The 112,315-nt window shown below is 43.8% G+C and overlaps 1 long non-coding RNA gene across 1 annotated transcript; it reads left to right on the top strand.

Annotated features, from left to right (window-relative positions):
- Positions 1-5,416: 5,416 nt before the first annotated feature.
- LOC128852665 (uncharacterized) lies at positions 5,417-103,420 on the top strand. The gene is made up of 4 exons (XR_008450636.1): positions 5,417-5,727; positions 84,126-84,324; positions 100,803-100,963; positions 101,812-103,420. It is a non-coding gene; the product is annotated as an uncharacterized LOC128852665 (long non-coding RNA).
- The last annotated feature ends 8,895 nt before the right edge of the window (positions 103,421-112,315 follow it).

Here is a 112,315-nt window from a genome sequence, read left to right as displayed (position 1 = left end):
TCACCATCATCAGAAGGACACGCAACTATTGGAATACAGCTTCCAGTGCTGAAAGGGGCTCCAGGAAAGCTGGGGAGGGGCTTTTTCCAAGGGCCTGGGGTGACAGGACAAAGGGGAATTGGAAGATTTAGTTTGGACATTAGGAAGAAATTCTTCACGATGAGGGTGGGGAGGCCCTGGCCCAGGTTGCCCAGAGCAGTGGTGGTTACCCCATCCCTGGAGGTGTCCAAGGCCTGGTTGGATGGGGCTTGGAAGGAGGTGTCGCTGCCCATGGCAGGGAGTGGAACTGGGTGGGCTTTGAAATCCTTTCCAACCCAAACCATTTTATAATTCTGATTCTATGTTCTATATATCCTGCGTGCGTTAATTTAGAAAACAGAAAAAGCTCCAAACGGAACCCTGAGAACTCCTTAGCCAAGCTCTCTGTGTCTGGTATCGAGAAGGAGAGACACTGCCGCGCTGTAGCTCCTGCTAAAGGCAATCGCAGTGTGTTTTCTCTTTATTGTTCTCTTCCTAATGAACCAAGATATAGGTAAAGGTTAAAGGATATTGAAATGACTTAAACTTGTGTTTGTTGAGCTTTGGTGGATTGGAAGATTGTAGGCACAAAAGGCCTAGTCCCTAGATAGAGCGGAGTTTTGTGGGGCTTGGGTGGTGAGCCCAGCACAGGTAAACCATGCATGAAAGAATATACTAGTCTGAAGGCTACAGTGGAATTCAAACACACATTCTACCAACATCGATACGGCTGCCCTACATGTCTGTGTGCTAAACCCTTCCAGGATGGTCTCTAATAGCTTCTGGTCTCACTTCATTGTGGTGGTGTATTTAGAACATGGATGAAACTGGACAACAATTTGGATTTTGCATGTAACTGTAAGAAATGTTATCACGAAGTGTGAGATAGATAAGTCTTGGAAAACCTTTATAAAGGATCATAAATCCCATATAGCTCCCTCCCTTGCTTGGTTGACCAGCTCAGAGGGGCATCTTGGAGCGAGAGCTTCACCTCATCTCCTCTCACCCCAATAGGAGTGAGGTGCAGGGTCCGAGGTGGCAGGATGAGAGAGGTCGAAGGGGAGAAGACGACTGGCTGCCTGCTTGTGGCTCTGTCTGGGTTGAACACCCACCGCCTCTGCAAACGGCTCTCTGAAACAGCCCTTTTCCTTTCACAGACACAGAGTCCTCTTGGCTCCACAGCAGAATGTGCTGGATGCGGTACGGTGGCAGGGGTCAGTCTGACAAGCGTCACTGCGGAGGAAGGAGTGGGATGAACAGGAAAATGCAGCAGCACTTAAAAGCACAGCAAGCATGGAAAGGGCAATTTCAGGGTGAAAACTCTGCCTGAGCAAAGAGGCAAAAAGCAAGGCTGGTTATAAAAATGAGAGGCATGTGTCAAGAGAGCCTCTGGTCACCCGGGCTGCAAGAGGGACTTAGAGCTCCTAAGGAGAAGGAAGTTGTGTGAAGGTTGAAGTGTTATTAGCTAGTGATTATAAAGGCTGAAATATTGCCTTCTGGCTTAAATTGACGCTGTTTTGTGAACTGATGCTCTTCAGAGATAAAAACCTGATGCTGGATCTCAGCAGCTGCAGCTGTGGACATAGAGAGCTGTGATTCTTTACTGGTTGTGCTTCTTGCTGATACCAAATGCATAATGTTATCTTTTAAATCTCAAGCAGCACGAGGTTATGTTCTGGCATCATAGATTTATAGAATCATACAATCAGAGCCTTCATCCCTGGCAGGGTTCAAAGAACATGTAGGTGGGACACTTTGGGACACGGTTTAGCAGACACAGTGGGGTTGGGCTTATGGTTGGAATGGGTGAGTTTAGAGGTTTTTTCCAACCTTAACGATTCTGTGATAAAGTACATGTCTAGAAGTCCTTCTTTTTTACTGTCTGTGCTACGAAACATTCAAGAGACAAATGGAGTGTAAGAGAATACTTTGTGATAACTGTGAGTGTTCTGAGTGGACTGAGGGTTTTTTATTATTCTAAGTAATGGAATTATGATCCGTACCAACAGCTCATCAGGCGTCATTAGCAATGTCCATGCTGACCAGACCACTCACCAAATAGCCTGGAGGAAAGGAAGCTGAGGGGAGACCTCATCACTGTCTGCAGCTCCCAGAAAGGAGGTTGTAGTGAGGTGAGTGCTGGTCTCTTCAACCAAGTGGCAAGTGATAGGGTGAGAGCAAACGGTCTCGAGATGCACCAGGGGAAGTTTAGATTGGATGTTAGGAAAAAATTTCTTCACTGCAAGAGTGGTGAAGCACTGGCAGAGTCTGCCCAGGGAGGTGGTGGAGTCCCCATCCCTGGAAGCGTTTAAAAGATGGGCAGATGAGGTGCTCGAGGGTCTGGTTTAGTAGTGGACAGGTACAGTTAGACCTGATGATCTCAAAGATCTTTTCCAACTAAGCGATTCTGTGATTCTAAAAATATCTTTTCCATTCTTTAATCCAATGAACCTTTTAGGATGTATGAAGGATTTTTGCCCACTGAAGTCCCTGGCAGGTTTTAGTCATACAGTATCCTGTTGACTACAAGCACACATCTGTGGGGAGATAACAGCTACTGTAAGGACACTGGTAAAAACCCTGTAGACCACATGCTGAACTCATGTTGTGCCTCATTTGCTGATAAATGGACCTTGTTAGGTACCATTTTCTCTAGATGTGCACTGACCTTTCCTTGGTTTTCAGCAGGAGGTTCATAGTTAAAGTACAAGATAATTAATGGCACAGCTAATCATATCAGATGTTGCACTGGAAGCTCTGAGGGTAAAGCAATTAGGACTCAACGAAGCAAAATTTAAAATAATCTCTAGGCTAACAGCATCGTAGGAATTGTGTTTGGCCACTCTGAAAGGTAGTAGGAAGGACAAAAGCTGTTCAAAGCATACGTAGATTCAGTGAGCTCAACAGCAATGATACGTGGGCCACAGCCCCAAGAAGAATGTTGGAAGATCATAGAATCACAGAATGGTTTGGGTTGGTTGGATTAGGGGCCCCTCCAGGGATGGGGCAGCCACCACTGCTCTGGGCAACCTGGGCCAGGGCCTCCCCACCCTCACAGCACACCCTCATTTCTTCCTAAGATCTCATCCCAATCTCCTCTCCCTCAGTTTAAAATCACTGTCCCGAGTATTTTCACATTGTTGAAATGAATTGAACGAAACGTTTGCCTACAAATCTCTCTCGGGAATTGACATATTTCAAAACCCTGTTAAAACACAACATCCTGGAGAGCAAAGTAGCTACAGATATTTTTATTGCTTGAGACATCTAATATGTGAGTGGTAAATTACTGAGGAGTAAATGAGATTTAAGGAAATCCTTTCTTTAGGCTTTAATAACATGGAATATTGTCAGCAGCACAGGTGGGGGTTTGTTTTAATAAGATTTTTCACTTGTCAATTTTAAAAAAAAATTAAATTATAACTTGTAAGCAGGACAGCTGCCACGAAATAAGATGCCAAGAAAAACAAAACCCTGTTTAAAATGAGACCGGTTATCCTTTTTCTTCATTTCCATAGAATCATAGAATTGCCTGTTTGGAAAAGACCTTTGAGATCATTGAGTCCAACTGTACCTGTCCACTACTAAAGCAGATCCCTGAGCACCTCGTCTGCCCATCTTTTAAACCCCTCCAGCGATGGGGACTGCACCAACTCCCTGGGCAGCCTCTGCCAGGGCCTGAGAAGCCTTTCTGTGAAGAAATTTTTCCTGGTGTCTAATCTGACCCTGGCACAACTTGAGGCCATTTCCTCTTGCCCCATCACCTGTTACTTGGGAGAAGAGACCAACACCCCCCTCACTACAACCTCCTTTCTGGGAGCTGCAGAGAGCGATGAGGTCTCCCCTCAGCCTCCTCTTCTCCAGGCTAAACAACCCCAGGGCCCTCAGCCACCTCTCATAACCCCTGTTCTCCAGCCCCTTCCTCAGCTCCGTTCCCTTCTCTGGATGCGCTCCAGACCCTCAAGGCTCTTCTTGTAGTGAGGGGCCCAAAACTGAACCCGAGATTCGAGGTGTGGCCTCACCGATGCCCAGTAAGGGGCAGAATCCCTTCCCTGGTCCATGCTTAGCGGCATTTAATTCCTAAAACTATTTCAGCCCTGATTACAATTCACGTCTAGTCGTAAATTCATTGTTCTTGGAATCTGTGTCCTTTGCGTGTTGTGTACCCCACACTGTCCATGGAAATCCTAGCTCAGTTATGTGCCCATCAATCACTGCTTCTTTTAGTTGGGTTTTTGGCTTGTTTTTTTTCCTTCTTTCTCCTCTTGGTTTATTGGTTTCTTGTCAGAAATGGAATATTGCACGACAGGTCCATTTATATCTGATGTAGAACATGAAATTGTGACATTTCTATTATCTTAAGATGTAGCAGTTGTAATGTGTTCTTGCAGACAGTGTAAAATTGCACCCAAAACATTTACATGGAATAAATGGAAGTGGTCTAATTAACACAGCAAACTCAACACACATTAAAATTGAATTGCATTCAAAATACTTCATTAAAATACAACCGAAGAATTATAATTAAATCCGCAACCTGATTACAAATACATTTATGCTGATGAGTAAAGCACAGTGTCTGTACCAGTGAGCACTGCAGCAGATTTTCTCTCCAGCACAGCTGAATCATAAAACTCATCCATACATAGTGGCGGTGACAGGACTGACTGTCAAAGCTCTTTAAATCCAGCCTTTGTATATAAGAAAGAAAAAGGTAATTTTACACTGCCATCAAGTTCCTTTATAAATGAAGCTCTGGAAAGAAGTTCAGCCATGCTGATTACATAGGAACAGCAATTCCACTTTCAAACAACACCTTGGCACTTCCAGACAAGGACAGCAGACAGGACAAATCCAGTCACACTTAGGGACTTGTTCCACTGAGGAAGTTCCCTGTAACAGGAACTGTCATAGAATGGTTTGGGTTGGAAGGGACCTCAAAGCCCATCCAGTCCCACCCCTGCCATGGGCAGGGATACCTCCCACTGGATAAAGCCCCATCCAACCTGGCCTGGAACCCCTCCAGGGATGGGGCAACCTGTGCCAGGGCCTCACCACCCTCATCATAAAGAATTTCCTCTTAATGTTTAATCTAAATCTTCCCCCTTCCAATTTAAAGCATCCGAGGGACCAGCAATACACAGCTCAGGGGTTGGTGTAACACAGCTGCTCTGCTCCTCATCTGCACCAAACCAGACAGCTCTGACTGTGTGTGAGCCCTCTTCTCCAAGCAAATAGCAGACACAGCTGGTTGTGAAGCACCTGTGGGGGTCCTGAGGGCATTAACAAGCCTTAATGGCCTGAGACAGCCTCACCTGGGACCTCCACCCCCAGCCCTGGGCTCAGGGACTCTATTTAATCTCAGTTTGGGGCTCTTGCTGCCTGTTTGAGGGGTAGTGGTGGCCGTGGAGCTCCTTAATCTTTGCTTCAACTCACAGGCTGAGTGTCTGCCCTGTTTTGTCACCATGGACCTATTTGGCATTACTGGGTATTACCTTGATCTATGAGTTGACTTCCTGGCTGGAGCTGGGACCTGCCTCCTCACTGTAGTGTTGTATTGTGATGGGGCTGTGGGTTGCCCCTGGCTACTGTCTTCTACCCCCTGACTTGAGGATGCCCTATCTTTTAGGGAGCAGCCAGCCCTTGCTGTGTGCTGACGTTGTGTTCCTAGATCTGCTGCTGATTCGACATGCAGAAAGATTTGAAGAGGTAATTTTCTTTTTCCTTGCCTTGTTTTCCTCACCTTCGCCCTGCCTCAGTGCCTGTTTGGTTTGGAAATTTTAATGTTTTCTGTTTCTCATGGCTTCTGACGTGTTAGTACTCGAGATCATAGGTCTGTTACAAGAAGTCCAGATGTTTTGAGGCTTATATTCACTGTGTGCTTGCAGGCCTGAAAGATTTAGGCTGAAAGAGGGAAGACTTTGATGAGATCTTGGGAAGAAATGTTTTCCTGTGAGGGTGGGGAGGCCCTGGCCCAGGTTGTCCAGAGTAGTGGTGGCTGCCCCATCCCTGGAGGGGTTCCAGGCCAGGTTGGATGGGGCTTGGAGCCCCTGATCCAGTGGGAGGTGTCCCTGCTCATGGCAGGGGGGGCTGAACGGAATGACCTTCATGGTTCCCTCCAACCCAAACCATTCTGTGATTCCGCAGAGTAAGTATTTTGGTGGTCTCTTGGCTTTCGTGTCTCTTACATGGCTCACTCCAAGGTTGTTCAAGGCTCTATATGGGTCCACCAGTGGTATCTTTAGGTTACCACAGACCATACCTGCTCCTGGGGGGGTCAGCAGCAAGACTGTCTATGAAGTTAGTGGGCGTGAAATGTGAGAATTCCTCATGCAGGAACAATTTTGGGCAGTTTGGTTATCCTGCTGAGGTGCTATGACCTTCAGTACTAAAAGCATTCTATAGCCCCAAAACAAAGAGTGGGAAGCTGCTCCCATACCCAGAGCAACATGATACAAGAAGAGATTAAAATCAAGCAGTTGCAGCAAAATATCCTGGATAATTATGTTGCTGTTACCCCAGTGTCATTAAGGCTTGGGGGGAGACATTTAGAGGAGCAGTGAATTGCTATAATGAATGTTTGTGACACTCGGAGCCATCCACATGCCACTCGTGATGGCTCATTTTAGTTCACTCCCTGAATTTCTCTCTAAACCCATCATAAACCACATGTTCTGCTGCTGACACTTGAACCAGAGCAGCATGCTAATGAACCCAGGAGCGGGGAGAAGCTTTCAGCAGTGGATTTGCAGCTGCGGTGGACTTGGGAGGAGAAACAACACTGAATCAGTAGCCTGCTGCTCCTCCAACCTGCGTTCAGAGGTGACTTTGACAATTTGCATGGTGGCATCGAGGGTTTAGGATCCAGCTGGAGGATTAGAGTAATGGCTCGCTTCCAAGATCATTTGAGCTGCTTTCTTGTGCTGCCCACTTTACAGGAATTGCATGGGTGATTATAGAAACACCGCTCATTTAAAACAGGCAGGGATGGTGGGTCCTCAGCTTGTCCCTCTGAAGTCAGTACAGTGAGAGGACTACAGAGCAGCTCCTTCATCTTCAATTAATTCTATCTTCAGGTTACTCTGCTTTATTTACTGTCATATTCTATCCTTGATATATACAGAGAGAAAAGTTTCTTCAGGCCAAGGATTTGATGGATAGTTACTGCGAGGCTTTGTTTAAACTGAGATCATGCCAAGCACAGAGATCAGGGCCACATCAGTTGTTGTATTTTAAATATTCTTGTTTGAACACTGTTCTAATTGCTAACGATAACAAATTGACTGCCAGTAGCCATCCTACTGCGCGTTGATCTTCATTTCTCCTACCCTCCCACTGCCCACACAAGTGGATATAAACAGCTATTGTAAGCAGAGAGGAAAAAGGAAGCGAGGACACAGAACTGCCCGGGAGCATCGCAGAGCTGCACCCTGTTTAGCTGTGAGCCCAGTAAACACGGCCAAGACTTGACCGCCGTATCCAAGAGCAAAGCTGTTCCTCAAGCAGAACAACAGGTACAGAGCACGGCGCTCAGCTGTTTGGGGACAGCTTTGCCTTTCAAGCATCAGCATTTCTTTGTTAGAAAACCAGAAACTATACTTCATTAAAGCATCAGTGTTTACCAGGCTACGGAGTGTGGCTTTCACGTCGCGTGTGAAAGTCTTTAGTCTCTATATTGTGACCGGTTCTGGAATCCTCAGCGTAAGAAGGAGAGGGAACAGTTGGAAAGGGTCCGGAGGAGGCTACAAAGAGAATCCAAGGGCTCGAGCACCTCCCATCCGAGGACAGGCTGAGACAGTTGGGGGTGTTCAGCCTGGAGAAGAGAAGGCTTCGAGGAGATCTTGTAGTGACCTTCCAGTACCTGAAGGGGCATGAGAAAGCTGAGGAGGAACTTTGTTAAAAGGTGTGGAGTGATAGGATGAAGAGGAATGGCTTTAAATTGGAGAGGGGAAGATTTGGACTTGACATAAAGAGGAATTTATTCATGATGAGGGTGGGGAGGCCCTGGCCCAGGTTGCCCAGAGCAGTGGTGGCTGCTGCATCTCTGGAGGGGTTCCAGGCCAGGTTGGATGGGGCTTGGAGCCCCTGATCCAGCGGGAGGTGTCCCTGCCCATGGCAGGAGGTGGAACTGGATGGGCTTTGAGGTCCCTTCCAACCCAAACCTTTCTACGATTCTGTTTTCAGGACTGAAAATGCCCACCTGGCATATTTAGCTATTAAAAGGAGTAGTTGTTAATACTTGAAGGCTGCTAATACAGTTTGGGTTTATATTTAAATGCAAGATACCTGTTTGTTCACAGAAATTCCTGGTTACTGCTTTACTATGACACGTGATTGAGGGCCAAAGATAGAAATATGTGTGACTCTTCTGTGTATCCACATTTCAAACAGTTTCTAAAATGGTTTGTTCTACGTAGCTTACAGAAAGAGGACAATCAGCAAATGGAGCGAATTGAAACACTTATGTATATCAACATATGGTATTACTATAGCAAAAAACGTTGATGTCCAGGCTCTAACTACTGATTTTTAAGGAGTTTATAAAGATAGTATTTTGTATTCTGTATCCCCTCTAAAGATTAAGAAACCTGGTGTTTTATTGTTATATAAAATCATAGTTCCAAGCTGAATATGGTTGTGTTTCCAAGCAATTGAGATTTTTTTTTTTTTCCCCAGGGATATCAAATCACAGTTCCATCAACTGTTTTTGTAACAGAGGATCCCACTCTTTCTTGCATGTGCTGTTTTTTATTGTATTCTTGTATCATGGGATACACCACTACCTTCTAACTTAGGGGCATGGTTTGGTAGGTGTGGTGGTGGGCTGAGGGCTGGGCTTCATGATTTCAGAGGTCTTTTCCAATGTTAATGACTCCACGAATCTGTGAGCTTTTGCCCAGCTACCAGGCTAAGAACAAGGAAAGAAAAGCTCACAGACTGGCAAGAGAAAACTAAATATAAGAAACCCTGCGGATAGGTGAAAGCAGCCGCTGGTTGTGATGGAGCCCAGGAGTCGTTGACTGGAGCAAGACTGTAGAAGAAGAAAGAGCTCTGCTGCTTTCCACCTTCTTCATCCATTGCACTTTCATGGTTGAAGGTGGCCCAGAATAAGGTGCAGCCTGTGCAAAAGTGCTATGGCCTCTAGATTACAGATTTTTCTGTTGTCCTGGCAATATTTCACTCCTCCCACCCCCAAGGTGTGACTATCGCTTTGTGGTTTTATGGAGGGGCGCTGCCTTTCCAGTAACAGCAGCTCCAAACTGCTCCAGACAGGTTGGGTGAGAAGGAGAAATGCCAGCTCCGGTTCTCAGTTCAGTGTCACAGCAATTCCTTTGAATTTAAAGTTTCTGAAAGCCGATGTTATCTTTTTGAGTGTCCTTAGAGCTTTGAAGGTCAGTGCTATCATCAGAGGCATTCTCTTCAACTTGTTTTATCTGCTGCTGAGCTCGTGTTGGCCTCCTCTTCTCAGTTAGAAAATCCAGACCAGAAGTTGCTTGGTATTTATTACATGGATAAGCTTAAAATATGAAAGCCTTTCTCACTGTCTGGCTTTGAAAAGGCACTGCCGTATTTTCATGATACTTTTCATAAATAATTAGAACGGAGTGTTTTGAGCTCTGCAGGAATTATATGATGCTCCCTGTCAAACTCTATTAACTCTGTGTCAGGTTCTTACTTACCCATTGGCTTCATATTCACTTTAGCGATCTTCTGAACACGAAAGGCTGACAGGCTTTACTCTTAGCTACTCAAAACTTCAAGGTTTTAATTGCTGCTGTGGTACCTGTCACTAAACTCAGCTAGCAGTGGCTCCCATATGACTGTTTGTGAGACTTTTGGGTCTAAAAAGCCTTCAAGTAAGAAATCTTTTTGATACCAAAGGAATTAAAAAGCACACCTTAAATTTTTAAATCGCATTCCTTTCAAGGGATCATTTTTAGCCCATGAAAGTCAATGGCAATCCATCCCGAACCTTTGATGAACATCAAGCCAGGCTCTTGTCTCTTGGGCACTTTTTGTGCTAGCTAGACATAGTAAACAAAATCTGATGAGCTCTAATTAAAATCACATTATTTAATATGTATACTTGGCAGAATATTTTTTGCTTTCAAGTTGAAGTATGGTTCTGTTCTGGAAAGCCACTGTGAGTGGCACTGGGAAATGGTGTATTTATTTTTCACTTACTCTTCCCAGAAGAGTCTGTTCCCTTTGTAGGCAAAAAAAGAATTCCTCTATACTGCTCCCCCTGCAAACAGCATACTTGAAACAAAATTTAAGCCGTGTCCTTCACTGCTTAGGATTAATCATCACAGAGTGTGATAAAGCCTGGAGAGATCATAGCTGAGATCAAAACCACAAATGGAATGTACCTGTTGTAAGGCTGAATCAAAGATACATCAGTGATTTGAAATGCAGCTTTCTACACTGACTTCAATTATCTTTCCATCTGGTGTTTGGGAGCTAATTCTGAGCGTGTTTATATGTGTGCTTAATCCTCATGATGAAAATATCACTGTCAACAAGTGGAAGCCCCATCCAGTCTCATTTTGCCAACTCTTTCATTTTCCTCTGAGTTTGTAAACTTCAGCTGCAGAACTGGTGGTGTGGGGGGGAAAAGTGATAAGAACAAGAAGAAATCCTCCCAGTTCTGACATTGCACCCACCTGGTTATTCAGCTGATGTTTCCTAATCACACACTCTTGCTAAAAAACCCAAATGCAGTCCGCGCAGCGGTACGACGTAGCTGAAAAGCCCCCGCTCCTGGCCGTGCTGCCTTCACGAACCCCCTCGCCAACTGCCTGAACTCCAACCTTGCCACAATCCAGCTGACAAAAAGGTCACAAAGCATCACCAGAAGCGAGGAAACATCGCCAAGTGGATGTATTGGTATTACATCCTGCAGCTTCTTAGGTCTTCGATCGATAAAACTGAAAATCGTCAGTGACTGGCCTCTAGGAGGAACAGGGGCAGGTATGTTCCTCTGTTGTCATGTTGGGGCTCTTAAGTTGCCAATTATATCCATAATAATGAAGTAAAATAATAATGAAAATAAATGAATAATGAAAATAAAAATAATGAATGGGTAATTTCAACCAGAATGGGGTAGCCAGAAGCCACAAGGAGTTTAGGAGTGTTCGCTCTGTGCTGTATCCTGCACCGCTGCTGCTCTCACCCGGTCCTGCGATCGCGTGGCTTTTACTGTCACATGCAGATGCACACACAAATTGGGAAGGCAGGGAGGAGTGAAAAATAGATTAGTTACTGTGGAAAAAGTTGCACTGAAAGACACTTGCATTCCTTTGAATCAAAGACTGCTTTAAATAGAAGAAATCTAAGTTTAGGCCAAATTTAAAGTTAATCTTTCAATTCTGTGAGCTCAATGGCTGGAAAAGTGTTGCAATGTAGAGAAAGACATAAATATTTCAAATTATTGTAATTATCCATCACACGTTGGGCTCTTCTGGGGCACCATTCTTTGCTGACGACTGCCTTTGCCATTCTGCTATGTGAAATTTCCCATATCACCACAATGGTTTTCAAGATCACTGCGGGGCTGCTGGAATTAAATAGTAAAAAATGTTTATTAAGAAAATTTAAGGACCCTCTCATTTGTCTTCCCTGCGTGGTGACACAGTAACTTGGAGTTTAGAGTTGGCTGTGTGGGGGAAAAGACAATAAACACAAGGAGGAGGAGGAACCTGAGGGCACTTGGGCAGCTCTTGCTTACCAATCAAACACGATATTAGTGCGTGGTGGGGCAGGAGTGAGCGGGCAAACTTGAGGGTGAAAGGGATTAACCGCGCCTTTTGATCCTGCTGCAAAGAGTAATCCCGATGGCTCTGGCACGCATCTGGGTTTGGCCACAAAGCTGATTTTTTCTCTGTAGAATCATAGAAGAGTTTGGGTTGGAAGGGATCTTAAAGCCCATCCAGTTCCACCCCTGCCGCGGGCAGGGACACCTCCCACTGGATCAGGGGCTCCAAGCCCCATCCAACCTGGCCTGGAACCCCTCCAGGGATGGGGCAGCCACAGCTTCCCTGGGAAACCTGGGCCAGGGCCTCTCCACCCTCTTAATTAAGAAATTCCTCCTTATGCCCAGTCTAAATCTGCCCCTCTCCAGTTTATCTCCATTGCTCCTCATCCCATCCCCACAAGCCTTTGTGAACAGCCCCTCTCCAGCTTTCTCGTAGCCCCTTCAAGTACTGGAAGGTCACTATAAGATCTCCTCGGAGCCTTCTCTTCTCCAGGCTGAACAACCCCCAACTCTCTCAGCCTGTCCTCGTACGGGAGGTTCTCCAGCCCTCCAATCATCTTTGTAGCCTCCTCTGGACCTGTTCCAACATTTCCATCTCCTTTCTGTATTGAGGATTCCAGAACTGGACACGGGACTCCAGATGAGGTCTCACAAGAGATGACGAAAGGGGCAGAATCACCTCCCTTGACCTGCTGGCCACGCTTCTTGTGATGCAGCCCAGGACATGGTTGGCCTTCTGGCTGTGAGTGCACGTTGTTATTGTTCAAATTCTATCCAGATTTTAGTCCCCTAGCGAAATATCTCTCTGCATCAGATGGCGTTTTGCTCGGGGCCGTCACACTTCTCTGTAGCTTACCATTTCCTTCTCAACGGAAGAAAACCAGAGAGCAAAGTAACCCTCCTGATCAGCAGCCGAGTGCTCTGGGAGAGCTGAAGATAACTGCGAGGCATCATCTGTTCACTGGCATGAGGAAAAGCAACTCTTCAGTCATATTTCCTAATCTGGAGGGACAGGTGGGTGTGGAAAGCGATGACAGCCGGTAATGGCTTTGGTTGGCCATCTGGCAGGGGTTTATTTGCTCTGTGAAACACAGTGAGTTTAATAATGACTTAAGAAAAAAATGTGCTGTCTGGAATTTCTGTCAGAAAAACAGGCTTCCAGGAGGAGAGAGAATTTCTTCCATCTCAAAATATTTGTGGACATGGAGATACACACACACACACACAGAGTACATGTGTATACACCTACATGCTTCCTCAGCAAGTTTTCCGGTGACACCAAGCTGTGTGGCATGGTCGAGACGCTGGAGGAAAAGGATGGCGTCCTGAGGGACCTGGACACGCTGGAGAGGTGGGGCTGTACGAACATCATGAGGTTCATCAAGGCCAGGTGCAAGGTCCTACACCTCGGTGAGGGCATTCCCAAGCACAAATACAGCGTGGGCAGAGGATGGGTTGGGAGCAGCGCTGAGGAGAAAGACTTGGGGTGCTGGGGATAAGAAGCTCAAGATGAGCTGGCAATGGGCGCTCACAGCCTGGAAACCAACCGTGTCCTGTTATTGCTTGGCAAAACAAATCCTCACCTGAAGAACAGGCGTACCCGCTTCCCACACACACTGTGGGATATTGTGGCTGAACCAAAATAAGTGCTTAAGCTCAACAAAAATCTTGAATGTTGAGTTGACAGTAGCTTGAAGTACCGATTGAGGCCTCAGGAAACGGTGCTAAATAACTTCTACCTGATTTAAACCTTAAACTTCTTCCTAATGCTTAAAAAATAGAGACAGGATTGAACCCCCCGATATGATTCCCACTTTTGAAGTACTTATATTTCTGATATTCAACATGCTGATTTGGAATTACAGTGTTAACCATTCAAAACATACTACACAAAAAAACCTTCTTAAAATGAATTTTACACTGAAATGTAAAATGGACCAATGGAAAAGAAAAGAACTCGGAGTGTCTATAGTAGCTTCCCTATTGTGACGACTTGTACCATTCCTCTGCGTAATTATTCCACTGAGGCCTCAGCAGATGGAGTAAGAGGCAAGCTTTAAACACTGATAACGAGTTCATGCACAAGCGTTTTTTGTCCCTTGTCAGTTCAGAGATCTTTCATAACTGTTCCCAGAAGGCCAAGAGTACCCAACAAACCAACAGAACGAGCTGGTTCCCACATTCCTGGCTCGTGCCGGAGAGTCCCTGTTTTGCTCCCATTGGAAGCAGAGCCACAGCAGGAGCTGTCGCTGACCCAGCTCTCAAGGACGCTCAACATCCTTTAATCCTCAACATAGGAATGCTCAATATAAGAAGAATATGGAGCTGTTGGAATGGGTCCAGAGGAGGCCATGGAAATGATCAGGTTCTGGAGCACCTCCTGTACGAGGCCAGGCTGAGAGAGTTGGGGTTGTTCAGCCTGGAGAAGAGAAGGCCCCGGGGAGACCTTCCAGTACCTGAAGGGGCTATGAGAAAGCTGGAGAGGGGATATTTATAAAGGCCTGGAGTGATAGGATGAGGGGCAATGGGGATAAACTGGAGAGGGTCAGATTTAGACTGGAGATAAGGAGGAATTTCTTCACTGTGAGGGTGGGGAGGCCCTGGCCCAGGGTGCCCAGAGCAGTGGTGGCTGCCCCATCCCTGGAGGGGTTCCAGGCCAGGTTGGATGGGGCTTGGAGCCCCTGATCCAGTGGGAGGGGTCCCTGCCCATGGCAGGGGTGGAACTGGATGGGCTTTGAGGTCCTTTCCAACCCAAACTATTCTATGATTCTATGATGCAAAGTCAAAGTTCATTTACCCTGCTGGAAGAGCCCATGTTTCTTAGTTCAGAGTTCTCGTATATCAATGTAAACATTTCACCAATGTCTTTTCCCACAGTACATGGAGATTTTAATCCTAAGTTTGTCAGTAATTGCTAGAAAATCAAGCAACCTTTTGTTTCCAGTTGTAATATTTTGAAAACAACTTACACTGCTTCATAGCTTCTTATGTCTGGATATAAGAGGATAGAAGAAAACCTCTTGGATCTCCTTTGAATAAAAGGCAGCAAGTGACCACTCTTAACTGCAAAGAAATCACTTCTCAATTCGATATTGATGTTAAAGCAGTTCCCAGTTCAGACTCCAGTGAGCATCCAAGTTGCTTAGTGGGAAAGCCTCTTTCCAAGACATGTATTTCATCATTTAAAATATAAATACAGATGCTGGCCTTTGTATTTTGTTCTAGTAATACAGAACTAGGCTAGAATCTAGCTTTTTGCTCACTAGCACTCCAAGAATAGAAAAGATTGGATAAACATGTGCATCAGGTAAAAAAAAACCAGCGAAGTTGTGATGGGTTTGGCACAGCACCTTATAAAATCATCCTTAAAGTGTCCTGTCAGTGTTAGACACTATATAAAGATTTGGCTTCTATACTTGCATTTCAAAATCTATCATTTGCCTATTACGAGCTTATTTTGCTGAATTCTCACTGCATTTATTTTCTTAAAAATGCTTTCCTATAACTTCAACTGAAATTCCTTTACATATGCACGCTGGGAACATTTGTATTTCAGCTCTCTTTGATGATTTTCCCTATATTTAATTCGTGTGCTTTCCATCTTCCATGCACTAATTAGCTTTCCACAGTCTGACTCTTTTACTCTGCGCGATAGATCTTATTGCATTAAACCCTGTTTTCTCTTCCCAACTTCATACTTTTCCTTTTTATTAGTTCTGTGCCATCCTCTCTCTTGTCAGCAATGTGTATACGAGTAGATGAAAGCTGCTTCAAATTAACATCTCGCCCAACTCTTCCTGCTGTATGAAAGCTGATTTCAGGAGCAATTGGCCAATCTCTTCGGCTGATTGAAGTTTGCTGTGTCGGCTCCTCCACAGCCGCGGGGATTTACAGCACCTCTCAGCCGGGCACTCGGGCTGAAGCCGTGGGACGGGAGCTGCCGTTTGGACAGTAGGTGTGGAGTTGTTCATCACTTACCGCGTGACCATCGTTAGTGTTTGCTCACAGCTATTACGTGTCACGGGGGAAATGGTTTGCATCTGAAATAAGCCGGTGCTGAACCGCGAGTGGGTTACTGGGGGGTTCAGGGACAGCTTTTGTCTGTTTAGTGCTCTCATTTGAGCTATCAGGAGCTTTGAGACATCTCTACACGAGAGCAGACCCCTTCCTGGGTGTTCACTAGCAATAATTCATTAAAGACTTTCTTCTCACCCACATTTGCTGAGCAAATTCTCCTGCAACTCAAAGAAAACATTGCATGGATTCATAGAATGGTTTGGGTTGGAAGGGACCTCAAAGCCCATCCAGTTCCACCCCCTGCCATGGGCAGGGACACCTCCCACTGGCTCAGGGGCTCCAAGCACCACCCAACCTGGCCTGGAACCCCTCCAGGGATGGGGCTTTCCTGATATCTCTGAGCAACCTGGGCCAGGGTGTCCCCATCCTCACAGGAAAATATTTCTTCCTGAGATCTCATCTCAATCTTTCAGCTTAGAACCATTCCCCCTCGTCTTTCCCCTGCACTCCCTTTTCCGTCTTAAAAAAGTTCTGAGAGAAGGGTTTGCAGATGAAGGAAAGGTTGGTGGTAACCCCTTCTGCTTTCCCTCTCTGATTTCTGTTTGAGGAACTGAAGATCAGCGTTGCTCGCGTCGTACACCAGCACCTCCGGAGCGTCGCCCAGCCCAGTGGCACCAGCGGAGCTGCTCATTTCGCTCTGACTGGTTCCGGATGGGCCAGGCTCCAGCCTGCTTTTTCAGCAAGGCTAATGGGATTAGAGAGCACAAATCTTCCCCCCCTGCCCCTGAAGTAAACAGAAATGATAGTCTGAATAATAGTTTGCTTTTAAGGTTATATTTTAGATGGTTCAGCTGACAGATATTTTACCCTGTTTGTCTTGAGTCAGAATCTTTTCTGCTTAAATTAAAATAACTGCTGATTTATGCAATTGAAGCAAAAGCAGCAGCGAGTTGCATGGTCTTATAAGGTAATCACTTAAAAATATCTAATATAAATTTAACTGCTTGCTTAAAATAGGCAAAATAGAATGTATTCAGCAAAAAGATTCCTTTTGATATAACCATCTATATGCAAGTGCCACGCCAGCTGTGTTTTCCACAGCATCTTCCATTCAGTCAAACGCAAGATGTGAGTTGAAACACTTTGAGGGATGTTTTTCCACTATGTTTATTTGGTTTGCCTTTATGTGTTCGTGACAGCGCCACACACAATTGTTACTGTAGATTCTTGGAAACCTTTAGACCTTGCATTCTTTGATGCTTTACCCAATAAAAATGGTCTGAATGACAAATCTAAAGATCTCAAACAGGTTGGGAAACTAGTCTTTAATCCTAACTGACTTGGATTTGGCCAGGCACTCTGCCGGAGCCAAGAAAATGCTCTCCCCAACATCTCCCTGTCTGAGAGCATCATAGTTTTACAAAGCTACGCCAGAGAGATGTCTGTGTACCAAAGATATCACCAAATAATTGAAAGCAAAACTCTGCACAGAAATGGTCTGAATTTTCTTTTCAATAACAAGGAAGAAGAAAAAAGTCATTGTTTAAAGCTGAATTCTGGAAAAAGCCCTTGGGTGCCCTACTCGCACAGATGTGAACAGATCGTAGGGTTACAGGAAGTGTGGCTTTCAAACCCAACTGCATTAAGACTTTGGGGATGGTAAGGCTGGTGGGTTGATTTGTTTTGGTTTTTAATGTGTTTTTCTCGTGAATTCTTTTCCCAGAATATCTGATCCTGAGTAATATTAACATTTTTCTTCTGTTGTTGACCAAACTTGCTCGAAGTTATTTCTAAGCAAGGCAAAAATCCTAAAGCTACTTCAGCGAAAATTTTGCCTTCAGAAGTCATTTTCTGTTCCAAGAAATAGAAAATGGGACCTGCTTTGATTCAGTAAATCGAAAGGCAAAACTTACTGCAAGACTTCAGCTTTTTTATTGGTTTTTATTTTTTCCCGTAACTGTAGAAGTGCTTAAAAAGTTATAATGAACCTCGTAACTTTGAACTCTTGCAACCGAATGCCGTTTGCTTCAGGACAGGCTCTGCCCTCCCGCCCTGGTTCGCGTGCTGTGGGCTTTCAGCGGGTTTGTTTCTAATGATTTCAGTTCCCGGTGACTGATGCTTGGAAGGCTTTGAGGCTGATGGAATGACAAAAGAAAATGAAGCCTAAATACCACCTTTGTTATAAGTTTTTATTTGGGAAAGCACTACACCGCTTTATGTCTACTTTGTTTTTCAACAGACTCGTTTGTGTGGACGTCAACACCAAATTAATGTCGTGGTGGGTCTGCCGGGGCAAATACTTTGATTCTTCTGAAACTGCTTTTGCTGCGGCGATGCTGTTCTTTTTTTATTTAGGAAATGAGTGCTTTTGAAGGCAATACTCTGTGTGTGTTGGCAACAGCGTGGTGATTACTCACTCACAATAAGCAATAGTTGCTCCTGTTTATTGTTAAAAATAGAAAACAGTGTTAGAATTTCACAAAGTTATTGCTCCCGCTGCCTCGGCGCAGTGGAGCCTCCCTTCAGTTCATGGGTGAAGAACTGAAGTTCTTCATGGATGAAGTTCATCAGACTCTGGCAGTTTCTTTCCCAGTCCAAAATCCAGTATTTCTGCACGGGAGCCCAAGTGGTATAGTAAATCCAATAAAATTAATTCAAACGTGGAATTAGTAAATATTAGAGATGAGACATCTGACATAAGCAGACCTTTTAATCCAGAAAACAAAAGCCAAATCACAGTAATAAACAAAAACCCACAAATTAGAATCATAGAATCATAAAGGTTAGAAAAGACCTCTAAGCTCATCCAGTCCAGCCATCAGCCCAAGCCCACCGTGCCGACTAAACCATGTCCCAAAGTGCCGCGTCTGCGTGCTTTTGAACCCGGGGATGGTGACTCCACCGCTTCCCAGGCAGCTTCTGCCGGGGCTTCACTACCCTTTTGGTAAAGACTTTTTTCCTAATCTCCAATCTAAACCTTCCCTGGTGCTGATACGGAAAATGTCAGCAAATAAAAACTCGTCAAGACTCATTTTGGAGTTTTAGAAAGCAACCATCCTTTATCAGGCCTGGGCAACGCACGGGAATGATCTCCATCGATCATGTGCAACGAGAGAAAGCCTGTTACAGAACAGATTTCCCACTTACATGCATATGTATAACTTTTCCCAGAAATCTTATGCATATTCTATTACTTCCCAAGGTCTAATTTGAATGTTATGAAACTTTGCAACAGTCAAAACTCTTGCTAATTTGGAGCTGGCTCCGGCTCTCTGCTGACCTCGCCTTTCAGATTAGTAAGGATTTCAAACGCAGGTGATTACAGGAGAGACGTCTGCTTCGCACAAATCATTCCTCACACAACACATTATCATTTTCAAAGAAAGGACAGTGTCTGAAAACCACCATTTTACGGGAAACACGTTATCAGAGAAAGAAAACAAGCATTATGAGGGACCTTCTGTCTAACTTTCAAAACCTGTTAACTGCTTAGACAAAACCTGACTGTACTTAAGCTTAAATCAAAATATTCCACTTTAAAATGTTCCGTGTATTATATCAGTACAACAGATTATTCTCTGAGCCAGAAGCCATTCCCCCTTCCAGCCTGGAGCCCTGCTGACTTGCTGGCCAGGTGAAAGCAATGAGTAATTAACTCTGATTCCCAGCAGCTGCTTTAAAAGCCTTTTAGGAAAACAGAGAGTGTGCCTGTTGCTTGGAGAGAGCAGGAGCGGCTGACTTGAGAGGTGGGTGGTGTTCTTACTTGTTATTATTTTTTTTTTTAATTTTATGGAAGTTAAATAGCTTCTGGAGTGTTTCTTAGAAGGTGATGTGGCACTTGTTGTCTTTGGTGTGCCCACTGTTGGGTTGGTCATTGTGTTGGGTCACCTGCTGCTGGTTGGTCTCGGTAAAGCCTGGGTGCAGCGTGGTGGCTCGAGTACGCAGGAGCCGGGCTGTGGGGTTGTAGATTTGCTTTAGACTCGGCAAAATCAGTTTTATGTGAATATTTTGCAGTTAATCTTGTTACCCTTTGAGGGAAAAGGGCACAGCTCTACAGTTATGAGGCTGGGCTGCTGCTGGGCTCGTTCTTGAGGGTTAGGGCTGTTGGGATGGGTCTGCAGCGAACTGCAGGTATAGTTCATTCCTCTGGATTTTGCTGTGTTCCTTTATTCATTTTCTTTGCATTTCCCTCAGTCTGTGAACCGAGTTGTTTTGGAAAATATGGTCTCTCCACTAACTTCCCTTTGTGAATGTTTTGAGAAGTAATAAATTAAGATAAATGTAGGTAGGACCCTCATTCTCCCCCCTTGGTCAGGGTGACAAGCCAGCGAGCGTGGCAGGTTCCCAGCTGAGCCCCCTGACTGGTGTGGCACTGGTGTGGCACTGGTGTTACACCTAAGGTGGGAGTTATGGGGAGAGCTGCTCTGAGGGGGCAGTTGGGGGCTCCATAAGAAACACGGGCTCACCGCATCGGCCTCTGTCACTCTTTCTTTTAAGCTGTTTGCTCTGTTACTTTTACGCCGTCCTGTCCTTGGGCGCAGACCGGGGCTCCCACCTCGGTGGGAGGTGTTTGGGTGCTCACCTTCCCCTCTGGGCGGTGCAGAGGGGCACAGGTGGGTTCCTCTGATGAGTTCCACCTGCTTTGGCTTCAGCTAAGAGTTACTGAGGCGCTGCTCTGCCTTTCCACCTGGGTTACGGGTCGGCAGCTGAAGCTTTGGGTGTTTGGTGAGTAATGCAGTCTATGAGAAATATTATCTGCTTCTCCAGGGCTGACAGGGCTAGAAAGGAAACATTTATCAGAGCTGTTCCTTCTTTTCTGTCCCCTCCTTGGTCTTCTTTATGCATTGCATTAAAATAAAGAAGTGGCATGAGACACAAGGGTGATGAATCTCTTTAATTGTGAGGCTCTCTAATAGACTCCCTGGGGGCCCATTACACGCCAGGGCTGCTGCTCAGCGCATCTCCTCCTGGGTTCTGATCGCTGGTACTTCTCCTCATGATTAGACCTTTCATCTTAAGCTCTGCTAGTGCTTTGCAAGCATCCATTACCTCTCGCAACACTCAAGAGGATGTAATTACTCTCTCTTACCCGACTGCAACTTGCATAAAGGGAGAGCAAGGCACGGACAAGGAAGGGCGCGATGCTGTTGTCACGTGGATGTGTGGTACCGAGGCTGCGTGAGTGCTCCTGCTGCCATGTAACCACCCAGAAACCATCTGTTCCCTCACAGAGCAGCTCATTCCAAGCAGATTAGATAGTGTATCTGCCTTGGGGCTGATAAGGAATGTTCCAAGTCCTTTCCTGGGTCTGGCAAACACCAGTCTTTTATTGAGCTATTTATGCTTGGACTGGACTTTCTGATCAGGTGGGTTTATGGTTTAAAGAACGTTGCTCAGCCCGGTGCAGCTTCCATGGCGCTTGGTATCAATGAGCAAAGAGAAAATGCGGATGCTGCCTGCGCTGCTGGGGAAGGGGGTAGGGAAGCGTTGCCAGGCACAAAGCCCCAGGAAAAGCTGACTCCCAGGCGATTAGAACTGACCACAGATCAGACTCGACTGAGCATCAAATGAGGTCCCAACAGAACCCTCCTTTGAGCAGGGGTCTCCACGGAGACGTGGGTCAGCAGCTGGGACTCTCCATTTGGGATTGAGATCATGGAATAGTTTGCGTTGGAAGGGACCTTAAAGATCATCTAGTTCCAACCCCCTGCCATGGGCAGGAACATCCCACTAAATCATGTGGATGAGCCAAAAGGAAACTTCCTGTGATTGAGTGCCCTCACCCTCCTTTCGGCGAGTGATTCCTTTCTTCTGGATATACCCTTGAGTGATTCCTTTCTTCTGGATATACCCTTGAGTGAACTCTCGCCCCTTTAGGTGAATGATTCTATCTCCTGGATACCCCTGACAGAGTTTTCCTTTTGTGACTGACTGAGTGCTTTGGGTCACTGTTGCAAAACTGAATTCTTAAATTGATTGTGTTGTAATATTAAAATCCGAGTTCTTTAGGTAGGAAAAGACCTTTAAGGTGCTCAAGTCCAACTGTAAAAGTAACACTGCCAACTTCGCCACTAAATGTGGTACATAGAAATAAGACAACTGTAGAAGATGTGATGGTGGGGAGAGAAAAGAGGGATCTAATGTGCTTTTGGCTCCCTTTGCCTGTAGTGTTCGGATAGATATTTACTGTGTTTTCTGTTTGGCACAGCTAGAGGTGGCTGGTTAAAAGATACGGAGGTTGTGCTCCAGACATTCACGTACAAAGAGCAGTCGGATCAATATCAATCTTCACAGCCTGGTGCTGTCGCAGAGGCTCACGAGCGCGTATTGTTCAGCTGTGGCTGAGCCCACAATAGAGATTAAAATGAGCTGAGTGGTGATGTAGCTCCTGGGATGCTGAGACAATGGGCTGGGAAAGATGCAAATGAGAGTAAGTGAGCCCTGGTCTTTGCTGTGATGCTGATGCATCCAGCCTGCTGCGGTGTACACCGTGCTGTTGAGGTGCGTGTTGTCCTCTGCTCAGTGCTCTGCTCACGTTTGAGGTTGAAGTGGGGCAGGTTTGAGGACTGAAGATGAGTGGTGGGGAAGGAGAGGTTCTATACTCTGGAACAGGAGCTTTACCATAAATTGGCAACGTATTTGCACCATGGAGCACTGCAGATTTGGTCTAATACAAGAGAAATAATGCTTGAGGCACTTTTTAAGTGACTTTTTTCCCCCCTATTACACTGTTTTAGGTGAAGAACTGTTCCCATTTCTGCTTACCTTTCTTTAATTTTGATTAAAAACGCCTTCCAAGCCCAACTTCCACAAACCTGACCCAAAACAAAACGGCAGTTGAGATTTCTGGATTTTTCTTAATTTCTAAATTTCTCTTAAGTTCGTGGAGTGTGATTGCTCTGTAATTACAGTTTGAGTGTCTCACTATACCCTTGTGTGATTACATTTCTACAAAGTAAAATACTTAAATTTATCTTCCAATGGTTGGTCACAAGGGGCTAAAATCTGTGTTAAAAGTCTCTCTGTTAAAATATGCTGGTATGGTTGTGGTTATTAATATAACAGTTAAATTCTAAGAAACTTCATTGGGCCACAAAAGTGATAGCGGAGAAGGACATGAGGAGGTGAGGATGGCAGGAGTTTGGAAGCATAGGCAGTGAATAATATGGAGAAACTTGATAAGCCTATTTGAGAAGCTGTGGGGGAATGAGGTTCCTTATGTGCAGGCACCAAAATAGGGATAAGCAGAAGAAAAAGAAAGGAGTTTAACAGTTTACCGCAGTAAGGGGCTGTGGAAAAACTCCAGAGCCAAAACCTCTGGAAATAAAGATTTTATCCAAAGCTGGCCTGAAATAAAGTTTTGAAAAGTGATAGAATGTATGAAAATAGTGATAATATTGAATATTTTTTTCTGCCTTTTTTATATGACTATAAAGATGGCAGTTTTATCATTTGATGGGCTGCGGGTAATTTGGTTATAGTGAATCTAAGAGTAAATTTTATCTCCTCAGGGCTGTCTCTGAATAATTCTGTCACACCTTGTTTCTGATGCAGCACACAGCAACTTTGCTGCCCGGGAATATCACAATGCAAAACCAGGTCCCGAATGCTTTTTCAAATAATTCTGTCTTTATATCATTATTCCCTGCTTAATACTATTTTTACTAGAATCACAGGATGGTTTGGGTTGGAAGGGACCTCAAAGCCCATCCAGTTCCTCCCCCTGCCCTGGGCAGGGACAGGATTTTAAAATGATGGGTTTTTTTCCATTGTTATAAACTAATCTTTTTCTTTTTAAAGAAAAAAAAAAATTGTTATGAAAAACCAGCTCTGAAAGAATTAATTCCTTTTTCTCCTTGGCATGTGGTAATTTGCTGTTTCAAGCTTTAGTTTTAGAGATTCTCCTTGGTAAGGCAGAACTCGCACAGAGGTTTAATCTTGTTACTTCTGGATTTATTGGAAATATCACCACTTATTTGGCACTCCATGGGACTGCGGCTTTTAGGGATGTTCTTTAGATATTCTGCTTTCATAGAAATGTTTGAGTAGCAAGCCACGTTTTATATATATATATATACATATATATATATATATATATATCTTTTTTCCAGCCACTTTGTGTGACATAGAATTCATTGAGCTTGTGTGTTTATTCGTATTTCAGAGTCATAAATTCAAATAAAACTAGCCTAGCTAGTATTTAGATGTATATAATACATCAAAAAGGCCCATTAAAAAAGAGTGAATAGGCCAAATGGTCCACCTAAGCCCAAATAATAAATACGGTTGAGGATGGAAATATGTTGGCTTTGAAATATTTCTTCAGGCAGCCCCATAAAGTGTCAGGAGAGACTTCTTCAGTTCATTTAATTAAATCTGGAAAAACAAACAAAACCCTCTAACATCCTTCTTTCCACCCAAATGGCTGTTCTGTATTGGCAAGTTAATGTGCTTATGGCTTTAGGGGAGAATTTGGGGCTTGGAATTCTCCTGGGAGAGGTCCCACGTGTTTCATTGCAGGCTCCTGTAGTGAAAAGCAGAGCTTGGTATTGCGCTCACAGCTGTTTTTCTGCCCCCGAGAGAGGCAGTGCAAGATAAATTGTAGGACTTGTTTTAATTGTGCACCTCTTCGCTATTAAACTACTTTTCAAGATCACTTTGAGCTTGTGGCTTTCTCCTATAAAAGGCCTTTTGCTGTGACATTTGGTTTTTCTGAGTTCTGAGGGTCTGGTCTTGGTGTTTGCTGTCACTGGTAAGTTTTCTTTAATTTGTTTTTTTTACATTAGAAGGAAATTAATGTTTATTGGCAGAATATATGGCTTAAACTCTGTATGAAGTATGTGATGCTGCACTTGTGTGCAGTCAATGAAGTCTGTCTTGGATCCAGGTGGTTCTAGGTTTCATGGCAGTTGGCTGATAATGAATTGTCACAACTAACTGTACGTTAGGATTGGACCGTTATTAGTGATTGACTTCCTGGAGGCTTGAAAAAGAATCCCCCAAGAGGAATAACAGCCTCGGTGAGAGCGCTAACTGCCCAAAGAAGAAATACACATACCAGGTTTGATGCCGGTTCGGGCAAGGTTTGTAAGCAGAAGCTGGAGTACAGTTTGAAATGATCAGTCTTGTTTAGAGACAGATTGATCAATATTATTACAGAGCCTAATGAGCTTAGTGAACTTTATCCATCCCTGGAAAACAACGATGTAAGGAGCTGCTTGTACAAACAAGGCTGACATCTGTGCTTGCGTTGGTGAGAAACAAATTATGAAGACTATTAATGTTTCAAAGCCCTGACTGGAATGAAAAGAAAACTTGCTCATAATGGCACGTCTCTGTGATGGTGTAATTACATGCATTGTGTTTGCTCTGATTAAATGCATTTCAAGTTAGTATTGAAATAAATAAATCGCACAAGAATAACAATAATATTAACAAACACCCAATCTCGCTCCCCGTTCCTGGTTTCGAAACTCTAGACCTTGGGGGCAATTAGCACTGTGCAATGTGCCTGCAGCGTTTATTTCCAGTGCTGAAAGGGGCTCCAGGAAAGCTGGGGAGGGGCTCTTGGTCAGGGAATGTGTGGAGAGGATGAAGGGGAATGGTTTTCAGCTGAAAGAGGGGAGATTGAGAGGAGATCTTAGGAAGAAATGTTTTGCTGTGAGGGTGGGGGGGCCCTTGGAACAGGTTGTCCAGAGCAGTGGTGGCTCCCCCATCCCTGGAGGGGTTCCAGGCTTGGAGCCCCTGATCCAGTGGGAGATGTCCCTGCCCATGGCAGGGGGTTGGAATTGGATGGGCTTTGAGGTCCCTTCCAACCCAAACCATTCCATAATTCTGTATAGTTATGTATTGCTGTGTCTTTAGTCATTCAAGTTGCCATAAAATGGAAGAATGAGAAACTTATGAGAGTGAATCATATCTACTTTATAACTTAAATTAATTACTAGGAGATTGTGTAAATGCTGAAAACAAATTTAATAAAGGAGGCACTCCAGATGGTTAAAGGTAGACTTATGCATTCAGAACATCCCTCGTTATAATTGCAACACTATGTGCAGAGATTCCTGTTGACACGTTGGGGAATTCACAGATGAGATGCTCTACAGTCTTCTAGGAGGCATAATATTCCCAGGGCTTTATTGTCACTGCAAAAGCATAATGACTATTGAAGAAAACTAATTGCTGACAGTTTCAGAGCTGACTTTGGTGCATAATACATTTGTTCTGCCTGTAGATCCTTGCTTCAAAAAACATTTCAAGTACACGTGCAAACAGTAACGTATTGCTCTAATCTCCATGGCATTTTGGTCCAATTTTCCTTAAATGACTCCAAGAGTCCTTTGTCTCTACAAGTGCTTTGTTGGCAATGTGATTCTTTCAAAGGTTCCATTTCAGTGCAGCTCTGGCGAGATGCCGTGGATTGTACGGCTTGTGTCCCCGTGAAATGAAACGATGAGAGAGGCTTTAAATGACATGCTTCAGCATATCCTTCTCTGCTTTCCTACAGCAGGAACAGAACATACCGGTCCTTTTTCTCTGCAGGGGAAGCTCTGGGATACTGCTTTCATCTGGGAGTTAACAGTTCAGGACTCTGACACAAACACCTTCAAGGGAGAAGGGGCTCCACCCAAACAGCTGTGCTTCTCATCTTTGGTGGCTGCTGTAGCATGGCTTTATTCACAGGGTGTTTCTGATTCTTGTTTTCTCCTTCTCTTGCTGAGACAAATCCAGCGGGCTGTGTTCCGCAGTTTAACTTGTCAATATGACTTTCAGAAGTTTGAATATCTGCTTCTAGCTGAGTTAAAAAAACCAAATTGTATCATAGCTGCAAAAGGCTCATCTGTGCTTTGAAAATACGGGGAGGTTGTGTCATAGACTGCTTCCCAGGACAAACACTGGGAACGTTTGTGGGCAACCCCACGCAGAGATATGCAGAATAAGTGCTAGCTGGTACCTTAGTCTTAGTAAGTGAATGATGCTTTCTGTCATCCCCAACTGTCAAGGAGATTCTCTCTCATCCTGGTAGGTAGTGACCTGGCTTATGTTGTTTGTGACTTTATCACCCCTTGGCCAGAATACAGCAATGCCATCTCCGGGGCAGCACTGTGAGCCATTCCCACGCTGTGGGTCAACGCTGAGCCCGATGGCTGTTCCTGCCCATTGGACTTTTCCAACCTAACCAATTCCATGATTCTGTATTTTCAGTGATTGACCTATAGCTGTAGAAAAGTTTAAAGTGGTGTTCGACAGCTACTCAGAAGCAAGGGGCTTTTCTGTAAGGTGCTTCTGGAAGTGTGCTTCAAAGGCACCTAAAGTGTTTAACTTGCTCGGCTGTGCAGTCTTGTTATTCCTTCTTTGTGCACTGAAATGGTATTGCACATTGAGCCATCTATCAAACTTTCAAGCGCAGACTTGGAGGAGTACTGGGGTGACCACCGAAGTGTGCCTGATGAGTGAAGGGCAGCCAATGTGTCAGAAGAAATGAAAGGTCATGAGTCTTGAAAGAGCTGTGAATGGGCATTGGAGCTGCAAAAGAGAATTAAGCAGACGGACAAAGAGAAAATGTTTGTAGTAAGTATTTTTACCTGCTGTTGGTGGCTTCTGCTGATGAGAGTTGAAGACTTCTCTGGTCAGGAGAGACCAGCATATCTGATTTGATAGCATTGGTGTGAGCACTGGACAATGGATGAAGAGCATCCCTGAAAAGGAGGACTTGAGGGTGCTCAAGGAAAGAAGGACTTGAGGGTGGATGAGAAGCTCAATATGAGCCAGTGCTCGCAGCCTGGAAAGCCAACTGTATCCTGGGCTGATTCCAGAGCAGTGTGACCAGCAGGGCAAGGGAGGGGATTCTGCCCCTCTGCTCTCATGAGACCCCCACCTGGAGTCCTGTGTCCGGTTCTGGAGTCCTCAGCACAGGAAGGATGTGGAGCTGTTGGAGTGAGTCCAGACGAGGCCTCGAAGGTGATCCGAGGGCTGGAGCACCTCTGCTATGAGGACAGGCTGAGAGAGTTGGGGTTGTTCAGCCTGGAGAAGAGAAGGCTGTGGGGAGACCTTAGAGCAGCTTCCAGCGCTGAAAGGGGCTCCAGGAAAGCTGGGGAGGGGCTCTGGATCAGAGAGTGCAGGGGGAGGATGAAGGGCAATGGCTTTTAGCTGAAAGAGGGGAAGATTGAGATGAGATTCTATGGATAAATGATTATAGGAATAAAACCATTCAACCTCTTCTTGGCCCCCATTCTATCCCATCAGAGCTCTGGGAAATTCAAATGCATAAGCAACTCCTGAAACAAAGCAATTGCTGTTCCTTTCAGTCCCTATTTAAATACTGTATGTGCCTACTTCAGGGAAAAAAAAAATACAACAAAAGGTCTGAAAATTGTTATAGATTTCTCTACTACCTTATTTAAGCAGCTCACGTCTGTGAGATGGGAGCATTTTAGTGCTGAAAATTGATTTCTGGACAAAACAGGGATCAAAGAGGTAGAAATTGGAACTCAAACCATGTTTTCTTCAGCGGACAGACTTCAGACAGCTGTGTGGTGGGAAGGCTTAGCAGCAGGTTGAGCTGTGGTTTGATGATACAATCAACCTGGCTTTTCAGTCTGTGAGGGAGGATCAAAAATGCTGTGACCACATGACACAAAGCCCTGATCAGAGAGAATTTGCTATGGAGGCTGAAGTTTTGTTTAAAGAAATATTTATGGATTAACTTTGTAGGTTTAGTGCCATGTCAGAAGCTTTGTCAGTGGGTGTAAATTCAATAGAAAGTCGCATGAAATTCAGGCTGTGCGCTTTGACTGACCAGAAATGCAATTATTTGCCAGTGTTCGTATCGTGGTGATTCAGTAGAGCACTGGACATGATACTAAACACTGGAGGAATGAAAACTAAATTTAAGTCCTTAAACATGGATGAAGAATCTTTGCTTCCAGCACAATACTAGAAAGGTGCTTGCTGGTTTTTTTGGGATGCTTATTAAAGGTGTGTTGTTTTCATGGATCTGTACAATAATGGAATGGCTTGGTTTGGAAGGAAACCTCAAAGCCCAGCCAGTCCCACCCCCTGCCATGGGCAGGGACACCTCCCACTGGCTCAGGGGCTCCAAGCCCCATCCATCCTCGCCTTGAACACCTCCAGGGATGGGGCAACCTGGGACAGGGCTTCTCCACCTTCATGGGGGGAAAAATGTTTTTCCAATATCTAGTCTAAATCTTCCCTCTTTCAGCTTAAAACCTTCGCTGAAAGGGTTGCCAAACACTGGCAGAGGCTGCCCGAGGGAAGGGGTGGAGTCCCTGTTTGTAGAGGTGTTCAAAAAAGCGTGTAGATGTGGCCCTTCAGAACGTGGTTTAGTTGGCACGGTGGGGTTGGGCCGACGATTGGACTGGATGAGCTTAGAGGTCAGTTCCAACCTTAATGAGTTTATGATTCTATGAAACATCAGTTGTTAATTGATTGTTAACGGGCTCCAGTATGTCTGGTTACAGTGTAAAAAAAAGGCAGAGTGTTATTTGACACTGAAGGTAACTCCCACCAGGGTAAAAGAGAAAGCTGGCTTGGCACAACAATGATGTTCCTCACTTTTCATATTGGTGTGATTAGATGGTTTTTCAGTTTATGCTATTTCACTGCTAATGCACCGTCCCAGAAACACCCATTGCATTGGTGTGAGTTGTCCTACAGCCTTGTGAAAGGGCTCATCTTGGAGCTCAAGGATTTCCAGTCCGAGGATGCTGTCATGTCAATTTGATTTAAGAACTTTGTGGTGCATATCCCCAAATCTGCTCTCTTAGAACTTCGTATGATGCGAGAGATTTGTGGGAAGTGCCATTCACGCTAACGCGGGGTGGCTCCACAAGCCTGATGTCTGAGAACGTTAAGCCCTCACACGTCAGATGTCCCAGTCCTAGCTGTGTTTAGCATTTCTTTTAATTATTCTCATTAAAATACACTAGAAACGTATTTTTGGGGGTATGTTTTTCCTAGGGTTTAATTTAACCCTTCCTGTTTCTCTAGTGCTGGAAATCATGTGAATTATCTGGAAGAGATAACAGTTTTAGTGCAGTGAAGGAAAGAGGCAATGTCAGTACTCAGACTTGGGAGGGTATTTCTGTCTGTATGGAGAAGGTTACCTCCACTGTTACCAAAGCGGAGTTGGCAAGAACGTGAAGAAGCTCTTGGGATGGGCAGTTGCTGTAAGAAACACTGTTTTTCTTTTAACAAAAAGCTATTTGAAGGATTTTGACCTTAAAAGTAATCTCTGCAACCACAGTAAGAGTTGTAAAGGCTGAAGACTTGCTACTCTTTTGGGTTTCATCCTCTCTATTTATATATTTATTCATTTATAATCTCAATAAGGTCCCAATAATGCCTTGAAGTGGGGAAATGAAATGAAATGAGGTTTGATAATTCACTGTGAAGTGTTCCTGTTCTGCTCTTTAGTCCATTTGCTGACACAACACCAGCCATAAATTCTCAGTGTTGCACTATGGGTTTGTATGGGTAAATGTCAGTAAGGTGGTGGGAAGCAGAGCTGCCCCCCTTTGGAACAACGTGCTGAGCTCCGAGTGAGATGTTTTGACTGTTGCTGTGGGAGGCAGCACCGATGAGATGCACAGACCGTGTCGGTGACATGGTTTCTTGGGGAATTTCCAACAAAACAGTTGGTTACTCTCTATCCTTGCTAGTTTATCAGTGTCTTTTTACACTGACTATCCTTGCTCGAGCCAGATTGTTTCCAGATTTAGCACTTGTCTCTTATTATGAGTTAAATCCGGCAGCTTAGAGAGAAAGGGTGAAACCCAGTTTTCTCTGTAGGGAATCCTCCTGTTTGAAGCAAGATTAGGGAATTGGTTTTGTGCTAACACAGCTACTTCTGAAAGGTTTGCCCTTCTAGCAGTCAGCTGTGTTCAACCATCACTTACGTGTTTTTCAGACAAATGTGGTGAACTCTTCGGCCGTCCCTTAAAGGAACGGCTGCTTCTTGAGAGAAAGGTGTTGATTTTTACACCCACTTTAGAAAACTGATACGGTCTGGAGTCTCAAGGTGTTAGCTGTCAAGCAAATTCTAGAGGATTGACGGGGGAAACTATCTCCTGGGACTTCCACGCTTGGCCTCTGTTGTAGGTTCCCCAAAGCACAGGCATAGAGGGATGGGATGAGGGGGAATGGCTTTCACTTGGAGAGGGCAGATTTAGACTAGACATAAGGAGGGAATTCCTCACAATGAGGGTGGAGAGGCCCTGGCCCAGGTTGCCCAGGGAAGCTGTGGCTGCTCCATCCCTGGAGGTTCAAGGCCTTGAGCCCTCTGATCCAGCAGGGGGTGTCCCTGCCCATGGTAGAGGGGTGCAACTGAGTGATCTTTAAGGTCCCTTCCAACTCAAACCAGTCTATGATAAGTAGATCTCCAAGCAGCTAAAGGCAAATGATGTGGTTTTTGTCAAACCCTTACAAGAACGCTTTAGTAAAAATTTGCCTTTGCATAAGTCCTGATTTTTACAGAGCGATTATAATTACTTTGCACTGTTGCAAGTGTCGGCCAGGAGTCAGTGTGCTTCAGGGAAATAAGTCTAACAAGTTTATTACTCGAGAGTTTGGAGTGATGATGTGCCTTAGCGAATTGCAGCACGCTAAATAGTTTTTGATGAGATTAAAATTCCAGTTTTATTACTTCTGAAGGTCATTGCATATTATCTGTATCGCAAATATGTATATAAACAGATATAAAATGCAAATTTACTTCTTCCATTAAGCAAAATTTCTTATATTTCTAGTTGCCATTTTTTTTTTACTTGGCTTCTCCTAAAAACAAATCAGTAAGATTTATTTCTGGAGTGACTGAAATATTATCCATGCTGGAGACAATATCAACTGTTTCCCATTTTAAATCAGGTTGCTCAGGCTTACTCCACTTACTTATGTCAGATAAAACACAGTGACTTCATCTTTTTCCCTCCATACTAAGGCATAAAAGATTTTTTTTAAGTAACAAAATATGGGCTTTGTTTCTTTACTGAAATCTACCTCGTCGTGATGGGTGGCTGAATCTGAACTTGTGGCAACACCATGACATGAGGTGCTGTTCTCATTGTTAGATTAATGATTCGGATCTGCCTGTGTGTGGTGGGTTGATCCTGGTTGGACAGCAGGTGCCCCACAAAGCTACTCTACCACTCCACTACCTCAGCAGGACAGAGGAGAGAAGATGTAACAATATGCTCATGGGTTGAGATAAGGACAGGGAGATCACTCTGCAATTGGTCACAGGTGAAACAGAGTTGACTTGGAGAAATTGATTTGATTCATTACCAATCAGAAATCAGAGTAGGGTAATGAGGAATAAAACCAAATCTTAAAATGCTTTACCCTCACCCCTCTCTTCTTCCCAAGCTCAACTTCACTCTTTATTTCTCTCAATAATATGATTTCCAGCTGAATTCACATGATATGGCAGTCAAATATTTTTATTTGGATGCTTTGATTTTTTTTTTTTTAATAGTTCTGGCCTGTAGGGTTATCCATGAGGGCCATGAGAGGCTTTTCTGACTTTTTTTACATGACTCTCTTGTTAGCCTTTGCATTCGGAATTTTTTCTTAATTAAATTAGAATAAAATACATTATTTATTTTTCTTTCAAACAATTCAGTGGTAAACTTTATCATGTTTTATGCTAGGGTTTGCTGTAAAAATCCCAATTAGCTTTTATCCTTTTATCTAAAGTTTAAAAGAAACCCAAGAAGCTGCAAACATAACTGGTTTCCTCCACTAAGAATGTTCATCTGTCTAAACTATAGTGCATGACTATTTATCTTATGGAAGTCCGGAACCTGAGCTTTAAATTCATAGTATCTTCATCTCTGCTATGAAGAAAAGAAGGTTGTCAAGCTTTCACATAAGATTTGTATTTGAAGAGAAGTAGAGAAATTTGGGTACTTGGAGAAACTTGTAATACTGTGTATCTGCCAGTTCCTAAACCAATCGTAGAATCATGGTATCTTTTGGGTTGGAAGGGATCTTAAAGCCCATCCAGTTCCACCTGTAAGGACACCTCCTGCTGGCTCAGGGGCTCCAAGCGCCATCCAACCTCGCCTGGAACCCCTCCAGGGATGGGACAGCCACCACTGCTCTGAACACCTTGGGCCAGGACCTTCCCACCCACACAGCAGAACACTTCTTCACAAGATCTCACTTCAATCTCCCCTCTTTGACGTGAAAACCAATTGTTTTATCGCTGCTTTGCCTTCCAATGTAGGCGATCTCATGCAAGGGCTAATGAATGTAAATTAAGAAAGGCAGGCAGGGCTGTGTTCTAACCCAGGACTTCTCTTGGAGAACAACCTGGCTCTGCCACGGGGCAGGGGAGAGAAGGAGACCTCAATTCTCTTGCTTTATGAAAAGCACATTGTGACGTGAAGGTGAACTTGTGTTAATGCTTGTGTGATGCTTAGGACTATAGGGTGAATTCTGTAAAAGCTTTTTATCTGATTAAGCTTTTGAAAAACAGGAGAAAAAGCAAACTTCAGAGGAAGATTGTTTCTTTCAACCAACTGTATTAGAGCAAGGCTTCCAACCTAAATCTTCTCTACAGACAATGGAAAACATTAGACCCTGGAGCAGCTGATTCATCCGATCCAGAGAGAGCGTGTGGTGAATCAGCATGCGGTTGTGCCTTTCTCCCTGGCTGGTTTTGCTGGGTATGGGAGGAGGTGTCAGAGACGGTATAGATCAGTGTCTTCAGACACATAAAACTAAAAGGAAGAGCTCCTTAGCCTTAGAGCAAGCACTTGCAGCTTGATGACTTCAGAGCGAGTTTTTGCTGCGCCCATCACTCACGGATGTGATGTGCAGGTAAGGTCTAACGTGAAGCGTGCAGTGACCAGCATGGCAATGCTGCTTTGGGGTTTTCTACTGCGGTTGTTACTGAATTACTGCATCTTTCTCCCTCTGTTTCTGACTGCTGTCGGGGGAGCAGCTTGCCTTCTGTGATTGATGGCAAGTTTTCCCATCGCTTACTTCTAATTTCATACTCCAGGCATGTCTACATCAAATTTCATCCTGAAAGATTCTTGCTTTGTTTCGTTATTCAGCCATTGCAAGAAGGAAGGACGGACGAGAAGCATAAACACTTTTGTAAGAGACTAATAAGTATATTTGCAGATTCACATTGTGAAGCACTTGCGTTCTGAGGGGGAAAATACAGTGCTTCAAGCAGAAAAAAAACAGGCAGGGAATTATAAGTTAAGGCCCTGGAGAAGCCAGCTGAAGGCTCTGCCAGCACAAATAGGAATTCAGAAAAATACCAGCCCCAAAGGTTTTTAGATTTATAGACAAGACAAGCAAACCGCATATTAGGAAGCGGAGTGGAAAAAAACCCACAGAAGAATATCTGCGGGGACGTGGCAGTGACAGCCGGCAACGAGATAGCAGTAGCACTTGGAGCCTCACGGCGCTTGTTGCTGCAAAGCCGAGAGCCTCTGCTGGGTGTTTGATGGCTGCTGATGGGGCCCCAGTCCTTGGTCCAGACAAGCAGCTCACGTCATGTCCCAAAGCCTCTATTTCTCAAAGCCAAAGAGGTTTTTGTTGGGGGAAACGGACAGCCTGAAATATCAGTGTGTGGGCTGTGACATACTCCTCCCCAGGATGGCCGAGCCTTGCAGACTCGCGTGCTGCGACCTCATGGAACCGCTGCTTAAGCAAACGTGAGGTGGTGAACTGTGTTGTTGTGCTCTGGTTTCTTCTTATGTTTTGGAGAGTCCCATTTAGTGCATTTAGGCTGCTCGTGATAGGACGAGGGGCAATGGGTATAAACTGGAGAGGGGCAGATCCAGACTGGACATGAGGAGGAAATTCCTCACGGTGAGGGTGGGGAGGCCCTGGCCCAGGTTGCCCAGAGCAGTGGTGGCTGCCCCATCCCTGGAGGGGTTCAATGCCGGATTGGTTGAGGCTTGGAGCCCCTGAAGCAGTGGGAGGTGTCCCTGCCCATGGCAGGGGGTGGAACTGGATGATCTTTAAGGTCCCTTCCAACCCAAACTCTTCTATGATGCTATGATTTAAACGAAAGCACTTGCTCCTTATTGTGTGTTTCGGTTCTCCCACCCTCTCCTTTATGTAAGAGCGTTCCAGATGCTGCCCTGTGGGTGGGGTTCACTAGCTTTGCACCCCAACTTCCAGAGCTGTACTTAACCTGGTTTGTCATAAGCCACATACAATTGGATCAGAAATTCCAACAAAAGATGCTGTCCCTTGGCAAGGGGTTGGAACTGGATGATCTTTAAGGTCCCTTCTGATCAAAAGCGTTCCATGATTCTGTGGGAGCAAAGTAAAATAAAATACAGCCTGGGATTTCTAAGAAGATTTAAAGGATAAACTTGGCCAATTTTCCTTGAAATCTGACTGGGATTTAGAGCTCTGGCTCCTTAAAACTCTTTTGAAAGCCATAATTCAAATGGAAAGAAGAAGAAATTTTAGCAACCAAGTGATTGGGCCACCTGTGAAATGGGCTCTTACACCCAGGGTGCAAGTCTGACCCTGTTGAAGATATCTGGCCACAAGGAGGACTCGGGGCTCAAGGAGATAAAATATCCTGGCCCGTGTTAAAAGGCAGAGGAAGAACATAGCCAGGAATGCTGTTTTTGCCATGCTGTGCCCCATAGCTGGGATTTTGTTTTCTGTTGTGTGCCCAGCTCTGAACTATGAGCCACATGGAACCCACTGATATAAATAAAACCAGCGCTGTGTTCCACACGTGCTCTCTGAGGCTTTGGGGATCTGGGAAGGACAATGTAGAGCTGCTATAACCTTGCAAGAGAAGCTTGTGAAGAGAGGAAATGGAAAGTCTGTAATGAAAGACTGAGCATTGCAACGAGGGGTCTTCAACCCAACCATTGCTGTTGCTTTGACATTTAGTGACTTTAAGGATATTTAATTCAATAACATGAGGTTTTTTTTTTATTTTCTTTTTTTGCAGAAAAGATAAAGGTCTAATAATACATATAATTCAGTTTTGCTATCTATACCACGGGAAGCAGTGTAGAGATGGCGTAGGTGCATTCACTACAAACATTAGTCCTGGCTTGTTTAGCATCAGTAAACTGCATCCTCATTAAAGAAAGATGTTGACTAAATTTTTAGCTGACCCAGCACTGCATTGCAAATAACAAATGTTGGGGAGCTTTAACTATGATTCTGAATATTCTTTCTCTGAAATATTAAGTGTTATCAATTAATGATGGTGATTTAAGCTGAAAGAGGGGAGATTGAGATGAGATCTTGGGAAGAAATGTTTTGCTGTGAGGGTGGTGGTTCCCTGGCCCAGGGTGCCCAGAGCAGTGGTGACTGCCCCATCCCTGGAGGGGTTCCAGGCCAGGTTGGATGGGGCTTGGAGCCCCTGATCCAGTGGGAGGTGTCCCTGCCCATGGCAGGGGGTGGGACTGGATGGGCTTTACAATCCCTTCCAAACCAAATGATTCTATGATTATAAGAGCCTGTGGATAAGCCAGGCTAGAATAGGATCGTTGCCCTTACCTTTCAAGCGGCACCTTGTACAAAACTGACTGGGACATCCTCATAATATAGTCTGGTTTGATTTAGGAAAACTTGTAAAGCTGTATGTTTGTCTTTTAATCGCGTACCTCTGCGCATTGAGTCCCGCTGAGAATCCTCAGAGCGCTTACAGTGTGATTAGTAGGGCATTAATCTATTATCTTGGAATATCTGATCCTGTAGGGGAACACCACCTCTCAACTAAAGTCACGCGCTGGATGTCTTTAGGGATGAATTGCGTGTTTCACTGAAGATGATCAAATTTGTGTGAGCGCTGTAATACTCTTGATAAGCCAGCAGCCTTCACAGCAGGCTTTTAGGATGTAACTGTAGGCACCAACTCATTCTACTGCAAGAACATCTGGTAGGTGAGCTCTGGTGAAAGACTGTCTCCAAACTGTACTCCTCTAACCTGCTGGCAGTGATTATGACAACCCTCAAAATTTAGTTAAGTCATGGTTAAGGTTTTTAAGCCTAAATAGAAAATTTTCCCTCATTCTATTCTGTTTGCTCTGCGCTGCAGCCCATAGGAACCTTTTTCCAAACCCTTCTGAAGAACAAGGCTGAAACTTTTTGTTCCTTAAAGGAATTGAAGAGTCTTACACAGTAATCTGGTTTAAATAATGGAGGCTTTTAATGTACAAACAAATTTGTTCCTCAATCTCGTGCTGTACCTATTGCATGGCACGTGGAAACGGGCTTTAATGACCCGTTATGTCTCAGGGCTCCTAAATGCTGAATGAGAAGGGAATTGGTCCGTGAATTGGAGACCTTATTACTCTCCACAACTACCTGAAAGGAGGTTGTGGAGAGGAGGGAGCTGGGCTCTTCTCCCAAGGGACAGGGGACAGGACAAGAGGGAATGGCCTGAAGCTCCGTCAGGGGAGGTTCAGGTTGGATATCAGAAAAAAATTCTTCACAGTAAGAGTCATTGGGCACTGGAACAGCTGCCCAGGGAGGGGGTCGAGTCGCCTTCCCTGGAGGTGTTTAAGGAACGGGTGGATGAAGTGCTGAGGGACATGGTTTAGGGAGTGTTAGGAATGGTTGGACTCGATGATCCAGTGGGTCCTTTCCAACCTTGTGATTCTGTGAATCTGAAGTTTGGGGCTCCTGTACACTTGAACTGAACACATCCTTGAGCCAGATGACCTCGTGCGTTCTCAAGGTTTATTTCTGGTGCTGAATTCACAGCTCCTTTACTTTCCACTTGAAGAAGAGGGGTGGGAAGAATCCAGCCTTTCTCCTTTGTTTAAAGGAATCCTGGCTTGGTGACCAAGGTGCGCGTGGATTTCCCCTCAGACAGCAGTACTTAGACATTGAGGTGTAACTGCCAGAATAGTGGCATTTGTCTGAATAAACCACTTGAATTCATTCTGTTTTCTGTAGATAAAACACACAGTCATAGACTTAGTTTCAATTTGCATGAGTTAATGTCTCTCTTCCACTGCTGATCAGCAAAGCATGCAAATAATGATATCAGTGCATGAAACTATCCCTGACCGAGGAGAACAGGGCACGGGTTGTTCTATATATAGTCAGGCCAATTCCTTCCTTCCTATTTTTTTTTTTTCAGTTCCTTTTAAAAAGAAATTCTGTGAAGTATTAAACACACAGGGCTTATTCACTTGTTTGTGTTGGAGAAGTGAATTCGGCGCTTGTGGGAGATGCCAGGTGGGCTGCGTGGGACACAGAAGGTCTCTGTCTCCGCACCAAGTAGCAGCAGCGTGTGCTTCTCAAATTATGCTGCCTTAGTCCCGACCCTGTAGGTAAGAGGTTGATTTCAGTACCCTTTCAGCCCACAGCATCTTTGGTACTAAGAAATCTTTAATGACCTAAATACTCCCATTTCTTCCTGGCACGCCGCTGCTCAGCATGAGCATTTAGATACTCCTCAGCCTCAACCACTCTTGGAGACAAACATCCTCTGCCAGTGATTGTGCTGCTTGGACTGCTGAAAAAAAAGAGAAAACCAGAAGGAAAAACCCCATAATTCCCTTTCAATTGTGGGTGGGGGAAAACAGCGTGCAGAAAAGTTAGTTTCTGACAGCTTTTTGAGTTCATAGGGCTTTTACTGGTAAGCAAAGAGATTGATGCAATAAATGTATTTTGTTGTAACCAGGTGAGGTAGGAAAGCAAGAGTGCCTATTCAATTAAAACTGAAATTTCACCTTAGCTTAGTAAAAACTTTCTAAAGAAGAATATTCTTAATGATGGTGTTCTTTGGGGACTCTACAGTGGCAGCGTAGCAGTCTGTTAAAATTTACTCTGTGTTAGTTTAATTTGGAATCATGGAATGGTTTGGATTGGAAAGGACCTCAAAGCCCATCCAGTGCCACCCCTGTCATGGGCAGGGACACCTCCCACTGGATCAGGGGCTCCAAGCCCCATCCAACCTGGCCTGGAACCCCTCCAGGGATGGGGCAGCCACCACTGCTCTGGGCAACCTGGGCCAGGGCCTCACCACCCTCACAGGGAAACATTTCTTCCCAAGATCTCATCTCAATTTCCCTCTTTCAGCTGACCCCCCCATCATCCTATACCTGTGCTCCCTGATCATGAGCCCCCTTCAGCACTGGAAGCTGCTCTAAGGTTTCCTTGGAGCCTTCTCTTCTCCAGGCTGGACAACCCCAACTCTCTCAGCCTGGCCTCACAGTAGAGGGGCTCCAGCCCTCGGATCATCTCCGTGGCCTCCTCTGAACCCATTCTAACAGTTCCATGTCCTTATATTGGGGATTCCAGAGCTGAACTGGTGGGCTCTCACAAGAGTAGAGTAGAGGGGCAGAATCCACTTCCCCGCCCTGCTGGTCTCTTCCTTAGCAGCCCTTTAAGATAGTAAATGTAGAGTGATTATTGGATTTTAATTAAGCACAAGTTATTTGGAATAAAAAAAGGCTCTTTTTCTCCTGGTTTTTAACATCACTAACTTCCTGGCACGTCACACGTTTATATCAGACTGCCGTGTAGCTCCCTACTGAATCAAGGCGATGTCGGGTGCTGATGGTCATCACTTGACAGAGATGGAGCCACTGATGAGGTGATGATTGCTGTGTCCCTTCACCCATATTGGTCCCTTCTTATATGCTTCAAATACACCCCAAGGCCGTGACGCCTGGGGGAGCTGATGCCTGGTTTTGCTGCTGGTTTGTTTCTGGTAGTCGGGGCAATGGGAGCCGATGAGTTAGGGCAGTAGATTGTTCTGTTTTTTCTCTTAAGGTGGTTAGGAATAGCAAAGAACTTAGACTTTTAACTGGACGTTAGTGGAAAGATGCTTTTGAAGTAAGCGAGGCAATCTTTAAGGCTGAGGACAAACATTTCCCCCTTGCTTTGCTACTTGGGGGGAGTGGGGAGGATGGAAATCCACAAGTGTTCTCTCTCTCCTTTTTGGTTTTTCTCCCAGAGCAAAATAAATTTCTTATCAATCTTGAACAGGCGGCCTCTGACACAGATAAGGCCTTTCAACACTGCCAAAAAATCCAGAGCATGCAGATAGACAGCGGTCAATAGAGGAGCATCTCACAGCTCTAACAAGAGGAGGAGAAGCTTCCTCCGCTGGTGTGATACTAAAGATCATCTTCCTTTGTGAAAATGGATCCAGTGAATATATGTGAAGCAGAGACAAATCTGAGAGGAAAATTGCTAGCACACCCAGTATGGAGTTTCTCTCTCCTGTATTATTCTTTTTACATACCCTCGATTGTATTCGTCGCTCAAATGCATGGTTTCCTTGCACTTCCATCACAATATGCAGCGTTTAGTGATAGCATTTTAAGTGTTTTATTTCTTTGTGTCACTGTGAAATGCAATAAAACTCAGGCTTTCATACATGATTGAGTTTCTGGAGCACATCCAGAGAGGGGAACGGAACTGGGGAAGGGGCTGGAGAACAAGGGCTCCGGGAGCAGCTGAGGGATCTGGGGCTCTTTAGCCTGGAGAAGAAGAGGGGAGACCTCATTGCTCTCTGCAGCTCCTGAAAGGAGCTTGTGGTGAGGTGGGTGCTGGGCTCTGCTCCCAAATGCCAGTTGATAGGACAAGAAGACGTGACATCAAGTTGTGCCAGGGGAGGTTCAGCCTGGATATTGGGGAAAAATGTCTTTCCTGAAAGAGTGGTAAAGCCCTGGCAGAGGCTGCCCAGGGCAGTGGTGGAGCCTCCATCCCTGGAAGGGTTTAAGGTGTGTAGGTGTGGTGCTTCGGGACAGGGTTTAGCAGGTACAGCGGGGTGGCGCTGATGGTTGGACTGAATAAACTTAGAGATCTTTTCCAACCAGAATGATTCTCTGATTCTGTACTGTAAGGAATGGATAATCTCTGCCTGGTATTTGCATGTTATTTCATGCAAGCCTTTGCTTCTCCAGTGAGTGCAGAAACTGCATTGGATTCAGAAGGAGATAATTCTTTGCAGCCACTCTGAATAATTCAGGTTTAAATTTTTTTGCCTTCAGGGCACAAGCCCATCTGAAATTACAGAAGTAAAGCAATGTATTGACTACCCTCTGAATACAGAGATTTAAAATAACCTTTTGTACCCAGGTGGCTCCGCCAGCAGAATTTAAACGGTGATGACATCGTACTTGGGGAGTCGGATCAATGTCTTGTCCTAATGAAGTTACTTCATTGCAGTTTGAAATGCTGTGGAGGTGAATCCTAAAAACCAGTCTGTTTGTCTTTAGACAAGCAGCAGACAGCATTAAACATTCATCCTTCCTGCTGCCTAGCTTGGTGCTTTGGTTCTTTGTGTTAATTATTGTTTCAGTCTTGTTTATTATTATTTCAGTCTTGTGAGGTCCTGAAGCTGATGCTCGTTTGGTTACACAAAGTAAAAGTAGGGATGCAAAGAATCGGTTCTGAGATGCTCTGCCGCTCCTGTCCCCAGAGCAGAAGAGAATTAAGAATTAAAGGGTGTGGGGGAGTGAAAGCGGGCAGGCAGGGAAGGAGAAATGAGTAAGCTCTGCCTGCATCCTGGGGGGACCTGTTCTGGATTTTTCTGACAAAGTCAAGTTTCATCTCAAAATGCCTGTTTGAACTTCAAATGTTTTGGTTTGAGGCATTATGGCCTCAAATACAGCTTTGCATCCAAGGCAAAGCTCTGCTTTCCAGCTAAAACCTTTGGCAGACCTTGGAAGGAGGTTGGTGCATGTCTCGGCATGTCTTCCTGGGGATTTGGAGAGATTTTTGACTTAACAGGAACTCTGAAGTGGGGAGGAGGAATTTAGCTTGGGTTACGATGAGATTTTAAACCCCCTGAAACAAGATAACCATATCCTGGGCTGCATCAAAAAAGTGTAACCAGCAGGTCAAGGGAGGGGATTCTGTCCCTCTACTCTGAGATCCCACCTGGAGTCCTGTGTTCAGTTCTGGAGCCCTCGGAACTCACCAGTTTAACACACATCGCTTAATTTGACTTAATGATGGCTGTGGATTTACGTACTAGGAAATATCTTTTCCAGGTTTGTGGAAGAGTGTACAGATTTCTCTTTAAGCCATTCAAGAATTATTACTTTTTTTTCAAGGTTTATGCTTAACAAAATTCCAGGTTTTCTAGCAGGGCATGTTTGTTGGACTGATTTGAAAGCAGCTAGCGCTGTATCTGGGATCATTTCCATCTGGATTACACACAGTAATAGAGCAATCATAGAATCATAGAATAGGTTGGGTTGGAAGGGACCTTAAAGATCATGTAGTTCCAACTCCCCCTGCCATGGGCAGGGACACCTCCCACTGGATAAGGGCCTCCAAGGGCCATCCAACCTGGCCCAGGGCCTCATCAATCTGATGGTGAAGAAATTCTTCCTCGTGTCTAGTCTAAATCTGCCCCTCTCCAGTTTGTACCCGTTTCCCATAGTCCTAGTCCCACAAGCCTTTATGAACAGCCCCTCTCCAGCTTTCCTGTAGCCCCTTCAGGTACTGGAAGGTCACTGTAAGATCTCCTCATGGCCTTCTTTTCTCCAGGCTGAACAACCCCAACTCTCTCAGCCTGTCCTCGTAGGGAAGGTGCTGCAGCCCTCGGATCGTTCACCAGGGAAATCTGTCACTGCCTTGCTTCCCATTCCCAAGATTCAGTTTTGCCTTCTGTTTTTCTTCACTCGTCCCTCCCAGTACGTGGTCCGTGAGTTGCCTGACGTCTCTGCTGACAGCAGGTGGGTCATGCTTTTGAGTCCTGGTCCGAACACTCTCCAGGCTTAGGGAGATATGAACTTCGAACTCTGTGTTCCACAGACTCCAGGGAAAATCAATAGCTCTCAAGAGCCCGGGCTGAGAAACAAGCTCAGCAATAAGGTTGATTCCTTGGAGGGAGTGTTAGGAATGGTTGGACTCGATGATCCAATGGGTCCTTTCAACCTTGTGATTCTGTGATCTCTTTTGTGACTTCTGAGATGCTCAGACTTAACATCACTGACCCACTACTATTAGTGGATTTCCCTTGTTTTGTGCCTCCTCTGGGCTTTTCATTTGATGTTCTCTAACTGCCAAACAGGGGAGGAAGGTGAGAGTAGTAGTGCTGGAACTGTTGATTGACATGCAAGAGTGCTTATGGATGTCAAGCATTTAAATAATCTGAGCTTGACCGAACAAGGTTTTAATTATTAATACGGCAAAAGATATTCCACAGCTGTCAGCTCCCCACGTGCATCAAGAGGTGTTGGTTTTTTTTCATTCATTATCAGTTCTGTGTAGCATTCCAGTGTTTAAAGGCCAATGAAGAGACTGATCCCATTATGCCTGGTGTAAAATTTTAAGCAAACAGGTATTCCCTATCACATAGTCTAAGGGAAAGCGCGTGGGGTCATGTTCTCAGTTGTTATACGTAACCAAAATATGAGTATCTGCCTTACTGCAATATCAAGCTTGAATTTATTAATTCGTCTCAGAGGTGCTTATATCTGATTAATAATTAATTTGGTTGTGGGGTTTTCTTCCAGCTCCGGGGTTGTTTGCGTGCGCTGGCAGAATATGCCTCTACGCAGGGCGTGGAGAGATGGTGATCAGGATCCACGATTCAGCCTAAGTCAATTTATTTGTGACTTGACTTGTGACTGTGGCAGAGGCCACGCTAGGAATAGTCAATCCACACAAAAAAGAACATTCTCAAAGAGCAGTTTTGCCAAGGTCAAGGGCAAAAAAAGATACTATGGATTAAGTCGAGCAGCACTCGCTGTGGCTGATACAAAAAGCTCCTTTGTTGATGCTGGCACATAAATAGCTTTCATCACAAGAACGTGCTAGTGCACATAGTAAGAAGCTCTTAATTCCTTTTTGTACTTTGTAAATATGAGAATGCAGAAAAGAACAAGGTAGTTGATGTGGGAATAACAGTGTGCTGCAATATCATACACAGTCACTTTGCTGTGACACATTTATTAGCATTGTTTTCCAGGGGCTGCCCGTAGTTAAAATTGCATCACTTGAGAGGACAAAGCTTTGCACGTTGCCGCAATCACATTGTTTTTTGTGGAAGCAAATAACTACTGAGTTCAAAGAGGTATCTTTTTGATGCAGACACTCATGTCTGAAACCATGAAGATATAATGTCTTAAGTAATTACGCACTGCAGTTCGTAATTACCCAACATATCGGTGGGTGGGAAGGGGTGGGAGTCTCCTCGCAGAGCTCAGGAGGGTTTCCAGCAGACGTAACTCAATTGCTAAAAACCAGGAGGAGAGATGGAAAATGGACACAACCCTTTCTTCATTGCAGTATTGGCCTCTTCTTTGCTGGACTGGGACTTGAATAGAGGATTTGGGGATTCCAGGGGTGATACAGCCATAGGCTCACAGCTCGGAAAAACATCAAGTGAGGTTTTTGTGGCATAATCTTGACCCATGTTTTGCAGTTGCTATGAAGTGAGGTGTTCCAGGCCAGGTTGAATGGGGTTTGAGCAGCCTGATCCAGTGGGAGGTGTCCCTGCCCATGGCAATGAGTGGAACTGGATGGGCTTTGAGGCTCCTTCCAACCCAAACCGTTTCCAGTTCCTTCTGACTCAAACCGTTCTGGATTCTATGCTAAGATTTTCTCCTAGTGGCACCATTTATTAGAGAAATAACTGGATTCAGAATGCATCTGTTAAAAACATAACAGTAGAACCAACAATTTGGTTCTTTTTTGGTATATTTTTTGATTTCTTGGCCTTTTAGAAATTGATTTTCACATTAACTTTTAATTTTAATCTAAATTTCCAAGTGTTGGAGTCTTACTGCAGGTAGAATAACAAGAGCAGCTGGGCTCGGAATACATATATGTGTTTTTATCCCAGCAGCAGTTCAGTCATTGGCATGCGTTACCACTCTCGATGCTCGTCATGCACAGCAAAACCGCTTCAGGGAACTGTTCATCAGCATTTGGGAAACATGAGCTGCTTAAGCTTTTCTTTATCTGGAGGGTGGTTTGCAAAAAGGTATGCATATTATTGTTTGAACTTAAAAATGAGATTCTAAGCATGCCCTCTGGCTCAACATCACTTTATCAGTTTTCCTCTCCCTAGAAGTATCGCTGTCCTTACAGCAGCTGGGATGTTTGTGTGTTTAGCAGCAGGTGAAGTCGCGAAGCCTCTGGCTGAAGGACCAGGGCTCTAGAGATGCTTGTGGCATGAGGGGGTGTGTTTTTCTGGACCAGGTCTTCAGTGCTCCTGTGAGACCAGAATCAAAGTTGATGATATTTAATTTTGTGGTAGGATGGGTGCTCAAGTGCTGTAAACCAATGTAGTGATGAGCTTGAAAGTGAACATACCCTCCATTTTCCCTTTAAATAGGATCATTAAAGTTGGAAAAGACCCCTAAGGTCACCCACTCCAGCCATCAGCCCACCCCTACTGTGCCATGTCTACCTTCTTTGTGAAGCCCTCCAGGGATGGAGACTCCACCGCTTCCCTGGACAGGCTCTTCTAGTGCTTCACCGCTCTTTCTTTAAAGAATTTTTTCCTGATATCCCATCTGAACCTCCCCGGGTGCAACTTGAGGCCATTTCCTCTTTTCCTATCATTTGTTATTTGGGAGAAGAGACCATCACCCACCACACTACAACGTCCGTGCTGGGGACAGCAGAACGCGATGCGGTGTCCCCTCAGCCTCCTCTTCTCCAGACTGAGCAGCCCCAGGGCCCTCAGCCACTGCTCAGAGCCTCTGGGCTGCAGGTGTCCCTGCCCATGGCAATGAGTGGAACTGCATGGGCTTTGAGGTTCCTTCCAACCCAAACCATTTCCAGTTCCTTCCAACTCAAACCGCTTTGGATTCTATGCTAAGATTTTCTCTGGGCTGCAGCTCATTCCCCTTTTGAAGGGCCCAAAACTGAACGGTTTTATATGATATAATATGGAAGTTCAACAATAATCTTAACTCGGGTTTATTCCTGTTCTAGTTTATCACCTATTTTTATGTTTCTATAAAGTACTGTTCTTTTAATACAGTCATGAATTTTGTCACTGTGGAACAAGGTGTAGAAGATGCACAATAAATCCCATGCAATAAGTGTGTGTGTGGGGTCAATGAATAAATAAAAGAACAAAATCAGCTTGTAGGAAGCTCTAATGTCTCTTGGATTTTGTGTGAATAGCTCTTTCTTCCTTCTCTTGTTTGTGCTTTGATATTTTATGACTGATAAAGGAAGTTCAAGCCTGATTATACAGCATGACTTGCATCCTTTCTCTTAAACCTTTATTATTGCAAAAAAGCTAGTGATAATAAATGTTAAAAGCTCAATATAGTTAATTATTACTGAGCATTCCAAGTGCTCTATTGGAGGATGAGATTGTGTCCAGATTGGAGATGGGGATAATCTCTGCAGCCCAGGGGCTGTGCTGCTGCCACTGGGAAGGTGGGAGACAGCGGATGTGGTTGTGTCCAATTTGGTTGCTTTTAACCTGGGGTTATTGTTTGGGTTTTTTTTTTTTGTCTGGAGACGTATGACTCTTTCTATCAGTTTTCATAGCCGTGCAGATCCACACTGCCATAGGGCAGCAATTCTCTGTGCTTCATGGAAGTTTTGGGCAACCGAAACGAGACGATAAATAAATAGATGGGTTAATCAGTCCCGATAAAGTGTGGGTCTGCTGTTCCACAGTGTCTGGCTCCCTGTAGCTATAAAAATAAACCAGAACCATTTCAAATCGCTTTAGGTTCCCTAAGGAAAGAAGAGGAATTTTATTTTCTTTTGGAGAGCCAAAAGCTTCAAGAGAAAAATGTCCTTTTCTTATAGTCACTTAGATGATAATTTACAGTTGTGACTATAATAATTCCAGGTGTTTACTTTTAACAGGTCTGTATGTCAGGTATTCTGATAAAACCGTTAAACCGTTCATTTAGATTGTACTTCTTGTCAGAATTTGGGGAATTCAGGATGCAGTTTTCAGAAGTTGTTGAACTGGTGGTTGTGCAAATATTGCAGCAACATAAATCTGGATATCCAGCAGAAGATCGGACCGATGCCTCAATGCTTAAAAAGCCCAACTACTAAACAGCAGGGAAATAGGTCGAGCATCGGCTAGTTTGGGTTGTAGGGACCTGAAAAATCACGTAGCTCCCACGCCCTGCCATGGGCAGGGGCGCGTCCCACCAGGTCAGGCTGCCCAAGGCTGCGTGCAGTGCTATTAATCATCCCTACAGGAACCCAGGAGAGAAAATAGAAGCATCCCGGTGGGCTGTTAGGCAGGATGGCTGTGCATCTGCCGCGTGAGTGAGCTCCTTGGAAAGCAGGCTGGGCTCCCACAACTCCAACTGTCTTCAAGCTTTGCAGACTTGCCTCCATCCCCCCAGCAGATATTTGTCTGTGTGTTTAGCAGTCTTCACCTGGTTCTCTTCCATGAACTCGTCCTTCTTTTTCTTGAACCCACACGTGAGTTTTAATGTGAACAGAATTGTGCAGTGTGGGGGTTGCTGGACTAGCTGTGGGTTTCAAAGAAGCGCCTCACTTTGTTCTGATGCTGCCTCCTACTACCTGAATTTTCATACTGAAGAGATTGTGCCCTTACTCTCGGTCTCTGTGGAATTCCAGGTTTTGCATCTGCATCTCCCCTGGGTGTCTTTACCCTGGGCTGAAAAGTCATAGAATCACTGAGGTTGGAAAAGCTCTCCAAGCTCATCCAGTCCAACTGCCAGCCCAGCCCCACCGTGCCTGCTAAACCATGTCCCACAGTGCCATGGTCGCACGTGTTTTGAACCCCTCCAGGGATGGAGGCTCCACCCTTGCCCTGGGCAGCCTCTGCCAGGCCTTCAACACCTTTCAGTAAAGAAATTTTCACTAATATCCAATCTAACCCCTCCATGGTGCAACTTGATTCTCTTTTTTTTCTTGTAAAGAAGCCTTTCCATGCCTTGGCTGGACCTTTCCCTCCACTTTTTCTTGACCTTTTAAACATTCTTAAAACTTTTCTTTTTTTTTGGACCTTCTACAAATAATAGTGGAGTCCAGAAAGATGCAAACATTTCTGCGAGTTTAACATCTTGATGCATTTTTTTTTTCTGGAAAATCTTCTTCCTTTGGCTCATTCATTTGGCTGCACGGAAGAGAAGGACCTGGGGGTGCTGGTTGACAGCCGACTGACCATGAGCCAGCAGTGTGCCCAGGTGGCCAAGAAGGCCAACGGCATCTTGGCTTGGATCAGAAATGGGGTCACCAGCAGGTCCAGGGAGGGGATTCTCCCTCTGTACTCGGCACTGGTGAGACTGCACCTTGAATACTGTGTTCAGTTCTGGACCCCTCACCACAAGAAGGATGTTGAGGCTCTGGAGTGTGTCCAGAGAAGAGCAACGAAGCTGGTGAGGGGCTGGAGAACAAGTCTGACGAGGAGCGGCTGAGAGAGCTGGGGTTGTTTAGGCTGGAGAAGAGGAGGCTGAGGGGAGACCTTATTACTCTCTACAACTCCCTGAAAGGAGGTTGTGGAGAGGAGGGAGCTGGGCTCTTCTCCCCTCCCAAGGGACAGGGGACAGGACAAGGGGGAATGGCCTGAAGCTCCGTCAGGGGAGGTTCAGGTTGGATATCAGAAAAAAATTCTTCACAGTAAGAGTCATCGGCACTGGAACAGCTGCCCAGGGAGGGGTTCGAGTCGCCTTCCCTGGAGGTGTTTAAGGAACGGGTGGATGAAGTGCTTAGGGACATGGTTTAGGGAGTGTTAGGAATGGTTGGACTCAATGATCCAATGGGTCCTTTCCAACCTGGTGATTCTGTGATTCTGTGATTCTTAGAAGCTTCTGCGGCATTTAACACTGGCAGGTACTTCTCAGCCTTACATGTGCTCCTCCCTGCAATATTGCTATAGGCTAATAACTGATTTCAAGGTTGAATATGTGTTGATCTTCATGTTAGGTCATGTTGTTGCATTTCAGGGGCTTTATCACAGATTCAATGTGAGTTGTTTCTATGGATGACTCTCCATTAGGATCTGGATAAAGATAGCCCTGTGGGACACTTTGTAATCCTCTATTTCCAAAAACAGAACTGAACTGTTTCAAACCGTGTTGGGACACGAGGGTGCGTGTGAAAATCTTTTTAAAAAGGCCTTCTGCTTTTTCAGTGTAGAGTATTTTTAGCCCTGTTTTGTGAAGGTGTGGGTAGGAGGTGTATGTGTTACGGGGCAGTGCTGGCTCCTAAAAACTACCAACTTGGGGTCAATTTAAGCTTTTACATTATATTTTCATTAAAATAAGTGAAAAATTGCAAGTTTTCTCCTCGAATTTGGGTAGGAATTGTTTATTTCTCAAGTTTTGGAAAAAATTGTTGATTTTTGCTTTCAATCTGTCTTTTTTTCTGCCACTTTCAACTCTCTTTCTCTTCAGCTTTGCTACTGAAAAAGCCCCAAAGTAAAGGCTCTTTCTCTTCGGTGATGAAGGAATTAATATGAGTTTTTAAAAGCTGTCTGTTTTCCGGTGAGGCGTTCTGATGAGGTTTTATTTATCTTCAGTACAGACCTTTATAATTGCAATCAGCCTTCGAACACCCAGGCTGGCGAGATCTTGAGAAGCAAAGAGGGCCGTAGGATGTGCCCATGGGGGAACCCTTGAGCCGTGGCTCGTTCCGCACCACGCTGGATGGATGGCTCACGTGGGAAGGAGCAGCAGTCTATTTTCTAGCACTCTCTTCATGCCGTTCTCAGCAATTGTTTCACCTGTTCGTCTTGATAGTGCCCACAGGGAGCCTGAGAAATGATTGAGTGGCGCTGAGGAGCTGTCGTAGAGGAGACGCCGGCTTTTAGCCAAGCAGCGCTTGCTCTGCAGCCAATCAGTCCCTTTCACAGTCCCTCTATTGCTTACTTTGAAGTGTCAGGCAGGGCACTCAGAGTTGAATTGTACAATTTGGCTTCTAAAATGAGATTATCCTTTCCTCCTCCTTTCTCTCTCTGCATTTCTATGACCTTATGACTTTAAACCAAAGGCCAGGTTAATGCAGGATGCCAGTGTGGAAAACAGTCCATTCGGGGAGTCGTGTTCAAAAGTATTGTATCAGGACCACTAATTCTTCACAGTGGAAACTTTTCACAGAAATGTGTTGTTTCTGGCTGAACTGTCACTGGGAAAAGTTATCCCTGGTCTAAAATGACCAGACTTTTTTGTCTGTGCATCAATAAATGTTTTCATAAAGGAGGATGTCCCTACTTTCTTTTATGACACGGAATCATTAAAGTTAGAAAAGACCTCTAAACTCATCCAGTCCAACCATCAGCCCAACTCCATCATGCCTACTCAACCATGTCCCAAAGTGTCACCTCTGCACACCCTTTGAACCCCTCCAGGGGTGGAGACTCCACCACTGCCCTGGGCAGCCTCTGCCAGGGCTTCTCCATAGATCTTTTACCAAACTGAAACCTGCTAATTTTGAAGGGAATCGGGGCCATGAGCAGTGGATATCTGATGATATTCTGTCAGAAAGGTGCATTTGGACTGCGGCTGACTGGGAACCTCATTGCAACATCCTTCCAGTGCCAAACTGTAGTGAATCCAGTGCTGGTTTGTAATGATGTTCTGCACTGTCCAGCCGTTGTTCAAAGCTCCAAGTTGAGTATTTAGCAAGGACTCAAAGATTGTTCTCATAAACGTGACCTCAGGTTTCCGGCTCAGGATGCATTTAACACTTACTTTGCCAAAGGAATCAGTAGATTGTGCGTATATATAGGTGCGCCTCTCAAGCACATCTCTTGCACGATGTTTTTTTCCTGTTGTGATCTGGATAATGGCACAGATCCCACACTTATTAAATGGGCAACCGCTCACCAGGCTCAAGAAAAGTACTGATCCCCTTTCTTAAGACAGGTTACCTCTACCTTTATGCTCTGTGAGGTTGACTGCTGCTCACAATTTGCCTTGTGAGATATAAACTCTGTTTGCCAGACCGTAGAGCCCAGCGGTGAGCAAACATGAAGGATGAAGTAAGAGCTGAAATCGCATCGAATAATGGTGCTTCATAGAAAATGCAGTTGGCATTGCTTTTATGGTAATGGAGTTGCACACAGGGGTTGCGCTGTAATGAAGCTTTGTGCTGTGAACCAGGGAAGCTGATGTAATCAGATTGATGGAGCAAAATCAGATATTCGGGGTAGAGGCAATTAATCCTTCATTTAAGGACACTCAAATCAGCAAGACATCTGGTGTTAAGGATATAAATGAGTCTTTAATGTGGGCTTCATGATAGGTAACTCCTGCAGAGGCATCTATTTGCTGTATATAATGGTGATTTGCAACTCACCGAGGAGTTACAGACAACAGCTGACAATTTCTTAAGCTTTTGCTGCTAGTATTCACAGCAGGGTTAGCCTCTTACTCAAGGAGTAGGCCTGGCCCTTTAGAAGATTGGTCTCACACTAATTTTGTTCTTCAGGAGACAAGAAGTTGGTTTGAAGAAGGTAAATTTGGGGTCTAAGAGAGGCTATGTTGGAAAACTCAGTGTAGTGTTATGCAGTGAGTAACGCGGTAGGCTGACTTCAGTGCCCGGGCTTTGAGGGTTCAGCTTGAGATTCAAAACAAGCCATGCGGTGGTCTGGGAGCTCTCTGGGAAATGGTAATCGCAAAGCAGTGGTTTAATTCCTACCGTTCATCTGAACTTCCCTATCGCATTTGAAGCTTCAGAAGAGCACTTCTCTAGACAGCAAGGCTGAGGTCCTCTTCCGAGAGCAGGTACCCGATCCTCACGACTAGTGAAACAGCACTAGAAAAAAGTGTCTTTTATTGAAAACGTTTCTCATAACACATCTTGGAAGTGAATCTGCTAGGGGAATGCACTCGCCACTGAGATTTTGGCTAGAGAGAACACGTGGGTGCATGTCCTCCTACGTCATGCTTCCAATTGAGACACTTTTGTTCTGATTTCTTTGTCACTGAAAGAGTACGAGATTCAACACTTGAGACTGAACATATGAGAGTGGGTCACGTAAATAGGAAGGTTGGGAGGATTTAAGTGAGAAGGTCCTGAACCAAAAGGTCTCTTTCTGATCTGCCTTGTGACTGCTAAATAAAACATCTCTCTGTCTGATTCCAGAACTTGGGTTTGCCCCTCTAGCATGCAAAGGGCCTTAACTTCTCAGATATGATAGCTGATCTCAGAGAGGTTCCTCCTTCAGAACCTTGGAGGTCTGCACTCTGGACACCCTCATCCCAGACAAATTTACAGTGCCTGGATGTTGTGTACCCTGCTTGGAGTTGTAGCTCAGACTTCTGCCCACCAGAAGGTCTGGGAGCCGTGCTGAGGGTTTAGGCTGAGGTTTTGTTAAAGAAAACTTGGCACCTTTACCTAGAATCGCACTGCCTTGAGGGGGAGTGGAGCTGTCTGCGTCATTAAGGCAAGGCTGGTACTTAACGAGTGGGTAGGTCAAGGCTTGACTTAATAGCAAATCCTCATCAGATTGGCCACGTTGGCTTTGGGTGGCAGATATCTACTCAGTCCGTAAAAATCTGCAGGCAAGCAGAGTGCTGACCCCAACCCCAGCTCCAGGGCAGCGTTTGAAATAGGAGACGTTTGAAATAGGGGATGCAATAGCAATTTCTCTCATCTATCTTCTTCTCTGCATGGACGATTCCTAAAGGGGGTCTGGAAATCGATTGATAAAATCCTAATTTGGATAGAAAATGTAACTTGCTCTGTGGTGCTGATTAGCATGAAAATGCCTTTATTAATGTTTTTCATGCACTGTACATCCAGTGTTAAATTATAGCTTTAAGGTCGTTAGTCATAGCGCTAACACTCTAATTGAACTTATCAATTTCCCAGCAAATGATGTCGACAGCCATCTCCCTTCTTCTCCACCTGACTTTTTGACTCTTCCCAAGAGGGAAGATGCGTGTTGCTGCGTGTGCGTGTGGCTCCAAGGCTGTGAGGGGTTAGACTTGTGAGGAATCCTGTGGGATGTGCACACCTGAGCACTTGAATAGTTGCAGAAATGAGGCTCCTGTGGCAGATCAGTGAAGGTTTCTGACAGTAAGATCGGGGTGAATTGCACAGTTACAGAGAAAAGCTTCCCACACCAGGACGGGCTGAAAGAGTGCAAGCGTATGAGACGGTGCTGGTAGCTCAGAATGGGAATCACGGAATCACAAATTCGTTTGGGTTGGAAGGGACCTAAAAGCCCAACCAGTTCCACCCCCTGCTAGTTCCACACCTCCCACAGGATCAGGCTGCCCAAGGCCCATCCAACCTGGCCTGGAACACCTCCAGGGATGGGGCAGCCACCACTTTCCTGGGCAACCTGGGCCAGGGCTCATAGTGAAGAAATTCCTCCTTATGTCCAGTCTAAATCTGCCCCTCTCCAGTTTATCTGCATTGCCCCTCGTCCCATCCCCAGAAGCCTTTCTAAGCAGCCCCTCCCCAGCTTTCTTTGTAGCCCCTTCAGGTACTAGAAGGTCACTATAAGGTCTACTTGGATCTTTCTCTTCTCCAGGCTGAGCAACCCCAACTCTCCCAGCCTGTCCTGGTATGGGAGGTGCTCCAGCCCTCTGGAATCTATGGTGATTCCCTGGTTGTGCCTGAAAGCAGTGCAGAACCAAATGGGCTGAAAGGCAATGGTGTGTGGGGCCAAAATGAAGGCAGTAGACGGTCCGCACGAAGAGATAATGAATGTTACAGATGGGGTAGGTCCTTAGCACAAAGAAAAATGAGTTTCACGGCAGTTTTGATCATTTTCCTGTGAACTGCAGTTCCTTTTCAGCAATTTAAAAGTTGATTGTAAGAAAACAAGAAATTACAATTGCTTCTGAACGTTATTAGAAGACTTCAATTTCCTAGGGAACAGATAAACCAAGCATCAAAGTGTAACAGCATGGCATTTCTTTGTATTTTTAATTCTTCGTGTCACCTTTTCATTGGACACATGAGAGGAAGCAGCAGGCAGGCTCTGGTTTGGCTTTAATGTTTGATAAAGAGGAGCAGAAGAAATAGATGATCCAACTTCAAGTAGATCAGCATAAAATATGCTGTTTCGGGGGAATGAGTAACATCCGATAATAAAGTGTAGAAACTCTATATTTCTGTGTAACTGCTTTTCTTTGCTACATCTCGAGGCTGCAAGTGGCAGTAAACCAGAAAACAAAACAGTAATTGAAAATTCACTTAAAAATGCAACTTTCAGAATAAAGCCACGTATACACCTCCCAGAAAAAGAATTTATGCAAACCTAATGGATTAAGTTAAAAAGAATGAGCTAGCGGGTGAGATTAATCGAAGTAAGAAGTGCTGAAGGAGCTTCAATGAATGCTGGAGGAATGAATTATATGTTACTGGCAAAAAAATACCCTTAGACGTGTGAAAACCAAAACCAGAGCAGAAATCTAAGAGCTTGAAGATGTGAAGAAATGGAGACAAAGTTGCGTGCTGGGGCTGGTGTTGCAGCTGAGCCCCTCTGCCCAGGAGGAAGCTACGGGGAAGGTGTGGTCTCAGCTTTTCTCAGTCCCTAAATATGGAATTGCTCGTGTGTGGTGCCGGGCAGGAGGCAGCGGAGGAAGAGGAAGAAACCTTCTCTTGTGAATCTGTAAAGGAAAGCTCCAACTCCCCTACCCCAAGCCCAGCCTATCTCTGTGTTTCTGCCACTCAGAAATTAGTGTAAACGCTTAAACCTCTGAATATTTAAACGAGATCAAAGTAAAAGCATGAAAAGACAGTAGTCCACAACAGTAGTACTGCTCTCATCACAAGAAGTGTTTCCATCAATGTTCCCTTTGAAGCTGAATCTTTTCATGTAACATCTCAAAGACTCTTTTTTTCTTCATTTTTAACCTTTGAAAAAGAGAAGTCGTATCTGATCTACTGAGACACGGGGGCTTTCAGCATTTATGGCCTTATGGCATTGCCGCTGCGGCTCTGTAGTGAAATGATGTGCAGGGGATAAGGAGGAGAGGATGCAAGAACCTGCTCAGAGGAAAGGTTGTGGTGGTCCTGCTAACGCACGCTTGGGCGGTCTGAATGTAGGACAGCTGCTTTTCTTTTTAAATGGTTGATCTTTGCAGCCTTCTCAGGAGGAAGGAGCAGCTTACAAATATAATCAAGTGCAGAGGGAGAAATGATATCTTTGTACTGTTATAAAACAGGACAATGCTTCAAATTCTTAGGAAGCTGAGCAAATTCTTTTACCCTTACACAATCTAATTCTTTGCTTCCTTTTTTTAAGAGTTAATTCTGAATTACGATTCCTAAATAAATTTTCTAGGACCTGCACAAGACTATCTATTGCATTAAATACCTCTTGCTTTCCATACTGTGTAAAAGAGGAGTTCTGTGGATGCAGTTCCTCTCCCTAAGGCTTAGTCAAAAAGCTGGAAAAAAGCTCCATTTTCCACCTGAAGGTTTGCAGTGATATTCTAACTTTATTCTTCCTATTGTTCGGGTTCACCCGTGTGTCTGTTTGAGGCAAAGGCCTGGAGGATCAACATTGCAGGGCTTAAACTCTTGATTTCAGCATTCAATCACGTTGGAGCCTACGGGAAAGGTGGGGAAGGGCTTTTTATGATGGAGTGCAGGAGTAGGACAAGGGGGAACCGTTTTAAGCTGCAAGAGCTTTAAGATCGTGATAAGATCGTAGGAAGAAATGTTTTGCTGTGAGGGTGGGGAGGCCCTGGCCCAGGGTGCCCAGAGCAGTGGGGGCTGCCCCATCCCTGGAGGTGCTCCAGGCCAGGTTGGATGGGGCTTGGAGCCTCTGATCCAGGGGGAGGTGTCCCTGCCCATGGAACTGGATGGACTTCGAGGTTCCTTCTGACTCGAACCTTTCTATGATAGCAGGATCATTTTGCTTCAGATGTCTCGTTTGCTCCAGACGTGTTCTGTTACAAAGCCCCCATGGTTCTCCAGAACCACTCCTAGCAGGTTCACATTCCACTACACGAAAGAATAGCCCATCCACTCAGTTGTGATGCCGGCAAAGTCCCCAAGCCGTGAATTCCCTTGACACACTCTCAAAGTCTGAGTGCTAAGTAACTCATGCATTTTCAGAGTGGATTTTAATTCTGTTGATTAATTTGTAAAGCTTATGTAAAGTCAGCATGCTCTGAGGAAACAACTGAAAAAACAAATGTATTAAAAAAATAGCTACAAGGCACAAATATGTTTAATTTCTAGTCTTTAAAACTAGCCTTACAAACACAAACATTATGTTAAATCACGTAGATTATAAAATGAAAGATGTATTATATTGATAATCCTTGTTTCTTTCGTAAGTTTACATTAAGTAAATAATTCTACAACCCAAAAGTTGATTTGTTATGCAGATTAGTAGACTCAATCCCTGTTCATGCCACATTTACTACTATAAATCTATCAATTGCAGCCTAATTACACCTGAATGACGTGTGATATTGTACCCTATTGTGTAGATTCTGAGCTCTGTTACGAATGATTCAGTAGCAAATCAATCCTGATTAACTTCCAGTGTTTCTGTTATGGATCTTCTGCTCATCCAAGTGTAATTCCGATGATGCTGTGTGACAGGGTCATGTCACCAGCAGATCGACTGGTCTGTCTACTTTCCTCTCTACTTTCTGTACAGGATCAGAATATACAGGTGTGTTTATACAGTGTAAGGCTACAAGCGTTGCAGTTCCTGCAAGCCTTAACTGTGGCTGCTGCTCATAAATCACTGCATGACTGCCACTTAATTGTAATATTTACACATAATGTTAATAATGATTACAAATTATTTAGATTTCATCTGTGGTGATTAATGTAAGCAGTTTCATAGCCTTTGATGGAATCATTTGTATGAGCAAGGAAATGGACTACCTTTGTGGGTGTGAGGTCTGCACTGCAAACCCTCAAAGGGGTTGGGGGGGGCTTCGTTGTTTAAATTATTTTCTCGTTGGAATTGCATCATAGAATGGTTTGAGTTGGAAGGGGCCTTAAAAGCCCATCCAGTTCCATGAGCAGGGACACCTCCCACTGGATCAGGGGCTCCATCCAACCTGGCCTGGAACCCCACCACGGATGGGGCAGCCCCCACTGCTCTGGGCAAGAAGACAAAGAAAAGAGGTTCCACAACATCAGAAAGCTTAACAGTTATAAAAGCTTATTTCTGAAGAAGCATCATTGATAGTTAAGGCATAACTGGGAGAAAGCACTGGTGCTTTGTAGATCGGGTGGAGCTGGCTATAGCAAGCTGGGGTGTAGGAGGCATTTTGTGCTCCAGGAAGTTCTTCATTTAGGAAAATGATCAGATAATTGTGTTTAGTGCATTGCAGATGTAGAAGATCAACCCTTTGCAGGAGAAATCAGGCTGTATTACAAACAGCTTTGGCGACCAGGCTGTGCAATTAGCTGTTATCACTGCAGTGGGTCATGAAGGAGCAGATCTGATGGGCTTCGTTAAATTCAGCTTCTAACACACGCAGGGCATTTGCCTCCGTTTTAGTGTATGGGTATTATGTTAATATAGATGGAAAAAGACTTCCCTGTACTTGTTTTGTCTGCCCCAAGCTTGTGGAGGGGACTTTGGCTCCAATCTGGAAGCCCCGTGGCACCAAACATCCACTGGTTGCTATCTCAGTGTGGACTTCACGTCAGGCAGCCCCTGCCTCCACCCACCGGTGTCTGCTTTCCTGCAGGTGGGTTTTTAGCATCTTCTGAATATTCATCTCATTTGGTAATTTTCATATTGGAGACGTGAGGATTCAGTAGCGACACAACCTCTGGTCATAAGGGCCTTGGGAAGTCTCAGCCCTTGGTTGTAACCTTCAGGCAAGCGGATCTTCTCTCCCGAGCAGGTCAACGTTTAATGCATACGTTCAAACAAGTAAACCTTTCCAGATGTTTTTTTTTCTATAAACCCTGTGGCAAGTGTTAAAGGCCATGAATGCTCTTGGGAATCAAAACTGAAGCTTTTCTCACAACTCTTCATGAAAGCTCAGCAAAATATTTAACTCATTTCCTTGAAAATAATCCTAATCCTGAGAACGTGCGCTAAAGGTGAGGAGGAAGACACAGTGGCTTTAACTGTTACATGAGGAGAAACAAAAATACGATTTGTAAATAGAAAGTGAGTGAGTTGTGAGTGTTTCAGAGCCATCTGCATATTTACTTTCTAACAAGTAGGACATGCAGGTGGATTGAGCGCTCTTCAACTCAAGGTCATTCAGTACACACGTCATGGACTTTCTCTGGTTCCTCGCTCCAGCCAGCTTTCATGGAAGCCCATGATAAAACAGCTATTTTGATCTGGAGTTGGTATTCTTTGATGTAAATTATGTGATTTTTCTCAGTGATTCCTGAGGGATTTGAGGGAGATGCCTCCAGTCTTCCAGTGCTGAAAGGGGCTCCGGGAAAGCTGGGGAGAGACTTTTGATCAGGGATTGAAGGGACAGGACGAGGGGGAATGGTTTTCAGCTGAAAGAGGGGAGATTGAGATGAGGTCTTGGGAAGAAATGTTTTGCTGTGAGGGTGGGGAGGCCCTGGCCCAGGGTGCCCAGAGCAGTGGGGGCTGCCCCATCCCTGGAGGGGTTCCAGGCCGGGTTGGATGGGGCTTGGAGCCCCTGAGCCAGTGGGAGGTGTCCCTGCCCATGGCAGGGGGTGGCACTGGATGGGCTTTGAGGTGTCTTCCAGCCAAAACCATTATGTGATTAACTTTACATCTGTCTGCAAGGGGGGGGTTCATTGTTTGGTTTTTGTTTTCTTTTTCTTTAATGGCCATCATGAAATAAGCACAAAGCTGGGGTTTTTGTAAGTTAAATAGAGGGATTTAATCTTGGTATAATGGTATAACTCTCTGCTTCAAAGCAAAAATGGACCTCATAAACAACAACAAGAAAAGATGTTTATAAGAAGCTTCAGTCCTGACATTGTGTACATGGATGTGAAGATGGTACCGTGTCTCCTTAACGTCGAATCAATGCACAGATTTTGAAGGATTAGAATTTTAATTACTTACAGAAAATTGTTTGCTGTGCCATTGGATCAAATCCTTTTCCTGGTCACAACACTGCCATAATATTTTGAATTTAATAATATCAAAAGCAGTGAATTTTTTTTCTTTGAGTATTCCTTCACCATTCAGTTTTGCCCAAAATGCAGTTTGCTTTTCTTAAGAAAAGCTTAGTTTAAAATAAAACAGTTGATAAATGGCTCTGACAACACAGCAGTGCCCGATTTTTTTTTTCTCTTGAATTTTCGTTTTCAGTGGATTTAGGACTTCTGTGTTATAAAGATACATCTTTGGTCGCAAAATATTTAAATGAGTTTTTCACTTCTTAAAGGTCAGTGAGTTATATATAGCTAAAACTGTAAAAATATTCAGAGCGCAAAGGAATTTGATTAAGAAACAGTTTCACCTTATTGATGCGAGAATCCCAGTGCAGTCACAGGACCTGATTCTTTAAGCAGGTAAAATATGCGTATGAATCAAGCTGGAAAAGTGAATTTTAACATGAATTAATTTGTAGTTGTTTCATATAGCACCATTAGAAATTTAATCTACACATAAAAATGAACGAGGTTTGAATCCACTTTATTAAATACTATGTTAAACATAACCAATAACTTCAAATTTGAGAAATCCCTGATATTAAAGAGCATGATATTTGGCATATAAGTATGTTCATAGAAGCATGTAAATGGGTTATTATAATCTATGAGAAAGAAGTTTAATGAATTACAATTTGATTTTGAAGGAGCTAATGAATTAAAACGTGATATGTTCATGCTTTCTGTTAATCTGAAGCTCTATGTCTTCCTGTTATGAAGTGAAGGACAAGGAGTGCCCAATTTGCTCTCACACTGTTCTCCAATTTAGTCTGGAGCCTTTCTTTGCGGATTTATTTAGCGTATTATGAAGTATTCCTCCAGTGCATGTGTCTGTGTGTGCATATAGCAGTATAAAAGCTTGAAGTATGGCATGTACAATTGGACTGTCCCTCACATCCACTTTCAATGGATGTCAATGTCCAAGATATTAGCTACCTATGCCATAGGTGGAGCACTCACAGGTGCATTAGTACTATTTGTAAGTTAATTGGTATATGCAGAACAAGAGAAGATCACTTGGAGTATGAAATACGAAGTCTACAAACTTCTTTCTATGAGGGTAGGGAGGCCCTGTCCCAGGTTGCCCAGAGCAGTGGTGGCTGCCTCATCCCTGGAGGGGTTCCAGTCCAGGTTGGATGGGGCTTGGAGCCCCTGATCCAGTGGGAGGTGTCCCTGCCCATGGCAGGGGGTGGGACTGGATGGGCTTTGATGTCCCTTCCAACCCAAACTATTCTATGATTCTATGAAAAGCCAAGAGCTTTCAGTTCTCCTCTAGCCAAACAGAACAGCTTTAGATTCCAGCTCCATATCACGTGGGAATGATTTTATGTTCAGCATTATGATGATGCAAACCGTAGTATTAGGGAATATTGTGATAGACAGATGTGGATGATTATTTAAAATGCTTTTGTAATTAAATTGCTCACTTCCATTAGCTTATATGTGCAGAACAAATAGGAATTTTATGGTGAATCAATTAGGATGCGGAAGCAGATTCTCTAGCTGTTGTGAGCTGGAAAGATAAGAACTCAGGAACAGAAATAAAGGTTCTTGTATCTCTCAGAACTCAAAAAAATCACAAATTCAGGGAGCAGAAATGAACCTTAAACTGCCTATAGAAAAGCTGTCTGGAAAAGAACCACACCAAACCCCCAACTTAGTGTATGAGACGACACATTAATACCATGAAATGGCTTGGATAGCATGACCCAAATAAATGGAATACACGGTTAGAATCCTGGCAGGCTTGCGGCAACGGCTGAGAATAAGCAAAGTGCTCATGGAAAGCCTCTTAGTGCTTGGAGTAATAGGTGCCTTGAACTGGACTGATTTGGTACTTAGGGTGGAAATGCAGGCTTCTAAATACACTCAGAAAATAGGGTGTAGTTTTGTGGAGTTACACGAGTGCAGAAGGTCCACTCCCTTTTTCAGCCCAAGTGAGTTTTGTGGGATACTTCTGAGGGGTAAAATTCAAGCCCAGACTGCCAGACTGACGGTTTTGAGGGCCCAAGCAGTCTGTCTGAGCTCGGAATTTACACCTCTGACATAGTAAAACAGATTATTTTGAAGCTCCTTAATTTCACTTCCACAGGGACTGGATTTTCTCCACATCAGAGGATATTGTACAGACAAGATCCCCACCTAATAACTTTCTTGACTGTTTTATGTGGTGCTTTCTTTCTGTTCCATTAAAATGAACTGCTGTGAAAGGTTTCTTTCTTTGCTTGATTTTGCACTGCAGATACCCATGATGTTGGTTTGCCAACTTCTGTCTTGATGACAAAGTGCAGCATGCACAAATCCCATGGAGAAATAGAAGATGTTTCATTGAAATAATTAACCTCCTGGTGTCACCGGTTTTCGTCCCATGACCACCCTTAGATTCACATAGAAATAGGTAGTGTCAAATGCAGCAGTTCTGTGCTTGTACCAGAGGGAGGACTTTGGTCCTTCACGGGGGATGCGCTACTGGGCTGGAGTGGAATAAAGCCTCCAAAATCTGATTCATTTCCACCTGGTTTGCTCGCTGCAATTTCAGAGGCTTTGTGTACTTTGAGCATATCACGCTGCCTTAGTGACCGCGGTGGCAGTGCACTGACTGGGTGCAAACAGGACATCGGTTTGGTCTTGGTTTACACATCAGAATGGGTTTTATTGGGAGAGAGAGGTATGAAGGCTTGAGATGGGTGAGCGACTCTTAGAATGCCTCTCTGCAAGGGACTGACAACAAGCAAGGAGGGATGGAGCAATTCAGAATGTCTTGCTTTCCACACCCCCTTTATTCCTTCCGCAAAGGCCATGTGGGATAAACAAAAAATTACTGCTGGCTGGAGGCAAGAGGACATCACAAACACCCGGGGGTGGGGAAGAAGCAAGCGTAGCATTAGGTCTTTGGAAGAAATCAGAACCATACTGACTTTCTAGGTTGATTCTTTATGTTCCATTAAATTCACATTGAGCTTCTTTCTACGCTTACCACCAGGCATCAAAGATATTGGGCTGCACAGTAGATCCTCACAGGTTTTCTCTTTCCAAACCTTGAGAAACAACTGCTCTCCAAAGTCTTCAGGGCTGTATATCTTGGACAAGGCAGCTGGTCTGGGAGAGAACCGCTCCCTCAGTTTCTGAGTCTTTTGACCTCATGTAGCCGGAGAAACGCGAGTCAGCAGCTTGAGATGAAACTTTTAATTAATTACTGCAAGGCAATTAATAAGCAAAAAGTTATTCATGCACCATATGTCTGGTTTGCCAGTCTGTGCCCCTGCAGTGCAGGGGTGGGAGGAGGGAAGCAGTTCTCGTGGCACATCCGGAGAACAAACTCAGGGCAGGTTGAGCCAAGGTCAGCGGTGGTGTCACCACCTGAACCCCACTGAGGATGGAGCAGGGCAGCTTTACCTATGCTCATTTTTTCTTGTAACAAGTACTTTTTCATAGATTTGCTTTCAGTTAAACATTCTTTTTCTTGAAAGGAAGCAAGGAGTCATGTTTTGCAGCACCACCTCAGTGTCTTACAGTAGAAAGCTATAATTTTGATAAGAGTTCCTAACCTAAAGTGCTGAGAAACATTAGGAACTTGTGTGAATTGCTAAGGAGTCATTTGCCTCGGTGGTGTCAATCTGGGGGAAAATAATCCCTCGGGAAAACAAAGAGCGTATCTGATCGCCTGGAATATTTCCAGTGGGAGTGAACAGATATAAACCCCGTTCCCTATAGCAGGAGGTGGTCTAGGATGGGCTGGGTGGAGGATGGAGAGGAAGCACTGTCCCATCCGGACCCTCCCTGGCAGGACTCCGATTTAGCTCTGAAAGGAGGATAATAATTATTGCTCATCCAGCTCAATGCACTGGTTCTGTGTATAGCGCGTGTTTACAAGGCACCGTGGAGATGAAAGCTATTATGAAAGTGCTGAGTTTCATGATTAATTGTCATGATTAATAGGATAGCGCAGTGGTATTCATGGCACACATCCTTTATTAGGAAGAAAGAGGGTGGGAGCTGGAAGAGGTGGCTGTTGCTGCTATGAAGAAGGTGATGAACCATTGTGAAGAAGCAATTACAGTCTGTAAAGCGCTGTGAAAAGGCAAGTGTGAATTGCTTTTCCGTCACATGATTGTTATTATTTTAGTTTATTTATTTAGCAAGCGACATTGTAGAATTTACAGATCAGCTCCTTCACTCTAGTAACAGGTTTAATTGCCATGATTTCAGCGGTGTTAGACTGAGTCATAACAGCTGAGGTCCCCGTGTTATTAGTTGCAGAAAATTGCTGTCAATCTCTTTAGTAGCGTGCAAGTTGCCAGGGAAGGGTTAGGTTGGACATTAGGAAAAGGTTCTTCCCCCAGATGGTGATGGAGCACTGGAACAGCTCCCTGGGGAAGCACCAAACCTGACAATATTCCAGCAGCATCTGGCCAATACCCTCAGACACATGGTATAAGCGTTGGGTTGTCCTGTGCAGGGACAGGAGTTTGATTCGATGATCCTTGTGGATACCTTCTAACTCGGGACATCCTATGATTCTGTGAAGGTCCCGTACTTGTTCACTATAATGGAAGAAGAATTTTCTCTTTGTCTCCTTTATACATTTTGATGAAGAAGGAACATTGGGTATCAGCAGTCAATATCCTGGGAGTACGACTAATTTGGCAATAGCCAAAAAGCAGTTACAACAATGAGGTTAATGCATGATATTATGCTTTGTATTATGTTTCCAAATACGTGGACAGTATAAATAGATGAATAAACTGATGCGAATTTGCAAAGTGAAGCTACATAAGAGGAGATACAAAAAATGCTGCATGTAATTAATCATGAGATGAATTAATGGATGACAAAATGCCTGAATGATGTTTGAGCCACAGGTTACTCATTAATATAAGGGCACACAGCGGCTCTAAGTTAGTAAGAGTTCATTTTAAATGTTGAAATTGCATTTTCCTTTTTCTAGTGAACTATAAAAGGTTTCACAGTTCAGTAGGTGAAGAAGGGTGATCCTCAATTGGGCGCGTAGAAAGGACATGTCAGTCTCCACCATGAAATGCTCTCTTTCTACCTAGTTTTTAATTAGGTTGGCACTGAGCCTACGCACGCGTACCTGAAAGAGGGTCTGTACCAAACAACATTGCTTTTTTTTTCATTTCCTCCTGCAAAATCAGCATTCCCTCTATCACAGCTAGATAAGAAGCGAAAAGACTGTTTCACCACTTCAGTGTTCCTAAATCATTGGAGAGCTTGCTCGTGCTGTCAAACACATTATTTAAAAGCTCTAATTAGGTTGAATTGTTGTTTGCTCTCCCTCTCGACGGTGGGAGAAGATGAGGTGATAGAACAACGATTTGACTTTCTGATTGCTTTACCTTTTACGAGCTCAGCATATTCAGAAGGAAAAGGAAACCAAATTATGAGCGTGTGGTACCGAGCTTTACTCCTTCCGTGAATTTCGTTGTGTAATTTCAAATAGAAAGTTACTGAAATTTTATTCAATTAAACCTTTAGTTAAGCACCTGGAGAGGAAAAAGTTCAGAAGTGTTTTGCTGAGGTGCTGCCCGTGCCTGATTTGGGTCCAGTGAGATAGTGCCAAAATCTAGTAAAGAATGTAAATCAAAGAAGTTATTTGCATATGTTTACCATTGCTTTAAAAATGAATGTCTGCTTCCAGCACAGATCCCGTGGTTTGGGATTTTTGGGTTTTTTTTTTTTTTTATTATCATCTTCCCCTTCCCAACTGGGAATTTATTCAACTGCGCAATCTCTGGGAGTGACATTGATAAATCATACTGTAAAAAAAAAAAGTGGAACTATTTCGTTCTCTTTTTTAAATTATTTTCAGTGTTTCTGTCATTTTGACGTTTATTCATACATTATAGAACAAGTAGGAATCATCACAAAACCCTTAAAGCAAAGCCCAAACTTCTCTATTAAATTTTGCCTTTAATACTAAATTTCAAACAGGACAAATTTTGCCATTTTTCTTAAATTGTGCCTCTGAAAACGAACAGAAATAAGGAATGTGGCTGTCAGACCACAGCCGTTAATTAGAAAGCTCTGACATTTCTTGTTTCAGCAGGAGTAGCAACAGCATCTGAATAATCCTTTTGATGTCTTCCAGCTGTTTTACTTCTGGCATAGAGAAAACAGGATAAAATAAAGCAAACGCGTTTGAATCGGACGTAATACTGATAATAAAATCCCCACCAGGTGTCACAGTACCATTATGCCTTATTGGATGAGAAATCCATAGGGAAAGAGGGCTCTGCAGGAGGCTGTAGCGAAGGTTTCTTCTCTTGCTTAACCCACCTCTCGTTGCTGGGACATGCCCTGGTGCTTTCCTGAGACACGGAAGGCGGCTGCTGGGTGGAGGAATGTTGTTTGCTTCCATCCCCTCTTCTTCTCAGCCGCTGGAATGGAGATGTTGCGTGAAACCTGTGCCAAGCGAGGGCAGAGACTGAGGGAGATGGGGCATGGATGCGGAGGGAAAGGGTGGCTGGTCCAAAACCTTGCAGGACAGCATAGAGAAAAGGGCAAAAGTAGAATTGTGCTATCATCCTATAACTGATGTCTGGGAACCGTGCTATCGTATATAGTCAGAGGGGTGTATTTTCATTAAAGATATTTTAGAATCTTGGAAAACATCAGGATCACTTATTTGTTTTGGATAAATGTTGGCATAGGATGTGTTTTCTTCTGGGCTGATTTTGCCTGTCATGAGATATTCTGCGCTTGAAACTCCAAAAGCCCTGTTCATAATCAGTTGGTTTCGATGCAGCTGGGTGAGCAGGATAAAGCAGGACTATCTTTGGCCAACCGCATCGGAACAGGTGGTGCCATTCTGCTTTGGGATGTTTTAACGTGCATCTGGAAGGTGATGCTCTATGTTCATGTGGTCTCAAATTGAATGTCTGTAACCGAGATGTGGGGAAAACCGAACAAACGCTCTGTCCTTGGAGATATTCAAATGCTGTCTGTGGATGGTTCTGGGCAAACGGTGGCTCTGCTTAAGCAGGGGGGGTTGGATGGATGGAGAAGGATGAACGAGGTAGCTTCCAACATCCCCCATTCCATGGCTCTGTGAAGAAAGCCCGTTGCTGTTAGATAAGGGATAAGTCGCAGAGAGCTGAATTTAGCAAACCCAAAATCTGCTTGAACATAAACAAAATCTGTTTCAACACCTCCTCCCTACTTATTGTTCTCCTACAAATGCAAATAAGACTCGAGAAATGCAAATGATCGCTGTAACACCGCGTCTTGATAGTATGTACTCAGTAGAATTATTTAGTTACTTTTATATAAAGCGATTTGGAAAAATTAAACTGCCCTGGAGCTTTCAAAGAGATATAGATACAAATATACAGATATATATTATTGATGTGCTACGTATCTGCAAAGACATCACTTAACAGTCTGCTGGTAGTCAGTCGTTGGCTAATGCCACCTCTGGACCATGGTGAGAAATTCAAGGGAATGAAAAGGTGTTGTAAAGTGATGTTACTCACTTAGACTTGTTAATAGAACCTGATCCAGAGTCTACTGTATTGTGATAAAACCTCAGCTCACTTGAAGTGAGTTCTGGATAAACATTACAGTGTTCACAGTGAAACAAATTACTCAGGTTTGCTCTTGCCTGGAGGACAAGAAGTTAATTAGATTGGGACAACTGGGATTGCCTACAGCCTGATAGAATGATGACTTTCCCTGATACGGGGGGAAAAAAGTCAGCTTCTTTCTGCTTTGCTATCAGGAGCGCTTGGTTGGATCTGCCTTTCACAGTGATAGGTTTGACCTCTGCAGAGAGCAGGTTTTTCCCTTCCAAACTTCTGGTCCCAGTGATGTTCTTTGCCTGCGACGCTGCGAGTTGATCAAGCCCTGATAATTTGGCAGAGCAACGCTATAAAATGCTACTCCATCTGTGAAACTGGAATCTGGCTCTGGGAACAGACTCGTTTATGGTGCTTGGAAAAGTTGCTTGTAAACAAAGAGGCTGATTTAAACCGATATGACCTTTTAAAATATTGGTGTCAAATCATTGTTCACGTTTATTCGCTGCTTTTTATTGAGAGACGAGGACAAAATAACCTCTCTGAGGTTAATAGTGTATCCAAGTCGTCCCTAGAAAAGTTTGTCTGTGACTTTTTTACTTTAAGAATTTTCAGTCATGATAATATTAAACACAATGTGGTACAGAGAATTTGAATAATCTAATAAGCTTTTCTTAAAATTCAATTCAGTAACATAACGCAGAGGATGGAAAAGATTTTCAAGATGCTTTTCAGGCTAAATAGTTGGAGGGAATGAGTAGATTCTTCCTATAAAGGGAAAAAGGGGGAAAATCAACTGTATGCTTATTGTATGTTGTGTCTGTCAGATCTGCCAACAATAGGTGGTGGTGGTGGTATTCTCTCCAGACCATAGCGACCTACAAAAGCGGAAAAGCCAAATGGTGACAAATGACACAAACTGAGGCAATGGCAGGAAGATGGTTAGGTTGGACTATAGGAAGAGGTTCTTCCCCCAGAGGGTGGTGGAGCACTGGAACAGCTCCCAGGGAAGCAGTCACACGCCAAGCGTGACGATATCCCAGAAGCATTTGGCCAACACCCTCAGACCACCACACGGTGGTGTGAATATTGGGGATTGTCCTGTGCAGGGACAGGAGTTGGACTTGATGAGCCTTGTGGGTCCCTTCTGACTCGGGACATTCTATGAAAGAACCTTCAGCCTCTTCTTAGGAAGCGTGAAGAATTCACTTCCCACAGTCTCCATGAAGGTGGCTTTTCTGAGCTGCGTTCTCTCCAGTGAAACGACACTTTGCCTTAATGATCAGTCTGGGCCAGCGAAGCCTCCATTGCCTTTTGCCGTTAGGCAGTCCCTGGGGCTGGAGACACCTCGTGTCCTCATGATCAGACTGGACATACTCTGACCTCGGGGTTTGTGCTCCCACGGTTATCCTGCAAGCATGCTCCTTGCTTCCCAGATTTTTTTATTAAACACGGATTCACAGAGTGTTGCTTTTCTGACTGGATGTTTCTTTCTTCTTCCAAGTAACAAATGATAGGACGAGAGGAAATAGACTCAAGTTGTGCCACGGGAGGTTTGGATTGGATATTAGGAAACATTTCTTTGCTGACAGAGCGGTGAAGCCCTGGCAGAGGCTGCTCAGGGCAGTGGTGAAGTCTCCATCCCTGGAGGGATTAAAGAAATGTGGTGTAGATGTGGCACTTGGAGACAGGGCTTGGCAGGCACGGTGGGGTTGGGCTGACGGTTGGACTGGATGAGCTTAAAGGTCTTTTCCAGCCTTGTGTTCAATTCTGGACCCCTCACCACAAGAAGGATGTTGAGGCTCTGGAGCGTGTCCAGAGAAGAGCAACGAAGCTGGTGAGGGGCTGGAGAACGTCTGACGAGGAGCGGCTGAGAGAGCTGGGGGTGTTTAGCCTGGAGAAGAGGAGGCTGAGGGGAGACCTTATTACTCTCTACAACTGCCTGAAAGGAGGTTGTGGAGAGGAGGGAGCTGGCCTCTTCTCCCAAGGGACAGGGGACAGGACAAGAGGGAATGGCCTGAAGCTCCGTCAGGGGAGGGTCAGGTTGGATATCAGAAAAAAATTCTTCACAGTAAGAGTCATGGGGCACTGGAACAGCTGCCCAGGGAGGGGGTCGAGTCACCTTCCCTGGAGGTGTTTAAGGAACGGGTGGATGAAGTGCTGAGGGACATGGTTTAGGGAGTGTTAGGAATGGTTGGACTCGATGATCCAATGGGTCCTTTCCAACCTGGTGATTCTGTGATTCTGTGATTGTTAAATGAGGGGACTTCAGTCTAGGACTGCATCTGCTTCCCAGTGTGGAGTTTTGCCGGCTCACTCCTGAGCACCCTGCCTCGTGGGAAGGCATTTGGGAAAGGTATCTATCATGTTTTGTGGCTGTTTGTTCCAATGGTTAATGAACGTGACTATTCAAAATAGCCACGGTATAAATTCTGTGTGCCTCCAAGCCATTAAGTCTTGCTTTGGATTTGTCTGTTACGTAAAAAAAATTATCATGTGTGATTTCGATGTGAAGGTAATTAGGCACCATGGTGAAATTACTCTTAATTGATCCTGGTTTAAGTGACACAGATATTCCGAACTGCAGTGCAGCCACTAGCTTTTATAGCTTTCAGGGCTTTTTCAGAACAGAAATTTAATTGTGTACACATTTGATGCGATCACACGTGCTAAAAACAGAAATGCGTGGGCTCCGTTCAGTCATGTGCCAAAACACAAGCACGTGTTTCAGCTGCTGACTAACCTGAGGGCACGGCGTGGTTCGTACGTTGGATCTGGCATCTCTACGCTTTCATCATATCAGACTGCACTGATTATAGAAGAATCCTAAAAAGAAATCCCATATATTTTGAGGGCAAGGATAGGAATAGCTATTATTTCTTTAATCCCAAGTGATTTTGAACTGTAATTCTGCTGTGCGCACAGTGTTGACGTGAAAACAAATAAGCTGATAGAGAGACCTGTGAATTTGTCGATATCTCCCCAGGGTGCTGCTCATAGAGAATATTAGACTTGAATATAGACCTTTCAGCCAGATAGAACCACAGATTTTGAACAGAACAATTTTGGATGCAGTCGTTGCATTATATTTTAAATCTGTTATAACTCTTGTGAATTAGAACATTTATTTTATTTTGGGTGGACAAACCAGAAAGGTTATTCTGGAGTTAGTTACGCGTGCTATTCTCATTCCCTGGTAATTTGGTTCTTTTTTATCTATTCAGCGATGAGTGTACGTGTTCTGGCGCCTCTCTGTCATTGCAGGCTGATACAAAATCCTTGCCTGTGGCTTTTTTTTTCTGGAATACAACTGAATTCCAGATTATTAGCTTTTGTTTTCAGACTGTCAAGTGCTGCAGTCAGCACGATGACTGTGGATGAATACGGATAAACAGATTGCTCATTTACACCATATGGAGTTTATCTGGTTTTTATATATGTGAACTTGTTGGGGTTGGTTTTTTTTTTGCGTGAATCCTCTCCTGAAATTACATCCTATGATCCTTAAAATAGACAAACCCAAAGTTTTAAGCTTCAGTAGACCTTTTAAATCGTGGCCCCATTAAAGCCACAGCTCCTGACCTTGAAGCTGTCGGGAATCTGTCAGACTTGTTTTGAACGCCAGGACACCACAGCGGGCAGACGTGACTCCGTCTCATCTTTTGGCCAGTTGCTCGCAAGTTAGTGCATGCGCTGGGAAATACAAATCGCAGGCCCTTCAGGAGAGACGCCGTCTCTGTCTGCGCTCCCACCGAGGGCCCGGCTGCGCGCCGCGTCGAGCTGGCCTCCGCTGTTTGAAACAACTCATCACAAGGTTGTCTTAAAAGTCATCATTATAGCAGTTGGGAAGAAGGGTGACCTTTGCCTCCTTGCAGAGATGAAAGAAAGCAGAATGAGGGCCCTCGGCTGTCTTCTCTGTGAAAACGTTGTAGAGGGGCATGCGTGGGGTCTGGGCAGGCTTCACCTTCTGAGGCCAATGCTGAGGTTTTATAGCTCTTTCATTTTATAAACTATTTTCCAGTGCTTGTTGGGGCAGACTGGAACATCTGCATGAGAGCGGGGGCAAAATGGTCTTATTCTGAGGGGACAAAACCCTATCTCGGCACAAGGGAAGAATCACAGAGCAGCATCTCCCCTGTCCTTACCCTCGAAGGGGAGAGTGTGCAACTCCATTCATTCCCTCTAAGTGAAGGAGTTTAAAGAGCAGAAATCTCTCTTCCTTCCTCTTCTGATAAATGGAAAGCTTGTCCTTGGCACGTGGAAGGAAAAAGGCTCATGTGTTACGGAAAATGTCAACGTGGCGAATGGAAGTGCTGCAGAATTTGCTACAAACCAGCACTGTTCTTCCCACAGCGTGAGTTTATCAGTTCCTCTGTGCAGAAAAATCATCAGTTGCTCAAGGAAAGAACATCCAAAAAAGTAAATCCTGCAAAAAAAATAGAGTTATTTTGTTTCACCGTGCTTAAGACGTCCTTGATGTGTTGTGTTGGGATTATTTTTGTGCTTTTATTGAGGTATGGGCAATTACTGTCATTCTACCCAGAATGGTTTCTCCTCATACACCGCTTTCATGCCTAAATTAATGAGTGGCACTGTAATGGACATTTCTATTTTAAAAATAATTTGTGCTCAGCCTAAGATTTAATGATCTCTGTGCTGGAACAATACATTTACTTTCCTTTTAGTTTTCCCATGCTATGCATGCTAAGGAAATTAATATTCAAAACCTGAAATTTTAAGTAATCGTGTAATATTTAGCATTGCAAAATGGTCTTGTAATCCTTTGTGATTCTTAGAACCTAATTAGTCTCTTTCAAAAAGTTAAAGAGAGAATCACAGAATGACCTGAGTTGGCAGGATCATTGAGTCCAACTCCTGTCCCTGCACGGACAACCCCAACATTCACACCGTGGGTCTGAAGACGTTGTCCAAATGCTTCCGGATTATTGTCAGGTTTGGCGCTGTGACTGCTCCCTGGGGAGCTGTTCCAGTGCTCCACCACCCTCTGGGAGAAGAACCTTTCCCTAATGTCCAACCTAACCCTCCCCTGGCATCTTCCTGCCATTCCCTCGGGTACTGTTAAAGAAGAGTTTGTAACCATTTTGACATTTCGTTTTGGCTAAAACCCCGATTTAATCTAGCAGGAGTGTATTATTCAGCCAACAAACCCCCGAGGCAATGACTTGTGGTGAGAAACAACCCGTGTTCTGCTTAAATCTTAATTACCTACAAAGCATTTTCCATGTAGAATCCACCCAAGTGGTACAAGGTAGCATTAGATTCCAAAAGCTGAAAGCAGCTTTGCTTTGAAGTGATACCTATAGGGAGAAACTAATAGGCTTTAGACTGTGGTCTCCCAGTTTTATGGATTTGATGGTGGGATTTACACTGGGGGCCTTCTTAACTAGATAGTGTCAAAGTACTTGAGAAATACAGACCTTCAGGAGAGACTGAAGTGTAACTTTTAGCTGCTATAAGAGTCAGCTTTCTAAATCTGGAGCGTGATTTTGTGGTCCCAAACCACAACACCTATCAAAATGGAATTAAATATAAATGTACTCAAGAATGACTCTCACAGTGTACTTCTCCACCCCCTCCTCTCCATCTGTGACTGGTGGGAGTTGAGCTTACTGAGAATTTTGCTGAGAATGCTTAACGCCTTGCAGATGTTTAAATTTGAATACCGTTTTTAACAGGATAGAAATAAAGTAATACTGTAAAATGTAATATTTGAAAGCAGTTTTGAAACAGTTTTTGGAGAAAAAAAATATGGATATTTTCAGCCACCTTTGAAATTTCCAAATCTGCACAGTTTCTTCCAACTTTGTTTTTATAGGCAAAGAAATCCTTTATATTTTTAAGCCAGTTTTTTGGAGATTAAGCAAGGAGAGAGCTGATGCTGAAGCAGGAACAAGTTGGTTGGAGCTCTTGAGAGTGGACGTGTCCATACAGGCATAAGTCTGCAATGTTATCAGCAGCGTGAGAGGGCAGACGTCCTCTTGGAACACCTCTCCTCTAGCTCAGCAGGATGACAAGAAGTGGATGGGAAAGGACAAACCATAAGTGGGTTTTCATCTCTTCCTTCAGTGTTTTAGGTAGTACAAAGACAACCTTAGACAATGCCTCCAAGAGGGACAATGTGCTCTGTGTCCTCCTTTCTCCCGTAGAGCACATATATAGATTGTACTTTAAGCAAAACCAGGCAGGATTTTGAATGCTGTTTTGCAATTTATCTCCTGCAATTCGTGCCTCCTACTCCTGTGACGTCGTTCTCTGTAGCCCCATCCAAATAAGCAAAACCGTTTTTATTTTGTTATTCTCACTGTGAGAGCAGTAACAGCTTGAGAGATACTGAATACAAACACCAGTATTTCAAGGGAAGGGTTATATAAATGATGACTTTATTGCAGGTAGTGACAGTAGTAAATACATCAGTAATTGGAAGGCATCCTCTTTGGAAAATAATTTTGCAGCACCGTTGTAGTGCAAACACAATGCTGCAAAGCTTTGCCCTGCGTTAATAATTGAGAGTGGTGCTCAAGAATGGTGAGCATTTTTAAGGAAGATAAGTGTTTGCTGTAAATCGGGTATCATTTTATAGCTTGGGAACACGAGCAGTCCCTTAAGCATCTGCCTTGCAAATGTGAACTGGGGTCAAGAGGAGAGAAATCGGAGAGAATGCAGCGAGTGCCGTCAAAGGCTGTTGCTGCTGGCATAAAATGCTTAGGGCTATGACAAACTATATTCAAACAAAATGAGAATACAAGGCATTTCCTTGCCTGCACTTTGAAAGAAACCCCTTTCTTCCTTTTCTTTTCTCTGATGTCTGGTAGTGTAGATCTGTAAATACTTTGAAGTAGGCACTGTATTAACATCTGAAGCTTCTGATGCTGTGAGGGTGGGGAGGCCCTGGCCCAGGGTGCCCAGAGCAGTGGTGGCTGCCCCATCCCTGGAGGGGTTCCAGGCCAGGTTGGATGGGGCTTGGAGCCCCTGATCCACTGGGAGGTGTCCCTGCCCATGGCAGGACTGGATGGGCTTTAAAGTCCCTTCCAACCCAATCCATTGTGTGATGTTATACTGTTGCAGCTCTTCCTTCCATGTACACCATCCACAGATCAGTGAGCAAAGCTGTAGAGCAAACCGAGACCTGATGTTTAGGATGTGCCAGTACACGACAGCGTAGCAAACGCAAAGGGAGAGGTGGCTTATAAGGACATTGTTCTTGAAGAACATTTTGAGAAGGACAGTTCTGAACTCGCCTTCTGGAACAGTTCAACTCAATGGGCTCCCCCCGTATTTTGGACCATGCAATTCACATCTGGTTCATAGTAACTACCTCTGTGCTTATTATGAGAAAAGGATGTGAAGGACCCCAGAAGCAAAAGCCACAGCAAAGCATACGTAGGTCTTAGGTATATTGTAGTGAAAAATTGTTCTGTTTGCCCCACGGTCTGAAATTATTAGTCGGTTCTTAGCACTTTTAATTTGATTTAGAAAATGTAGAAGCCTAGTCTTACAGCAATAAAGAAATCAATATATAGTTGTTTCAAATCATGGCATTTCAAAAGTAATTCTATTTTCTCCACGTGAAATAATGTTATTTCATTGTCGTCTCTTCAAATCCTCTCCTAGCTCCGTGTCAGGAGTGTGGGCGTGAAGATCACTGTTCTCTCTTGAGTGCGAGAGATGAAAGTACATCTTAGAAATCTTTCTCTACTGTCATTTCCAAAAGTGGCAGTGACCAGTGCATGTGGGCTGTATCGCATCGTGCTGCCTCAATTCAGTGTCACGCTATTGAATGTCACAGTGTTCTCCTCCTTAGCATCTACTCCTGTTTCAGGACTATATATAATAAAAAGAAGCTATTCTTCTCTTTATTCAAAGAGATTTGAGTGTCTCTTCTCTGCTGAATGACATCAAATATAGAAGCCCTTTTGTTAATCGTGAATGACATTAAAGGTAAATTTGTGCAAAAATGAGAATAGCACTCAGTTCCACATGGACTGAAACTGGGACCCTGCACAGTTTGGTAATTTCCATCGCTTCCGACATTCCTCTATCATTTCCTGCTGTGTCACTGCGCTATTAGCTTTGCCCTGTGCTATTTGATTAGGCTGCAGAAACTAGGGATGAAGTTTCTGGCCCTTGTGGTAGCCCAAAGGACAATTAACATTCAAAAGTCCAATTTAATTTCTTATATACTAAAAAATTTCTGAGTGTTTCTATGCCTAAAGTTCTACAACTAAAGATTAAGAAGGAAAGATTTGTGCATAACTTCCCGTTCGTGTCACATTGCCTATGGTGGGATCAGCGAGGCTTACATCTCTCTCTTTAGAAGTTATCTACTTTCAGACACTTATTCTGTGCTCTACAACTTTAAGTAAGATGAAAGAGGGGAATGGAGATGGGATCCTGGGAAGAAATGTTCTCCTGTGAGGGTGGGGAGGCCCTGGCCCAGGTTGCCCAGAGCAGTGGTGGCTGCCCCATCCCTGGAGGGGTTCCAGGCCAGGTTGGATGGGCTTGGAGCCCCTGATCCAGTGGGAGGTGTCCCTGCCCGTGGCAGGGGGTGGGACTGGATTTCATTTTCATTTACAGGGCTGGCTGTCCATATATTCCATATATTTGTGAAGTATTTTTGTCTTAACACAACTGAAATCGCTGAAACTAAGATGATGGTATGAGACTCTCACAACAAGACTACGGATAACTGCTGCTGCAGTAAGAAAACTCCATGGAGCCACCTTTTGACTGTTGATGTCTCAAAATGATTTTGATTTCCTGTACAAAACCATCTTTAATGAGCATGAAGAAAAAAGCCTAAAAAGATTTTATGATACTTGATGCGTCAATAAATTTTTCATCAAACCACCATAAAAATAAAGTTTCGAATACAGCTCAAAGTTTGTATTTTAAGTTTTGACTTTTTGCCATTTCAGTGGTATTTTTTTCAACCAACTAAAGGTTAAAGCTCCTATTAAATTTGAATTCTGTAACAGGACCTTAATCAGGGCTGCTACTGTGATACTGCACTATAAACAATCACCACTGTGACAAATTTCTCATTGCTGCTCACTGAATATTGCAGTTTCTTATTCCTGCTAACTTGTTATTATATCCTACTGACTTCTTATTGTTATAATCTGATGTCACAAAATCATAGAATGGTTTGGGTTGGAAGGGACCTTAAAGATCATCCAGTCCCACCCCCTGCCATGGGCAGGGACACCTCCCACTGGATCAGGCTGTCCAAAGCCCCATCCAACCTGGCCTGGAACCCCTCCAGGGATGGGGCAGCCACCACTGCTCTGGGCAACCTGGGCCAGGGCCTCCCCACCCTCATAGTGAAGAAATTCCTCCTTATGTCCAGTCTAAATCTGCCCCTCTCCAGTTTACACCCATTCCCCTTTGTCCTATCACTCCAGGCCTTTGTGATCAGCCCCTCCGCAGCTTTCTTGCAGCCCCTTCAGGTACCGGAACGTTGCTATAGGACCTCCTTGGATCTTTCTCTTCTCCAGGCTGAACAACCCCAACTCTCTCAGCCTGGAGGCACAAGTCCCATCAGTCATATTATATTTCACAGGGATGTCCAAGGGCCAGAGGAATCAATTTTTGATAAGATTAGCTGGGGTTTCAGTGGCTTCCAGCACGTCTATTTCTGATCTATGGGCAACCAATCTCATTAAAGAGGATGCACGTGCTGGATATCTGTCACTTACACTAAAGTGATGAACAATTGCATAGGTCCTTAGTGAGGGATGGAAAAAGGCCAAGGATTTGTCATCATTAAATATGGGATTGGAATTTAATAGCTTGCAATCTCCTCTTTCCTTTCCACCCCCCACCGCCACCTCTCAGTGGATCAGGCTTCAGTGGTAAGAAGAGAAAAATCAGAGAAGCAAAAAATGCAAATGGAGAGGACCCAGAAGAATAATGAGCAACTCATTTTTTTGTCATGGCCTTAGGTGAAAATCAACAGATGGAATTTTGCTTTTAGAGAATTTTTGGAAGAGTAGCATAGTTGGAATCACAATCAATAGAACTGGCTTATGTGTCCCGGACCTCTTGGATTCAGCAAAATGTTTGCATTCATAGATTTTAAAGGGATCAGATAAACACAATTTGCTCTAACAAAATGTTTTCCAAACAGAACTAACTTGCACAGATTGCGTGTAACTCAACCAACCCCTTGAGCTGAAACGTGTCTCCCCTTAGTGTGAAATTCCATGTTTACTGAAGCAAACACAGCTTTCTTGTGCTTTTTTTTATCTTGGATTACTGCTTTAGTCCAGCAGTCGCCCCCCCGTGAGTCGATCTGTCTGTGCTTATTGTGCAAAACACACTTTTAAATTATTAACAGGTGGTGTTAAAATGAAACAAGTTTATTTCATTTTCTTTATACTTCGGTCTTCTAAAAACATTTATTTCAGGGTCAGGAACCTTCTTGATCTGACTGTTATCTGACTGTATTATATGACTAAGTGGTTTTTTTCCATCTCTTAAGACAAGAGGAAAATATCTCTTCGGTGCAGTTTGCAAGAGAAAGCGCTTCTTCTTTCACATCGATTCATTTTCCAACTTATTTACTGGGATTGTCTCAAGCCAGACTCTTATGCAAAAAAGAGTAAAGTTTTATGCTTAGGGAGTTTATTCATTCTGGGTTTGTATGTTTGTTCTATGGGCAGTGTAAGGGCGACTCACACCAATTATTGCCCACTCCCTCCTTTCCGAGTGTTTCCGTTACTGTAGATAATTCGGATAGCATGGGCAGCCCGGTTTCTTAGAAACTCAGGGCTCCTTCTGGAGCAGATTTCTACATCAGGAGGGAGATCAAAATTTCCTTTTAAAGGACATTTTCTGGTGGCTGTTCTGAGGAATTCAAATGGTGTTGGTGGCTGTGGCCATGAAGGAGGCAGAGGGTTGTTTCAAGCTCCCTTATTTCTGTGACCGTTTCTTCACGTTGTGCGAGGGCTGGGTGTTGGTTTAATAGCTTCTTATTAAAAATGCTATACAACGATAATTTTTCTTTAAGTCATGAAAGGCTGATAATAAATACCGTTAAAGATCTAAAAAATAACCGGTTTGTGATCTCAGTATATTTTGTGGACGATGGGTTCATGTTCAAGTAGGTGCTGTGTTGTTGGAGGGGAGTTATTTCCTGCAGGAAGAGAAGTCCCAAACCACAGGTTTGTTAAACCATCTTTATTGTAGTTAAAGTCGTTTACAGACTGTTTCTTATGAGGAGATAACGAGGGGGAGTAGGATTTTTCTTATTAACTGTCAATAATTAACATACCTCCTGTTTAGTGCTCCTTACCCAAAAATCTCAGTAAGGTAGCAAGAAAATGGGGGAAAAAAAAAAAAGAAGATAATAACATAGAAGATTATGTGATTTCTGAAATAAGTACAAATTTATTTCAGCCCAAGCCTGGTAATTTTTTCATATCCTCTACCAGAGAAAGAAATGGACAGGAAACAAAAGGAGGATCTATTAACATCTTTGAGATGTTCTTCAAATCCTTTCTTCTACTGTCAGTAGAAAGGTATCTCAGTGAGGGGAAAACATAGTTAACTGTCAGCCAGGACGCTAGATGAAGAACATTTAATACGGCATATAGTTAAATACAGTAGGGATATGTTGGTAAATATAATTAATCTGCTGCTTCTTAAGGTGCTGTCTCCTGGGTGCTGTCTTCTTTAGTGCACGTGCTCAAAAATCTTCTGCTGTTTATTTGGTTTTATGGACATTTCTCGCAGTGTCTATTTTTTTCTTAGTTAGAAAAAAGTCTGTTGTCTTCCATTCATCTCAAAGATCCCCCACAATATTGCATTGCACTGAATGATTAATATATATCTGGTGTCTTGCAACTCATAGAATTGATCATGGAACGGTTTGGGTCAGAAGGGACCTCAAAGCCCATCCAGTTCCACCCCCTGTCATGGGCAGGGACACCTCCCAGTGGATCAGAGGCTCCATCCAACCTGGCCTGGAACCCCTCCAGGGATGGGGCAGCCACCACTGCTCTGGGCACCCTGGGCCAGGGCCTCCCCACCTGAACAGGAGAACATTTCTCCCTAAGATCTCACCTAAATCTCCCCTCCTTCAGCTTAAACTTCTTCCCCTCATCTTGTCCATGCACTCCTTGATAAAGAGCCCTCCCCAGGAAGGGAATCTAATCTGAATTTAAGAAACCACACTGTGTTTAAATGAAACAAGTATTGCTATATATTTTAAAATAAGTTTTAAGAACCTTTGAAGCAGCTCTGAGTGTTTCATCGTGTAAAATCCCTTCCCTTTATGATACAGCTACTCTACAAATACATCATTGTTTAATGTGGCCGTTTTCTTCCTATGAATTTTCCTCACTCTTCCGCTCTAGGTTGCACCGAGTGGTGTTATCTCTCGAGCCAATCACATGTTTATCAATATTTTATCCAAGCCGGCTATCTATCTGCAGTGCTCTGAAGGTTTCTCTGCTTGGCCCTGATTTATTGTCTGTCTCTGTGCTTCCAGTCTGACTCCTCCACTCATCTTCTTCTCTGTAGGTGGCAGCAAGTAGATTGTTCTGCTGATGCTTTCATCTCTCTCAATGTTTTTTCCAGACCGAAGCCAAGGAATGTGCAAATAAGCGTTTTACTGCAGAGCAAATATTTAGCAAACACCTTGAGTTCTGGCTATGGCAGAAACACATGATTTTCCTGAAAAATATATTAAGAACCGGATGGCAATAGTTCCCTTCCCTGAGAGAAATCGCTGCATCGGTTTAGTGGTTTTGATGAGAGAGAACTCTCTGTGGAAAGAGAGATCTCTGATCTGAAACTGCCAGCACATCAGGGCCCTGGGGCGTCTCGTACCCCTGGAATGGCTCATGCCAGCTCCCTCCACAGTCTCCAGATCTGCAAAGATAAGAGGAGGAAGGAATGAAGCACAGAAAAGGTACGCGTGAATAAGGAATAATAGGAACTTGGGCATTCTTTGCTGGTAAAAATGCTCTGAAGCAGCTGCTGTAACTTAGCGCACTGCTGAGCAGCCCTGAAGCATCTCTGAATTTCAAGAAACTCAAGTCATTCCCTCATCTCAACAATGTTCTGTCCTATATGGACCACTCAGAGCATCCAAGAAGCAACAAATTCTGCCTCTTTCATTGTCTCTGAAGGTACCGTCTATCTCTTGAGTAACACGGTGAGAGATCTGCATGATGAACAGTTGTACTCTCTTACCTTATACACGATCATCTTAATGGGCCCTGACGTTTTTTCAAAACATGTTCATCCTCTAATGTTCTCCACTGGAAGTTGCATCCTATTCAAAGGATCTTCTTATTCCATCACATTCCCTTTTGAACAATATGAGGCTGGTTACTGTTCCTGAATCAAATCCTATCCACTCTTCTCTGTCCTTGCTCTCAGGGTTGTGTCTCACTGCAAGAAGGACATGGAGATGCTGGAGCGTGTCCAGGGAAGGGCAACAAAGATGGTGGAGATTTTAGAGCATGAGTCTTATGAGGACTGACTGAGGGAGCTGAGGTTGTTTAGTCTGGAGAAGAAGAAGGCTGAGGGGAGACCTTATTGCTTGCTGCAGCTGCCTAAAAGGAGGTCATAGCGAGGTGGGTGATGGTCTGTTCTCCCTGGTACCCAGTGACAGGACAAGGGGAAATGGCCTCAAGATGCATCAGGGGAGGTGTAGGTTGGATATGAGGAGGAATTTCTTCACTGAAAGGGTTGTCAGGCACTGGCAGAGGCTGCCCTGGGAGGTGGTGGAGTCACCACCTCTGAAGGGGTTTAAAAGATGAGTAGATGTCATACCTGGTGGTGCGCTTAGCAGGGCTGGATCGATGGTCGGACTTTATGATCTTAAAAGTCTTTTCCAACTGAAACCATTCTATGATTCTATATATAAAGCTATGTCAAGACCCAGGACTTTGTCACAGTGATCTTCTGCAAACCCTGTCCACGGACACCATGCTGTGACATGGCAGGTGTCCATAGGTTTGTCCAAATGCTCAGCACTCTCTTTTTCATTTCTCTGATTCAACTGGATTCAACTCAACTCCTTGTGGAGTTACTTCTGTTTCTACTTCAATCGGTGAATGAGAGGATCGACACTTGGCCCTGTGGTTTCATCACGTGGGTTATTTTAGACCCAGTCAACTGCTGGTAATTACAAAGCAATCATAGTAATAGAAGAAATAGTCCCACTCTCAAGAATTAAATGAAATACTAGATTGTGAAGTGTGTGCAACTCTGAGCTGGTAATATCGACTTGGGAACACTGAGCACGTAGGCTTTCAAAAAGTTACTCTGACATCAATTGAAACAGGAATTTTAGCAAGTCTTTCCGTAGAAAGTAGGAGTTTAATTTCAGAAATAATCAAATCTGAATTGTTTTGCCTCTGACCTAAAAAACACAAAGTGGAAAGAGTAGACGCTCCTGCTGGGACTTGTTAACTTTTCACAGCAAAGGAGGCTGTGACTCACGCTGTTGGTGAGGGTTGGATCACGCAACCTGCAAGTCTTGGTGCTCTCGAGTCTCCCTCCAGGCTCTCCTTCAGGCAGGCGCTACACAGCAACGTCAGTGCTGCTGCTTAAAGCAGGGGATTCTTCTCCTCTCTGTTCTCTCGCTTCCCGTGCTGTCTCTCCAGCGTCAGCACCACGGGGCCGCTGCGCCGGGCAGAGGAGGTAGGGCTGAGGCTGGAGATGTGAACCGTGATCCGTGGTATTTAATATGCAAGGCCATAAGGGCTGCTTCGAAGGAAAAGCGGAGGAGAGCAAGATCCTATTTTTTCCTTCTACCCAGTGTCAAGCAATATGATTTTCTTTTTTGTTCTCAGCTGCAGGGAATGCCTTGGGAAGCAGAGCGCTCAAGCTTTTAATTTCCTTTCCCTTTGGCTTTATGTACATTGTGGTGGAAACAGGCTACGGAGCCTTGCTGCTGGTCTATTGTATAATTGTTCTTGTCTGAGGGAATTACACTTTGCTGCTAACCCCAGTATGCTGCTGCTTGGCTGTCTATTATCCTCATGAATAAATGAGCAGGAAGAAGATGAAAACAGGCCTCATTCTTATCACGAGGAAAATCCATCTGCGCCCTTCATGCAGTGCATTAATTACCTGAACTCTGACCTTACTGCCCATGAGCCCATGAGTAAGCCACGTCCTTGTTTAATTTGCGATGGAAAAGAAGGACGTGGAGAAATATCATGGAATGGTTTGGGTTGGAAGGGACCTTAAAGCAACCTGATCCGGTGGGAGATGTCCCTGCCCATGGCAGGGGGTGGAACTGGATGGGCTTTAAGGTCCCTTCCAACCTAAACTATTCCATGATTCTATGATTTACATGTCAAAATGTGATCCTCTCAAGCTCTGCATGCGACAAGATTTGTGCTGCAGTGAAATTCGGAGCTTTCAGGGTGAAGCAAAAAACTGTGCTGGAAGAGCAGAGAACAGACAATGATTCAACGCTAAATCACATTTGGGCCCTTAGAGGCAGAGAAAACAATAATTAACAAAGATGATCACTGTCTTTATTCTGTTAACGTAATATTTATTGGAAAGCTTGAGTGCCTTTTGTATTTGAACTATTCCCTGAGATGTTTAGTGTGAAAATAAAAGAAAAACAGTTAATCATGGAATAGAGACTTCTGTGCTGAACGTGATCCAGTATTCTACCAATAGACTGCTAACACCTCCCATTCACTGCTGATTTTATAGTGTTTGTCGCAGTTAACGCTGGTAAAATGCACCTGGGGAGCCCGTTATCTACGAGCCTGTCTGCAGCATTTGTCTGGCACTGTGCTTGGAAGATGCAGTGATAGCAATCACATAGTCCGTCATATTTATGGGACATCTTTGGCACTGAATATTACCTCTAAATCCTCCTATCAGGGGAAAGCAACGCTGTGCAGTGAGCGAACAGCAAACAGATCATGAAGTGCTGAAATCCTCAAAGGACAGGGCGTGGGCACGTCGGTGTAGGCACGCAAGAGGAAAGCGGCTCCCACCCGGGAAACGGCAGTAACCTTGAACCGGACAGGACACGTGAAAGCTGTCATAGAAAATACCAGTGGGAGCCAAGAGCAAGAAAGCTGCGCTCGGCAAAGAGTGTTCGGGCAGCTGTGAAAGTGTTGGGTTTAATTCTGTGGTTGTTACGTGGTGACATGAAGGAACCTAACCTTCTGTGTGAGTGAAAACTTCTTAGGGATTTAATTTCAGTTGAGAGAGCAGCTCTGCTGGATCGCGCCTTGCCGAGCGCCGGGATGTGAGGCTCAGTTTGCATCCTCGTTATGAATAGTTTGCTTCTCCTTAACTGTTTTCTGCAGTTAATTACAGTCATGTTTCCTTCATCTCATATCAATTATTTATTGCTGAAGTGCTTTTAGGGAGTTTTTGCATTTAATGGATAGAAACAGTTAGGAGCAGTGGCCAAGATCAGAAGATATTGAGGCAGTGAGGCATTCCAGTGTTTGCACTCCGCTTCCTTTGCTTTGTGCTGTCGTTTTGCTGCATGACAGGATTAACACGTTGACATCGTGTTATTCCAAAGCAGGTGAGAAAAGCAAGTGAGTGTGAAATACACCACAAACAAATGAAGGGAGAAGAAACCTAGGGTGACAGGACCTGGAAGGTGTCTCCACCATTATCTTGATGGTTGCACTCAATGGCTCAGATTTAAACTAGACATAAGGAAGAATTTCTTCACGATGAGAGTGAGGAGGCCCTGGCCCAGGTTGCCCAGAGCAGTGGTGACTGCCCCATCCCTGGCGGGGTTCCAGGCCAGGTTGGATGTGCCTTGGGCAGCCTGAGCCAGCGGGAGGCGTCCCTGCTTATGGCAGGGGGATTGGGACTGTATGATCTTTAAGGTCCCTTCCAACCTAAACTATTCTATGATTCTATGACTCTACAATTTTAGAGGTCTTTTCCAACATTAATGATTCTATGGTTACATCGAGCCAATGCTGCTGCGGGAGGAAGTGGCTGGTGCCTTCGGAAATGCATCAGGATCCAGCGTAAAATTCATCAGATTTTCTGCGCTGACTTCTCTTGTAGAACGTATTTCTGAAATGACACCTGGTTCTAGTGACTACAAACTTTGTCATGTTTGGAACATATCACTCAGTTGACACTCGTGGCCAGTTTATAGGCACTTGTTTCTGTGAAAATGGTCATCTCCTTCATTATCTTCTAATGCATTTTGCTGTCATATGAGCGTATATGGCTCAACACAGGTAGCTTATACCGTATTTGTGTTGTTTTTCCATGCTTAAATTACCATCTTACGTATATATATACCCATGCATAAGTATGTTGGTGCCACAACGTATATATCTAAGCTAGATATGTGGTGCTTAACCACACAGTGTTTTCCTCCGAGCATCCTGTCACATTTAATTGCAGCAGAAAGAACAAATTTAATGGCTTCAGACAAAATTAGGTATTATCTAATTGTTGAGTGCTCGACTTTGCCAGCCAAATCGCTATAAAATGAAGTGACTTTTAATGCAGATGATTTATTGAAGTTCTTTGTGGTAACAAAGCAGCTTAGAATAAATTTGGGTCGATACCATATTCATTATGCCCCATTATTATAAAATATGGGCACCCGTTAGCTATAAACTCTGAGATAGTTTTATTTTCAAATCCATACACTCTGAAGGTGGTGATCCAACCTTCTTAATGTGAAAGTATTCATTTTAACGAGCCAAGAATAAGGTGAAAATGGAATCATTATACATACTTTTTGAAAGCAGAAAAATCAATGAGCTTGTGACTGCTTAACGTCATAGCAATTTCCCTGTCCGTTATTGCCAAGTTCTGTTACTCTTCCCCAGTACCAACACGCTCATTAGTTTATTTTCTCTTTGCAGCCTTCTCCCTGGGACTCGTACAATAATCTTGCTCTTTGAGAGAAGAAATAAGGGTGACACCGTTACATTTTTAAGGGCAAACGTTCTTCTTGAGCAACAGGTAAGTGTGTTTTTGCTGATGTTCTTGTAGGTGTTGGCAGAGGCACATCCGCCGATGACAGAGCCCTCCGGATGCCTCTTTACTGGCCCATTACAAAGCGTATCCATGTTGTCCTCTAAACATATTAGCTCTTTTTTAATATCCTTTGCATCTAAACAGCCCTGTTTCATCCCACTGCTCCAGTTTCTGTCACTTTAAGGGTATTCTGCAATTTACTGATGATTCGTACTTTACTTTATAGCCTCTTGTACTTTGGTATTATCATCAGATTTGATGGATAGGAAAACCATGGTAAAAGTGTGTTCTCTCTTAGTTATTTATGAAGATATCGTACATTTTTTTCCTTAAAAAGCAGCTCTTGACACATCTTTCTTATATTTTCATCTTGAAAAATCTGACTTTTTTTTGGCTGTGGATTATTAACCTTCATTGTATTTTATTCGAATTTGTTCTGCAAATGAATTCCTCATATCATTTTCTATTGCTGGTAATGCTGCCGTGTGTGTAGAAGCTCAGAGCCTTTAATAAAACATACCTGTACTTGGCCTACTTCTTTCTTCCTGTACTGGTATCGTTAAAAGCAACTTCACTGAGCTCCGTGGTGTTTACTCCTGGTCCAAAACAAGAAAACGAATTAGGCCGATATATTTGCTGTGTCCCTTCACATCCTCTTCATTTCCAAAACACTGTGCAAATATAACTAAGTCATTTAAATAAATATGGGACTGCTTATAAATTACGACTAGATGCGTGAAATTATCTATTTTATCATTTTTTTATGCAAAGAAAGGATTTTGTTTAGGATTTTTTTGCACACTCAGATTTTACACAGGTTTGGAGGCACACTGGAGTGGTGTTTTCTGTGCCATGTAATTGTGTCCTTGGAGAGGCTTGTGCTCTAGTGAGAAATCCAGGGGCGAGTTGCAGAGAGAATTCAGTGGCCAAGGCAGCTCTTCAGATCTCCAGAGATGAAATGCTAAATTTTCACATCTAGCAAAGTGGAAAACATAGACGTCAACAGCAGAGATTTTTGTTAACCTCAGATTTATTGATCTCTACAACTACAAATTAGGAACTGAGGTTTGTGACCGGAGGGGTTCCAGGCCAGGTTGGATGGGGCTTGGAGCCCCTGAGCCAGTGGGAGGTGTCCCTGCCCATGGCACAGGGAGGGACTGGATGGGCTTTGAGGTCCCTTCTGACCCAAACTATGCCATGATTCTATAACAGCAATACACTAACACTGTCGAGGGCTGGCAAGGAGCCACCCCCATTTCAAGCGAAGCGCTCAGTTTAGCAAATGCTACGAAATTTGGCTGCATCCCGTCTGAAAACATGAGATAAAAATAGCTCCACAAGCTGACAAACATCTTGGCAGAGAGCTACGGGTAAGCTTTAGCAGCAGGTATTGTTGACCAGTCTGTTCACACTCAGAATAAAACTGTTTTCTCCCTTTGATTGAGGTGCGTTGTGCACAAAACCAGATGGGAAAATGCCAGGGTATTGTACAAGAAGTTCGTTAAGGAAGGGCTTAATCACTTGTCTGCATTAGAGAAGAGGGTTAGGTAACCAACCGCTAAGCGGGCAGTAGGCATTCAGCCTTATATAAGCTGTGTGTGGACAGGCAGCGCTTCTGCAGGTGTGAGAAATCACCGAGGAAATTGAGCTTCTGCTGCGGAGGGAGCTGGTGACTCACCTTTCTAAATCGGTGGAGCTGAGGGAAACTTTCCAAAAGGAATGAGGAACGGTTCAGGCTTTTCCTATATTTCATCAGGAACTTAGGTATGAGCCTTGTGAGACACAAAATGCCCCCAAAAGAATGTATTCGCTGCATGAAAAGATTTTTATTTTTTTTTTGAAGTTGAAATGGATATTTCTTTCCTTTTAAATGAGATTAATGTCAAAAAGTATATGAGTTTGAGTTCTGAGGGGCTTTCAAGTAGCTGTTTTGCAGACAACTCCATAACGTCAGCTTCAGAAAGGTACAGATGGAAAATGAAAATGTACAATTCCTTGGGATAAAAAGCAGAGATACTGCCTTAACTGTGCTACTTTATCAATTTAAGAAAGCAAAATATGAACCTGGGGTAACAAAGAGCTAACAGAGCATTTCTGAAATGTTCACAAGTTTCTGTCTGAAAAATGTTCACCATCTGATGTCCAGTGTTTTATATCTTAGAGTGATTATCTTAGAAGGTGAGTTATATCTTAGAATTATGGGATGCTTAGGGTTGGAAGGGACCTCAAAGCCCATCCAGAGCCACCACCTGCCCTGGGCAGGGACACCTCCCACTGGCTCAGGGGCTCCAAGCCCCATCCAACCTGGCCTGGAACCCCTCCAGGGATGGGGCAGCCACCACTGCTCTGGGCACCCTGGGCCAGGGCCTCCCCACCCTCACAGCAAAACATTTCTTCCTAAGATCTCCTCTCAGTCCCCCCTCTTTCAAATTAAAACTGTTCCCCCTTGTCCTATCCCTGCGCTCCTTGGTTAGCCTTTGTCCTTTGATGGGAACACTAATGGACATCGTGATTAAGCCCCTCGGCGTGTAACAGAGGTAGTTCAGCTTTTCTGGTGTTCCTTTGCAGCATTTGGTTATTAATGCAGTTATTTGGCTGTATATCGAGCTGAGATCCTACATGTGTTGGATACCCGGTTCTCACCGAGTCCAGCACAGGGCAGTGACAAAAAAACTTTTGGAATTTGAGTCCAAAAATCTGTTATTGTCAGAGAGGACTGTCCCGTCATTCCACGTGGTGGAAATGCAGGCTAATGGCAGCTTGCTGCCAGGCTTGGAAAACTGATGGCATTGTTGAACATCGCTGAAAAAAGTGAAACCTCACACTTAGAAACGCTCTGCTTTACCTCCGGTCTTTTTACTGGATCTATAAATGAATCTCAATAATGACCTTTTGGGACTGTGTGTTTTAGGGAAGACTTTAAGGTGGGTTTATCATTTATTAATGAGTCTATCCTTCAGCAGAAATTATGACAGATGGAAAAGCATTTGGGAGAGAATTGCCCTTGTATTTAAATATCATTAACGTATGCTGTAATCTCTCTAATACAGCCTGTAGTTGGAGACCTATCAGGCTTTGATTTATAAATTAGAAGTTAGAAAATAATTCATTTCATCAGCACTCAGTTTATAGACCTGCTTGGTTCATTAAAGTGAGCGCTGTTGCGTTCATTATGCATCAGAAAGTAACATCATTTATTTAGGACGGGTGTTTTTTTAACCAACTAAAAATCTTAAAATATTTGCTAACCTCTAAAAAGCCTTAAAACTGGAGATGCAGCCAGATTTGTTTCTGAAGAAGATAAGACCTAAGACCCGAGTTAATACAACCATAGAATCATTAGGTTAGAAAAGACCTTTGGGATCACCAGCTCCAACCGTAAATCTCCACTACTAAATCCTGTCCCCAAGCACCTCATCTGTCGGTCTTTTAAATCCCTCCACGGATGGTGACTCCACCACCTCCCTGGGCAGCCTCTGCCAGTGCTTGAGAGACCTTTCTATGAAGCAACCCAGGATTTGAGCGGTGGCTTCACCAGTGCCGAATCCGGGGGCTGAATCACTTCCCAGGTCCTGCTGGCCATGCCATGTCTGGAATAAGCCAAGATGCCAAGTTCAAATTAGTTCAGTGTGCTGAGGAAACTCCTAAATCTGTATAAAATTGGATATGCTTTGTGTGGTTCCGCGTGTCGGTCTAACAGATACCATCTCTTCACTTCTCCGTCTGCCCTGTGAGCTGCATGGAGGGAGGGACGCTCTTTCTCACCACTTTGTCTTTGCCTCAGACTCACAGGGATCAAGCGAAGAAGAAAGATCTTATTTCTCTGATCCTTGAAGTTCTTGAATATCAATGAGCTGGAAAGATCAAAGCGAGTTATGAGCGCTGACTTTGGCACAGCTACGTTGTGGAGAAGGAGCACATCCTTGGTGCTGCCGTGCCCAGAAATCAGACCACAACCACAGAAACACCGGCGTGGTCTCCAATCCCCTTTCAGACCATGGCACGTACCATCAGCTGGTGTTTTACTAAGATCGCTTCTCCTCACCACAGCTTCACTGCCCCGTTTACAAGCATGGAGCAAACTTCCTACTCAGTGTGTGCTGAATGCGGGATGAAGGCTGCATAACCGTGTTGAACCCTTGGTTCAACCAGCATAAGGGAAAACAAAAGGTGGTCTTAGGCATCCTTTTTTTGCTGTATAAACACATAGTTGAGCTGCAGTCTCTTCATCTCTCATGTAAAATGGGCTGTGGAAGTGTCACAGAGGGAGAAAGTTACTTGAGTTGTGACTATGAGACGGATGGAATTAAATGTATCGGTAACGTGGGCTTTTAAAAGCTGGAACACCTTGTCCAGCCCAGGCTAGGAGCAGAGATGCTAAGTTTCAAGGTCTTAAAATTTTGGTATGAGGACTGAACACAGATCTAGCAACATCAGGGAATAATAAAGTGACTCATTTGGCACTGAGGAAAGCACCAAGTGCTTCCTGGCAGCTCAGCCTGGGGCGGTGTGCACCACGTTCTTTCTAGATACAGCAAATTTGCCGTTCCTTGAGGCGTTAAATGCTCATCAGCAGACTGTGCCTCAGACTGCAGCAGAGGGAAGAGCCCTTGCAGGGGGGGGATGAGGGAGATGGGGATAGGTCCCATTAATGACTTGGTTATTAAGAAAATTGAAGTTAATCACCGTATCGGATTTGCCCAGTCCTTGTTAACCGTTATCTGATTCTTACAGTGCACTTATCCACTTCTTCCCTGTAAAAAAAAAAAAATCTTTGCACTTTTTTTGCGTAAATTGTTCTAAAAATCTAAATTCAGTCTAAAAAATGAGATAATGAAAAAGCATGCAAGGAGGATAGGGAGAAGGGGACTTCCCCCTCCTTGTGTCTATGATCAAATCAGCTCAGTCTGGTTTTCTGCTATAAAATCCTCCCAGACGTGATCAAGACCACTTTCTTTCCCACTGTAGATGTCAAGGATATTTATTTCAAGTGAGACTGATCTATATTTTTCATAAGAGTAAAAGTAATTGATTTTAAATAAACTCCGCTCTTCTTGGAGTATTAGTTAGCTCATTAGCTATTTCCCAATGAATCCATCCTTTTCTAGATGTCTAATGTCATCAATAACAGAGAAATTGCTTGGTTTCAAATTATTGATCTAATTCATTAAATAATTTTCTTAGTTATAAGAAATCTTCATTCCCTTGTCTGCACAGACAGACGTGCTCAAGTGAATGTCTGCTTTGGCTTTTTTAAAAGGACTCTTAAATACCTAGCGGCCACATTTAAAATCTAAAAGATAAAAATATGCTACAAAATACACCTTATATGACATCTCTGGTGGCACCACTAACATAGAGCTTGCTGAATAGCTTTGAGCTAACAAGGTTATTTCTCAATGCAATAGTTTGTGAGGTTTTAAAGGCTGCAAGACTGTTGCCAACTCTCTTGTGGAGCGAAAAAAGAAAAATCCATTACACTTGATCATTTTCAGAATTGTTTGCAGACAGATTTTTCTTCAGATGTTTTTTGTTGGCATTCACAGGGTCGGATGTTCACTACTCCTGACCAGGTGGTTCTGTAGCAGCTCTTTTCTCCATAGAATCCATGTCCTTACAGAGAAAAGTGGGGAATGCTGGGTTTTCAGTGGAAGTCTCTCCTTTAAAAGAGGTTAACATTTGCTACTGGTTAAGCACTGAACAGTTTGCATGAAACAGATTAGGTCAAACTTTCTGAAGGAGAGAGTTTTGAAGGTTTAAACCGATTAATGCTTGAATTTAGTCACCAGAGCTCTGTAAATGTAACCTGGAAGCGTAAAGAGCATCTACGATTGTTGTAAGATTTGACAGGAATAGGGTTTTTCACTACTCAGCACAAGAGTGATGCACTTTTTAGTTGATGGTTTTCTGCAGGTTGTGTTTTGCCCAACAATGTCATTCCTTGCTTATGGTATTTTATTTTGGGAGAAAGGAGACTCAAGCCTTTAATTATCAGCTGATGGGGCAGATAAGCTATGGCAGTCTATGGATAGCCGTAGTCCTGACCGGGAGAACAATCTCGCTCCTATACAGGCGCCCATGTATTTTTCATTCAGTTCGTTGCAAATGAGAAAAGACAGATTTTTACTGATAGCAGATAATTCTCCCAAATGAGATTTAATTTACTTTGGATTTTCATCACTATGATTTTGAGCTCAAGGGAATTATAACCCATTTTAAAATAAAAATGTCAAAAATGCAGAATACCTTTTCTTCATATTTCTTCATATATCCACCAGGCTGTGATCTGATGCGTTTTCACATCAAAGATCATTCTCCTGTGGAAATGTACTTCTTGGGTACTTGAACATGTTCCTGTCAGCTCCTGTCAAAGAGAGTATCTATATGGTGAGGGAGGGCAGCAGTTCTCTAGATGACATCTGAAGAGGAACACCGGTGTCTCGGTGTCTTTGGCGGAGAGTCATCTTACGTGAGTAAACATAGACCTCTGACAGGGAGGTATTTGACCTTCCTCGATCTGTCAGTACGCAGCAGACAATGACAGGGACTTTGAGAAGACAGTATTCCCTATCCTAGAAAAGACTGTGGACACCAGTGGGTTCTAATGCCCTCGGAGGTGTCCGTCTCTCTTAACTGGTATGAGACAGACTCCAGGCAGTGAGACTGGGCTGAGCGCCTCCCTCACAGATGGCTTAAATTAGTGGCAATCCTATTTTAGGAGACCCAGATTGCAGTTTGGGAGCTCTCTGCAAAGTGATGTGCCCATTTTCCCTATAGATTGACAAAGCCGCGGGTTCCCCGGTGTCCGGAGGTGCACAGGCAGGCGCTGGCTGTCGTGGTGGGCTCTGTGTGGAGCTGCTGGCTGGAAGCAGTCCTTGCATACTGACGTATTTGGACCTATAAACCAGACATCTTTACCTTGAAACGCCCGGTGATTGGGTAAGAAGCAGGATGGGAAGGATCATTGAAACTTGCCCTATGTAAAATAAACAGCATTATGGTTAACGACTTTGTCAAAGCAACGCCTGACCTTCCTCAGCAGGGGATGGAGTCAAACCCACTCTAATTTTCCAGAAGCGCGTACTAACCACAGGCTACTGCTGTTACCAACTTCCTTGTGCATTCCCTTCTCCATCAGCCGCCAAAAAACCCCGAGGCAATTTCTATTTGAGATTATTGAAGAGCAGTAGCAAACTTTCAGTACATAAAGTCTGAGGCAACAGAAGGGACTGGCAGGAATTTTTTGAGGTAAAGCTGTAATTGTTATATTCCTTGTATTCAATTTATGCGATTGCCGGTAGCAATCTGGATTCTGTTAATTGGCAGTAATTTTATGTTCCTCTGTGCATTGCGCTGGTGGTATTTTTCTTACTGGATTGTGATTATCTAAAGACTGCCCTTGTGTTGGGGAAAAAAAATCTTAACAGTTTCACTGCCACACAATATTTATATTTAGTTTGGAGGCATCATTAATTGATTTATTTTAAAGCAGAGCTCGTCAAAGCATTTCAGTTAACATACTGACTTTTTCATCTGCTTTTCCCCCCTCTCGTTTTGTCTCATCTCTTTATGATCAGTCCGTTTCAGTGATTCATTTCTCATATTTCCATGGGTCCGTAACCATATCATGCAGCCCACCTTTTTTCTCACCTTGCTCTCTATTCTCTCAGAACTAATTTTATTCTTCTCTTCGTGATTCAAAGCATGAGGCTTCAAAAGGTTTTATAAAATAGGGGATGGGGGAGGTGAGCTGAAAGAAAATGATCCTTGCACAGGCAGTTGTCGAGGCAGGTTTGGGGACTCTTTCAGTTCATACCGCGGAGGCTCACCTCTGGTTCTCTGCGTATTCAACACTATTTACAGTTGTGGATTTGTTTGGTTTGGTTTTGGTCGATATAAACTAGTAATGTTTTTTATTTAAAATCTGAATTCCTTATGTCACTGAGTGGTTGCGCCTCACCAAGCTCTGATAATGCAGTAACCCACCCCTAATTGTGTCTGAACTAAGAAAACGTGGCAAACAGCTGTGCAGGTTCCATTGGTTCCAATACATAGAATCATAGAATAGTTTGTGTTGGAAGGGACCTTAAAGCCCATCCAGTCCCACCCCCTGCCATGGGCAGGGACACCTCCCACTGGATCAGGCTGCCCAAGGCCCATCCAACCTGGCCTGGAACCCCTCCAGGGATGGGGCAGCCACAGCTTCCCTGGGAACCTCATCATGAAGAAATTCCTCCTGATGTCTAGTTTAAATCTTCTCCTCTCCAATTCAAAGCTGTTCCCCTTTGTCCTATCACTCTATGCCTTTGTAAACAGTCCCTCTCCAGCTTTCTTGTAGCCCCTTCAGGTACTGATGGTGTCCTTGGAGCCTTGTCTTCTCCAGGCTGAACAACTCCAACTCTCTCAACCTGTTCTTATATGTGAGGTTCTCCAGCCATGTTTGCCCTCGGATCCATTTGTGGCCTCAAACAGATGTTCTACAACTGCATGTGAAATAGAGTTTAAGGAATTAACTTGCGGAGCAAGCTGGTAGGGTCAAGAGAGGGAAAATTAATCAATACAGGCCGGTTGAGTTGGAAGAACTTAAAGAACTGGAGAAGAAAAACTGCTTCGTAGTTCAGGAAGAGTAAAGCACATTTTCTTAGGCTAAAAATGTATTCTTACGCGGTTCCTAAAAGTGGACGAACCCAAACACCCGCAGTCAAATACTGAAATAGTATAGTTCATGCTATAAAGCACGTGTGGGGGGAGGTGATGGTACTTATAGACAGGTAATGCCCAGCAGAGAAAACATAAGGGAAGCACAAAGAGAAGAAGGTTAAAGTAAGAGCTTCTCAAACGGAAATGTAACACTATGGCTGGAAAAATAGTATTAACACATTGCCTTTGTTTAGTCTTTAAGGAAAGATAAAATCACATGAAATCTAAGTTTAACAACAAGTCCAACTGTTAATGAGAGCAGTTGTGGAAACCTCAGCTGGCAGAGCAGAAGGAAAGAGTAGAGGTTGAGTTGTGAAATGTAACAGCAAAGCTGAAGTGCAAGAAGGTGTCCCAGATGGAGCATTGTTTCTCTCTGTGCGTGTTGCATCTGGCGCTGCAGACACACGTCAAGAGAAAATGTAGTGAATTAAAGTCAAGTGTTTGTCTGGCTGTCTGCGCTATCTGAATGCGGAGACTGATTAGGGATTAAATCCTTCCGACAACTGAACTGCTTAATAAGAGAGGTTTTGTAAGGTAGGAGGCTCGGGGCAGTTGGGCTGTGGAGCAATTAGGTTTTCTTTTGGTAGGAAAATAAAAATAAAGAAAGCATTGAAAAGCCCCAATGTAATTTATTTTTCTTTTCTTTATTTGAAGACTTACCTCCCTTGCAGAATTACGCACTGACCTTAAAAATAAAGCATTTGCAGAAAGGGAAAGGAAGCAAGCAGGCTGGAAAGGAGTGCATGGAGTATGAACTGGCTTCAAAATGCATTGGAAATATTGCTATGAGAAAACTTTTGTCACTTCTTAACATGGTGGTCAAGCAGCAAATCTTGGAAGCAGCTCAGGGGTGGATTTGTAGTAGTTGATAGTTAGAAACTAAGTTGACGTCTACTGGATACAGGGAGAAGGTAGAGCAGCTTCCAGTGCTAAAAGGGGCTTCAGGAAAGCTGGGGAGGGGCTCTGGGTCAGGGAGTGCAGGGAGAGGACGAGGGGGAATGGTTTTCAGCTAAAAGAGGGGAGATTGAGAGGAGATCTTGGGAATAAATGTTGTGCTCTGAGGGTGGGGAGGCCCTGGAACAGGTTGTCCAGAGCAGTGGTGGCTGCCCCATCCCTGGAGGGGTTCCAGGCCAGGTTGGATGGGGCTTGGAGCCCCTGATCCAGTGAGAGGTGTCCCTGACCATGGCAGGGGGTGGGACTGGATGGGCTTTGAGGTCTCAAACCACTCTATGGTTGCATAGGGGAACTGCCCTAAAGGCACCTTAAGAGCTGCGGTGATGGGGAGAAGTGATGCCTTCTAGATCCTCTGTGGCCAAGTCTTTACTCTTCAGCATCTTCACAGCATCTTGACAGCATTGATACAATTTGGAGAGGATCAGTGTGCATGGAGTAGGGAGAGACAGAGTTTTTCCAGGAGTGGAGCTGGGATGGGCAGGTGGTATCTGCATGTGTAACTTCATTCAGATTTGACTCATGTCTCAAAGAAGAGATAAGAGCTCATTAATTATTGAACATAAACTAACATTTTTTTTTGAAGAAATGTCTTAAACCAAATAACCCGAAATGTATCAGCTGACAGGACCTCAGGTGGTTGTTACAAGTGTCCCTGAGGGTCACACACCCACTCTCTACAGTAAAGAAAGTACAGAAGCCCAAAGTTTGGCCATGCCAGCACTTAGAGGTTTTTTCTGGATTCTCTGAATCATCTTTTCTTTCTCTTACTAGCTAAGATTTGAGTGCTTGGGTTTTTCAGTTTAGCATAAATTTTAGTTAGCAAATCCATGACAAATTTCCTCCTAGATTGGCTCAAACTTGCCTTGACCTTGGTTAACTGTTTGCTATTTCCCAGGATGTGAAACATAATTTAATCATGAATTTTATAATGAAAATTGCCAAGAGAATCTCATGTATTTAATTATTTATTAGTATAAATGTTTTCCGTGCAAATGTGAGAGGTGATTTAAATAATTTAGTTCCTCTGATCCATGCCTCAGATTAGAGTATTTAAGGAATTGGTATAAGCAAACTCTTTTTTTGCCATCTTCCTTCCCTGCAGGCTAAGGATGCGGTTGTCTTCATCCTTTGCTCTAACATTTCTGGGGGCTCCCATCCCACAGGGGAAAAGGAAACTCTTTTGTAGTTTCCATGTTGTAGCTGGACAGTGAGAGTCACAGATATTAGGAACAGTTTATAAGAGTTAAGCAAGTGCAACCCTGCAAGGGGCTGCCCAGCGAAGCCGTGGAGTTTCTGTCAGCTGAGGTGCAGAAGAACAATTTAGGAAAACAGAGGTAAATTCTTTGCTCAGTTCAAGTGATCAGTCATTATGCACAATTCCCGAAGCTGAAACACTGTGTGGCAACATCCTCGGTGTGTCTGAATCTGAGGACTCCATTACAGAATCATAGGATCATAGAATAGTTTGGGTTGGAAAGGACCTTAAAGCCTATGAAAGTTGATGTTCATTTGTTCCCGGTGCCATCTGCTTTTACTGCTACAATGGACATTGCTGGGAAAATAAATATGGTAATGCTCTTTTTTAAGTGCTTGTTACACAGGAGGTAATTTTTAACGTCTGTCTGAAGAGCAGACCAAAATAAAGATGAAAATGAACATGAAAGAAAAATTGATCCATCTCTCGCTGATAGCCAACTACGCTTAAGTGTTTTTATTATTTATTTTATTCTATTTTTCAAATATCTTGTAGCAGCCAAAGATCCATGAAAAATGTCAAGTTATCTATTTCTTATAACTACTAAGGGGTAAAGTCTCTACTTTCTGCTGTCTGCACACACGGTCAGCTTTCCTCTTTAGACTGATGTGGGTCAAATTCTTTATAAGAATGCAATTTAACAGTGAGAATCTCCTCATCTGCTTCCAGTTGAACACACATTTGAGTTCTTTCAGCTAAACACCAAAAATTTTACTGTAAACTTCCATTTAAGTTACTAAAGGGGAATCACAGAATCATGGAATCATTTGGGTCTGAAAGGACCATGAAGATCATCCAGTTCCACACCTCCCACTGGATCAGGTTCCTCAAAACCCCATCCAACCTGGCCTGGAACCCCTCCAGGGATGGGGCAGCCACCACTGCTCTGGGCACCCTGGGCCAGGGCCTCCCCACCCTCATTGTGAAGAAATTCCTCCTCAAGTCTAGTACAAATCTGCCTCTCTCCAGTTTATCCCCATTGCCCCTCATCCCATCCCCACACACTTTCGTGAACAGCCCCTCCTCAGCTTTCTCGCAGCCCCTTCAGGTACTGGAATGTCGCTATAAGGTCTCCTCAGAGCCTTCTCTTCTCCAGGCTGAACAACCCCAAATCTCTCAGCCTGTCCTCGTACGGGAGACACTCCAGCCCTCGGATCACCCGTGTAGATGTACGTCCTTAAAATCCGAGACATGCCTGTTTTTAAAAGTAATCGAACTGTCTGATGGTTGTGGTCATTTTCACATCCCTTAGTCCACCTCCAAATGTTATGTTTTGCAGTATGTGAGTATGGAGAACAGCTGTACAAAGTTTCTGTAATTCATGGATATGAATCATAGAATCATAGGATGGTTTGAGTTGTAAGGGACCTTAAAGATGATCTCATTTCAAGCCAATTGAGGTGAAGCTAAGATGGAAAACAAGCAAAGTGACATCGTGGAAATTGTGGGTTTGGGATAAGCAGCTTGCTGCTGTCAGAGAACAAGAGTGAGAATCAGAAAACTGTGTCTTATTCCCAGAAGTTCCTTTGACTTACTGCAGGATGTTGAATAAATAATTTTAATGCTTTTATTCTGTTCTTGCTGCCACCTTTTGTCTGCCTGTTTACAGTGCTACGCAGGACTTTATTTCCTTTGTCTCTGCAGTGCTTTGCATGGTAGAGTCTCAGCCGGTAGCTGGAATCACAGAATCACCAGGTTGGAAAGGACCCATTGGATCATTGAGTCCAACCATTCCTAACACTCCCTAAACCATGTCCCTCAGCACTTCATCCACCCGTTCCTTAAACACCTCCAGGGAAGGCGACTCGACCCCCTCCCTGGGCAGCTGTTCCAGTGCCCAATGACTCTTACTGTGAAGAATTTTTTTCTGATATCCAACCTGAACCTCCCCTGACGGAGCTTCAGGCCATTCCCCCTTGTCCTGTCCTCTGTCACTTGGGAGAAGAGCCCAGCTCCCTCCTCTCCACAACCTCCTTTCAGGTAGTTGTAGAGAGCAATAAGGTCTCCCCTCAGCCTCCTCTTCTCCAGGCTAAACAACCCCAGCTCTCTCAGCCGCTCCTCGTAAGACTTGTTCTCCAGCCCCTCACCAGCTTCGTTGCTCTTCTCTGGAATTCCTCAGTTTCACTGGAAATGCTGAATATTAATGGCAGTGAGGACAATGTTCTGCTGTGCGAGCACACAGCACCAAGCAAAAGGTGTCCCATTGGGTTGGAGCACCGTTTAAATGTAATGACAATATTAACCATTAGATATCCCATCCCAAGGCCAATGTTCTTCAAGGAATGTATCCAATCAGGCAAACATTCACACCAAACAGTGTCCCTGCCGTGGGGTTTGTGTAGGTGCTCTAGCACACGACTTGCTAACGCTGAACTTCAGAGGGAAAATGATTTTCTTGGACGCTGAAAGTCTGACTGTCGGTGCACTGCATAAGAGAGTGCCGAGGAACTCAAGTCATTTTCACTCTGATCCACAATACAGATCAAGGTCGCATCAGATAGTTTGGGAAAAGGGAGGATCTGACTGTCAGAAGATGTTTCTCACTAGTAAAGCCTATTAATATCTACAGGGGAACCATAGCACTAAAGATACCACGGGAGGGGGTGGACAAATGTGCTGTGAAGGATACCTTTTCACCAGAAGAGAGATGGCCGGGGCACTTTCCATTCTCAGGGCAAGGTCTGTTCTTGTATACATCTCTGTAAATAAAGGAGATGTTTTTATCTGTAATTTATGTTTCACTATAGCACATAAAAATTATTTGTGTCTACTTTATAAGTACTGCGAGAATAACGTGCTGGCTTTCACTGCAGCTATGGCATTATTGATATTTCTAGGGCAGATCGTCCCATCCAGCACAATTTGCTTATAACACACTCAACCTAACCCAATAACATCAAACAAAACCTCGCAAATAAACCAATGACATCAAACAGAACCTCACAAATAGCAAAAAAAGCAACAGCTTTAAAGTCTCAATCAATAGCAAAACTGGGTTGTTATCCAGATATATATATATATATATATGTTATATATATAGGCCTGGGGACATGGCTTTAATGTGAGTAAGTGCTGTAGATATGGTAAGAACTGTGCTTCAGGAAGGACAGGATGAATGCACAGCATTGAATGTGTTTTCAAAATATATCATAAAATGGTTTGGGTTGGAAAGGATGTCGAAGCCCATCCAGTGCCACCCTCTGCCACGGGCAGGGACACCTCCCACTGGCTCAGGGGCTCCAAGCCCCATCCAACCTGGCCTGGAACCCCTCCAGGGATGGGGCAGCCACCACTGCTCTGGGCACCCTCGGCCAGGACCTCCCCGCCCTCACAGTAATAAACTCCTTTCTAATATTTCATCTAAATTTGTCTTTTTGCCCTGATCCTGGATCCATCTGTTCCTGACTCCAGCTCCTGAGCCCAGCTGCCTCCAGCCCGGGACCTTTTCCCACGCCTGCTCTGCAGCACCTGCAGTGCTGTAGTCAGCGGAGGGGCAGGTGGTCTTCTATATTTGTATATATTTTATTATTTTCTAATACTATTTTCCTTATTTTTATTCTTGCTTCACTAAAGTTGTTTTAGTTTTTAGTTCCCAACTCACAAGTCTTTTTCTCTCCCTGCGGAAAAGAGAATTGGGATCACAACTGCTTGCGTTTAGCTGCCAATCAAGCTGGGCTGGGACAAAACCATGACAACCTTAAAAATAACTAATTTGCCCATTTTTGCCATTTCTCTTTCCATTAGCACTGAAATAGAGGGCTAGATTATTCTGATAATTTACTTCTGTTTCTCAAAATGTAAACATTAAATCAATATGAACTGACAAGATCCCAAGATGTGAAGCATTTTGGCTTTCTTGGCCGGCACCGCAACAGACAATAGCATCATACATGGTAGCATCTAAGATAGTGCCATCGCTAAACAGGTACTAAATGACGTGAAACAAACCACACAAGCAGATGGTAAGACGTTAGTGTGAAAAAGCTGCTTAAATGGGTTTTTTTTCCCATGTAAAATATCTTCCTCGCAATAGAGAAAAGGTCTGATTGCCCAAGAAGAGTAATTTTAGAATGAAAAAAAAGCTCTTTTTTTTTCTCACATGAAAGAGCCAAAATTGTAAAGAAATTGTTGTGAATTCTGAGCCAATTCTGAATGGCCCGGGATACAGAACCCCAAGAGTGAAGCAGCAATGAGCCAAGTTCATGTTGTTGACATTCTGAGAAATAGAGAAGCGCCACTTAGCTCTGTGCCAGGGTTCAAACAGCAGTGCAGGAGGCAGCCTGGAAGGTTCCACACATATTTTAGCAGGCAAGACGAGGTGGTTAGCGTGGTTTGTCTTTGGCAGAGGCTCAGACGTGCAACTGGGCGCTGTGTCTCTGGGTGGTGCAGTGGCGGTCGCTGCGTGCCATTGTTGTGTTGTTTAAGATGCTGATCCAGCCCGGTGTCATGAGGGCAATTCCAAATAGGTTGTGTTTCCAGCAGAGCACATTCAAACGTCGAGCGTCTTAGCTGCGTGCAAAAGCGGGACAAAGACAACAGGCACTCCAGGGAATTGGGATTCTGCACCAGAGGGGAGGAAGTGACCAGCAAATGGCATTTTTCTTGTTACTTCTTTCCAACCATGGTGCTGAGGTCAAAGTTTTGACCTCATCTTGGGTTTTCTTTGACTGTGAAGCCAAGTCTGAATGACAATCAGAGCCAAGAAACTTCCATAACAGGCAGTCTGGAAAAGACCAGGGAATAAAGACATGCACTTTTTCCAGTACCGCTGCTTTTGTTCTCAGAGCTTATCACCTTGCTAAGAGTTACTAAGTGTGACAAAAATATTCCATGGTCAGTTCCTCCAGTTCTCCATCAATGCAGGCAGCTCCTGTATTTTTAATCCTGTCTCTTGGCATGCATAAAATGGAAAGATCTATCTTTAAAAAGACGAACATTTAAACTGAATGCTGGATGTTGAAGATTGAATTATTCATATGCATGTTTCACATTCCTAAAATAAATTAACCGAATTAAAGTATTTGTTTTGAACATAACCCAACAACCAACCAACCTGCAATGCTTTATGTTGGGTGAAAGTCACCAGGTTATTCCTAATCCAGTGAAACTCTTAATCCTTGTTAGTGTCAGGGAGATTTGATGATGATTGCTTTGCGATGTTTTGTGGCTTAGCTGTCTTAAAGCCTTTCTGCCAATATTGGATTCTGAAACAAATATGTTGAATCTCGCATTAGATGTGTTTTCTTCAGAATAATGCTTTCTCTGGTTGATCCCCCCGTGAGTATCCACCACGTTGGTGATGTATGTGACGCATTCCTACTTATTCTTCATAAATCCACAGCCCAGACTGGAGGCTATGAAAGAACAGAAGGTTATTGTTAATGAGAAGGATGTGTTTTGATATTGTGTGAGCTCGTTTTAGTCTTTGTGCATCTTCTAGACTAAAATCTACACAGATTTGTTATCAGCCAAAGAACTTAGGACTAAAATGAGAATTACCCAGTACTGAGCTGGGATAATCCTTGTGGAGGCTATGGAAATATGTTGGAATACTTTCTGAAATCAGTAGGAAGCAACGAATAAGGAGTGGGGCTGCTGTGTGGCAGGGAAGGGATGGACGCGGTTCTTGATGGTCCTTAACAGCTTGTCTCAGTGCTCAGCAAGGTTGGTCACTGTCAAGATGATGGCATTGAGTACATTGAGAAGAGTGGTGATGGAAATGAGGAAACAATCAGGAACTGTGCTGGAAAAACATGCCAAGGATTCGCTGCAGTCAGATTCGAGGTGCTGCCCCCCAAATTACAACCTGTAATAGTAAGGAAGATCCTATCACATTCTGGTTTTATAAATATGTATGGATATGTTACCGGATTAAATAGAGCAACAAAAAAATATAAACTATAGAGAGATGAATAGCTTTTTGTTCAACATCTCATTGACCAGCCCTCACTTGCAAGAGAGGAGATCCCTGTAACTTGCACTATAATTTTTCAACATTCATCTTCCTGGAATGTTTCTTTTATTTCATTGGATTTCTGCTCCTGAATTATAATACTGTTGATATACAATTAACTTTAAATGGCTTACTTATAGAGGGAATAATCATAGAATGGTTTGGGTTCAAAGGAACCTCAAAGCCCATCCAATGCCACCCCCTGCCACAGGCAGGGACACCTCCCACTGGTCTGGTTGCTCCAAGCCCCATCCAGCCTGGCCTGGCACACTAAGCTGCACTATTTGGACTCTGACTTAAATTGTAGTTCACTCTGGTGTCTCAGGCAAGATAAATGGGTCGGGAAATAATTACTGTGATCCTAATGTGAATACACTTATTAAGGAATATAAGCTTGCAGTAAAATATTACTCATTGTATTTTTTAATTACATTCTTTTGTGTTTTATGACTTCAAGTAAAACTCTTTGCAGATAGGTACAGGCTATTCTCTTGCAATAGCACAAGAGCTATTAAAAAGTTCTCTAATTTTATATAACAGGCATAATGTAAAAATTAATTTATACCCTTAATATATCCTTTTACCTCAGCTCTGAAATGAAGACATGCCAGGAAGTGAAAAAAAAGTGTAGTTAAGAGAAAAAGGATGTAAGACAATAGCTTCTGTTTATTTAGTATCATTTTTGAGTTAATTGAACATCGGTTTGTAGGACCTCGTTACACCACAGCATCATCAGGTTACCTTCAGCACTACGCCAGAACCCCATGACGCTTCGATGGGTCTGAAAGCAGCAGCCCATTTAGAAGGAAATTTTCAAAACACTCAACTACTCCGGCATCGTGGGAGGAAGCTGAAAGATGTTGGCATTTCATGAGGCAATATCTTCACTTCAGCAGCCAGAGACCAAGTGTCCCCTTTCAGCACTCGGGAACATATGTGCCTGGCAGTGGTTATTAGCAGCAGGCTAAGAATCACAACGTGCAATTATTTGTGATGACACTGACATTTGAGGGCTGCGTTTTCCTCAGCACCTGCCTTACAGATTTCCCTCCACCTGGTAGTCTGCAACAGGATCTCTTCTAATGAGTTTTCAAATAGATCCCATGAATCTTCATTACATCTTGTGGGAATCCGGCATGTTATAAATAGGAATGGCTCCAAGAATGATAAGAATGTTCTCCTATCGTTGCCGAACCGACCTAGATTTTGTTAAAAGGGAAAGCTGATAAATTTGAGCTTACTTGTGCATCTAGGATGCTATAGTGGTCAAAACCGGTGAGGAGAAGTCAAACATAGTCCTACTTCTGTAAATATACAAAGCATGGTTGATTAGAACCTTGGTGGGCCATGGGATTTCCAAAGGAGCTTTCTGCATTGATATAATATTAAAGTAGGGTTTGATAGATTACATTTCTTTTACTGTAAAGCAAAACAATAAAAGCATAGACAGTATGAAAAGATGAGACAGAATTTTGCACTGGGAGTGCAGTCTGTGCCCAACCAACCACTCTGTTATCAGGTTGAGATAACAAGCGTGTTGTGATTAATAACTACAAAAGAAGTTTCTGAGGATTAGGTACTTCACAAGTAATCCTTAATAGCTCTATGCAGCAGGTTTCCTGCTAACACTGTTTTGATCCCCATCTCGAGGAGCCATAAACGAGCTTCAGACCATTGCCTTTGGTGAAAAAACCCTGATTTATACCAGCAGAGAGTATTTCCTTTGCATTGCCGGGATTGTTGCTGCACAGTTTCATTGTTCTAAATGTGAAAAAACCAAGCAGCAGCCAAGGCTTATTTCTGGTTGTGTCACAGGTGAACTTTAGTCGCCAAACTCAATGAAAGGAATTGCAGATAAAATGAAATCCATGCCATCTTAAGGTAATTATCGAGTATTAATAAAGTCTTAGAAATGTAGTTGAATCATAGTTCATAGGTTTTAAGAACTTCTTGAGAAACCTGATGTATGTGAGATGCTGCTTCTCAGTTTTTCTTTTAAATCTCCAATCATTGTGCACAATTTCATCATATTCAATTCTATTTTGATAGAGATAAATGCACATTTGAGATGTTTTCTAGGCTGGATGTTCATTGCCTGGTCCTTGTGTATTACATTATGTGGCTCTTTCATAATTATAAGGATTTATCTACTCAGAATTCTTCCAAACCGGCTCTTCAGGCATAGTTCCAGCATAGGTTGTACTAAAGGGGAAAAAGATACTTTAAAGCTGAAGTAGAGCACCTAGCATGGTAATTATTCTTGACTTGCTATTTTGGTAAACTTCCAGATGCAGACAAATCCTAAGAGATCAATTAAATACAACCACTGAATATGTTTATTGGAGTTGCTCTGGTATAGTAAACACTAAATCCTTTTTTTGGAATTGCTCCATTAAAGTAATGATGGTTGTTACTTCTCAGCCCTGTACCTGTCTTGTTTTATTTCTTATCTGTCAGCCAAACTTCACTCTGAATTAGGCTGGCCCTTCAGTGTAGAGTACAAAGCTGCTGCAATGCCATCTAGAAGATGGACGGGAGTCGCTTTGTTTCAAAACAGGCAGTTTTGTGCTTACAGGCAGCACGAAGAAATGAAACTGGGGGCATCTGTGAAGTTTGGGTGGATGACATGGAGCTCCACTCCAACTCCTACAGGTCAGTCACTGCTTTTGCCTTTTGCATATGGATTTCTCCTCTTTGACGATTCTTGTTCCCGTGCCTCCCCAAGGATTAGTTTGCCCCAAATCCTTGTGCGAGTGGTTTTTGAAATAGACACAATATGTAGAATAGAATCATAGAATAGTTTGGGTCGGAAGATACTTCAAAGCCCATCCAGTGCCACCCCTGCCACGGGCAGGGACACCTCCCACTGGATCAGGGGCTCCAAGCCCCATCCAACCTGGCCTGGAACCCCTCCAGGGATGGGGCACCACCACTGCTCTGGGCACCCTGGGCCAGGGCCTCCCCACCCTCATCGTGAAGAAATTCCTCCTTACGTCTAGTCTAAATCTTCCCCTCTCCAGTTTATAGCCACCAATCTCTACAGGTTCAGTAAAATCATATTAGAAATTACTATGAATTTCAGAAGAGCTTTAAAATTTACAGAAACAAATTGCGGTGACATTGTTGATTTGTATTCACTCATATTCAGATGTGCAAGAATCCCTCTCGTGGAGTGGTGAAACGAGAGATATCTTGGTAGGCTTTCATTTTCGGTCGTGACTGTGTCTTTATCAATAGTCGATTAAGCAATTTGAGGATAGTTTTCCATTAGAAAAGCAAGGAATATATTTTCAACTAAACAGATACTCCTACATTTTGAATCCCTTCATCTCATCAGTTAAAACATAGCTTTAAACTAACGGTGAAATTATTTAATCTAGAAGATATCGAAACAGAGATCTTAGATGTTTTTAGGTTTTATTACATTTTAAATTAATTATATGAATAAACCGAAAGAATTCCCTGAAACTTTTAGCTCCACTTTTAACTCTGCAGTACCTGCCTTTCATACTAAAAAACCCTAACAAACTGTTCCAAAACTGTCACTCAGTGCTGTCACTTCTTGAGTTCGACATTTATTATGCCTACAGGAGGCGTACAGGGAGGGAATTTTGAATCAGCTGTGATCATCCTGGCAGGTGTGACTTGGATTCTGACCGCAAGACAATTCCCTCTGTGACAGCGACAAGGGTAAATAACGTGCAAGGCAGAACCATGTATTGTGGCATAGTTAGAAAGTCATAGGAAAATTTAGTGCACCCACTATAACTTTGTGGATGACACTAAAGGAGGAGGAATAACTGACACACCAAATTGCTGAGCTTCAATCCAGAGGGATCTTGAGGACTGGGACGATGAGAACCTTGTGGAATTCAACCACAATGTTTTGCATGTGGGGCGGTGTAAGGCCGGGCAGCAGCGTAGGATGGGAATAGCCCCGCTGAAGAAGACACGGGGTTTATGGTGGCCATCAAGCTACTCCAGTGAGTAAATATCCCTCTGGGCAGCAGAGTTTTGTAAATATGAAACGAATAAAAAAGGCAAAATGATTTTAGGATTGGAATCCAGCAGAATAGCTTCCCTAATTTGTGCAATCAAACACATTAGTGTGTAGCAGTGTTTAATGAAATGGTTAGTGTGATGGAATATTAACCTCACTCAGGATTTTCCATGTAGTTTCCCAATAGAACTTCATGCTGTTCTAGCTTAATTGATTTTGTCAACTTGAGGAGCTTATTTGAGGAATAGAAGATGAGAGTCCAAAGGATTTGCCAGGTGCTGAGCAAACTGTGACTCTGATAACTCAGCTTGTTTGAAATGCAAAGGATGGAATCAGTGATATTTTGATGAATCTGGAAAATTACATTTGCGAACTCCTCTGACCCCGTGATGGAAAACTCATCGTTGCCATTAAGTTTTAAAAATGCAATGTCTAGGGCTGGGACACTAAGTATTCAGAAATTATATTATCTCCATTAAAATGAAGTTTTAATGTCCTTAAACAATTAAAGCTCGAATATTTTATGCCTGCTAATGAACTTCATAAATATTTATAAGGTGCCATTAAGTGTACAGTCTAAAATGAGTAAGGAACGACTTTAGCTGCCTTTTGCTTAATTTGAAAGGATTGTGTCACATCTTGGAGACTACCTATCTCTCTGTTCCGTGCAATCCTATATCCTTTTTCCAGAGTAAATCAGAGGTAATTACATTAATGTCAGTGAATTATACCAATGTGAAAGCAGTAAATATGAAATCTCTTCGCTATTACACAATGTTTTTCTTGGCTCCAGTCAGTCTGCAATTTGGCACCAGAATGGCTGGTAGGGATACAGGGATACAGCAGAGCAGAGATAGAGTGGGTCGTACGGGGCAGTTTAAATCACTACTTGCTCATGGGCAGGAGGGTACGAGGCTTTTCAGCTGTTTAGAGTTGTGCTGCATCATATAAGATGTGCGCAGAGAAATCTTCTCAATGCAGTGCATCTTATATTCAAAGGCCAAGAAAACCTTGTTCCCCTTAAATCAGGGCCAGCGAAGTCAATGGAACTTCGCTTATGTCAAATTGATAACCTGAGAGAATGGGTACAGCACACTGGGTTTGGCTCTGGTTGTGGCTTTAGATCCTGTTAAAGCATTTCTTTGTTACAAAGCCTTATTGTAATAACCACCTCTTTGGCTGCAGTCGGGGAGCCGTAAATGTTTAGGTTGGATAGCTGGGGTACATTTCCTCTGTCAAACCAACGAACCCAATTCTATTAGTCGTTCATGAGTATTTATGAGCAGTGGGGCATTCCTGCTTTTAGGAAGCTGTGGAAGTTGCTGATTAATGGGACTCAAAATAACATTCTTGTTTGCCACTCAGTTCAGCCACAGGCTCGGTGCGCGCAAAGAGACGTTCACAAAAAGCTGTCCTTGTTTGGTTTGTTTCCCCTTGTCTATATCTTCGTGTTTTCCTACAGATTTTAACAAATTCATAGAATCAGAGAATGGTTTGGGGTTGGAAGGGACCTCAAAGCCCATCCAGTCCCACCCCTGCCATGGGCAGGGACACCTCCCACTGGCTCAGGGGCTCCAAGCCCCATCCAACCTGGCCTGGAACCCCTCCAGGGATGGGGCAGCCACCACTGCCTTTTAACAGAACTCATCTATGAGTTTTGTGTACTGTACTACAATTAAAACTCTACACATGTAGAGGTTTAAATCAGGTGATGTTTAATTTAAATGCCTTAATGGCTGTATTTTGGATACAACCAGGGTACCTTAGCTAATCCAGGCTTTCTTCATACAGAGAAAGAACTATGTCAAAATTTCTGAGGCTTTCCCCCCAAAAGCTTATAAAGCAGAGATTAATTCAGGCAGCAAAGTATTCCACTGAAGTCAGTGATAATGCTACTTGCTTTACGGGTTATTTTTGCATCAAAAATGTTGATGGGTCGAGAGTTTAATCTTACAGGAACATTTTTATTGCAGCAGAATAAAAATATTTTGGGTTTTCCCATTCCTACTTCCCTCTGATTCTTAGGGGACACCACAGCAATCTGCCTTTCAGTCTTGCATCTGGCACAACGTATTCGAAGATCCCAAATCACTTCCCAGACTGTGTGGGAATTAATTCCATCCAGAGTAAAGTAGGACACTACGTACACCACTGGGGAGAATGAAATGACTGGATGTAGTGAAATCATAGTAAATGAGGGCAATTTTTGGCATTAATTTTTTATTTCATTTAAGAGAATTTGCTTTTTTCTTTACTTATCAGAATAAAGAAGTATCCAAACTTTAACAAGGGCTGTTTGAAGGCATAGCATGAACTCAGTTTTAGGGATAAATGTAAAACAGGGACAATTACAAAGTAGTTTGAATTGTGAAAATTTTCATCTCCCCTCTGTTTTGCCAAATCAGTATTTTTGAGGAGGAAAAAAATGTCGCAGCATTGTGAAAATGCCTTAGTTTGAAGACTGCCGCCTAAGATGATGCTTTCGCTATAATGACGAAGTGAATGGAAAACTGGAATAGAGCTTGCGAAATCGTTGATGTGTAAAAACACATTTAACATTTGATGCTGTATCGAGTTTTCAAATCATCCTTAGATTCAACAGTGCCTCTTCCAAGGTACCAGGACAGAGCTGCTGTTGGAAGGGGTAATTGGTGGGTCGCCGTCGTTATACGGCAGATACATATTTATGGCACCTCATTAAGCTGAGCTATGATATAATGTTTCAATACTCCCTGCGTTTTATGGCTAATCTTTAAATTCCTGACCAAACAAGATTTTTAATGGAGTTCTGACATGGGTTTTTTTTTTTTGATAATCACTACCAAACAGCAGCAGGAATGAGTCCACTCGACGTCATGATTAGAGCTATCAAACCCTAACTCGTGTCTCTCTTCTGCCTGGACTGTACTAAACGATCATGGGTTTCAGTCATTTGGAAATGAGGCACAACTGAAGTATAGACAGAAAAATAGGTAAAAAATCAGTGCTAAATACATAGAAGAAGGAAAGTATGAAAACCAATTTTCTTTTATAATCTCTAAGCCATATCTTTGGCTCCAGAACTGCCACATAACAAGGTAATAAATCCATATGAAACTGAACTTGCTGCATCTGTGCTGTCATTCAGTGAGGCTCATTACCTGTCCTCCCAGGCAACTGCTGCTTCCAGCTTCTTTTTCATGAAGACATCTTAAAAATATCCATTTATAGAGGGAAAAGTTGAACTTTTCAAACTTCTAAGTTTCCTGTGACTTCGTTTGTCCCTAAACATCGAGAGGGGAAAAAACTGCAGTCGATTTCTGTTATCTGCCAGCGAATATTGCATATATTAATGAGGTTAATTAGGCATTCAGAAGTTAAACAGATTAATTAGATGCTATTTTATTTTAATTTCCCAAATGCTAATGACTGTTTTATGTAATAGATTAACATACATATTTATTATTATATACATATTATATTATTATATACATATTATATTATTATATTTTTATGCATGCTCTCTTCTTGATGCTTCTGTTTAAAATAATATTTACTGCTCACACACTCCAGGCAATATTTCACATAGTCATGGAATGGGAGGGAGCTCAAAGCCCATCCAGTTCCACCCCTTCCATGGTCAGGGACACCTCCCACTGGATCAGGGGCTCCAAGCCCCATCCAACCTGGCCTGGAACACCTCCAGGGATGGGGCAGCCACCACTGCTCTGGGCACCCTGGGCCAGGGAACCACCACCCTCACAGCAAAACATTTCTTCCTGAGATCTCACCTCAATCTTCCCTCTTTAAGTTTAAAACCCTTTTCATTAATTCCATTTCCTATCATGTTGTGAGTACATTTTAACCAACTCTTTTGCACGGAGTCCTTTTCTTCTCCTCCATTTTCTGAATCATATTCGGGCAAACCTTTTTTCCAGACCCCAAGAAGTATTTCATGGCTCCATCCATCACTTTGCTTCAGAACATTGAGTTTTATTTTGAGAGTTATTTGTATTTACTCGGTTCTGATTCCCTGACCCCGGAGGCCACAAATTCCTGCCTTGTTTTCTCCAACGAGCTTTCTTAGGTCTTTGTTTTGAAGATGTCTCTCCTCTTCAAAACATTTACTACCTTTGACTTTATGTTTCATCCAAGCACAGCAAAGATTAAAGAATTTATTACGAGGTGAAAGCGTAGTCAAAGGTGTTCACCTCCCACTGAAGGAACGGCATAAATCTCACAGACTGGGATTCACCCCAGGAATATTTGGGGATGATTTGAGAAATGTGGGGAAAAGGGGGCTGTGAAGGGGCCTTTCGGGGCTGCTGTTCCATTTTCTCACAAATTACAGAGCTGTCGGTGCTTTTACATCGAGGGAATTCTGGTGCATTAATGTACCATTTGCTGCATCTTACCAAGTCAACACAACTCCACACGACACTCATTACCTGAGTCCTTCGTGCCGTTTTTGTCATTATTACAGCGCATTTACAAAATAGCTTAATTACTTGTTTGATAAAGGCATGAAATATTAAAGAGAACGCTGGCTGTTCTCCAAATGTCAGCACCTCCTTCCCTCCTGTTCCCCAAAGCCAGGAGTGCTGACAGATGTGTTTTACTCAGCGTACGGGTGCGACAGCACCTTCTTCACACACTCGCCACAACCAAATTTTATGGTCCTTCACTCCACAGGTAACAAAATCCATGTTGACCTTCCTCTTGCCCGCTCAAACTTGGGAGAAGCCCTCCACTCTTGGTGCTTCTGGAGGGGAGATGGAGATGAGATCTCAGGAAGAAATGTTTTGCTGTTCAGGTGGGGAGGCCCTGGCCCAGGTTGCCCAGAGCAGTGGTGGCTGCCCCATCCCTGGAGGGGTTCCAGGCCAGGTTGGATGGGGCTTGGAGCCCCTGATCCAGTGGGAGGATTCTGAAATCTGGGACAGTTCAAAATAATAGAATTATAGAATAGTTTAGGTTGGAAGGGACCTCAAAGCCCATCCAGTCCCACCCCCTGCCCTGGGCAGGGACACCTCCCACTGGATCAGGGGCTCCGAGCCCCATCCAACCTGGCCTGGGACCCCTCCAGGGATGGGGCAGCCCCCACTGCTCTGGGCACCCTGGGCCAGGGCCTCCCCACCCTCAGCGTGAAGAAAATTCCTCCTTATGTCAGTCTAAATCTGCCCCTCTCCGGTTTACCCCCATTGCCTCTCATTCTATCACTACAAGGCTTTGTAAAAAGTCACCCCATTTTCAATATTTAATCAACTTTATTACCAAGTTTTCAAATTTAGCATTGGTCTGTTGTTTGCTTTTTTTTTTGGTTAACTAAAAAACCCATGTGATTTTCAGTGCATGAAACATTTCTGCTTAAAATTGGTTTAATTAACTTTTCGGTGTTAAGGAAATTTTTAATTTTGACATAAAACTGCTCTGGTTTTGCCACTAAGAAATCCCAGATTTCCTTCCTGCTTCATCTGCGAGTGCACACCAATATTTTCAATTGTATTTTTTAATGATTATGATAAAACATCTCCGATTCTTGCCCTGGTCAAGTTGCCAATGTAATTCTTAAGGAAGAAGGAATGCCACCTATTAGCAGTAACAGCACTTCTTTTTTTTTTTAAGCTGTTAATAATTATTTCTACCTAACTAAAATCTTTTTTTGGAAGTTTTTGAAGTTTAATTGAATTCCTCCTGAATTCAGAAGAGGCTCCAAAAGATTCCTCATAAAATGCCTCAGGGCAGAGCTTTAAGCGAGTCTGCAGCGAGAGGGGTTTGTGGAAGTCCCTGGAATTCATTGCACGTAGTCAATTAAAATAATGCTCTCAAATGTCAGGGTCACTGAGAAGCTGTAGGGTTTTGGACATTTCTAACTCAAATTGTTTGCTTAGGTTCTGGAAAAAATATCACTTTTATCCTGGTAATAGAATTTCCCCTAAAGCTGGAAAGCTCTGCTTCTTGATCAGTTGAACCGAAGCTCCGGTAGAATTAATTTCGATTAGTTTAGACTAAATTAATAAGCAAGAAGAAAACAAGAGAGTGATGGGTGTTGTGATTTTCCTGGCTGGGAAAACAGCAACACACCAACACCAGGAGCAGAGACATTGAAACATTGGGCTGTGCAAGAGAAAACATTAACTCAGCTGACGAATTCACAGCAAAGGAAAAGAAAATCGTGTTCTTTTATGTTTCCTAACATTGCTAATTGGTTCGGTGTTTTGTTCTGTGTGATTGCAATTAGCTCATTTGGCATGAGAAGCAAGATCTTATCATATATTCACATTGTTGTGCTCTTGGCGTTCAATTCTTGTATTTTCATATCAGGGTAGGTTTTGCCAAGAAAAGGAGAATAAGGAGAGACTCTGGATAGAAAGAGATGAGGTAGAACTGCAGGCGAGGGAGCTCGAGGGACTGAGCAGGGTACTGATGTTATTTCTCTTTCTGTTGCCTCCATCCTCGTATTTTGCTCTTCATCCCCAATCGTGCTTTGCTTTTACTTAATTGCTTTCTATGATGAATTTAAATACAATGCCCCCTTAACAAAGCCTTGCTGCTCCAAAGCCAGAGGTGCCTGTAAATGGCTGTAAAACTCTGCGGCGCTACGGAAAAGCCCAGAAAGGTGAGGTGACCCAGGGGAGACACCGAGCACGCTCAGCTGAAACCGCGCGGCGCAGAGTTTCCAGATCCAGGGAGGCATAGAAATTCCTCTCTAGTGTGAGTAGCGTGTTATTGGAGGGGGATTGGTGTGTTCCTGGCGTGTGATTGCCGTGCGGATTGTGATTGCCGTGCGATTAGCATATGAGTAGCGTGTTCAGCACTGGTGAGACCGCACCTCGAGTACTGTGTTCAGTTCTGGGCCCCTCACCACAAGAAGGATGTTGAGGCTCTGGAGCGTGTCCAGAGAAGAGCAACAAAGCTGGTGAGGGGCTGGAGAACGTCTGACGAGGAGCGGCTGAGAGAGCTGGGGGTGTTTAGCCTGGAGAAGAGGAGGCTGAGGGGAGACCTTATTACTCTCTACAACTGCCTGAAAGGAGGTTGTGGAGAGAAGGGAGCTGGGCTCTTCTCCCAAGGGACAGGGGACAGGACAAGAGGGAATGGCCTGAAGCTCCGCCAGGGGAGGTTCAGGCTGGATATCAGAAAAAAATTCTTCACAGTAAGAGTCATTGGGTACTGGAACAGCTGCCCAGGGAGGGGGTCGAGTCGCCTTCCCTGGAGGTGTTTAAGGAACGGGTGGATG

Source organism: Cuculus canorus, chromosome 7, assembly GCF_017976375.1.
Source record: "Cuculus canorus isolate bCucCan1 chromosome 7, bCucCan1.pri, whole genome shotgun sequence".
Lineage (NCBI taxonomy): Eukaryota > Metazoa > Chordata > Aves > Cuculiformes > Cuculidae > Cuculus > Cuculus canorus.
Note: the sequence above shows the minus strand (reverse complement) of the source record. Positions and strands in the feature narration are given on the sequence as shown.